Source organism: Sciurus carolinensis, chromosome 5 (assembly GCF_902686445.1).
Source record: "Sciurus carolinensis chromosome 5, mSciCar1.2, whole genome shotgun sequence".
NCBI classification, from domain to species: Eukaryota; Metazoa; Chordata; class Mammalia; order Rodentia; family Sciuridae; genus Sciurus; species Sciurus carolinensis.
The window spans coordinates 40,606,080-40,750,258 of NC_062217.1; the positions used below are offsets into that span (position 1 = coordinate 40,606,080).

General features: G+C 40.8%; 1 protein-coding gene, 1 non-coding gene and 1 pseudogene across 2 annotated transcripts; all 3 read right to left on the minus strand.

The window, feature by feature from the left end:
- Positions 1-48,331: 48,331 nt before the first annotated feature.
- LOC124985556 (cytoskeleton-associated protein 2-like) lies at positions 48,332-96,158 on the minus strand. The gene is given in 4 exon segments (XM_047554292.1): positions 48,332-48,580; positions 48,582-48,755; positions 48,757-50,265; positions 95,991-96,158. Coding segments are annotated over 4 exon segments (2,100 nt in total).
- LOC124986029 (small nucleolar RNA SNORA31) lies at positions 60,911-61,025 on the minus strand. Its single transcript, XR_007108939.1, has one exon. It is a non-coding gene; the product is annotated as a small nucleolar RNA SNORA31 (small nucleolar RNA).
- A 15,623-nt stretch (positions 96,159-111,781) lies between the features above and the next one.
- LOC124985557 (voltage-dependent anion-selective channel protein 2-like) lies at positions 111,782-112,423 on the minus strand (annotated as a pseudogene).
- Between the last annotated feature and the right edge of the window lie 31,756 nt (positions 112,424-144,179).

The window sequence follows — 144,179 nt, forward strand, 5'->3', positions numbered from 1 at the left end:
TCCTTAGCAAAGCACCTCTGTGCATGATTTCTGCCTAGAACTTGAATTTTGGGGAAAGTGACTAAAAGATTAAAAACCACTGAAGTGATTCATCTCAGCAGCCACTTGGTTCATTTTTGAAGTTTCTGAGTCTGGTTTCCAACTTTCCTTTTGGTTCTTACACTATTCTCCACCCTCCTGCTTAAGTTAAAAATGTGTCAGTTTTGTTGCTTGAAACCAAAGAACCCTGACCCATCAACTACTAGTTAAATGTCGGCAGCCATGGGGGTTAAATAACATAGGAGATGTAAGATATTTGATATGTGGATGGTGCAGTGATTTTCCCCCTCTCAAAATTGATTTCATATTTTGACAACCTGCATCTCTGAGATTTTAGTTAGAATAAAATTGCATGAGGTTATTAATGTTTAGTCTTACAAATAAATTGTACTCCTACTTTTGATGAAAAGCTTAATCCATCCTCTGTAAATCCTGGCTGGGCCTGAGAGTTAAATTGACATGAGGCAGATTAACAGGAGAAAAGTAAACAAAGTCTATTTGGTACAAGTTTTACACAGCACAGGAGCCCTTATAAGGAAATGAAGATCCAGGGAAGCAATTTGAATCCGTTACTTATATTCTTGACTGGATAAAGGACAGTAAATTGTGAAGAAGCAACTTCATCACGTGGGGAGTCCTAAAAGATACGAGCTCTTTTAACAAGGTCTGCCCAGAATTAATTTAGTCTTGACTTCTCGTCCTAAGGATAAAGATGTTGCTTTTCCTTCTAGTATAGGGAAGGTGTCTTTCATGTGGGAGTTTCATCTCCTGCTTTTATGAAATAGAAGAGGGGTTAGAATATCTTCTCATACCTCTTGTTCGTCAAGTTGGCATTGCTGTAACCAAAGTATCTGACAAGAAGAACTTACAGGAGGGAAAACTTATTTTGACTCCCAGTTTCAGAGATTTAGCCCACGGCGGGCTGGTTCTGTTACCCTGGGCCCAAGGTGAGGCAGAGAACATCATGGTGGCAGAGGAAAGCAGCGCAGGATACAGCAGCCAGGCAGTAGAGAGAGACAAAGTGGAAGGGACCACAGGGAAGATGAGCCCCTTCAGGATATGTCCCCAGTGACTGACCTCTTCCACCACAGCCCTCCTGCCCAGTTACGCCACTTAGTCCATTCAATCAATCATTTTACCTTTGAACATTCCTACATTAACATAGGAGCTTTGGGGGGACACCTCATATCCAAGCCATAACATACCTTCTGGTTTTTGAGCACCTTTAATTCTGAGTAGTCCACACATCAGAGCAGTTTGTGTTTAACGCATTCAATGCCAACTATGTATGAAGTAAAATTCCACAAAGGTTGCTCAAGACATGGTTCCCAGTCTCAGAAGGAAGTGAGCACTTCCCCGCAAATTTAGCATACTTCTTGTTTAGAATAAAATTTAAAAGACTGATCATGTAAGGCCTCTCAGTGTCTGATCCTGCCTTTTCTTTTTTTTCAATATTTTTTTAGTTACAGATGGACACAGTACTTTATTTATTTTTTATGTGGTGCTGAGAATTGAACCCAGTGCCTCATGCGTGTTAGGCAAGTACTCTCCCACGGAGCCACGACCCCAGCCCCTAATCCCACCTTTTCTTTCTGGCATTATTTCCCACTCCTTCCTGTCACATTCCCAGGGTCCTAACCCAGATGGAACCCACCTTGTCCTTCTGGCATTGGAGGTTATCTTCCCAGAACACTTCCGCTAGTGTCTGTGTCGGGACCTACACCCCAGTGTTCCTCTGTCCAAGTCCTACCTGCCTTGTGACCGACCTCCCCTGTCCCTGATGGGAAGGCTTCTGTGGTCTCAGGCAGCCCCTGTGCTTTCTCCCCTGCTCTTCCGCCCTTCCTGGCATGGTTACTTCCTGTTCACAGGGCGTCAGTGTAATGGGTTTTAGCACAAAATGACCCAACTGGGTGCCAACTTGATGGATCCCACAGCCTTTATTCAGCGATGAAATCACACATCTGATGCACCCACTTTTCTGGTGGAAAATGAGCCTCTGGCCAAAGTGGGAGTCTCTGCTACCCTGAGAGGTGACTTAATTATTGACAGAGTGTATCAGTTTGGGCACTCAGGAAACAGGTTTGTGGGAATTTGAGATTTGTTCTTACTGGGCAATATTTTTTTTTTTTTTTATATTTATTTATTTATTTTTTTTTACGTTTACATAGGGTAATGATGTTTATTATATTTTTCCCCTCCCCCCCACCCCTCCCACCCCTCCCACCCCTCCCACCCCTCCCACACCTCTTTTCCCTCTACACAGTCCTTCTTTCCTTCATTCTTACTGCTCTCCTTAGCCTAACTCTAAACCTAACCCTAAACCTAATGCTAGCCCGTCCCACCCCCCATTATATGTCCTCATCCACTTATCAGCGAGATCATTCGTCCTTTAGTTTTTTGAGATTGGCTTATCTCACTTAGCATGATATTCTCCAATTTCGACCATTTGCCTACAAATGCCATAATTTTATCATTCTTCATTGCGGAGTAATATTCCATTGTATAAATATGCCACAGTTTCTTTATCCATTCATCAACCGAAGGACATCTAGGTTGGTTCCACAATCTGGCTATGGTGAATTGAGCAGCAATGAACATTGATGTGGCTGTATCTCTGTAGTATGCTGCTTTTAAGTCCTTTGGGTATAGGCCAAGGAGTGGGATAGCTGGGTCAAATGGTGTTTCCATTCCAAGCTTTCTGAGGAATCTCCACACTGCTTTCCAGAGTGGTTGCACTAATTTGCAACCCCACCAGCAATGTATGAGTGTTCCTTTTTCACCACATCCTCGCCAACACCTATTGTTGCTTGTATTCTTGATAATCACCATTCTAATTGGGGTGAGATGAAATCTTAGGGTAGTTTTGATTTGCATTTCCCTTATTACTAGGGATGTTGAACATTTTTTCATATATCTGGTGATTACTTGTACATCTTCTTCTGTGAAGTGTCTGTTCATTTCCTTAGCCCATTTGTTGATTGGATTATTTGTATTCTTCGTGTAGAGTTTTTTGAGTTCTTTATAGATTCTGGAAATTAGCGCTCTATCTGAGGTATGGTTGGCAAAGATATTCTCCCACTCTGTAGGCTCTCTCTTCACATTTCTGATAGTTTCCTTTGCTGACAGAAAGCGTTTTAGTTTGAATCTATCCCAGTTGTTTATTCTTGCTTTTATTTCTTGTGCTATGGGAGTCCTGTTAAGGAAATCTGATCCTGAGCCAACAAGTTGAAGATTTGGACCTTTTTCTTCTATAAGATGCAGGGTCTCTGGTCTGATTCCGAGGTCCTTGATCCATTTTGAGTTGAGTTTTGTGTAGGGTGAGAGATAGGGGTTTAGTTTCATTCTATTGCATATAGTTTTCCAGTTTTCCCAGCACCATTTGTTGAAGAGGCTATCTTTTCTCCATTGCATATTGTTGGAACCTTTGTCTAGTATGAGAAAATTGTATTTATTTGGGTTTGTGTTCATGTCCTCTATTCTGTACCATTGATCTACCTGTCTATTTTGGTACCAATACCATGCCGTTTTTGTTACTATTGCTTTGTAGTAGAGTTGAAGATCTGGTATTGCAATACCCCCTGCTTCACTCTTGCTACTGAGGATTGCTTTAGCTATTCTAGGTTTTTTATTCTTCCAGATGAATTTCATAATTGCTTGCTCTATTTCTGCGAGGTACATCATTGGGATTTTAATTGGAATTGCATTGAATCTGTATAGAACTTTAGGTAGTATAGCCATTTTGACGATATTAATTCTGCCTATCCAGGAACATGGGAGATCTTTCCATCTTCTAAGGTTTTCTTTAATTTCTTTCTTTAGTGTTCTGTAGTTCTCATTGTAGAGGTCTTTCACCTCTTTTGTGAGATTGATTCCCAAGTATTTTATTTTCTTCGATGCTATTGTGAATGGGGTAGTTTTCCTAATTTCTCTTTCTGAAGATTCATCACTTATGTATAAAAATGCATTGGATTTATGAGCATTGATCTTGTAACCTGCTACTTTACTGAATTCACTTATGAGTTCTAAAAGTTTTCTGGTGGAATTTCCAGGTTCCTCTAAATATATAATCATGTCATCAGCGAACAGGGATAGTTTGAGTTCTTCTTTTCCTATTCGTATCCCTTTAATTTCTTTGGTTTGTCTGATTGCTCTGGCTAGAGTCTCAAGGACGATGTTGAATAGAAGCGGTGAAAGAGGGCATCCCTGCCTTGTTCCAGTTTTTAGGGGGAACGCTTTCAGTTTTTCACCATTTAGAATGATATTAGCCATGGGCTTAGCGTAGATGGCCTTTATAATGTTTAGGAATGTTCCCATTACCCCAATTTTTTCTAGTGTTTTGAGCATGAAGGGATGCTGTATTTTATCAAATGCTTTTTCTGCATCTATTGAAATAATCATGTGATTCTTAACTTTAAGTCTGTTGATATGGTGAATGACATTTATTGATTTCCGAATGTTGAACCAACCTTGCATCCCTGGGATAAAACCCACTTGATCGTGGTGCACTATCTTTTTAATATATATTTGTATGCGATTTGCTAAAATTTTGTTGAGAATTTTTGCATCGATGTTCATTAAGGATATTGGTCTGAAATTTTCTTTCCTTGATGTGTCTCTGTCTGGTTTAGGTATCAGGGTGATATTGGCTTCATAGAACGAGTTTGGTAGGGTTCCCTCCTCTTCTATTTCATGGAATAGTTTGAGGAGTATTGGAATGAGCTCTTCTTTAAAGGTTTTGTAGAACTCGGCTGAGAACCCATCTGGTCCTGGACTTTTCTTTGTTGGTAGGCTTTTGATGACCTCTTCTATTTCATTGCTTGAAATTGGTTTATTTAAGTTGTGTATGTCCTCCTCGTTCAGTTTAGGTAGTTCATATGTCTCTAGAAATTTGTTGATGTCTTCAAGGTTTTCTGTTTTGTTGGAGTATAGATTTTCGAAATAGCTTCTAATTATGTTTTGTATTTCACTCGTGTCTGTTGTGTGTTTCCTTGTTCATTCCGAATTTTAGTAATTTGAGTTTTCTCCCTCTTTCTCTTTGTTAGTGTGGCTAAGGGTTTATCAATTTTATTTATTTTTTCAAAGAACCAACTATTTATTTTATTAATTTTTCCGATTGTTTCTTTTGTTTCGATTTCGTTGATTTCGGCTCTGATTTTAACTATTTCCTGTCTTCTACTACTTTTGGTATTGGTCTGCTCTTCTTTTTCTAGTGCTTTGAGCTGTAGTGTTAAGTCGTTTATTTGTTGATTTCTACTTCTTTTTTTGAATGCACCCCATGAAATAAATCTTCCTCTAAGTACTGCTTTCATAGTGTCCCAGAGATTTTGATATGATGTGTCTTTGTTCTCGTTTACTTCTAAGAATTTTTTATTTCCCTCCTGATGTCTTCTGTTATCCATTCATCATATAATAGTGTATTATTTAGTCTCCAGGTATTGGAGAAGTTTCTGTTTTTTATTCTGTCATTTATTTCTAATTTCAATCCATTATGATCTGATAGAGTACAAGGTAGTATCTCTATCTTCTTGTATTTGCTAACAGTAGCTTTGTGGAATAAAATATGGTCTATTTTAGAGAAGGATCCATGTGCTGCTGAGAAGAAAGTGTATTCGTTCTTTGTTGGATGGTATATTCTATATATGTCCGTTAAGTCTAAATTGCTGATTGTGTTGTTGAGATCTATAGTTTCTTTATTCAATTTTTGTTTGGACGATCTATCCAGTGGTGAGAGAGGTGTGTTAAAATCGCCTAGTATTATTGTGTTGTGGTCTATTTGGTTTCTGGAATTGAGAAGGATTTGTTTGACGTACGTGGATGAGCCAATGTTCGGGACATAGATATTTATGATTGTTATGTCTTGCTGATTTATGCTTCCCTTAAGCAGCATGTAATGTCCTTCTTTATCCCTTCTGACTAGTTTTGGTTTGAAGTCCACATTATCTGAGATGAGGATGGATACTCCAGCTTTTTTGCTGTGTCCGTGTGCATGGTATGTTTTTCCCCATCCTTTCACCTTTAGTCTATGGGTGTCTCTTTCTATGAGATGAGTCTCTTGCAGGCAGCATATTGTTGGATTTTTCTTTTTAATCCAATCTGCCAGTCTGTGTCTTTTGATTGATGAATTCAGGCCATTAACATTCAGGGTTATTATTGTGATATGATTTGTATTCCCAGTCAATTGACTCATATTTGTTTTTGACATGATTTGGTTTCTCCTTTATTTGGCTATTCCTTTAGGCTAGCGCCTCCTGTTGCTGATTTGCATCGTTGTTTTTCATCTCTTCCTCATGGAATATTTTGCTGAGAATGTTCTGTAATGCTGGCTTTCTTTTTGTAAATTCCTTTAGCTTTTGTTTATCATGGAAGGATCTTATTTCATCGTCAAATTTGAAGGTAAGTTTTGCTGGGTATAAGATTCTTGGTTGGCATCCATTTTCTTTCAGGGCTTGGTATATGTTGTTCCAGGCCCTTCTAGCTTTTAGGGTCTGGATTGAAAAATCTGCTGATATTCTTATTGGTTTCCCTCTGAATGTAATTTGATTCTTTTCTCTCGCGGCCTTTAAAATTCTGTCTTTATTTTGTATGTTAGGTATTTTCATAATAATGTGCCTTGGTGTGGGTCTGTTGTAATTTTGTATGTTTGGAGTTCTATAAGCCTCTTGTACTTGGTTTCCATTTCGTTCTTCAGATTTGGGAAATTTTCTGTTATTATTTCATTGAATAGATTGTTCATTCCTTTGGTTTGTTTCTCTAAGCCTTCCTCAATCCCAATAATTCTCAAATTTGGCCTTTTCATGATATCCCATAGTTCTTGGAGATTCTGTTCATGATTTCTTACCATCTTCTCTGTTTGTTCAACTTTGTTTTCAAGGTTAAATATTTTGTCTTCAATGTCTGAGGTTCTGTCTTCCAGGTGTTCTATCCTATTGGTTATGCTTTCTATGGAGTTTTTAACTTGGTTTATTGTTTCCTTCATTTCAAGGATTTCAGTTTGGTTTTTTTTCAGTATCTCTAACTCTTTATTGAAATGATCTCTTGCTTCCCGTATTTGGTCTTTTAACTGTTGATTGGTGCGATCATTTAATGCCTGTATTTGCTCTTTCATCTCCTCCTTCAATGCCTGCATTTGCTCTTTCATCTCCTCATTAGCTTCCCTGATCGTTTTAATTACGTACATTCTGAACTCCCTTTCTGACATTTCTTCTGCTCTGCTGTCATTGGGTTTTATTGATGTAGTATCTAGGTTTGTTTGGGACATTTTCTTCCCTTGTTTTCTCATAATGGTCAGTTGTCAGTGGGACCCTGAGATATTGCAGTTTTCCACTATTGGTTTATAGTGTCCCAGTAGATTTCCAGTGTATCACCTCCCAGCCTTCAGTAGCCTGATGTCTTGGAGGAATCTGATAAAGCAGCTCATTCGAAGAATACTGCCCCTAGCCCCCTACTGGTTCCACGTTTTGGAACTGGCTCTGTGCGGAAATGCTCTCACTGTGGGCCTGCACCGTGCAGCTGGCCGTGTGGGAAGAGCCCACTACCGGAGTGTGGAAGACTACCTTGGGAAGACTCAAGCTGCCCTGCCCGGCTCTGCTAAGCCACCTCTATCTGGGCCTGCCACCAGGGCTGAGCTTTACCCAGTGGGCAGACTCACCCGTGGCTCCACTTCAGTCCGAGTCTCTCAATGCCTCCCCTTCTTAACTCCTGGGTTGTGGAGTGACCGGGGGTGCAGTCTCCCTCTAGGCTGCCATCTTGGATCGCCCCGTGAAGAGAGCCCGCAGCCGGAGTGGGCAGAGCCGCCTGAAGAGGTCTCTGGCTGCCCTGCCCTTATCCCTGAGGCTGATTGCAGATCGAGGCTCTCCGCTGGTTCTTTGCAGGAGTACACTGCACTGCAGCGGCTCCGGGACTCGGAGCCTGCTCTGTTCAGACAGGCTCTCACTAGCGGGCCAGTTCCGTTCCGAGAACCTGGAGAAGCTGGCTGTGTGGGCGGGGCCCACCGCCGGAGTGCGCAGGACTGCCTGTGGATGACTCTAGCTGCCCTGCCCGGCTCCGATAAGCCACCTCTATCTGGGCCTGCCACCCGGGCCGAGCTTTACCCAGTGGGCAGACTCACCCATGGCTCCACTTCAGTCCGAGTCTCTCAATGCCTCCCCTTCTTAACTCCTGGGTTCTGGAGCGACTGGGGGTGCAGTCTCCCTCTAGGCCGCCATCTTGAATCGCCCCGTGAAGAGAGCCCGCAGCCGGAGTGGGCAGAGCCGCCTGAAGAGGTCTCCGGCTGCCCTGCCCTTATCCCTGAGGCTGATTGCAGATCGAGGCTCTCCGCTGATTCTTTGCAGGAGTACACTGCACTGCAGGGGCTCCGGGACTCAGAGCCTGCTCTGTTCAGACAGGCTCTCACTAGCGGGCCAGTTCCGTTCGGAGAACCTGGAGAAGCTGGCTGTGTGGGCGGGGCCCACCGCCGGAGTGCGCAGGACTGCCTGTGGATGACTCTAGCTGCCCTGCCCGGCTCCGATAAGCCACCTCTATCTGGGCCTGCCACCCGGGCCGAGCTTTACCCAGTGGGCAGACTCACCCGTGGCTCCACTTCAGTCCGAGTCTCTCAATGCCTCCCCTTCTTAACTCCTGGATTGTGGAGCGACCGGAGGTGCAGTCTCCCTCTAGGCCGCCATCTTGGATCGCCCCCCAATATTTTTACTTGGAGAAGAATGGAGGGTTTGGGATCAGCATTCAGTATCTCTCTCTTTCCCTCCAGGGTCCCCTTGCACTGTCACTGGGGAAGGCTTTATTTTGGGAAGGATCGATGCTTTGGTTTCCTTGCGGAGACTGCCGTTCTTGGCTTGATGGATATCTCCTTCCCTAGGATTGTTGTGCCACTGGTTGATGTTCGCTTCCTTTCTAGGGATTGTCTTGTCACTGGGAAAAAATGAATGTATTGGGAGAGGATCAATGTCATCAATGCGTTGCCTTCTTCCTCACTCCCTCCTCCCAGGCTATGCTATTTTGGGATTTGTCATTTGCCATCTCTTACAAGGGGGCCCCTTTGAAGTTAAAAGCCCCAAATTGGTTCTTTCCTTTTTCATTTCCTAGTAACCTGCATTTTCTTCATTCCAGCTTCCTCGTCCTCATGCTGAGGATGGAAACTGAGAATCTGCCTCTCTGGCCCCGGGAAGGGCCAAGGAAAGCACCGTCCTAACATATCTCTGACCAGTGCGGCCCGGTGGAATCTATGAATGTAGATTTCCTGGCTTTTGTTCCTATAACTTGTAACCTTTTTTTGTGAAAAAAGGGGAAGGCAGATTAGCTGCCAAACTAATTGGCCAAACTGCAATTCATTTCATTTTCCCTTGTTTCCTCTCATTTCTGATGTGAGTGGGTGACTGAATCCCCTTAGTCAGGAACCCTCTGGGCTGGGCCCTAAAACATGAGTCCAAACTTGAACTCCCCCACTGGACTGAGGATGGGGTTTTTGGTACTAATCTTTATTGTTCCCAGAGTCCCAGCACGGGTCTGATATAAATGCTCTCTGAGAGAGAACTGCAGTTAGCTGGAAGTTGGGCGGGTGAAAGGAATGCAGCGTGATGCTAGGAGGCAGGACATCGGTTGCTCAATGCTCTTGATAACAGATAACATCTCTTTTAAAATGTCGCCGTGGAATACCAGCTTAGAGAAATGCTATAACTACCGGGAGGACCCCTGCTCACCTTTCACCCAGATTGTCAGTTGCTAATATTTTGCCCCATTCATTTTTCATTTTCTCATCTTCGTATATTTTCCCAAACTATTTGGGAATAAATTACAAAAATCATGCCACTTGATCCTAAATTCTTCAGCATTTATTTACTAAGAATAAGGATGTTCTCTTATACAGCCATGGTGAAGCTACCAAAATCAGGACATTTAACATTAATACAGGTTTAATTTACAACTTAGGTACATTTCTCCAATTGGCCCAATAAGTTATTTCATCAGTTTTTTTCCCTCTCTGGTTCTGGATCCTGTCTAGGATCATATTTCAAATTTTATTAACATGACCAAGTTTTAAGGACAAAAATTGTATTGATTTTTGGGTTCAGATTCTACTCAAATTCAAGATGTGTGTGTAAGCTCCAGGACATGGTTAGCGGCCAAATAAAATCGGACAGAAAGCGGCAAGCTTTATTGGAATTTGGCTCTGGGAGAAACTCCCAGCCGACCCTCACACACCCTACAGGTGAGGTGGGGAGCCGGAGAAAATCGCACGTGGCCCGGCTGCCCAGGGTTTTTATAGGACCTTATGGGAGGGGGTCCTGCTGAGTGACAGGTGGATGTTAAGGGTCAGTGGAGTTTTGATTGGTCACCGTTTGGCACGCTGCCCTTTGTGTCGGTTGCTCCCCTCTCCCTCCTACAGCCACCCCAAATCCGACCTAACGGTGTGCTTTTGTTCACATGAGCAAAATATGATAGCAAAGAAGAGAGGCTCGTGATGCTGCGCAGGATGCCCTGCTTCCTGGTGCTTTTTACTTGCTGACCAGACGGAAGTTCTGCTGCCCCCCACTGGCGGTAGGAAGGGCTTCTGTGGGATACTATGGCTCTGTTAGCTTAGGCGTATGTTTATTCATATTTCCCAGGATTGGCAAGGAGGTAGACTCCTCCAAGAGCTAGCAGGACCGGAGACATTCACTCCAAAGTGGTTTCTCTGCTGCGAGATTGCCTATATTAACCATATTTACTTTAACAGTCTAAATTCACACAATCCAACTATCCACCTCTTATGAATTACAGAAAAGCCAAATATTAGCCTTTCACTTACATAAATATAAATACTAATTTTAGATCTTCATGAGTACAAAGGCAAATTACCAGAGATGTTAAAGGAGAAGGGAAGCTGTCACTTTGGCCCCTTGAGAGTGCTTTTGAAACTTAATATTTGAGAGACCAGGGGTTTGCTCTAATTTTAAATCTGATCGCTTTCAGGAAAGCAGCTGATCTTGCTAGGCTGCCACCTCCCAACCCTTGGCAGGGAGACTGAAATTCCTTGTGAAGGACTTTTTACCCTGAAAGACTTCTCACCTGTCAACCCTTCTTCCTGGATTGTCCATTTAGCTTGTTGGAATTTCCATTCCGTTGTTGAAAGCTGTGCCAGTGGCCACTTCTATGAAGCCTGTTCAACTGTTATTTGTCCTCTTCTCCATGTATCACCAGCATTTTCTCTGTGTTATGGTAGGCAGTCCTTCATTACTCTGATGAAATACCTGAGGCGGGATAACTTTACAAAGAAGGGAGGTTTACTTTGGCTCATGATTCTGGAGGTTCAAAGTGTGAGCACAAAAATGACCAAGACGGGTGCAGACCTCACAGGTTCAGTCAAACCTTTATTCAGCAGCGGGGTCGGGAGTCAGATGGCACCCATTACAGGGGAGGTATGGGTTTATGTAGGTTACATTCGGGGGTGTCTCAGTCCCTGAAGACTTTAACAGTATGTGAATAAAAGGTTGCAAATTGTGGAACTTGTTCCTTCTGGGCACAGTTTTTATTATGCAGTGTTTTTATTACAGGACAGAGATGGAGGTTTCAGAGTCCAGTGCTCATCTGACCTCCAGGGGTCATTTATTGCCATGGGGACAAGATTAATGAGTAGTTTCATTGTCATGTCACTGAGAAATGATTTCTTGGAAGGATCAAAGCTTTGGCTTCTCTCCCCGCCTCTTCCCAGGTCACACACTGTCTTGGGGGTTTATAAATTCCATATCCTTCACAAAGTCCAAAATTGAGCAGGCACCATTGGCTTGGTCTCTGGTGAGGGTCTTTTGCTGGCAGAGTCCTGACATGGTAGGATGGAGAATATGTGTCTGGGTGCATCTCTATCAGTGTGTGTTTCCTCTCCTTGTAAACCCACCAGGATTCAGTCATAGGGATTCTGCCACAATAACCTAATCACTTCCCAAAGGCTCCACCTCTAAACACCCTAGTTGGATTAAATCTCTACTTTAATACAATTAACTTGTAACTTTGGGGTTTGAACGCCTGCATGGATCCAGGGACACAAGTCATTTTTCAGCCATAGCAGTAACACACAGTGTGTAATGATGTGATTGATGGTCCTTGAGATCATAAGTGAATTTCATTCTCATCTTCTGGTACCCAGGGGTTCCTGGCCCATGGCCAGTGACCGCAGGATGAATGAATTCCGGACACAGTCTCACACTGATCATCTAAGAATCTCTGAATCTTCATCACTTAATTTTGGAGTTGCTAGTTCTAATTCTTCATGTTGTTCTTTTCTGCTGTGCCCTTTGGTTGCTTTACTTTTTACTTGGGTGAAATCGATACTGCAGTTTAATTGAAGCCAGGAAGGCAGGCTTTGGATTACAAAGCAGATGTGCCAGTTTGGTGGGTGGATGGGGGGTGGTAATTCCATTTGAAGGCTATTGGAAAGCAGAAACCTGGAGGGCTCTGGGAATTCATCTTGTCACTTCTACTTCTCTTTGACTGATGAGTATTTTTCTCATTCTTAAAGACCTCTGGGGATGGCAATTTTGTGCAGCCCCAAATAGAAATCTTCACAGTGGCAGTATGACGAAGCACATGTACGAAGTTAGAAATATAAAGATGGATGTTCTCAGAGGCCCCAGCCCTGAGTACCGCTTCTCCAAGGTTGTCAAGACTGTGACTGAAAAGAGGTCTAGCTGGTGTTTCCTAGTCCCTTGGTCCTTTCCACCTTGTCCATTTAATGTCTAGCCCCGTGCAGATCACGGGGCCAGTCTCATTCTTGGGAACTTCTGTTAAGCCAGTATGTCATCAGATGCCAACTTTTGTTCACTCTTGCTCTGTACCACAGGCCTTGGGATCTGTCTGCATCCATTTCAGCTGGTGGGCATGAGCAATGAGTATGGTTCAGGTATAAAGGATGGTTGAAAAGAGCCAGGGTTACCCATTTGTTGGTACAGCAAAGTTTTAGCATATTATATAATGGTGCATCTTATATTCTGGAAGTAAGTACAGTGATGGGTCACATACTCATTTTAAATGCTAATAAAAAAAACATGAGCAGCTCTGTAGCTGCTGCAGTAGTGTGAGCTGTGCAGGGAAAGGGCAGACTTATTTTGCTTTCTCTTGGTTACCACTAACATCTTTGCTCTGTATTTGTGTCTCAGTGATGTCCCTTTCTTGCTGCTAGGCCTGGTCTATTGTTAGCACATGTGGGCCACACTGGTAATTTGTGTCTTAAGAGGTTTCAGTTTACAAAAATAGGCAAAACTTGACTTTTCAGTCACTTCCTCTGTAATTAAAATGGTATTTCTTAAGTTAGGAAAGGATGAGTTTGTGGTAGGGGGAAAGAGAGTCTTTTCAGAAAGGCTGAATTTAAAACAAATAAAGGCTGAATTATATCCCTGAACCATTGCCATATATAATAAAAGACTTACTATTATTTGAGAGTCACTTTGAACACAGGGTGTAACTAGATGGTTCAAATTGAATAAATTATGCTTTAGGTTTTTTTCTTTTTGAGAACATATTGACTTATTAAAATAGAAAAATTTTTTTTGGTTGATCCTGGGGAGGTGGAATGAACGTAAGCCTCTTGACATGAGGTTTTTTTTTTTTTTTTTTTTTTTTTTTTGTACTGAGGAGTGAATCCAGGGGTGCTTAACCAGCCCTTTTTATATTTTATTTAGAGACAGAGTCTTGCTGAGTTGCTAAGTTCCTCTCTAAGTTGCTGAGGCTGGCTTTGAACTCACAATCCTCCTTCCTTAGCCTCCGGAGCCACTGGGATTATAGGCATGGGCCACTGCACCCAGCTTTTTAAAAAAATGTATTTAGGAATATGCTCATCCTCCTCTGGAAGAGTGAGAGAAATCTTGTTTTGGTCTCAGGTTCTATAGATTTAGAGCCTATAGATTGGGCTGCTTCTTTTTGATGCACACTTCACTGTGGATTCTAAGTGGGTTGCTGACTTTTTGGTTGAGACAGTGCAGTTCTCACCCCATGAACATTACCAAGGAATTTTCCTGTATGAAGCTAATGAAGGTAATCCTTCTTGTTAAGTCACTGCTCATCTGGGACTAGTTAATACTGGAGCAATGCCTTACACTTTCAACAGGTATGGTGACCAATGGCTTCTACTGGTGGCTCAGAGCCATCTGGGAGAAACTTGAAGTTGACTGAGGTTAAAAAAATCTTTAGGAGGAAACCCGCTACTTTTGGTGAGGGGAAAAAAAAATCTCACTATAGGCAAATATTCCTGCATCATTTTTGCAAGTAATTGAACTGAAATTACTTCAGCTTCAATTACTCAGCTCACAGCTTCAGTTTACCACATTAGGTCAGTTGAGACCTTTTATGTGTGCATACCTGGTTCTAGTGATGATTGAAATAACTGAAGCACAGGGTACCAGAGAGCAACATCCTTTTCTCTTAGTTTATCTAGCAAATATTTGGAGTCTACTGCATTACAGCTTTGCACAAGGATGTGATGGTCACAATTCTATTCTTAAGAAGTAGCAGTTTAGGGCTTCTGCTATGTGACTATTCTTGAGTCTTTCTGGGGTAAAGCCAGGGGGTGATTTTCTGTTCTTTGCGCTTCCTCCAGGCAGAAGGTGAAGTCTCATTTGCTGCATGTGAATGCGAGCATGAGCTATACTTGGAGATTCACTTCTAACTAATAGGATGTGGTGGGAGTAGTGGCCCCGTCTAGGCCATGCAAAGGATACAGCTGAGAAACAGAACTAAGCTTTGTTGGGATAATAACCCAAATCACATTCCAGCTGAACAGGGAAATCTTTTAATCAGTTTGGTTTGAACTTGTGGGGCCATGCTGGTCTATCAGCTTGATCAGTCCAGATGTGGGATCAGCGAGAACATCAGCTTAGAGTTGGCTAAGATGCTTCAGCTGACAAGCAGTGGGAAGGATACACAGGAGAGAACAAGGCTACTGGCAGGTGTGGGTAGATGTGGCTGCTTGGGACCGCCTTTAGGGCAGAGGTGTCAGTCATGTGCAATGAGGGAGGAATGTGTCAAATCTGAGAACTCATGGTTTCATACTTTGCTGCACTACAGTAAAATAATTAGGCACTATATCTCAGTCCCAAGTTCCCCAGAAAGCAGAGCCTGCCTGGGTCAAGGCTGCATCCTCTTATGTTATCAAGGAGTGCAGTACCCTGGTGAACACATGAGGGAAAAGGGGAGTGAGAAAGAGAACCAGAGAGAGCCTTTTGAGGCATCAAGTGGACTCATCACTTGGTCTCAGTAGAACCATCTTCCAAGAGGCCCCATGAGTGCTTCTTGGGATTGACCGTTGGGAGACGATGGTGAAGAGTTTATCTTCTGTCTCCATTTCCGTCCATTCAAATTTTGCTGCATGGGACGTTAATTCCTACAGTACTTCTGGATGCCAGTGGGCCCCCTTGATGTCTCATGCCCCTCTGTCAATAGCAAAACCATGGGATAGGAGGTGAGGAGGGAGGCACAGGCAGGAGATGAAATCCTGGTAGATTATGACCCTGTTGAGCTGGTCATAGTTCATGGAACGTGGGACCCTGGTTTCTAAGTCAAAGGTACTGGTGATAGATAAAGCCTGGAAAGATCACAAGGGTATCTCAAGAGATGTCTTAAACACAATGTTCACAAAGTACCAGCTTCGCTGGTGGGGTTTCACAATAGCAGGTCAAACCATAGATTCCCACTCTGGGTAGTTTAAAAGAGTGCTTTTTGCCAAGTGTGATGGTGCGCGCCTGCTATCCCAGTGGCTCAGGAGGCCGAGGCAGGAGGATCACAGGTTCAAAGCCAGGCTCAGTAACTTGGTGTTGCCCTAAGCAACTTAGCAGGATGGTGTCTCTAAGTTAAAAAAAAAAAAGGGGGGTGGTGGGGCTGGGGAAGGGGTTCAGTGGTTAAGCCCCTCTGGTTCAATCCCTAGTATCCCCCCCACCAAAGTGCTTTGTGAACTACCTGCCTCAGATTCACCAGAAGAGGGGAAGTGCCAGTTAAAAATATAGATTTATGGGTTCTACCTTAGACCTACCTACTGGTTAAAAATCTCTGGAGTGGGAACCAGGATGGGTCTATGTAACAAGAAGTCAGGTTATTTTAAAGCATACTAAACCTTATGAACCACTAAGAAAACATAAAACCCTATTGACTTCATTGAATCTTTTGCAACATGTTCAAAAATAGTAAATTTCTAAATAAAGTAATTTATCCACCAGATCCTATTTATTGCAACAATGGTGAAGGATTCTTTTTTAAATTCTGTGTTTATTTTTATTTAAAATTGAAAAAAAATTTTAGACTGCATTTTGATTCATTGTACACAAATGGGGCACATCATTTCATTTCTGTGGTTGTGCACGATGTAGATTCATACCATTCATGTAATCATACGTGCACATAGGGTAATAACTGACAGTACTTTGTTTAAAATGCCAAGTACCAATGTCACTTGGGAAACTTGAGTGCATTTTGTTTGATAACTGTGTGTGTGTATGTGCATACAGGTGTCAGACTCAGAGTCTCCCTCCTGCTAGGCAAGTGCTCTACCAGTGAGCTTCATATACTCCCAGCCCACTTGAGTAAACCATAGCTGTTATAAAGGGACCATTTTTTTATCATCAAGTTCCCCAGAGCCATGAAATTAATCTCACAGGACCAATTCTCTGCTCTCATTTCCATTACTTGGGCATGACCCAGAAATCTGAGGAAGAGCTATTCATAAAGAAAACTACCATTGTGTAGCTTTATAGGTTTATTCTTGGAGCACAAAGAGGCCTTAAGTCTCCAGAATATGAAATTTGTAAGGACATAGTGTCAGCTAATCCATGTGTGTGTTTTAACTTGGAAATCTCACAGTTCACATGCTTCCCTATAAAGCTGGCAGTCTGTTTCTTTAAGCAGTTTGGGTATTTATAAGAAGGATGATTATCACTGTCCTCCGCAGCCTGTGCCAGTGTTTATATGCCTCAGAATCAGTAGGTGATTCTTTTGATATACCCTGAATTTCTTTTTTTGAAATTCAAACCCGGGGGGTGGGGGGAACACCCTAGGGTGGTGTATTATGAACTTAATTATAACTAACTTTGATTTTTATAGTTATAACTACTAGGTTAATTGTAATAACACTTTGTGATGTGAAAATAGTTAGAAGTCATGCATGTAGAAATCATGGAAAAGCAATGCTCATGTTTGTGGAAGAACATTACTTCACAGAGGAAGCGACCCTGGACTGGGCCTCAGGTGGTGGCCCAGTTGGCTTCTAAGACACCCTGGAATTGAGGTCCCAGGGGGTGGCAGGTACAGCCCTTCTAATGAGACCCAGACAAGATCATCTGGTCTTGCCTGATATTCACATTGCCCAACAAAAGAAGTGCTAATCTAGCACAGAAATATGAGATTCAGAAAAGTGAAACTTTCCCCAGATGGTGCAAAGAATCGACTGGGCTTGGTTGGTCAACCCTAAGGTTTGTTTATCAACATAAAATGATTTCAAAATCAGGTGCTTGTGTGTGTGTGTGTTTAAATAATGATGAAAAATTGCCATTATAAAACTTTTAAAAGTATAAATTTTGCTTCTGTTACCTGTTAGTCTAGGTTCGCATTTTCAGAGGCCTCACATTAGGAAAAGTTCTATGTTATGCCAGGCCCAGCTGATGGACCTTCCTGGATTCGCATTGCTCCCCTCCCATGACCCAGGTCCTTAGCTGCCTGCTCAGTGAAGAGGCCCTCATCTGCCTCCATTGTGATGAAACTGGACCTGGTTGTGAAATAAAATTATAAAAACGTTAAGGTAGGAGACCAATGCCCGGGGAAGGGATCAGTTCCACTCCCCTCTCTCAGCCTTTCTCCAGGAAGCCTAATTAATCATGGGTCCCTACTTTTGGATCGTAAATAACTGCCCTAGAAGTCTGACTACTCCCTCTTGAAATGTAACAGATGCCTGTGAAAAGGGCCATTTCTTCTTATCTGTTCTGTGAGCACGCTTTATGTTAGACCCTGCACAAGGCCTTCAGCGCCTTAGATTAGGAATTTTTTTTTTTTAAAGAGGGAAAAGTACCAATGATAGGATGGGTCTAAGATGACATCAAATAACCTGTAAATATTGTGAGAAACTCTGGCTCGGGGCTCAGAATTTGATATTTTTGTTTTCCTTTGGGCCTGCTGGTGCGAAATAAAGTTTGGAGTTCTCTCTGCTGCTTGCTGCTTCTGGACCAGTGTTTCCCACAACACCACCTCTGGTTGCCTCATCCTTCCCTACCACCTTGGTGGGGGTTGGACTCTGCCCTGGTCTCCATTGTGGTAGTCCTCTCTGCCACATCCTGCGGGGAGGAGGAGAGGGTTAACTGCCAGAGGATGATGTTGGCGGTTTTTCTATCTACTACTCAAAAAAACTTATGTACTCAATAAACACACAAGAGCCAATACTCCTTTTAAATGAGAGTGGGCGTGATAGGTCTGGCCATACGAGCTCTGGCCTCTTAAAACAACATGGAGTCGCCCAACTCTCCTTTATTCATAAAATACAGGTAAAGAGGGCAAGGACCAGGAGGAGCTTCTTCTGTGATGGACAGGATAGGGTGAAGTTAGGGAAGCCATTCTCTTAGGAGGAAAATTCCAGAAGGAGACAGGGAACCACTCCCACGCAGTGCCACATACTCTCTGGCAGTTCCTAGAAGCCAGGTCTCTGCATCCCTTGGCTCAACCTGGTCTGATTTTGCTAACTAAGGACGGTTTCCCACACTCCATTGTGGTTTTCTTGGTGGGAGGTGCATCGATCCAGCATTCAGCCATGACCTGACTAGATGAAGGAAGTCTCTGCCCTTCTCACCACTTCTGGCTCCTATGAAACCCTGCACTGTAGGGTGTGGCATCTGGGTTCCCTGGTGGCTACTCAGGTGGTGAACACCTTGGAAGTGTGGAGAGGACATTCTAACCATTGAAGACAGGACAAGGGCTCCCTGGAATGTACTCCCCTCCCTTTCTTCCCCTGATGGGCTCTTCTGAGGCAAAGTGGTTTCACATGGTCTGTCTGGCAGACGTGCCCCAGGGCCAAGCAACTGGCTGCGTTTTCTTGTCAAATTGTGGATAGATAAGTGACATGCTGCCTTGTATTTGCTGACTCTATCTCCTCTCCCCCTCTCTCTTGCTGTCTTAGGATTGCAGATTCCCACAAAGCTTTACCTATATACATAGGTTTTGCCAGAGGATTCGTTTTATAGGGAAACCAGAATAAAATAATTGGTAGGAGAAGTGGACCTAGAAAGCAGAACCTGGGGATTGATCGCATCGAGATGCATTGCCTGTCTGTGGGAAAGCAGAATGAGCTCCGCTGTTGGTGGGAGGTGGAATGTTAATGGCCCTGGCATGCAACAACATCCTGAGTTAGTTTTTTATTACTGTTGTAAAAATGACCATAATCTTAGTGGCTTAAAACAACACATATAGGGCTGGGGTCGCAGCTTGTTGACAGACCACTTGCCTAGCACATGTGAGGTACTGGGTTCGATCCTCAGCTCACTTATAAATAAATAAAGGTATTGTGTCCATCTACAACTAATTTTTTTTTTAAAACACATATATTAATATCTTAATGTTCATAAGTTAGAATCTGTTGGAGGTCTCACTGGGTTAAAAGCAAGGTGTTAGACGGGCTGTGTTCCTTCCTGGAAGCTTCAGGAATATCGGTTTCCTTGCTTTTTCCAGCTGCCAACATTCCTAGGCTGGTGGCCCCTCCCTCTTTCTTCAAAGGCCAGCCATATGGTCACACCTCTCCTTTTTTCACTGTTACCCTCTCTCTTGTGCTGAGTTAGGAAAGCTCCTGCTCCTCATTGCATCGGGTCAATAATCAGGGCCAGTTCTTATTTCCCCCTGAGTGGGCAAGTAGAGCCCTGTGGTAGGATGAAATAGTCCCCATGGAAAAAATGGCAGAATCTTGCTAAGTGACTAGAGGAATAGGGGGACACAGGTAGGGCAGATCTTGAGAATGTTAGTCCTGGGATGGAAGGAATATAGGCTGGATAGAGAAGTCATTGGCAGAGGGACACCCATATCTCAGGATTCAGTGCTCTAATGAGCACAGAATGCTTGTTTGAAAGCCTGCAGTGTGAATCGGGCAAGAGCTAGTGTAAATAAGGTAGAGCAGTCATATTTCCATGACCTGGAAAGTAAAGCCTCCGGGAGACTCTGAAGTTAGGAGAGTGGATGGATTATGTGTGTCCTGAGAAGCTACTATGTGAATATGTCCTTCACCCACTTCTACATCTCTGCTTAATTCAATTTAAAGTTGTGTCTGGGGTAGTGAATTAGAAACATCAGGCAAGGCAAACCTTCCTTCAATTCTCCATCATGTATTTAATAAATATTCACTAAAACATATTATATGTCCATTAGTATGCAAAGGTGCCAATGACACCAAGCCCCTTGCCTCAGGGAGCTTTTCACCCATAAGAGAAGACAGATCCTGTGGAGAAAAATCATCTTCCACTCTACATATGCTTGGTAGGGACTTCAAATGTAGGTGCTGTGGTACAAGAACTCCATGGTAGGAGTCCTAGAATACTGCTTTTCCAACGCAACAAGACAGTAGGCTCTTAGGCTAGGTACAAAAATAAGTGCACACACTTGAATAGACATATAAAACATTTCATCTGAAGCCTTCAATATAAAAATCAAGAAGAAGAAAATATATAGCTGGGCACAGTGGCCCACACCTGTAATCCCAGTGGCTTGGGAGGCTGAGGCATGAGGATTGAGAGTTCAAAGCCAGCCTCAGCAAAAGCGAGGTGCTAAGCAACTCAGTGGGACCCTGTGTCTAAATAAAATACAAAATAGGACTGGGGATGTGGCTCAGTGTTTAAGTGTCCCTGAGTTTATTCCGCTCCCCCCCCCCAAATATACAGATGATACATATAGTATTTCTTAGATATAGTTTATCATTTCTTTACTTTTTGAAATTTTTGTTTGGTGGCTATACAATTATTTTGCAAGAATGATTGAAAATATACACACCACTTTGGTGAATTTCTCATTTAAATAGATTTGGGTTTAGAGGGCTATGCTTCAGGGGAAAATCTCATTAATTCTTCACACTTTGCATTTTGAAATTAACAGAAAGGTTTATGAATGAGGGGCAGATGAAGAAAGATGAATTTCTGTCTTATTTCATTTCCTCTGCCATTCATATATTATAAATTGTTTTTAAAGCAAGGAGAACTACTTAGTTTTTGATAATTTAAGTTCTTCACATAATTAATAGCTAGTTTTTCTGGTCTGCCAACTTTATCATTTTTTCCCATTTTTTAAATGACTTGCAGTGTTAAGTAAGCACCACAGTAATAGTTAATAAAATGGTTAATCTGTAAAAGGTGCTCATTTTGATGCTTTATTCTAATTAAAATTACAGAATATTATTAAAAAGATGAATGTCAACAAAACTGTTTTGGAACACTTAATAAAAACTCTTATAAAGGTAGGTGGAGGGTGATCAATAAATATTTGAGTGACTATTCCAAAAGGAGCAAGCTTATAATGTGGAAAGCAGCCATTTCCTTTACTAAATAGTTTCATTCTATTCCTTTGCTCGAGAGGAGTGCTTGTTGATTGATTTTACAAAATTAAATAGCAATTAAATAGAACTCTGTAATAGGAGCACTGAATGCTGATATGTGTTGTTGATGTGTTTTGGCTTTGTTTTGGTAAATAGTATTATGAAAATATCATTCCCTATTTAAGTGTAATGTGTTTATTCACATATGTGTCTATTTAAAAATGCAAAGGTTACTCATAATTCTACCACAGAAATGACAACTGTATATGCATTGGTATCTATCACCCCAGCCTTTAGGTATGCAGCCATTTTGTTAAGTAGACTTAAATCAGGAAAAGGCATTAGTTTTTATTCAGTGCCTTAAAAACGTGTTCTGTTACTTCTTCCTTCCCTGTCTCTCGATGATGTCTCTGGCGCTCTTCATGGTTTTTCCACTTCCCCCCTCTGTCACACACTTTATAGGTTATCAAGGACATATTTACACCATGACAATTGGCAAAGGTTAGAAATTCAGGTCTTGCCTGCTTCATTTGCCCTCACAGTGATTGCTTCAGGACCCAGTTCCAAGCCATTGAGTGCATGACTTTCCCATAGGGATTGATTTAGAGGTTGTCTAATCAAAGTAATGCATGGAAAAATTGCAGGGAATTCTGGGACACAGGAAATCTTTCTTTTTGGACAAGGAAGCATGTGGATATAAAGCCTGAACTTGTTACCACTGTGTCCCATTGGGCAGCCATCCTAAAAGGACTTCCACAGAGGTGAGTCAGGAGAAGTACAGAGATATTGAGCTGAAGTCTTGCCCAAGCCATCCTAAGATCTGTGCTAGTGAACTCTGAAGCACTAAGTTCTATGCAGTGTTTGAGATAGTTGGAATGGGGTTTTCTGTTCCTGCCTACTTACAACATCCTCTCTGGTTCACACGTGCTTTAAGCAGATGGTAATTGGAGACTCTTCTCTTTTCCTCTTGCTGAACTATTCTGAACTCAGTAGAATCACAAGTTTTGTGGAATTCCAGAGCTATTTTATGGAAATGAAGACAAGATTTCAAAAGAAATTCACAGACCCTTAAGTAAGAATTATGCATTGCTTTCCCAACTACTTTTCCAGTGCAAACCTCAGGGTGTTATGGATTCTTAAGGATATGTCCTAATAGTTTGGCTTGGTTTTGAAGGGACTTGATTGAACTGAAAGATAATTTAGCCTTCCATGGTAATAGGGAATCTCTGTAATGTTAAAATTCAGTATATTTCCAAAACCATTGTGGAATTCATATGGCTAGAATTTGGGCAAACTTTACTTCTACCTAATTTTATGAAAATATTTTCTTTTTCAAAAAAGTGGTGAAGTTCAAGTTAAATGCAAGTTGAGATGCAAATTAAGAGTTATCTATGGGACAAATCTGGACTCAAAATCTGGACCTATGCTTATTCAACAGATTCTCATTTTTTCTTGATCAGTTTATTTCTTTTAGCGCTACTAGCTTCATCGACCTGATCAGTGTTACATACTTTGAATAAGGTTGAAAAACTGTGTTGCTTTTTTGTTCATACTTAAATCTATCCATCATCAATGTTATCATTATAAAATTCATGGAGCTGCAGATATTTGGTTTTCTGATAAGGTGGTCTGCTATGAACTGAATGATTTTTGTCTTCCCCAGATTCTCATGTTGAAGCCCTAGTCCCCATTGTGATGGTATTTGGAGGTGGGGGGCTTATGGGAGTTCTTTAGCTTATGATGGTGGAGCCCTTCAAGAATGGGATTAGTGTCCTCATAAGAGAAGACACGGGGAGAGAACAGCTATCTATGCATGTGAAGATACTGTGAGAATTCAGTCGTCTGCAGCCCGGATGAGAACTCTTGTCAGCCACTGGATCCATAGGCACCTTCATCTTGGACTTCCCAGACTCCAGAGCTGAGAAAAATAAATGTTTGTTGTTTAAGTTTGTTGTTGGTTGACTGGGGTTAGTCTATGGCATATTTGTTATAGCAACATGGTTTAAGACCATGTCTGTTACTAAAACATCTAGATTGTTAAAATATTTGTGAGCGCATGTGTGTGGCTTATCTATGTTCACTTGTTCATTATATTTATTGGTCTAGTTTCTCTCTGGATACGTCTAATCCAGAAAGTATTGTTATTATCTCTCCACCTTTGGAAGTTCCCCTGCCCCAAACAATCCCAGCTTTTGTCTGTTACTATCCTCATCACATACCTCTGGGCTCCCTCCAGTTTGGCTAAGTCCTTCTTAAAAAGAATTTCTCAGTTGCAAGAGAAAACTAAAGAGAGTATAATACAACCAGCACTTTCATTTACTAGGTAGAGCCCATGAGAACTCTTGACTGTATGGGTGTTTTCCTAGTAATTTGTATGGATGGTTTCAAGTAATTCAAAATGCTACGTGGAAAGTTGTCCTCACCAAGATTGTAGTTCACAGAATGATTTTTAAGAACTATTTCTTAGAAAAAACTGAGTTTTTCAAATGTTGCCTCTTATCACATTTTATTTAAAAAGATAGCTCATTGTTTAAATTATTTAGACAGTTTTTGTGTTAGAATTCCTAAATATTGCTACTTTTTATCTACAAACACCTGAGTTACAAAAGACTTCCTCAAATAGGGTTAAGTCATTCATTGAGTTAGAATATTTCTCTAAGACAATTGCATTAAACAGTAAGTGCTTGTCATTTGAATACTTACCTGTTTTTTGGGGGGAAGGCACTTGGGTCACACGTAAGGAGATCAGCTTCTGGCCAAAGTGCAGGGAAAAAGCATATTTTTTCAGGCTGACATTAGGCAATTCCAAAGGTTTAACCTGGAGGGTCTCAGAGGGGAAGGCCGCTCTCTCACAACTGACCTGAAGGGAGGCGAAGTCAAGTCCTCAGGCCCCCCTGGCCCTGATGTGCTCATGCTGAGCTCCTTCCTTGTCCACTTGCCTCTCTTTGGAGGTTGTCACATGGGAAGCCTCGAAGGTATCTTCCCCACCCTCAGTACTGTTCCTCCCCTCTCCCCTGGCCCCAATGCCCAAAAAATGGCAGACGCCTTTGTTCTGGGCTCCCTAGGTGGTGAGACCCTCCTTCTTCCCCAGGCCTGTGTAGATCCCCCTGACCCTCAACCGTGGCATTATGTCCTTGGGGAAATGAAACCAGGGCAAGTCAGCTACCTTCTCTGGTTTTAACCTTTTGCTTTTATTTTCACAAGTGACTAAAGCCTTTACTCTTAATTTCCTTTTGGCTCATTGTTTTAAATTTGGAACTCACAGCTCAGTTCTCCAGCTCAGCCAAGATGGGTCCTGACAACAGATTCCCATCAATAAAAGTTTTTATTATAAAATGGACACACATTAAGCAAGAATAATTATAAAAGCCAACATTTATTGAGCTCTTACTGTATGCCAGATGCAATATTAAGCCCTTTGCAGACGTGATTTCAGGGCTCTCCAAGTGGTCCATAGACAAGGTCTGACTGATCACAATTTGTTAGCAAGTTAAGTACAGAAATTAAGAGTACTTTTTCAGACTTGTCACTGTTGTATAATTGGTCATTGTATTTTTAAGAGTATCAGTCTACAACAGTGTGAGCATTGTAGGAATGTATTCTTTCACCATGGATAGAGAATCATTATGCGATCTCATTTAACTTATAGTGATCATTTGAAATGGATTCCACGATTACCCTTCATTTACTGATGAGTAATCCAAGGCACAGAAAGGTTCAATAACTTGCTCAGGAACACACAGTGAAAGGCGCCAGAGCTCAGATGTGCAACAAGTTTACTCCACAGCTGCTAGACTTAACTCTTACTCTAGGGCTAGGTTTGTAGTTCTTTTCATCAGCAAATGTCTTATGCTATCATATATGTGGATTAATAAGGGTCCTAAGGAGCCACGTGGTTAGAATATCTGGAATTTTGTTCCAGTGAATGCATTACATCCATTATTCAATTAAATGATACCCTCTGGGCTGCCCTAGTAAAGAGAAATTCTGAGTATTCACAGGGAGTCCGCCATGTTTCAAGCTATTACCTTGTGTTGAATGTAGTGTTTTCAGAAATCCAATTCTTGTTTGAATCTGTTTACCCAAAGCAATTTGTCCTGTTCATAGTACTACTGTCCAGATTTATAGTTTTGCATATTTCCTGCTTTTAAGATTGTCTTTGGAGCATCTTAGCTGTCTCTGTTTCCTGAAGTCATTGTAGGCAGGGCAATAAAAATCTCACGTGGCTCCAAGCATCTGCCATAGATGGAGGTCTTGATTGCTGATACCAAAGAACCTGCTACTAAGAGTGGCCCTGATGGGACATTGTGCATGCTCAGAGCTCATATATTCTCTGGGTCATGTCCCTCTCACATTTTCTTATTTGAGATTTCCTTGGGTGGAAGGCAGGTCAGGATCAAATAGCAGAGCCTCATGAGAAACTTTGGGTATGGAGTGAATGAATGAGTTCACTGCATATCTCTTTTGAGAAAAAGTAAACAATGGAAGTAGTTGGAAGTAACTATCAGAAACCTAGTTACATGTGGTTGGCTTTGGTGTGTAAGACTAGCTGTGAGGAGGGGTGGAGTAGATCGTTGCTTTTTGCTTTATATTCTTTACTAAATTAAAACAAACATCTGCACATACTATTTTGAGCAATGAAAAGCATATCCTAAGTAGAGTTTTGTGTCACGTCCCTCAGTCCACAGCTGAATTTGAGTGTGAAGTGGTGGACAGCTCCTGATAAACTCTGATTTCCCTCTTGCAGACAGCATCTTGCTCCAAGCTTGCCCGCCACCCCCGACACCTGCTGTCCCACATCATAGACCTTCTTCAAAACTGTGGGTGCTCTTACCTCTTGCACAGGACCAGGTAGGAAGTGGAGATGCCTGTAGAAACCTGGGGCAACCTTTAAACAAAAGGGGACTGGAGTCTGTGGATACTTCCAACTGGTAATTCTGGGAGGAATCTGAACATGTCCCAGAGGTCTCCAGCACAGTGAAGTCATTTTCTGCAGAGGTAATCTCCATAACTTACCCATACATTGAATTTTTCTTGTTTTCTGTTATACTCTCTTTCCGGCTTCCACCTCCCAAGGAAGCTACCCACACTGAATCCTCTTCTCAGGCTCTGCTTTCAGCAGAAACCAAACTCAGGCAGGACCTCATTTAAAGCTAGGAAGCTTGTATTGAGATTTGTAGCCTAAGATTTCTGGACCCTGCTCTCTGCAGCATAGTTCAGCAGCTGCTGCAGCGTGTGTAGTCATGCTTAAAAGCAGACGACAAAATGATTCCATTCTGAGCAATCAATTAACAATTACAGAAATGTACCACCACAGGGGAGGATCGTGGCTGGAGGAAGGGGCAACAAGTACCATAAGAGAGACTGTCAGTGATTTTCTGGTCAGCCAAAGAAATGTCATAGGAGAAAAAAGAAGTAAGATAGAAATGAGAAAAGAAGTTGGCATCACACAGAGAAAAGGAAATGCTAACTCTCTTTTCCTCCTGTCAAGAAGGCTAAGAGGTGTGAGCAGCAGATTGCAAAATAATCCAGGGAGCCAAGGACACCGCTGACTTGCTGTAGATGTTGGAACTGTCTCTTGATTTTTAGAAGTCAATGATAAAAGCTTGGAGAAGATGACCAAATAGAGGTACTGCTTCCTTCTGTGGTGTAGGTGGGTGAAGAATATGCACTGACTGGAATTTTGGCAGGTCTGAGAATTCTGCTCCCAGGGTGCCTGCTGGATTTCCAGTTTCCAGTTCTGCTCTTGTCTGGCTGTGAACAGTCACTGGCTTCCATGAGACACCCATCTGTCTTGGCAATGCAGCACTCACTAAATCTACCTTGGGTGGATTCTTGTTATTTGCATCCAAAGTTCCTGACTGTTAAAGGCACTGTCCCCATCAGAAAGTGCTTGGGATTCCCTACCCGACTCTTGCCCTCTTGTTTGGCTCTATACATGTGGTTTGGGGTTGCACTTTCCTTCTTCAATCAGATCCAGAATGTGCCTTTCTTGCTATTTTAAAGATAGATTTTCTTCTTTGCTCTCCACATCCTCTTACCCAGCTCTTAGTACTTCTAATGAAGTGACATCACTAGATAAGTGGATAAGAACAATTTTAGGAGGAAAAGTTTATTTGGAGCTCATGACTTCAGAGGTCCATAGATAGCCACCTCCATTCCTCAGGGCTCAAGGTAAGGCAGAACATTATGGCAGAAGAGTGTGGTGGAGGCAAGTGGCTCAGGTCATGGCACCAGGAAGCAGAGAGACTCCAGTCATCAGATACAAAATATATACCCCAAAGTCATGACCTGCCTCCTCCGGCCACACCCTACCAGCCTACAGTTTCCACTCAGCTAAACCCCAGCAGGATATTAATTCACCGATTGGGTTAAGGCTCTCATAACCCTATCATTTGATCTGTGCATTTGCATTGTGTCACACATGAGCTTTTGAAGGACACCTAATATCCAGACTATACCAATGACTCTACAGCTTGTCAATGCAAAAGGCATCAGTAGGAGGTAAATTTTCATCTCCAACAGTTTAAGTGTCAATTTAGGGAAGGTACCGTACCTGCTGCAAGATTCCTAAGCTCCCTGTGACTCCTGGGTATCTGCAGCCAGCATGGCTTCCTATTTCTCCCAGTCCACTTCCTGAACTTCTCAGCTGAATTCCTGGCCCCCTAATGGAAGGGAAGTCTAGCTGGAGGGTGTTCTTGCTTTGCACCTGCTCCTTTCTAAGGATCTCAGAGCAGCATGTCTAAAAACCAAATCTCTAAAAACAGCCTATCCTCCCGAGCTAGATATCCAAAAACATCAAATTGCAACAAATTCTGCTTTCTCTATACCTCAAAGGCAAGCAACCTGCTCACATTTCTGAATTCTGTCCTCAAATCTGAACCCTAAAGCAACAACATGTTTTTATATCTTAGGACAGCAACTGGTATGCCTCAAAGGGGATTAGAATCTAGTTTCTAAAAATTTTGAATAAAAGCAATAGCTGGGGCTGGGGATGTGGCTCAGTGATTGAGTGCCTATGAGTTCAATCCCTGACACACACACACACACACACACACACACACACACACACACACACAAAGCAATAGCTGTTTGTCTTTAAAAATTCAGTGGTACTGGAAACAAGGGGTATGTGGCTCTGGTTAAGGGGATCCTGGGTCAGAATCTCAGCTGTAACCATAGTGGGCTCTCAGCGTGTCACCTCAGGCTCTCTGCAACTTCGTTCTTTATCTGCAACATGAGGACAGTTATAGTACCTGCCTCAGAGGTTGTCATGAGGATTGAATGAGTCAACAAAGAGCTTTCAAGAGTGCCTGAAACATCACAAGCCTTATAATATAAAAATTTGCTATGCAAGCATGTAAACAAATTATTTTTCTGTTTCTACGGATAAGTTTCTCATACATGTAAAGGACTTGTTTTTCTCCCTTTAACAATGTGTCTTGGACATCTTCTTTGTTTAGAGATAGCTCCTTTTTTTTAATGACTTCGTATGTTCCATTGTATGGATATATAATGATTTATTTATCCAGCCCTCTAATGATAGATTTATGTGGGCTGTGGTTGTAGCCTAGTGGTAGGCACTGGATTCGATCCTCAGCACCACATAAAATAAAAAGAAAAAAAATAAAGGTCTATAAAAAAAGATTTATGTTGTTTCCACTGATTTTTGTTACAAAGAAGGCTATGATACATAGGTGCATGTATATATTTCTACATACTTAGGAAGCAAAATCATGGAAGTAGAATACATTTTAGTAGGTGTTGCCAAATTACCCTCCAAAAAGTTTCCATTTCTCATTGTTTGGATTCTTTTATTAAAATGCGACAAAGCTTAAGCATTTAGTTGGGAATAAATTTGGAAAATAGAGAAATGTGTGTGTGTGGCAATGTTTGGCAGGAAGTCTGACAACATATGGATTAGGGTAAACTGAGACCTTATGCTTTGTATAGGAGCTTACCTTACATCTGAACTTAAGAATACACAGAACACTGTTTTGGAGGCAGTCCTTGTGCCTCAGCAGTGGGGTCCCCAAATCCATCAGTGTGCTCATACTGATGACAGAGAACCCTGCTTTAGTTCACATACATGTGTCTAACATCCAGAATTAATAGGTAAGCCCCTACATCAACTATGGAGAAAGTAAATCTCTTTCTAATAATATCCTAACTACAAAAGAAGACAGTAAATCAGCTCAAAGAATGGATGCAGGTGGTTGGTGTTAGAGAAGGAAGGTAGGGGGCTTGCAGGCCAAGGAACTCACTGGCTTCCTGCCTCTGACTGGGGTTCACTTTTCTTCATCTGAGGATCACAGTTTCCTCTCCCTTCAGACTTCTCTCTTCTTTTCCCGAGGATGGCAGACAATTTCCTGCACCATCTTGCAAGATTTAAAGATGGAGGCTGGGTTATTTTTTTTTTAATTTTTTTTTTGCGGTACTGGGGAATTGAACTCAGGGCCTTGTGCTTGCGAGGCAAGCACTCTATGAGCTGAGCCATTTCCCCAGCCCTGGTTATTTGTTATATAGAACTCAAACAAAGCAAGCATAGCAGCTTAGAATTACTGATTCAGAGAAAAATTAATTTAATTAGAATGAGATGTTTATTATTCATTTGACAGGTCTTCAAGGGCATGAATTAGGGTGAAATATTTGAATGCCAAAAAAAAAAAAATACAAAAAAGAAGGCAAGTACCCATAATCTCAATACTTAAAAATTATATAAAATAAAAAATGAAAAAATCTACTCCCAAGTGCCTCCTTCTCTTCTCCTCCCCACTCCAACTGCTGTTACTAGCTTAGAGGGCATCTTGGAATTTTCAATTTTTAAAATAGTTTATATCAAAGAGGGGGAAAAAATGAGCTCTGTTGCTTTGTACTGAGCAGCCAGCAGTTCATTTAATGTTACAGCAGCATCTTCGGGCAACAAAGGAAAGGAGAGAAGGGGGCAGTGGAAAGGGAAAGGGCATGGGCAGGGCCCTCCAAGCCAGGGGCAGGAGCTCTGCTTCTCCTTGCCAATGACTGTAGGGGCAGAGTATGTCGATGCTCACGGAGTTCTACCTCCATGTTTATTCATGCATTTTCTATCCCTGGGCTCTTGATGCTTCCTGAAGAACAGAATTATCACTAATAAAGATTATAAGAACCACAGCAATGATTTCTTTAGCATTTACTCTATGCTGTGTCTTTTAGTTGCATTATTTCCTTCAATTTCACAACAATCCTATTGTTCCCATTTTACAGATGGGGAAACTGGTCAGAAATTTGAAGCAAGCCCAAGGTTACACAGCCAATTAACTTGATAAAATTCAGAATTCTGACACACACAGTTGGAGCCCAGGACACACCTTTTCTCCTGCTGTGTAATAATCCTGCTGACACAGTTGGGCTCCCTTTGACGGTTCTGCAGACAAGGATTTCTTGAAGCTGACCTGGAAACCATGGGGGAAACAGTATCCTATGTCTCAGAAACCCACTCAGCCTAAATGAGGCAGGTTTCCTACATGCACTTTCCTCCTGACAGGAAAATTCTAGAAGGTGGGGATAGTTCTTACCTCTACTTAGGCTTATTGGCTTTGTAGACTCTGTGGCTTCAAAATAAGGGGCCAGGAAAATATCAAAAATAATGCTGAGGAATGCATGAGACCCAGAATTCAATCCCCAGCACGGGTGAAATAAAAAAGGTAGTACCAGTGTTTTTGTCAGCTTTGTGTTGCTGTGACCAAAAGACCCAACAAGTAAATCTTACAGGAGGAAAAGCTTATTTTGGCTCATGGTTTCAGGGGTTCAGTTCATGACTGGCCAACTCCATAGCTCTGGGTCCAAGATGAAACACAAGGGATGTGTCATAGGGAAGCAACTCAGGACATGACAACCAGAAAGCAGACCTCTGCTCACCAGGGACAATATGTACCCCAAAGTCAAAATCCCTGGGACCTACCTCCTCCAGTCACACCCTGTCTGCCTAGAATTATGGCCCAGTTAATCCATCAGTGGGTTAATCCACTGATGAAACTACATCTCTTATAATTTAATCATTTCACCTCTGAAAATTCTTGCAATATCTCCTACATACGCTTTGGGAGACACCTCATATTTAAACCATAACAAGCAGACATCAGAGGCATTAATAAGTGATGTTAATGGATAATTCAGGAGCAACAATATTACTGAAGAGTGCCGTAAAAGTAGACCTCTAAAAAGCTAAAGAAAAGACTTGGGCAATCAGAAAGCAGAAAAGTGCAGACATTCCTTCTAGGTCTTGGCAACGCTGAACAGCAGAGCCTGGGTGACTTCGGAAAAATGCTTAAATTGAACCAAGAAGGCTAAATGGGAGACCCAGGAAGGTTGGGGGAAGGGTCTGGAATGTGTGGCTCTGTTGGGTAACGTTGCTGTCTCCAGACCGGGATAGATGGTGTGCCGACTTCATTCTCCTGACACTTGCTGCCACTTATCAGCACTGGGTCTGCAGCTCCACAGGGAAATTTGTGGGGCCCAAATGAAAAGTACAACTAATGGAATTGCAGTGATATTGCTCAGAAGGAAATAATCCTTGAAGGGCTAGGAAAGTCAAACTCATTAAGAATGATAGGGAAATAGTATTGGTGGAAAAATCTTATGTTCTGGGCACTGTTCCTAGGCCTTTGCATAAGTTATTTTGTTGAAGCCTTTCAACAAATGGAAGATATAGGTAAAATTGCTTAAGCAGATGTTAACCTGCAAAGAGGCAGTCAGTCAGATGCACATGAGAAGACCCCATGAGCTCTCCCTGGCTCTTGGCTCTTGGGAGAGGGGTTGAATGCAGGATGATCCACAAGCCCAGTCTGTTTGAAGTCTTGATTGCTGAGTTAGAGTTCAGGGTTGTAGGTCAGAGCTTAGAAATGTGAACACGTAGAGGTGACATGAGAGTCAGTCCTGTGAGTGGTTGGGAACAGGGGCTCTGCAGCTCATGTGGCTCATTCACTCACTGTGGGGCTTTGGACAAGTTTCTTAGCCCCTCTGGCCCTCCGTTTGTTCATCTGTAACATGAGGCACATCATTGGATTCCTTTGGAAGATGGTTATGAGAGTTATATCAGTTACCATCTGTAAAGCATTAGAACAATGCCTGGAAAGTAATAAGCTATTTAAGTGTTAATGATCATTATTAATTATCATTATTATTAATGTGACTTAAAAAGGTCACTGGTAATTAAAATAGTATTTTTGAGTGCTTCCTCCGTGTGGACCCTCTGCTAACCTCTGTGTCTCTGTCTTCTCATTGAAAGTTCTTACTAACACTCCACAGGTGGCATCTTCTCTCCCCATTTTACAGAGCAGGAGACTGAGACTTAGGAGGTTAAGTATGTTACCTGAGTCCAAGTGGCAGAGCCAGGACTCTAGTCCAGGGTTCTTTGTTTCAGGTCCAGGCTTTTGTAAGTTAAGCAGGAAACCTGGGAGGGAAGAGAAAGGAGGCAGCCCGAGGCTGTGTGAGGAGCAGACTTTACCATTGCTCAGCCTTATATTTGGAGGGGAACAGACCAGGTAGAACTGCTAGGTTCCAGCTTTGTAGAGGAGGCCCGTAGTGTTGCTTCTTACCTTTTTGGCTCTTTAATTTGCCATCTGTTTCTGTTGAATGATGACTTCCTATGTGCAATTAGTGGTTCTCAAACTCAACTGCACGTGAGAGTCACCTGGGGAGCTGTTCCCAGACGAACCCACACCAATAGCATGGATATCTCTGGAGATGGGATCCAGGCATCAACTCTGCAGTCTCCCCAGGTGGTACCAATGTGCTGCCAAGTTTGAGTTCACTTCCCTAGAGCTTCTCAGTCTTAAAAGCCCATTTGAATTATCTAGGGATTCTTAAAAAACACCCAGGTTCCATTCTCCCTGAAACTCAATCACTGGTTCTGGGCTGTGGCTTAGGCACTGTTTTCACTAGCTTTTGCATTGCTGTGGCCAAAATATTTGCCAAGAACAACTTATAGGAGGAAAAATTAATCTGGGGGCTCATGGTTTCAGAGGTCTCAGTCCATAGATAGCTGACTCCATTGCTCTAGGCCCAAGGTGAGGCAGCACGTCATGGGGGAAGGGCCAAGTGGAGGAAAGCTGCTTGGCTCATAGCAGCTGGAAAGAGACGGGCAGGGAGAGGGGAAAGGGCCACAGGGAAGATGCACACTTCCAGGTTACACCCCAAGTGACCCACCTCCTCTAGTCACAACCCAGTTGCCTGTAGTTATCACCCAGTCCATTCAGATTAGGATGGACTGATGAGGTTACAGCTCTCACAATTCAGTCATTTTCACCTTTGAATATTCCTGCATTCACAGAAGATTTGGGAGGAAACTTCAAATTCAAACCACAACAGGTGCCATGCTATGGTTTGAATCTTAAATGTTCCCCAAAGGCCCATATCTTAATGAGCTCAGTTCCTTACCCCTTGTGATATTGGAAAGTGGTGGAAACTTTAAGAGGTGGGACCCAGTGGGAGGGATTAAGGCATTGAGGGCATGCCCTTGAAGAGGATATTGGGCCCCCAGCCCCTTCCTCTTCCTTTGTCTGCTTCCTGGTTGCCATGAGGTGAGCAGCTTGTTCTACCGCATGCTCCTCACCATGATGAGCTGCCTTACCACAGGCCCAAAAGCCAACAGAGACAATGATGATGGACTGACTCCTACAACACTGTGAGCCAAAGTAAGCCTTTTCTTATTTCAAATTGATTATCTCAGGTATTTGTTACAGTAATGAAAAGGAGACTAACACATGTTGTATTGTGTAAAAGATTCCCAAATGATTTGTATGTGCAGCCAGAGTTGAGGACCATTGTCTTAAATGACACCTTGGGTAGAAACATGTGAGAAGATATCTGTTATTTTTTAAAAAGGGTTATAAGTATAAAGTTGAGACTATTTATACATGTCAACAATTTACATGTTTATGACCCTCATTTTGGCTTCACATTCTCCACTGTTCTTGTGATAAAGCTCACTCAATCAAGAATGCCACACATCTCTAGGATATATAAAGAACTCAAAAAACTTAACACCCAAAAAGAAACAAAAAACAAAAAAAAATAAATAATGGTATAATCATTATGGAAAGCAGTATGGAGGTTCCTCAGAAAACTTGGAATGGAAACACCATTTGACCCAGCTATCCCATTCTTGGTTTATACCCAAAGGACTTAAAATCAGCATACTACAGTGACACAGCCACATCGATGTTTATTGCAGCTCAATTCACAATAGCTAAACTATGGAACCAACCTAGGTGTCCTTTGACAGATGAATGGATAAAAAAATGTGATATGTATATATGATGGAATATTCCTCAGTTTTAAAGAAGAATGAAATTATGGTATTTGCCACAATATGGATGGAATTAGAGAGAATCATGCTAAGTGAAATAAGCCAAACCCAAAAAACCAAAGGCTGAATGTTTTCTCTGATATGCAGATGCTAATTCACAATAAGGTGGAGGGGCGCTAGGGAAGAATAGAGTTACTTTAGATAAGGTAGAGATGAGTAAAGGGAGGGGAGGGGGTCTGGGGGCAGGAAGGATAATAGAGTGAAACACATTATAACCTCATGTACATATATGTCTGCATGACCAATGTGATCCTAGAGTATGTATAATCACAAAAATGAAAGGTTACACTCCATTTATGTATGTTATCAAAATGCATAAATGCACTCTGCTGTCAGGTATAACTAATTAGAAAAAATAAAAAATTTGTGATTTATTACAATGAAAAGGACAATGGAATAAATAGCATGTAAATGTTCATAAGAAACTAATCAAGGAGATATTTTGGGAAATCATGACAGCTATTGGGGCATTCGCAAAATAACAAATGACGCTGTCCAGCGGAGTCAATTTGGCGCAGGAGACAAACGAATAGCAAGGCTCTTGAATTCGGAATGGTTTATTGTAGATTTAGGAAACACGGGAACTGGAACCTCAAACCTGGAACTCCAGCGCTGGAGGAGAGCCGGCTTATATCCCCTCCAGGAAGTGAAGGGTAAGGGCTGACGCCAATTATGCGAAGATCAGGTGAGGAGCCAGCTGCCCAATCATGGTAAAGGTCAAAACGAGCAGGCATGATCAGCAGCACTCGGGAACACCTGTGCACGCGTTGTGTGCATGGACTTAACTGAATACGGCCAATGACAAATCACCTGAGTGTGCTTATGTCAATTAACCTTCTCACTGCCGATGTGACCAAAACAACTTCTGGCTGGCTGCCAGGTGCCATCCTGGTGTAGTCCGCATGGTACAGCCCCCAACAACAAAGAGACCAGAAAGCTGTGAAAATGAAAGTCCCTTCTCTTGCCTTCTTTGCTTGTGGATGCACGCTACTTAACTTCCACAGTGCTAATAAAAGCTGCTGGTCCTGTGGGTTCTGCCATCTCTTATCTAGCCCCTTACTGCCTGCTACACTCATGAAAAGATGGGTGATCTTGGGTGGAGATCAGTGACAGATTGCAGGGTGGGCAGTAAGGGAGGCAGAGCCCACGCTGTGCAGGTAATATACAGGCGGGGGTCTGGGCTGGAGGACATCTTTGTTGGTGAAGTTGGTGGCTGGTACCTAGTCAGACTCTGAGATAACTTATAAAGCAGGGAGCAACCATTCAGTATTGTTTCCATTTCCACATTCCCTCAACACCCTCTGCCCCTGTGCCTGTTGCCCCAGGTGGCACGATAGTCAGGGGAGAGCTTATGCAGGGAAACATGACCTTGCTTCACCAAACCTCAGTTTCCTCATCTGTAAAAGGGGGTGGTTAGCATGGATTTCAAAGAAAAAATGCATTTAAAGTGGTTTATAGATGCTTTGTACTTTCAGGGACTGAAGGTTGGTCTGGGGAGAAAGCGTTTTTGTGGGTCACACAGGCCTGTGTTTGGTGATTGTGGAAAACTGAGTCAGCAGAGAGAGAAGTGTTGGGCTGGAAGTGGGCCCCACCAGTGACTCACATATCCTTCTATCAGGAGGTCAGGTCATCCTGCTGGTTTCCATGGAAATACAGAAATTCATCTGTCTTTTGTTTCACATAAAGATGAATTAGGAACTTAAGGTTTCTGGAAGAAAAGTGACCATTACATTCTAAGTTAAAATAGCTAATCATTCACATTGTCAAAATTCATGACAAATGCTAAAGTTGTTGTTTTGTTAGTTTTACTCACTGAATATATCTAAGCGTGTTAGTCAGCTTTGCATCACTGTGACAAAATACCTGAGAAATTAAACTTATGTGGGGGAAAGATTCATTTTGGTGCAGTTTGAGGTTTCAGCCCATGGTGGCTTGACCCCATTCCTGTGGACCTGTGGTGAGACAGAACAACATGGCGGGAAGATGGAGCAAAGCTGTTGGCCTCATGGCAGCTGAAAAGCAATGAGAGAGAGGGAGAGAGGCTAGAGTCCCAATATACCCTTCAAGGGCATGGCCTCTATCACTTACTGCCCTCCATATAGGGCCCACCTCCTAAAGTTTCCATCATCTCCCATCCAAGCCTCAGCACATGAGATTTGGGGAACATTTACAGTCCAAACCATAACACTGAGGAAAGCAATAATGCATGTGTAAACAACTTATTCGAGGGAATGTACTTCTTGGTATTTGCTTTGCTTATATTTCAGGAAAATAGGATTCAGAATATATGGATGGCCTGAAAATTACTTTGTAAATCAGCAGCTTGTATTTTAAGGGCATATTCCCTTAGAACACCTGCTATCTATGCACAGTGCTAGGCTTGTTTGTAAATGTCATTGAAATATAATGTAGCTACCTTAATGATGTTAACTGATTCTGTATTTCGTTGTGGTTTGATGCAATGAAGAAAAAAGGGACTTAAATTTTCTTGGATGCCCACAGGTCCCAAGTAAACTTCTGAAAGAGGCAAAATCCATCATCAACACACCCCGCCTCCTTTTCTGCATGCCTGCTCAGCTTCTGGGACCCTTCTCCTCATTCCCCAACCTCCATGGCCCAGAGGCTGCCACTGTGGCATCTCTCATGGGGACCTGTACTCCAAGCCACCTGTCCCACTTTCTTCTGCCCACACACTGAAAACATGGCAGCTGATCTCGGTCAGGTGTCAGAGGGAAGTGGGAGATAAATAATTTTACACCTGTCGGATGACGACTATACTGGTGTGTTTATGGTGCAATTTCTTAGAAAACAGAATTTTTCTCCACTCTCTTTACATTTGTTACCATTTTTCCCCAATAAAAAAAGCATTTCAGGCTATTTAACAAAGCAAAGTGAAAAATTCAGACAGTCAGGAAGGAAATTTTACGGGCAGACAGCCACAGGAGAGGTAATAAATCCCACCTGGGAGTTTCCCTGACTTCAGTTCTCAGTCAGTCCTTCCCCAAGTGTGTCCTCAAGTGTGGTTGCTTAGCAGTGTTGCCAGCAGAACCCTGTGCTAGGAAGGGCTACAGACTTGATGGACCCTCTTGTTAAAAATTTACACAATTGATCAACAAACATATGAAAAAATGTCCATCATCTCCAACAACTACAGAAATGCAAATCAAAACTAAGATGTCAGATGGCAATTATGTCATTCCAGTCAGAATGGCAATCATCAAGTATACAAGCAATAATAAGTGTTGGTGCAGATGTGGGGGGAAAGGTATACTCATACAGAGCTGGTGGGAATGCAAATTGGTGCAACCATTATGGAAAGCAGCATGGAGATTCCTCAGAAAACGTGGAAAGGAACCACCATTTGACCCAGTTATCCCACTCCTCAGTCTATATCCAAAGGACTTAAAATCAGCATACCACAGTGATGCAGCCACATCAATGTTTATAGCAGCTCAATTCACCATAACTAAACTGTGGAACCAACCTAGATGCCCTTCAATAGATGAATGGATAAAGAAAATGTGGTATATATACACAATGGGCTGTTATTCAGCCTTAAAGAAGAATGAAATGGTGGAGTTTGCAGATAAATGGATGGAGAATACCATGCTGAGTGAAATAAGTCAACCCTCCCCCCCCTGAAATGAAAGGCTAAATGTTTTCTCTGATATGTGGATGTTGATCCATAATGGGGGGTGGGCAAAGGAAGAATAGAGGAACTTTAGAATGGGCAGAGGGGAGGGAGTATGAGGGTGGGAAAGATGGTGGAATGAGAAGGACATTTTACCCTATATACATGTGTGATTGCAGGATGGTTGACTCTATATCATGTATAACCAGAGAAATGAAAAGTTGTGCTCCATTTGTGTACAATGAATTGAAATGCATTCTTCTGTCATGTATAACCAATTAGAACAAAAAAAATATTTATGAAGAATTTCAGGACTGTGACCACAAAGCATTAACTCAAGTGTGGGCTCTTCTAAGCATGGGGCCCCTTCCCAATTTACTTTCCTGTCTAGAGGACTCCTTAAAGGGCCATAATGACCTGGATGAACATGCAGTCACATGCTCATGAAGGTGGCTCTTCTGGTGTTGGGGAATGTGGAGTGCATCTTTACTTCAAGTAGACTCAGCCTTGACTGGGCGAATTACAAATCTCCAAGAATACAGTGAGTAAATTTCCTTAGTTTTTGGTCAGTGGGAGTTCATTCTGGATACTTACTGTTGTTCTGCAGAGATTATTTGGGCTGTTCAAAACCGCTCTTTCTTGTCATAAGGCTTCACTTTAAAGCTCCCATTTCTCATGTCTTACAAACCTCCATGTTAATACAAAGCCCAGAAGTTCATTGGAGGAGGGAGAAGGCAGAAGGGATTTCTCTGGGGTGGGCTGCAGGACAGGATCTGAGCTGAGGGCTGAGCTCCTTCCCAGCTCCTTGCTCACAGTGCCCTTTCAAGGACGGGGCGGAGCTGGTGCAGTCTACTTGCCATTGCTCCGAGCTGAACAGAGGCTTTTGCTGATGGGGGCACAGGTGCGTTTCAGACATGCTCTGTTCTCTGCAAGTCACTTGGAGCCTCTTCAAGAGTCCTCTAGACAGGAAGGTCAAATGAGCTGAGCATCTGTCTCCCTGCTGCCATGGCAGCCAGTTGCAAAGGAGGGATCTGATTAAAAGAGAGAGGTAAGAGGTTCTAGTGTCTTCATAGGAGCACACGCAGGTGTCCTTCATGTATATGCAAACCGAGATGATGCCCAAAGGGAACTGTGGAAGTAGGAAGGACTACTTTTATTCCTACTCCTTCTGTCAAAATTAGCAGACCGTTTCCACAGAGATGCTGATCCTATTAACAATCCTGCACCTTTATGTTCAGTTTTAAATTAGGGATACTTCTAATCTAGTAATAGTTTTCATTTTCTGAGACTACCATACTTAACCAACAAAGAAAGAAACAGAGCCCTAATCTCAGCATCTTGTTCTTAGGTTTTCTCAGGAGTCTGTTGAAAAGAGATAAATATATAATAGAGCCTGTAATGTTTTCCCAATCGTCATTCCCAGGGAGACCTACTTTGCCTCAACATTCAGGTGTATTTTCTTTGTAGGTAAGACACTGTCTTCATCACAAAAATTAAAAAGAAATAACCGCTTAAGCATAATCTGGGGGGAAAACTCAAAACCAAATATATCCTAGAGTCTGCATATTTAAAAATTTTGAATTTTGTACATTTTTACAATTGGCAATTGAGATTTAAATTGCGGGAAGTCACGTGCATTGGTGTAGCTGTGACTTCGATGGTGATTAGTGGCTCAAGGCTGGAGACACTGCCCAACTTCTGTGAAACTAAACCTGGCAGCAAATGAGGAAACTACGTTTCTTAACTGTCCTCCGCATCCATCACCACTCAGGTGCACATTTGAGCAGGGGAGAGGCTGCATCCTAGGTATGGGACAAGCAAGTAATATATTGTGACCTCTGGAAGGTGAATGTTTCAAGCCACGGGATAAATCTCAAAGCTGACTCCTTGGATGCCAGGCACCAGTCACACCACAAACTCCATCAGTCCCTCCCTGTATAGGATTCCAGGAAGTAAGTCCTCGAAGGGGACAAAGTGGGGTGGTGGGCAATTTCTGGACTCGGTCCCAGGTCTGCCTCTTGGCAGAGCTGCGTGTGTGTGGCTCATCTACGTGGCTCATCTGTGTTTCATTTCACTGATGGTGCGGGCCTGTCTTGTTTCTTCTGTGGACCTGGATTAGGCTGGATAACTATGCACAGCAGGCAGGGTTTTGTCTAGGACTGCTTGTGTGAGGCCTGGACATCAAAATTATAGCCGAACTAGTTATGAGGGGCCCCCTCATCCCTGTATCTGTGTCGATCTGTTCCTGAAGGGGTTCTGCCCTTTGGCAAATCATGAAGTCAACAAAACAAAGCATCTGTGCTCACACCGTGGAAAGAGAATGCACCTGACATGTATAGAAATAAGTGTGGTGGACCATTTCATCAGAGGTGAAAGCAGGTATTTTGGCTCTTCCCATCTCAGTGCCTTGGAGAACGAGTTATCTCTGGGGCTCTGAAGGACAGGAACGGCTGCCACCCCAACAGAGGTGAATTAGTTGAAACTTGTGCTCATCTTTTTCATTTTCAAAGGTCTAAGGACAGAGGCTGCAGGAGCTGGTGTGGGTAAAGCAGCAGGAAAGACAAGGTTGTCATGAGTACCCGAGCTGTCCCCAGGCCTGCGTCGTCACTGGTTCTCCAGCCCAAGAGCATTCAGGCTGAGGGCGGCATCTGCCCTTCCCAGAGAGAGGACCCAGTCCCACCCCTCAGATCTGGAAGGCACTGGACCTGGAGGGAGCTCATGATGCTCCTAAGAGAGACCTTTCCTGGGTTTGGATTCTCTGATGCCTCTGGTTAAGTGAGTTGAGGGTTGGACTTGAATTTCCTACTCTGGGAATCACTCTGAGCTGTGGTGGACTGAGAAAAGTGTGAGTGGATGTAGATATAAATGTCCATTTTTTTTCTAAGGAACCAGTGAAAGATTTCACCTGAGTGGTCCAAAGATGATCCTATCTTGTCTGGATTCCTCCTGGGATGTCTGAGTTCTCAGATTCTCTCACGTCTCCTCCTCCTTTCCCTATACCACTCTAGGCAGGGTGTGATTTGCCAGAGTCAGGAACACAAATCGTCTGCCTCTGCAGTGGTGCTTGCCTTGGCTTGATCATGTGCAGGGCTATGGAGGCTGCTTGCTCTGCTCATTGTCCGTGTCCCTGGCGTAGTTTCTCATTTGCTTTATATCGCAGCTTTGCTCTCCAAACCTGACTGTGCTCCACTCTGATGCTGTGTTTAACCAGAACAGAGCTGCGGTCATCCTGTGGCAGGAAGGGTCACTTCTGATTGGTGTTGCAGCTTAATGGTGGAAGCCACACTTTATGTCATCCCATTAAACAGCTATGCGTGCTTTAAGGCAAATGAGGAACCCTTTCACCAAAGCAGTTATGAGTAGGAGACAATATCCTTGCATTCATCTCTGTCAGGTTAATGACTTCAAATGCGGATCTGACTGAACCAGGTAGTGGCCCAGAAAAATATTTTTTATGTATTTTCCTAATAAGTTAAAAGGCCTGAGACACATGCCCACATTTCCAGTTTTGCCCCTTATGCCATTTCGCACACCCAGACCCCTATTCTAGCCACTCTGAACCCACTTCCTCCGGCTCCCTGTCTTGTTCCTTGGATCACAAGTTCCCTTTGCTTGGAACTCCTACCCCACCCTGTCTGGTGAAACCCTGTTCACCTGGCAAGACCTGCTCCAGGCCTCCCTCTCCTGTGATAGCATGAACTACTTCTACTACTCAATACCATGCATTTAATTGTATGGGCTGTTTCTATAGATTAGATAGTTCAGCTTATACCACGCAGGGGGCTGCCTAGTTTAAAATCCTGGCTCTGTCTTTACTCTGTATGTAGCCTTGGGCAAGGTACTTGTTTTAGTCAGTTTTTCCGCTGCTGTGACTCAAAGGGCCCAACCAGGACAATTGTAGAGGAGGAAAAGTTTATTTGAGGGCTCACAGCTTCAGAGGTCTTAGTCCATAGAAGGTTTATTACTTGGGGTAGAACATCATGGAGGAAGAGTGTGGCAGAGGGAAGCAGCTCGTGTTGATCAGGAAGCAGAGAAAAAGGTCTTTACTCACCAGGTACAAATATATACCTCAAAGCCATGTCCCCAGTGCCCACCTCCTCCAGCCTCACCCTACCACTTCAGTTACCACTCAGTCAATCCCTATCAGGGGATTAATTCACTGATTGGGTTAAGACTCTCACAACCCAATTGATTCTCCTCTGCACCTTCTTGTATTGTCTCACACGTGAGCTTTTGGGGGCCACCTCATGTCCAAACCATAACAGTACTTAACTTCTAGTGCCTCCATTTCCTCATCTTAAGAAGGGGATGATAACAATGAAGAACAAAGCACTTACCTCCATGGGTTCTTGTGAGGATTAAATGGGTCAATACATGTAAGGCTCTGACAAAGGGTCACATACATGAGACGGTGCTTGGCAAGTACTGTATAAGTCATTCACAGTTCTGATAACCAGCCTGAAAGTCCTTTGTGGGCCATGCTAGCCTCTTGGTTTGGATCTACACTGGATGGCCCTTGGTGAGAGTTGAAAACATTGGTAGAATAAACGAATGGGCCAGAATGCCTGCCTTCCGCGTCTTTCAACAGCACACATAATCCTCAGCCTGAAAACGGGGACTGGGATGGTTCTGGGAGACGGCAAGCATGATGAGACAGACAGCCGAGGTGAGGAACAGGGATGTCCACTGCCTGAGAGCTGCGCTGACATCACTAACTCAGCTACTGTCTCTGGAGGCGATTCCTGTGTTGGCCTCTGGTTGAAGGTTTCCCGTCTTTCTACCAAGCGGGGCTGCTTCACGTCTACCGAGCACTGCGCCCGGTGAGCTTGGCTGCTCTCCTTATTTCATTTACTCTTCCGACGTGTGCTGCCCATTGGATTGGCCAAGCGCCTGCACAGCTCCGGTCTGGCTCCGGAGGCCTTGTCTTCATCACAGTGCCGGCCTCTGGCGAGCTCAGAGCCTCTTCCCGGCCAGTAGGTTGTTTATATCCTCGTCTAGCAGAGGGAGGGCAGGAGCATAGGTGATCTGTTCCTGATTATCCTGTGCAGTTTATTATTCTCGTGGTTATTTTTTGGCCTCCTTTCCCTGTGAGCTAGACAGAGGTCACTAGTTTCTGAAGCGAAAAGAACCCGGGACTGCAAAGGCCCATTAATCATCCCTCCCATCTGCTCTCTCTCCTTCAGTGTTTCCAATTTTATCCCACACTATCATTTCCCCAGGTGCCCAAGCTGGAAATATTTGTATCTTTTTTTTTTTTTTCCCTTAAATCTCACCTTCATCCTCTTGGTCTTTTAAGTTCAAACTTTTAAGAAAATCTGACACCTACCCTATCTTTAATGTCATTATCTTCAGGCTTTTATTATTTCTTTACTAGACTTCTACTGTAGGTCCCTAACCAGCCCTCAGTCCACCTACACCGTGGACAGAACAATACTGGCCAGGTGCTAAGCAACTTAGTGAGACCCTGTCTCTAAATACATGCAAAGTAGGGCTGGGGAGGTGGTTCAGTGGTTGACTGTCCTGAGTTCAATCCCCGGTTCGTCCTCCCACCTCCCGCCTCCCCCAAAATCTTGGAGTATACTACTCACATGGAGGGTTTTTAAAAAATGTGTGCTTTCTTGTTAACTACTCCAACTTGATCATTACACACTATCTACCTGTACTAAATTATCACACTTATCTCATAAGTTTGTACAATTAAAATAATTTTAAAGTATGTATTTTCTGAACTATGTCTATTCTTTCAAAATTGTGACTTCGCATTATTATTTTTTAAAGTATTTTTTAGTTGTGTGTGGACACAATATCTTTATTTAATATTATGTCATGCTGAGGATCGAAACCAGTACCTACCACTAAGCCCCAGCCCCAGCCCCGCATTATTTTTTAATATTGTGTTCTATTATATGAAGATGTTTAATTGTCCTTCATAAAACTGTGTAGTAGGCATGTAGGTGAACTGTTGATGAACCATGGTATAGATGAAGATCCTGAACTGGGGCAGCTTAAGAAATGCCCAGGGGTTTGTGGCAAGTAAAAGTGGAATGGACCATGGGATTGGTTAGACAAACGTGGAGACAATAAAAGACCTTTTAGAAGTAACAGATCAGCTTACAAATGGATCTATGTGGAACTGTTGTCAATGTCCACACTTGAACCAAAGGAGGAACTGACCCACTGGAAGAATTTTGTCTCTGATTAAAGGAAGCAGCACCTAGACAGGAAAAGAAAGAGATTTTGGTGATTTTCAGGAGTGTCCTCACTGGAGAATCAACTTGGATACTTGACAGCTTATAGATAGTATAGAAAGTCATGGTTGAGGTCAGCTTGAGAGGGGGACAGGTATGGAAGAGGAGAAGCCCCAAAGGAACCCTGAGCTGGGGGCAGCTGGGACTGAGGAGGGGTTGATGAGGGAGGAGCAGAGAGTACCCTGTCCTGAGTGAGGTGAGCAGGCATTGCAAAGAGAGGAGGACCCTCTGCCAAACATTGTGGTAGGTCAAGCAGGGCATGGGAACTGAGATGTGAATGTGGGATTTGACAGCCACTGGAGGCAGGGATCTTGAGAGAAAATGGGAGAATTAGAGACAGCGTGGATTATTCTTGTAAAGAATATTGTTTAAAAGAGAGTGGAGAAATTGGGAGACAGCTAGAAGAAGAAGTGTGAGGTCAAGAGTTTTAGGGGAAAAGTGGTGGAGTTGCTCAGGAATGTTCCTGTAGACTGGGAGACAGGCGTTGGTTTAATTTCTAGGGATCTAGAGATATTTCTGGGTACTAATAAAAGATTAAAACCACTTATGATCCAAGAAAAGCAGTAGTGAACTGGTCTCCTCCAGTAGGTTTTCTCTGGGAGCTGCAGGGAACGGGTGGGCTTTGGTGTGTTCCAGGTGCCTACAGACCCACCCCTCATCCATCCACCCCTGGCTCCTGCCCTTAACAGTGATATCCAGATGAGGAGTTTAGTTGTTTTTCGGCAATTGGTCACAACATATTATGGGAATAATATAACCAAGACATACTAGATGGTTTAGTGACTTCTTATGGACACTCTCTTATTGAGGTGTTTTTCTGGGCCTTTCAAATGCTTTAGTTTTCTTTCTTGTCACAACCCTTCAAGTACATACTTTTACCTTCATTTATATTCAAGGAAGCTGAAGTGTAGAGGAGTGCTGTCCCAGGTCACTCAGCAAGAATGCCATTCGGGTGTGTCCGACTCCAGGGCTTGCACTATGTGACTTTGCTTCTGTATTGATTCTGGCTACTACAAGTTTACGTGACCTTTTGTTGGACTCTATTTTATATTCATCTTTTAATTCTTGTGGTAGAAACTGAAAGATGATTCCATAATAACTGTTGTACAATTGCTCTTTGTATATAGTAGCAATTGTTTTATTTTATCTTTGGCTTATTTCTTTCCTGCATTAAGAGCTGTCCTTTAAGCCTAAATTCTGAAATATGAAGAATAGACGTTTATTCAATTTTTGCTATTGTTTAGATATTTTCTAGCTTGTTACTGTTTTGACTGTTTGCCCAATACTACAAGTCCTAACCTTGAATCTCTCTGCAGGAGCCTGGCCTCCTGTGCCCTTAATCCTTGTGTCTTTCTTGGACTCCCAGTACTATATACTTTGGATGTGAGGTGTTCCCCAAAAGCTCATGTGTGAGACAGTGCAAGTATGTTCAGAGGAGAAGTGATTGGGTTATGAGAGTCTTAACCCAATTACTGCATTAATCCCCCATGGGATTAATTGAATGGTAGTTGAAGGCAGGTAGGGTGGGTGGAGGAGGTGGGTCATTGGGAGAATGGTTTTGGGGTTATATTTGTATATGATAAGTGGAGACTTTCTCTGCTTCTTCCTGATCATTATGTGAGCTGCTTCCCTCCACCACCCTCTTGTGCCATGAAGTTCTGTCTCACCTCGAGCCTGGAGAAATGGAATCCATTGTCCATGGACTGAGACCTCTGAAACCATGAGCCCCCAAACAAAATTTTCCTCCTCTAAAATTGTTCTTGTCAGATCTTTTGGACACAGCAGAAAAAAAGATGATTAAAACAAGTAATATGATGTCCTAAAGCAGAATTTTCTACAGAGTTCCTATTGGGAATGCATTATGACTTTGAACGAGGCAAGGGAAAGAATTCTATGTCCATTCTGATTTCAGAGAACTTCTCATCTTTTAAGGCCAAAGGACTCAGCAACCCCTTGGATTTGGTGTCTTTAAGCTGAGGTTCAAAGATGCTCATTCCTCTCAAGGGTTTTGAGCTTGGAGCCCATTTTTGTTTATAATTCAAACCAGCATTTCCTGAGCTGGGTTTCATGGAAAACTGTTCTGGTTTCTGAGACAGGAGTGTCAAAAAGTGGTGCATTATCTGTCAAATAATTGGGAACTGCTGCATGGACACCTCCTCTCTAAAAACCGATAATGCTCAGAAGTGTGTTATAAAGCTAAGGAGTCATGAAGAATGTTTCATCTTGGGTTTTTCTAGTAGCAGATTGTGAAATAAGGACTCAAGGGAAAGTAGTTTATTTGGGAGACATAGAAAAAATCAGAAGATATGTGGGAAATTATAGGCGTAATAGATTGAATCCCAAATTTAAAATGCTATACAATAATAGAACAACAGAGTTGACCATTTCAGAATGCCCAGGTCCTCTCATCTGAGCACTTAGGCCAGTCTGGATTCCTGCGTGTGTCGCAGGATTTTGATAATCCAGCAACACTGCCTCTGGGTCAGACAAGGCCATCATTACACTCTTGCTCCCAGGTCAGTGGGTAGAGTCACAGGCAGGGCAGCTCCAGGAACTGGGCTGTCTGACATGGTAGCCACTAGTCTCATGTGGTAACTGAGTACTTGGAATGTGGCTAGTACAACTGAGGAACTGATTTTTAAATTTTATTTTAATTATTCAGCATTTACATGGAAGTGCCGAAATGTTCCTAGTGGCTACCTTACTGGATGACATGGTCTTAGAGGCATGCCACTTCCCCAGGATGCACATGGGAGGTGTGCCCCACCCCATGCTGAAGTGCTCAGCCCCTTCTTACATTTAAGGATGAGTCACCACTTTTCTGTGTCCCTCAAGGCATTCTTACCCTTCTCACTTCTGTTGTTCTCTCAGCAGGTGCCTACAGCCTATGACTTCTCCAGTATCCTGCAGTGAATGTATTCTTCTGCATACTCAGCCAGCAGCTTCCCCAGAAGCTTCTAGATGGCTTCCCTTAAGCACTTTCCCATGCTTGGCTTTTCCACACCCCTCATGAGCTTTTTTTTTAATTATTATTATTATTATTTTTTATTATACAGATATTTTTATTGTATACATGTTAGGTACACAGTTTAAAAAGAATGAAAATTCCTCTCTCTAGAACCTGAGAAGACAATAAATAAAACAAAGATATTATGCAAATAGCATGAACATTAGACCAAGTGTGTGATCTTCACATTCATATTACACATGTAGTTTAACTGTTCTTTAATAGTTCACTTATTTGAAACTGTCGAATGATATTAGATATATGCCACTTAAGTATTAGTTCAGGGCCTTAGAAAACAAGTTTATTGGTGGTGTTCATGTATGGGGAGAAGAAAACTGTTCACTACATGTAACTGTCATGTTTCAGGGGACATGATTCAAGAGAAGAAAGCAAGTATAAGTATTATTTCAGAAACGCAATCTGTATTGGAATGACACTTCTTAAATATACTTTCCTTCCTGAACTCCATTCTAATATAATTTATAAACTCTCAAATGAAGCTATGGAAGTTAAAATTCTTACATAATCCAGCTATAAAGGGAACTCAGACTAAACTTTAATTCTTTTGTGTATCAGTCTCGGAGTACATAGGGCACAGTGCTGCATTAGGGCGGCATACGAAAGCATAGGTTTTACCTCCCAGCTCTGATAACTGTTCCAGTGAAGACACACAAGGATAATGGTCTTTTAACATATCTGGTAATTTAGAAGTCTTCTCTTGAAGATGTCGAGAACGTCTCACTGGTGTTAGAAACTTCAGCTCCTTAAATGCAGAATTTGATTCATCAAGTTGCATCTTCTTTTTTTATACTTTGCAAGTATGGTGTAGTAGATACATTATATTTAATTAAGGAACTTGCTCTAGTTTCTGTATCAGGAGTTTTAACATCATTGGTTGGATCTTCCATTTTGTCATCTTGCTCTTTTTCACAATCTTTAAATACCACATTCCTATGATGTTTATTCTCAATTTCTGTTTTTTTCTGGCTCTAGATTAACACCTATGTCTTCAGTGTTGACTTCTTGAACTTGTTCTTTGGATGCATAAGTCTCAATATTTTCTCCCAAATTAACATTTTCTTGACTCTTCATTGTTAGAATATCCACAATGACATGTCACATCTCTTCAATAGGCTGAGCCCCTGCCAGAATGGCCTTCTCATAGATTGAGATGATATTTTCAATAGGACTTGTGATTGGTTCAATACGTACAAGACATATCCAATATTTAACAAGTTTTTTGGCATCTGGAATATTTTTAATTAGGTCATTCAGTGTAACCAATATTTCTTTTGGACATCCTTTATTAATCAGGTTCAGGCATTCAGAAATTGTCTTGTTTACTTTTTCAGTAAATAATCTTTGTTCATCTTCTTCTGCCATGGTAGTCCAAAAAGATCCAATTGATTTTTCATTTTGTCCTTCAGACGTGGACTGGGTAACTACTGAGTTAGGGGGCCTTTTCAGTACTTTTCCTTTGCTAGTTTTCCACTCACTCAGACAAACTTTTCTCTCTTCTGCAGTTTCTTTGGGCTGAGCTGATCTATCAATAGTTGATTTTGCTATAGTATGTCTTCGTTGGTCAATGGTTTTTGATTTTTGTATCAGTTTGGTATTAGAAGATGAAGCAGGTCTGGATACAATTTCAGGTGCTATGCTTCTTGATAGCACCCTGTTTCTTTTTACGGGCTGAGAACCGGTTTTGACACTAGATAAAACCATTTTGGGTTGCAAAAATTCTTTTCCTTGAGGCCCTTTTCGGATTTTAACACTGACAGGGGTTTGGCTGATGCCTTGTTTCATGGTGTCCCAAGTATTGTTGTAGTGATTTCTAGCAGGAGGTCGCACAAGTTGTGGGTTCCGAGATTTAGTGTTCACAAATTTAGTGCTTTCAAATTTAGTAGTAGCAGTTATATTTGAAGCTGTATTACTTCTCACTGTTACATTGATGGTGTTTATAGGTTCAGGCTTTGTAGCTTTGGAGACAGTAGTTGGAAGTTGATTTGTTGTTGCAGAACTCTCATTTTTGACTTGCAGAGGCTTTCTAAATGAATTAACCTTAGACTGAAAAATTTGGCCACAATAAGCTCCAAGCACAGGTTTCTTGGGCATGTTAGCAGTTTGGTTTGGTTTTTCTGCAGGCATTGGCTTCTTTTTAGTATTGTTCTTATTGTTTTTAAGGTGAAATGCCTGACTTAGTGTTATATTTTGATTTGGGGGATCATCTTTAATTGATAACTGCAGAGTCTGAGTGCCATCCTGAAAATCATGGGTTTCAATTTCCGTAGTTGTATTGGTTAATTCATTAGAAGATTTTAAAGGAATATAATTTTTTCCCACCGGTGTATTATTTTTGCTCCCTATAAGTATTTTGATATTTTCTTTATCAGCCATTTTAGTTTTCAGTTTCAGAATTTTTGTCTCTTCTTGGACTTGGTCCTCAGATGTCATCACTCTTTGGGCTCTACTAGGTACGCAGACTGGGCCTTCCTTTTTTTTTTTTTTTTTTAGGCGGTGCTGGGGATCGAACCCAGGGCTTTGTGCTTGCAAGGCAAGTACTCTACCAACTGAGCTATCTCCCCAGCCCCAGACTGGGCCTTCTGACTTGGGGGCAGCTGCAAGATTCTGGCCTCATGAGCTTTTGAAATGAGGTCCCATGAAGTACTTTTTGAGGACAACTTTTTCCCAGCATCCCAGTGGGGACATTTCTAGTAAGTTCCTTTCCTGTGGTCCCTCGGCAATCTCTTTGTCGACCTATGAGACCTCTTGCACAAGGTCTGGATCTTAGACCTAGGAAAGGAGAACTTCTTCCTTGGGTCCTCTGTGTCAGCCCCACAGTAGGGGCTCTTCCTCCTGTCAGTGATGCTAAATTTTTTTAGAATTTCTTTACATCTTATGTTATTGCCCATTATGCCAGTCTTTTACTATGATTATTAATTCTTTATATTCAACTTTCTTGACCAAGTTACTAGGCAGTTATTGGTTGGACCCTGACTGATCCACTGTTACAATCTGACCTTCATATGGGAAGGAAAAACATTAATAAACTGTTACTTAGAGAACATGGGAGGCAAGACCACTTACACAAATTATATGCTTAGATGAAAACACAAACTATACTTCAAAATCTCTGTATCTGAGCATAACTTGTGACTAGAATCTTTGCTTACTTGCAACTTTCTAATATTAGAAAATAGAACGGAGTAAGCCCATTGCTCATTGCTCCAATTGAGAAATGAAAAACTCTAATTGGATGATTCCACTGTCAATTATTTAGGCAGGAAAGAGGGAGGTTGCCTCACCCAGATGGAAAGTGAATAGGGATGATCCAAGAAGGCTGACAGTAGAAGAGACTCTTTTTGCTTAACTCACCAAAGACAAGTGTCCTTGCTAAAAGAATTTTTGAAAACTTTTAAGAATGGAAATTCAACAGCCAAGGGTTGAGTTGAAAATGAAGGCTTAGTGCAATTTTTTTTTCTGGTTGATATCTACTTCTTGGTGTTGTGGATTTTTCCCCTCAGAATCTTATAAAACTTTTTGTTCTTTGAACTAGGACTTGGCCAGGAGAAGAGAACACTCATTCTTGTCTGAGAATTCCCCTAAAATAGAATATTCTTTATCTATTTCCTTCTGTCACAATTTAACTAAATCACAATTTAGAGCTGTCATTTGTTAGGCCAGGTTCTCAGCTCACCACCTTCCATTTATGTCATATTTAACCTTTAAAAAAAAACTCTACCAGACAGATGGATAAATTGAGGTTAAGAGAGGTTAGGTAACTTCCTCAAGGCCACACAGCTAGGGCAGAGCTGGGTTGAATCTAGGTATGACTGACTCCTCAAATTCCAAATGCCATCCATCCTGTCTTTAATGTTGCTGTACACTGAAAAAAAAATTTTTTTTTAAATTTTGCTGTTTCTTTTGAAAACTCCCAAGACTGACTGCAGTAAAAGATTAGAGAGGGCTCTCAGGAACTAATGCTAAAGATAGATGGGGAGTTGGGGTAGAGGAAGTATGGTTAAAAAAAGGACTTTGGAGAATTGAAAGGGTGAGGAGGACTGAGGAATTGCTGTAGATTAGATAATTGTCACCTCAAAGCCCATGTGTGAAAGATTTGGTCCCCAGCCCATGGACTATTGGGAGGTACCACCACCTTTAAATGGAAGAACTGAGTAGAAGGTCTTCTGGTCACTGTGTGGCTCTCGTGAAAGGCATATTAGCACCCCAGCCTCTCTTCTTTCTCTTTCTTTTATTTCCTGGCCATGAGGTAAGTGATTTTTCTCTACCATCTCTCTCCACCATGATGTGCTGCCTAACCACAGGCCCAAAAGCAATGGGGCAAATGAACCATGAACTGAAACCTCTGAGAGGGTGAGCCAAAATAAACCTTTTCTCCTTATAAGTTGATCATTTCAGGAATTTTGCTACAATAACAGAAAGTTGACTGACATAGGAATAAAGATAAACACAGCAGATCCTTCCCAGGCCTGAAGATCTACACAAGCTAACAAGACCAGTAGAATCTCCTGGAGGAAGGTGCTGACCCAGAAGGGCATTTTCTGGGATGCAGGGAGGTATGGTGCAAGGGAGCTAGGAGGGGAAGAAATTCAGCTGGTCTCTGTGTGGGGTGAGGATGACTCATGGATCTGAGAAGGGACACTGTTCTCAAATCTATAACCAGGGTGTGACCTATCTGTACTAAACCAGGACTGTATACTGAGGATGCAAGATGGTTTAGTTTCAAAGTAGAGTGAAAAAGTAAATATCCTCAGGACTCACTGGCTCTTGTTTTCCATGTGTGAGCAAGAGTATGGGAAAAAGCAAAGGGGAGAAGAAACCTCCCCAATTAACAGGTGGTACTGCCCAGGAACCTCTATGCTACTGGATACCAGGAAAAGGGGAAGAGAAATCTGGTCTTGGATAATTCTCAGAACCAGGACTGCAGCTTTCCAAAGGAATGGATGTTCTTGGTCTGCAGGGATCTTTCACGTTTTTTTTTTTGGGGGGTGGGGTTACTGGGGATCAGGACCAGGGCCTTGTGCTTGCAAGGCAAGCACTCTCCCAACTGAGCTACCTCTCCAGCCCTCTCTTTCACGATTCTGAGCGGAGTCATCCAGAGACTTCTTAGAAAGCTGGAAGGACTACTGAGATCTGTGCCCTGGTTTCCTCAGCAGCCCTTCATCTGCTTATGGAGGTCCTCTCGTGCTGGAGCGGGGAGTACCTCTGCAGTTTATAAAGCTTGGTTCCTTAATTTCCCAGAAAGCACCACTCATCATACCAAATCTATGCATTAGGCCAAGAATTACAGTGTGATTCTTAGGCTAGAGGACTGTAATAATGAAAAATGGTGGCAGTGATAAACAACGTCACCGATTCTGTCAATACTCGTGGTTTTGTGAACATGCAACACAACCTTCTTTTCTTGAGTGCTCACTACTTCCCATTCATCCTGCCAAGTTTTTTATATGCGATCTCACTTAAGCCTCAGAAAAATCAGGTGAGGTATTTTACAGATGCAGAACTGAGGTACAGAGAGGGTAAATAAGTAAGGTTAAGTTTGGAAGCTAGCATTCCATGCTGACCTGTTGGACCCCAGAACCAATGCTTATAATCACGATGCTATCGCAATGGGTGCTATTGATTAACTTTCCTCTCCTTCCATGTATCCTACCAGGTCTCCGATTTGCATCAGAGATTAGCAACCTCCCACCAGTTAGTCCTGAGATTCAGTGAAATCAACTCCATCGCTAGCTCCTGGGTAGATCCTAACTCATGTAAGTCTGTAAGCATGTGGCTTACAAATTCTCTGGATGACACTGCAGTCACTGTTATTGACCTAGATGGAGGCCTGAGATCCAACAGGGGCCAAGCATGGCCTATCTTCCATGATTGGGAGAGAGATTGTCTCTCCTGCCACAAGTAAGATAGTAAATACTTCCATTGGTGGGGAGTCATCTTGTTGTCGAGGACAGGTGACCTGGGGACAAAATGTACACACAGGAGAATTGAGAGCAGAATGAAGTATAGGCCAACAGAACTAGAACCCTGATCATTTTGTGCCTGCAGTGCTATTGACTATTGAACTTTTCACAGGTCATCTAATAAACTTCCTTGCTTATTCAAGAAAGTTGAAGTAGGGCTACTCTTACTCGAAGTTCAACATGGGCACACCTATGTTCTCCCTCAGTTACTTACAAAATAAGTGTCCAGTGTATTTAAGAGGCATTATCATCTCAATTATACAAAAGCCTTTCTGCTTTTCTTTACCCTTTCAAAATTTCATAGCATCTTAAAAAGCCTTCAACATAAACCCAGATCCTCGAATGGTTCTTAGAGCTATGTTTTATTTTTCTCTTTTCACAAATATTCAATCACATCTCTCACACCAACTAAGTATGATGCTAATGGTGTTTTTTACCCTGTTTTTTTCTTCCTCCCATTTGATTGATATTCTAGCATGAAAGATCACAAAAAGTCATCTTTTTCAAAGGACATAATGACAGGAATTACAGGGAGCAAAACACCCAGGGAAAGCCCGTTTCCTGCAGCAGATGGTGACATGTTTCTAGGTCTGTGAATAGGAAAGTGTAGGGAGGTCAGTGGACACGGGCGGCGATCAAAAAGGGGACCCCCAGTGAGGTTGAGGTAGTGGGAAGGTAGGTGGACCCAGAAAGCTAGGCTCCCAGGCTACCTATTCCATTGCTCTTAGGAGCAGAAGGTCGAGTAGAGACTGTAACACCCTACACTTAGGTTACGAAGCCCTGGCAAGACGGTGAGCCTGAACCACTGAGAAGAGCAAGTTAGAACCAACTGCAATTGTGTGTATGCCACAAAGAACTGCGGTGTTCTGGGAAAACCTGAGGAGTGGGGACAGTGTCCTGGGAAGGTAGCTCACTGGCTTTGAGGGAAGATGTAGCCTAAGAAATGAGGTTGGTATGAGTTATGAGGGACCATCAGTTGTCATCAGATTTTATATGGCCTATTCAGTCAGAGCAAAGTACCAGTGGAGACCAAATGATTCTACGTGGTGTCACAGAGCAGAGGGAATGACAATATTAGAGATGCCTAGTGATGTTCAGATCTTGGACTTGAATGTTTTTCAATGCTGTCAGCTTTAGACTTGGTCAAATCACCATGACTTGGGATTTTAATTCCAGAGCATCTAATTTCTTATCACTGTAAGAAGGGGAGGCTTCCTGAGCATGACTGTGCTAACGATATTTTCACCAGAGTACAGGCAACATCATCAGCTGTCTTCTTTTATCTCTGCATTAGCCTCTTGAAATTCTCCTTCCTAGAAATCCACAACCTCGCATTCCCTTGTTTATTTTGTGAGAGAGGACAGTGAAGCCTGGCCAAATAATTACAGCAGCTCTTGTTTTCAGAAGGGAAGTTGCTATCTGCAGTAACTGTGCAGCAAGGGGTTTTTATTATTTTTACCTAAAGACATCTTTTTTGGTAATGACAAATGTGTTTTTTTTTTTTTTAAGTCTGATTTTTCTTAATACAACTTTAAAGGTTTTTAAATTGTTTCATATCTAGTCGAGATATTGAAAATCTCGAGTTGAGATTTTTAAGTACTTCATTTTTAACTTGTAATAAAAGTTTACAACTTGATTTTTTTCAAAAAAGTCAACAAAATGCAAGTACCTGTTAATAAAGTTCTTAAATAATTTAAAAATAAAGGAAGGGAAGTTGCTTGAAACACAATAGGAAGGAAAAGATAGAAATAGGAGAAGGGAACTGGGTTTTGTGCCTCTGTCTTGTTACTTAATTCCTTCCTGTAAGATAATGAAATCAAATCCCTATCTTCTCTAAAGGTAATATTATAAATTAGGACTCTATTCCTTGAAACCCAGTTAATAATTAAAAATCTTCATTAATGATCGCCAAAAGAAAGATGTACAATGGGGAAAATGCTTTGCAAATAATAACTAGATATATTTGAAAAAAAAATTTAAACAAAATTCCCCCTGCAGGAGGGGTGGGGGGAGAGAGGAGAGGAGGCTTACCTGATAGGACAGGGTGGAATTGGGTGAAGGGGCAGGATGGGAATGGGAAAGACAGGAGAATGAAGGGACATAACTTTCCTACGTTCTTGTACGAATACACGACCAGAGTAACATCATGTACAAAATGGGAAGATATACTCCATGTATTTATGATATGTCGAAATACATTCAAATGTCATGTATAACTAAAAAGAACAAATAAAAAATATTCCCACTATGGCCTTCCATTTCCAAAGTATGACCAAGAGGTTTTGAAAATAGGCCTGGGTAAGAGAGAGAGAATTACCTAGATTCATTTTGTCAATCAAGAATGAAATTTGGAGGTTGCTGATTAGCAGGTTCAGGGTCCCTGCTCCATTGAGAAGCTGAGTCCTGCTTCCTAATAGTGAAGGAAGGATATGAGAAAATACAAAAGGCAAATCGCACCCTTGTTGACCGCAGAAAGCAAAGAGGCAGACATGTGGAAGTACCAGGTACCCTCCTGTGTGATCCATGTGAACAGGAACAGACATAGGACATTTTTTTTTTAATCAAATGTTATTGCAAATGCCTTTTAATAAGCACTGAGTACAAGTTATGCAATCAGAATGTCTCAAGAGGAGAAAAGTTAGTGAGTGCTATAGTGTGTGAAAATTATCATGGAAAGAGGTAGAATTATTATTTCTGCATTCAATTTTAATATTTTTTTATTATGAGAACATATTGTAAAAAGGAAGACCTCTAATCTCACCTGAAGCAATCACTGTGCTATAGTGCATTTCCTCTTGCTAATTCTTTAACAGAAATCCCAAGGAGTCTCTGTAGTTTCTAGAAAATATGGATCTGATTTTTGAAAGAAAAATTTAAGAAAAAAAAGAAAAGGAGATAAGAGAGTAACTAATGCATGTAATAGAACAGAATCACAAAATTTTAGAAACAGTGGATAGAGTTTATCGTTTAAATTGTTAAATAACATTCATCATATGGATACGCCACATTTTATTTATCATTTCATCATAGGAGTGGTTTGGTATTTTCTGTCATTTTAATATTATAATGAGGAACGAAGGGCACATACCTTCAGAGTCTTCAGTGTCTCCTGCTGCTTTAAGAGGGCTATCAGAATGATGCATTCCAGATAGATTTAATGAATGCGAACTAATGCGCTAGTACCAGTAACAAGTAAATAGGATTATAAACATATGAACACCTTTTGGACGTGACTGTATTATGAATCATATTAAGGAAGCACTCAGGAAATTACTTTTTACTTAAGGGTCTAATGGTCCTTGTCTGCAATGCATTCAATTGTTACTGTCTTATTACATTTTTTCCCCCATGTCTTGGTGACCTCCAAATTCCTTAGAGAGTCGCAGTTTGGAGAAATTAATCTGCAGCTTAACACATGTCGGCTTTAGAAAGCTGTTGAGTTTCATTTGGCATGAAATTGTTCACAGCAGAATGAGGAAATATGGACCAGACCTGTGGTTTCCAACCTTTTATGAGAAAAGGACCTCTTTAGAATGTTATAGATTCCTCAGATAATAATGTTTTTATTTGCTTAGTTGACGGTAAATATGCACATGGGTTTGTGGATTCTTTGTGATAATTGCTCCATCCCAGCAATTATCTCCTTTTTAGGAGATAAGAGTAAACAGCTTGTGAAGAGAGACTCTTCCTGTGGAATCCAGGGGTTCTCTTCCTCTTTCTCTAAGTCTCACATCTGGCTATTTTGGTATTACCTTCAGTCCTCTTGTTTCATGAATCTATCTTTCTTAGGATGCTAAATGTCAGACCCAAACAGGAAAACATATTTCTGCAGTGTGGCTCTGGGCCTCCTTCCTTTGCTCTGTAGCAAACACCTACCTTTTCCCAACAGGATGAAGCCAAGTGAATATTATGGAAAAGAGCGTAATGGCTGTCTCTCTTTAGCTTCTGCTTTTACTGTGACACATAGGCCACATGTCTCAGAAGTTTCCTCATAATCTAGTCAGAGACTCACCTGCATTGGCCTTTGAGAGTAATAATTCAACTTCAATGGGATCCGCGGATATTCCTCCGAAGTGAGGGAAGAAATGGAATCGCGTTTTGAGAGGATATTACTTTGTTGACACTTCTTTTGATTTCTTTCAGGGCCCGTATCCTGCAGCTTTCTGCTCCGTTTTATCTTTGAATATTACTGTTCCTGGTTATTGCTAGTTCAGAAAAGAGGAGATGTTTTGTCAATTCAGTTCATTTGGTGATGGCTGTGGAACATTCATGACACAGTTGGAAATAAAGTCTGTTGCTTTTATTGAAAGGATGATCTTTCCTTTGGCAGGAACAAAACCTGCATTCTATATAGCAGAGATGTACTTACAGAGTCAGAAAGACAGTCACTTTTAGCTTTTAAAAAATATAGCAACTGAGATCTGGTTTTGTGATGCAAATTGGGTGCCTGGTACTCAGCTGCTTTGAAGGGCAGCAATGGAAGAGTTACTTTGGCAGAGGAGGCCTGGAGCCCTCCAGGATATTCTGAGCAGACGCTGAAGTTCTTAATTTTCTGGGTTTTGAAGATTGCTTCTTTCACAGAAAGTGTCTTTGTTCAGAAAGTTTTGCAATAGTATACTTTAAAATTGAACTCTGTCAGTGCGTTACCAGGAGAGAGGTCAGTGTAGTGTCTAGGCCTGAAGCTGTTTCTACCACTTATTAGCTCTGTGAACTTGAACAAGTTACTTTATTAAGCTTCAGTTTTCCCATGTGTAAATTGGGGGAAGATAATAGAAGCAGCCTCATAATGTTGTTATGAAGTTCAGTGAGATAGGGCACCGTCCCTGCATGATGTAGTAGCTCAAACGATGCTCACTATTATTATTACTTTTATCCATAAAATAATAAATATTACTAGAGAAAACAGTAGCTGATATTTTATAACCATTCTAATTTTTTAAATGTATTTTTTTAAATTTATTTTTATTTATTTATTTTAAATTTATTTTTACAGACTGCATTTTGATTCACTGTACACAAATGGGGTACAACTTTCCCTTTCTATGGTTGTGCACGGTGTAGATTCATACCATTCATGTAATCATACCTGTACCTAGGGTAATGACGCCTGTCTGCCATTCTAATTTTTAACATCTCAGTTTTGTCTCATGCTTTTCTTGTATGACCCTTGGAAACACCCCTATGGTCGAACAAGTTTGGTTTGCCTTTGCTTCTCATGGTGAGGAGAGCACACATCATAGGAATCATGGGAAATAACCTTTACAGGGTGTCAGTTCTGGTGGGGCAGTTTGAGGGAGGGTCTAAGGAAGCAGGAATTCACTCCAGCTTGGACGCTGATGGAAAGTAGGGCCAGCAGATTTGGTATCTCAATGACTCTTACCATAGTAAGGGGAGGCTAGATTGGGGATGCAACTTTATCCTCATTTGGGACAAGAGATGGAGTATTTGGTATTTTGTGGGTGGCAGAGTGACCTTGTTTTCATCTGTGTTTAGACAAATTATGAAGAGGACTTGCTTGGTCCTATTTTATCCTGGCCTCAGAGCAGCCTTGTCAGGGATGAGTATTCGGAGATGGTCTGTGTCTAATGGGAGAATCACAGGGTCTGTGATGAGCCAGGCCAGCTTCTGATGTCAGGGGCTATTCCTTTCTCAGTTGCTACAATTAGCATTCTGATGAATTATTCCAGTGATTTAAAAAACAATACTTCTTCTACCCTGAAGAGTTAAATGGAATCCTATCCATGTTTTCAGGAAAAAGTTACACCACACACACACACACACATATTTGCAATTTATTATATACACACACACACATATTTGCAATTTATTACTGGCATTGTTCTATTGTTGGGGCTCTGACAATGAACAAGAATGAATGTGTGTTTGCCTGCTATAGTTTGGATCTAGAATATTCCTAAAGGCCTATGTGTTAACAGCTTGGTTCTTGGCCTAGTGCTATTGGGAGGTGGTGGAACCCTTGAGAGGTGTGGCCTAGCAGGATGCTGTAGGAGATTGGGAGCATGTTCTGGAAGGGAGTTGTGAACATGGCCTCCCTTGCTTCTAGCTTTGAGGTGAGCAGCTTGCTCCCCGTGCTCCCTGACCTGCTCTTCTGCTTGGCCACAGGCCCCGAAGCAACAGGACCTACTGACTGTGGACTAAAGCCTCTGAAACCATGAACCAAAATGATCCTTTCCTTTTTAAAGTTGATTTATCTCAGTTATTTGTCAAAATAATGCTAACATGACACTAGAGGATCTTACGATCTGATCATGGAAGATAGACCAAGGAAGAAAATTTAAGAAACAATATTTTCTGGCTAAATGCTTTGAAGAAAATAAACAGTGTTATGGTAAAGCATATTGAAGGACGGGGCTGGGGTTGTGGCTCAGTGGTAGAGCACTTGCCTAGCATGTTTGAGGCACTGGGATCAATCCTCAGCACCACATAAAAATAAATAAATAAAATAAAGGGATTGTGTTTACCTGCAACTTAAAAAAAAAAAAGGAATAATGAAGGAAGGGCTGCTAGTAAGAATGAGAACAAATATTACAGAAGGACTTTTCTGGACTGACTGAGCTGGAATTCAGATTTGCTGCACCGTAGCCTGTGTTTAATTTTCTTTACTCTTGATTTACATGGGCTGGGTTCCTTCTGGCATACGCACACTTTTTTACAGGGGATGTTAGGCTACTGACAGATGCAAAATAGAATTTTTTTTGTCATTTAAGAATAGTTGAACTAATTAATGATTCTCAAATATAGAGTGGGAAAGAATAGGATGAGCCATTTGAAAATTCACAGTTGTAGATTGTGCAGTTTGCCATATGCCTATTTATCTCAGAATGGTGACCTGAGAAATAAGTCAAACCTGGAAGATAGTTTGAAGAGGAAAATACTTTTGAAGTTGCTGTACTTATTTGCATTGCAGTACATGAGCAAATCTATTGTTTTCCCTGCCTTCTTGCAAATTAAATAAGTTGAACAAAACTTTCCCATTTCTGCTTATTTTTCTTTGAGTATCAATTCACATGAAATAGAATTTCTTTTTTCTCCCCCAGAAAGCTATAACTCATTATTTAGAATCTGTTTAGCTTTCTTTTGATTTCCTTTGGTCTTACTTTATATCAAATGGTTCTCTCTCTTTTTTAACCTATAGATATATTCCGTTATTCAATCTGTGCCACCACAAAGACAGAGTATTTTCTTTTGTGTTCTAGTGCAAACCAAAAGAATAACAGCAAACTGTTCAAGTTCCATCAATGGAGGCAATTAAATGGTTCTTAAACCCAGCGTTGAGCACCAATGAGCTATTTCTTAAATTTCTTAAATTGTCCATATTTCGTATGGACAAAAATTGATATTTATATCACTTAAAACAATTGTTACACAGGTTTGTAAAGAAGATTTATATTGCACAAACCATATTTTCTGTGGATAATCAATAGCAAATCTGAGATCCATTCTATTAAAAGAATTAGATTCTGATTATGGTAACAACAAGAGAACACAAATAGAGCTCCTTTGTAAAACTGTATTAATACTATAGATTTATTTAAAATTACAGATTGGGGCGATCCAAGATGGCAGCCTAGAGGGAGACTGCACCCCCAGTCGCTCCAGAACCCAGGAGGTAAGAAGGGGAGGCATTGAGAGACTCGGTCTGAAATAGAGCCACGGGTGAGTCTGCCCACTGGGTAAAGCTCGGCCCGGGTGGCAGGCCCAGATAGAGGTGGCTTATTGGAGCCAGGCAGGGCAGCTAGAGTCTTCCCCAGGTAGCCTTCCACACTCCGGCAGTGGGCTCCTCCCACACGGCCAGCTGCACGGTGCAGGCCCACAGTGAGAGCATTTCTGCACAGAGCCAGTTCCAAACCGTGGAACCAGTAGGGGGCTAGGGGCAGTTTTCTTTGGATGAGCTGCTTTATCAGATTCCTCCAAGACATCAGGCTACTGAAGGCTGGGAGGTGATACACTGGAAATCTACTGGGACACTATAAGCCAATAGCGGAAAACTGCAATATCTCAGGGTCCCACTGACAACTGACCAATATGAGAAAACAAGGGAAGAAAATGTCCCAAACAAACCTAGATACTACATCAATAAAACCCAATGACAGCACAGCAGAAGAAATGTCAGAGAGGGAGTTCAGAATGTACGTAATTAAAACGATCAGGGAAGCTAATGAGGAGATGAAAGAGCAAATGCAGGCATTGAAGGAGGAGATGAAAGAGCAAATGCAGGCATTAAATGATCGCACCAATCAACAGTTAAAAGACCAAATATGGGAAGCAAGAGATCATTTCAATAAAGAGTTAGAGATACTGAAAAAAAAAACAAACTGAAATACTTGAAATGAAGGAAACAATAAACCAAGTTAAAAACTCCATAGAAAGCATAACCAATAGGATAGAACACCTGGAAGACAGAACCTCAGACATTGAAGACAAAATATTTAGTCTTGAAAGCAAAGTTGGCCAAACAGAAAAGATGGTAAGAAATCATGAACAGAATCTACAAGAATTATGGGATATCATGAAAAGGCCAAATTTAAGAATTATTGGGATTGAGGAAGGCTTAGAGAAACAAACCAAAGGAATGAACAATCTATTCAATGAAATAATAACAGAAAATTTCCCAAATCTGAAGAATGAAATGGAAAACCAAGTACAAGAGGCTTATAGAACTCCAAACATACAAAATTACAACAGACCCACACCAAGGCACATTATTATGAAAATACCTAACATACAAAATAAAGACAGAATTTTAAAGGCCGCGAGAGAAAAGAATCAAATTACATTCAGAGGGAAACCAATAAGAATATCAGCAGATTTTTCAATCCAGACCCTAAAAGCTAGAAGGGCCTGGAACAACATATACCAAGCCCTGAAAGAAAATGGATGCCAACCAAGAATCTTATACCCAGCAAAACTTACCTTCAAATTTGACGATGAAATAAGATCCTTCCATGATAAACAAAAGCTAAAGGAATTTACAAAAAGAAAGCCAGCATTACAGAACATTCTCAGCAAAATATTCCATGAGGAAGAGATGAAAAACAACGATGCAAATCAGCAACAGGAGGCGCTAGCCTAAAGGAATAGCCAAATAAAGGAGAAACCAAATCATGTCAAAAACAAATATGAGTCAATTGACTGGGAATACAAATCATATCACAATAATAACCCTGAATGTTAATGGCCTGAATTCATCAATCAAAAGACATAGACTGGCAGATTGGATTAAAAAGAAAAATCCAACAATATGCTGCCTGCAAGAGACTCACCTCATAGAAAGAGACACCCATAGACTAAAGGTGAAAGGATGGGGAAAAACATACCATGCACACGGACACAGCAAAAAAGCTGGAGTATCCATCCTCATCTCAGATAATGTGGACTTCAAACCAAAACTAATCAGAAGGGATAAAGAAGGACATTACATGCTGCTTAAGGGAAGCATAAATCAGCAAGACATAACAATCATAAATATCTATGTCCCGAACATTGGCTCATCCACGTACGTCAAACAAATCCTTCTCAATTCCAGAATTCAAATAGACCACAACACAATAATACTAGGCGATTTTAACACACCTCTCTCACCACTGGATAGATGTCCAAACAAAAATTGAATAAAGAAACTATAGATCTCAACAACACAATCAGCAATTTAGACTTAACGGACATATATAGAATATACCATCCAACAAAGAACGAATACACTTTCTTCTCAGCAGCACATGGATCCTTCTCTAAAATAGACCATATTTTATGCCACAAAGCTACTGTTAGCAAATACAAGAAGATAGAGATACTACCTTGTACTCTATCAGATCATAATGGATTGAAATTAGAAATAAATGACAGAATAAAAAACAGAAACTTCTCCAATACCTGGAGACTAAATAATACACTATTATATGATGAATGGATAACAGAAGACATCAGGAGGGAAATAAAAAAATTCTTAGAAGTAAACGAGAACAAAGACACATCATATCAAAATCTCTGGGACACTATGAAAGCAGTACTTAGAGGAAGATTTATTTCATGGGGTGCATTCAAAAAAAGAAGTAGAAATCAACAAATAAACGAGTTAACACTACAGCTCAAAGCACTAGAAAAAGAAGAGCAGACCAATACCAAAAGTAGTAGAAGACAGGAAATAGTTAAAATCAGAGCCGAAATCAACGAAATCGAAACAAAAGAAACAAGTGGAAAAATTAACAAAATAAATAGTTTGTTCTTTGAAAAAATAAATAAAATTGATAAACCCTTAGCCACACTAACAAAGAGAAAGAGGGAGAAAACTCAAATTACTAAAATTCGGAACGAACAAGGAAACATCACAACAGACACGAGTGAAATACAAAACATAATTAGAAGCTATTTCGAAAATCTATACTCCAACAAAACAGAAAACCTCAAAGACATCAACAAATTTCTAGAGACATATGAACTACCTAAACTGAACGAGGAGGACATACACAACTTAAATAAACCAATTTCAAGCAATGAAATAGAAGAGGTCATCAAAAGCCTACCAACAAAGAAAAGTCCAGGACCAGATGGGTTCTCAGCCGAGTTCTACAAAACCTTTAAAGAAGAGCTCATTCCAATACTCCTCAAACTATTCCATGAAATAGAAGAGGAGGGAACCCTACCAAACTCGTTCTATGAAGCCAATATCACCCTGATACCTGAACCAGACAGAGACACATCGAGGAAAGAAAATTTCAGACCAATATCCTTAATGAATATTGATGCAAAAATTCTCAACAAAATTTTAGCAAATCGCATACAAATATATATTAAAAAGATAGTGCACCATGATCAAGTGGGTTTTATCCCAGGGATGCAAGGTTGGTTCAACATTCGGAAATCAATAAATGTCATTCACCATATCAACAGACTTAAAGTTAAGAATCACATGATTATTTCAATAGATGCAGAAAAAGCATTTGATAAAATATAGCATCCCTTCATGCTCAAAACACTAGAAAAAATTGGGGTAGTGGGAACATTCCTAAACATTATAAAGGCAATCTACGCTAAGCCCATGGCTAATATCATTCTAAATGGTGAAAAACTGAAAGCGTTCCCCCTAAAAACTGGAACAAGGCAGGGATGCCCTCTTTCACCGCTTCTATTCAACATCGTCCTTGAGACTCTAGCCAGAGCAATCAGACAAACCAAAGAAATTAAAGGGATACGAATAGGAAAAGAAGAACTCAAACTATCCCTGTTCGCTGATGACATGATTATATATTTAGAGGAACCTGGAAATTCCACCAGAAAACTTTTAGAACTCATAAGTGAATTCAGTAAAGTAGCAGGTTACAAGATCAATGCTCATAAATCCAATGCATTTTTATACATAAGTGATGAATCTTCAGAAAGAGAAATTAGGAAAACTACCCCATTCACAATAGCATCGAAAAAAATAAAATACTTGGGAATCGATCTCACAAAAGAGGTGAAAGACCTCTACAATGAGAACTACAGAACACTAAAGAAAGAAATTAAAGAAAACCTTAGAAGATGGAAAGATCTCCCATGTTCCTGGATAGGCAGAATTAATATCATCAAAATGGCTATACTACCTAAAGTGCTATACAGATTCAATGCAATTCCAATTAAAATCCCAATGATGTACCTTGCAGAAATAGAGCAAGCAATTATGAAATTCATCTGGAAGAATAAAAAACCTAGAATAGCTAAAGCAATCCTCAGTAGCAAGAGCGAAGCAGGGGGTATTGCAATACCAGATATTCAACTCTATTACAAAGCAATAGTAACAAAAACGGCATGGTATTGGTACCAAAATAGACAGGTAGATCAATGGTACAGAATAGAGGACATGGACACAAACCCAAATAAATACAATTTTCTCATACTAGACAAAGGTTCCAAAAATATGCAATGGAGAAAAGATAGCCTCTTCAACAAATGGTGCTGGGAAAACTGGAAAACCATATGCAATAGGAATGAAATTAAACCCCTATCTCTCACCCTACACAAAACTCAACTCAAAATGGATCAAGGACCTCGGAATCAGACCAGAGACCCTGCATCTTATAGAAGAAAAAGTAGGTCCAAATCTTCAACTTGTTGGCTCAGGATCAGACTTCCTTAACAGGACTCCCATAGCACAAGAAATAAAAGCAAGAATCAACAACTGGGATAGATTCAAACTTAAAAGTTTTCTCTCAGCAAAGGAAACTATCAGAAATGTGAAGAGAGAGCCTACAGAGTGGGAGAATATCTTTGCCAACCATACCTCAGATAGAGCGCTAATTTCCAGAATCTATAAAGAACTCAAAAAACTCTACACGAAGAATACAAATAATCCAATCAACAAATGGGCTAAGGAAATGAACAGACACTTCACAGAAGAAGATGTACAAGTAATCAACAGATATATGAAAAAATGTTCAACATCCCTAGTAATAAGGGAAATGCAAATCAAAACTACCCTAAGATTTCATCTCACCCTAATTAGAATGGCGATTATCAAGAATACAAGCAACAATAGGTGTTGGCGAGGATGTTGTGAAAAAGGAACATGACTCATACATTGCTGGTGGGGTTGCAAATTAGTGCAGCCACTCTGGAAAGCAGTGTGGAGATTCCTCAGAAAGCTTGGAATGGAAACACCATTTGACCCAGCTATCCCACTCCTTGGCCTATACCCAAAGGACTTAAAATCAGCATACTACAGAGATACAGCCACATCAATGTTCATTGCTGCTCAATTCACCATAGCCAGATTGTGGAACCAACCTAGATGCCCTTCAGTTGATGAATGGATAAAGAAACTGTGGCATATTTATACAATGGAATATTACTCCGCAATGAAGAATGATAAAATTATGGCATTTGTAGGCAAATGGTCGAAATTGGAGAATATCATGCTAAGTGAGATAAGCCAATCTGAAAAAACTAAAGGACGAATGATCTCACTGATAAGCGGATGAGGACATATAATGGGGGGTGGGAGGGGCTAGCATTAGGTTTAGGGTTAGGTTTAGAGTTAGGCTAAGGAGAGCGGTAAGAATGAAGGAAAGAAGGACTGTGTAGAGGGAAAAGAGGGGTGGGAGGGGTGGGGGGGAGGGGAAAAATAAAATAAACATCATTACCCTATGTAAATGTAAAAAAATAAAAAAAAATTTTTTTCACTAAAAAAAAAAAACAAACAAAAAAAAAAAAAAAAAAAAGGAATGCTTCCTGAAAGAAGTGACTTGAGACCTAAGTGTAGAAAAATTAACAGAATGTGAACAGAATGACGAAACAGGGAAGGGCTACTTAGCTTCATAAAGAACTGTGCAATGGGAAATGAATTGGAAATAAGAGTACCATGGTGTGGTTTTTCTTAAACCATGAGCCAAAATAAAATCTCTTCCTTGTGTTGCTTATATTAGGTACATAGGTGATAAAGACAAAAAGCAGATTAACACAACATCTTTCCATATGCCTCTTGGACATTCATTATCTTCTTTAGAGAAATATCTATTCAAATCCTTCACTCATTTTTTGGGGGGAAGGTACTGGGTATTGAACTCTGGGGCCCTCAACCACTGAACCACATCCCCAGCCCTATTTTGTATTTTATTTAGACTCAGGGTCTCACTGAGTTGCTTAGGGCCTCCTTTTTGCTGAGGCTGGCTTTGAACATAATCCTCCTGCCTCAGCTTCCTGAGCCGCTGGGTTTACAGGCATGTGTCACCATGCCCAGCTTCTTCACTCATTTTTTAATTAGATTTTGTTGTAGTAGTTATGGAGTCGAAGGAGTTCTTTAAATAGTGTGTGTGGGGATATCCTGTCAGATAAATGGTTTGCAGATATTTTCCTCCATTCTGTAAGTTGTTTTCACTTTGTTGATTGTTTTACTTGTTTCTTCAGAAATTAAAAAGTTTGATGTAAAAAAAAAAAATAAAATTACAGATTTATGGTGACTCATGCCTATAATCCCAACAACTCAGGAGGCTGAGGCAGGAGGATTCCAAGTTCTTGGCCAGCCTCAGCCACTTAGCAAGACTTTCAGCAATTCAGTAAGACCCTGTCTCTAAATAAAATATAAAAAGGAGTGGGAATGTGGCTCAGTGGTGGAGCAGCTGGATTCAATCCCTGGAACAGATGGAAGAGAAATGGAGTATTAGAGGAAAGCACCTTCTGCAGCTCCTCAGCATCAGGCTCACAAAATGAGAAGACTGCTTCTCAGCGAGGTGAGTAACTGAGAGAACTCACTGGAACTTAACACTGAACTGTTAAAAAAAAAAAATTGAAATTATAGAGATGCACAAAGTCAGAAACTTGCATGTTAGAAATGAAAAGTTAGAGAAGCACCAGGTTGGGCACCAGGGAAGGAGAGGGCATAGCCTGCGGATAAAGGAAAAAAAAAAAAAAAAAAAAAAAAAAAAAAGGCTTGGGGAAACCTGTGTGTTAGAGAAGAAGGCCGATTTTAATGGACATAGAGTTGGTAGGGGAAGGGGCTTAGCGTAAGCAAATCCAAAATTAGTTCCCAGGATCAGGAAACTCTCCAGGCATGGAAGACCTGCATAGGCAGCGAAAGAGGACCCAGCGATCCGTGGGTGCTTGGTGCAAAAGGCCGCTGTGGCAGTAGCGGGTCTTCAGGGGCACAACTGGCCAGGAAACCACCCGCCACCGTAACCACGCTCCACAAGCGCCCCCATGGGGAAAACGGCGGGTGTCACCGCCGCCTTGGCCCACGCACACACCCACAGGGAAAAGCCGCCACTGCCTCTGCTCCTACCAGGGTCCCTGAGAATACCAGATGGGTTCAACTGCCTCTGGCAGCCTTGGTCGCCTAGAGGAGAGGGCTGCTCACTGGCGGCAGTTGTGTACTGCCCAGTGCAGCTGCTAACAGTGACAGGAAATTGGGAACTCCTACAGTTGATTTTAAAAAAGTTGTTATGCTGCACATGCCTGTAATCCCAGCAGCTGGGGAGGCTGAGGCAGGAGGATGGTGAGTTCAAAACCAGCCTCAGCAAAAGTGAGGTGCTAGGCAACTCAGTGAGACTCTGTCTCTAAATAACATACAAAATAGGACTGGGGTTGGATGTGGTTCAGTGGTCAAGTGCCCCTGAATTCAATCCCGGGTATAAACCAAAAAAACAAAATTGTCATAAGACACCTGAACCAGAGAGCCCAAAATGGGCACAACGAAAATTATACCTGGAACATTCAGGCTCTTAATCCCAAGGGAGAAAGCAACCTGCTGTAGCTGTAGCCCACACACAGGAGCATCTGTACTCCAGGACAGAAACCCAGTATTTTGTATCCGTGGTGGTGAAGCTGAAACCTGAGGGGTTTTTATCCCAATGCCATACAAGTGGACTTTACCAGAGATCCTAGAAATCCTGCAGAGTAAGTAGTAGGGGGTGTGGACCACTTCTCAAACTCCCACCCACAGGTTCCCAAGTTCAGTTGCAACCAAATCTTGATTATTGGAATCTCCAATTTAGAACAGCACACCACCCCCATCATAGAAAGACACGATTTTTCAGCATCCAAACTCTGATACCCCACCGCATATAGGGACACTGGAAGGTGAGATCTGTTACAACCAACTCTGCCTCCTGACCACAAATACAAAGATTGAATTCCATCCCTGCCAACAGTTTTGACCACCTTAGCAAAAATAATTTCCTTATTTCTCAGCAATATTTTTTCTTTTTAATTTTTAGAATTTTTCTTTTATCCCTAACTTCTATTTTTCTTTTATCCATACTGTTTTTTTATTCTTTAAAAAAATTGTCTATTTAAAACAATTTTAACAAATGTCATTTCTTTATATTGCTATTTTCTCTTATACTTGATTTTGTGTACCTGTGGGGGGTATGTGTGTGGGTGTGGGTGTACTCATTGCATGGATAAGTTCGAAAAAAATATGTATATGTATATTCTTCTAATTTTACCTTCACATTGATTGTTTCCTTCTGCATTTGTCTATTATTTAGGTTTGATTTGTCTTAGGTGAGGTTCAAGTGTACATGGGTTTACTCTTACAGTTGCTTGTTTGCTCATACCTTGTTTCTGGACTCTTTTATCGCCCCTTCTTTGCTCTCTTTCCTTTCTAACAACCAGATTTTCCTATTCCCACTTCTTCTCTTTCTATATTATTTTCAGTTAATCTTTTATTCCTTGTTTACAGCTGACATCTGCTGTCCATCTCTTGCCTCTCCTCTGATCACATTTAAAAAATATTTCAAACTTTCTCCCACCTTCCCACCGTATTCTCTCTTTATATAATCCCTCTGAAAAGCAGAATTATATGGTTTATGCCATTCATACCCCATTCATGTTAAGGTGATTACTAATACAGTAGATGAGATAGCAGACACTTGATGTTGAATGACAGATCTAGTTCACATTTTTGCATTGCCCGCACTGATGTTAATTGCTGACCCTGCCATTACTATATAGGTGACAATTAATGTTACAGACATCAAAGTAGACACCAGACATTCATCTTCATACACTAATTAATGACATTAGTGCTATTCCTAGTTCTTCCTCCCTCTAAGAGGAGCTGGAAAGTGACTGGCACACTTCAAGATTACAGAACAGAGATCTGGCCACTGAGAAATTCTTACAATCTCATTCCACACAAGATCTAACGTCATCTGAACCTAAACATAACTTCAACTTATAAAAATTGGGGAGTTAAAATCCCCCCAAAAAATCAGGGTCCAAGGAGGAACAATAAGAAGGGAACTTCAGGTCCCCTGATCCCCTTGATGTCTACTTGTGTATCAAAAATAGGGAAATCCTAGAAATTAAGAAAAAAGCAAACTACACATGTAAGGACATACATGTAAAAGAGGAAGGATAATCCACCTCAATTGATGTGAGTCCAGGACTTCAGAAGACATGAGGAAAAAGAAAATCTCCCCCCAAACTCACAACCCCCCAACAAAGGACCCCATAGATAAGGGAGTGGATAAAACCCCAGGGAAATATTATAAAAAAACTGATGATTAAAATGTTAAGTGAGTTAAAAGAAGATCTAAGGAATGAATTAAGAGAGCAAATTCAGGAGATGAAAGACTATTTCAATAAGGAAAAAGAAATATTGAAAAGAAAACAACCAGAACTCCTGGAAGTGAAAGACACAATAAATTAAATTACAAATTAACTTGAAAGCATCATTAATAGATTAGACTACATAGAAAATAGAACTTCAGCCTTTGAAGACAGTACATCAGGCCTTAAAGACAGGATATGTGAATTTGAGTACATGTAATACAATAAAGGAAAAAAAAATAGAACATGATCAAAATATACAGGAAATCTGGGACAACATCGAGAGACCAAACTTGAGAATCATTGGGATAGAAGAGAACCTAGAGATCTAAGCTAAGGGCACTAAGAACATTTTCAATGAGTAGTCTCAGAAAACTTTACCCATATCAGAAAGGAGATAGACATTCATATATGGGATGCATACAGGACCCCAAATAGATCTGATCAGGAGAGAAGTTTTCCAAGACACATCATAGTCAAAGTTCCTGACATAGAAAACAAGAAAAGAATATTGAAAGCTGCAGGAGAGAACCAGCAGGTCACGTTTAGAGACAATAAGGCTCATTCTGACTTCTCAACACAGATACTAAAATCAAGGAGGGCCTGGAGTGAGATTTTGCCAGCTGTCAAAGAAAACACTTGGCCACCAGGAATACTATACCCCCAAAAAACTCTCTTTCATATTTGATGGGGGAAATAAAAACTTTCCATGACAGAGATAAAGTGATAAATAAAAGAATACATGACAACCAAGCCAGTATTATAAAGAATCCTCAAAGATAAAATGCACACAGAGAAACCCAAAGAACAAACACTCAAACTCCCAAATAAATGCAGCTCAATAGAAGACTAATCAACTAAATGAGAATCAAGACAGAATTAAATTAACAAAAATCAAAATGGCAGCATACCACAGACACATATCCATAATAACACTGAATAGAAATGGTCTCAACTCCACAATTAAGAGACATAGACTAGCAAAATGAATCAAAAAACAAGATCCAACTATATGCTGTTTGCAAGAGACTCATCTCATAGGGAAAGACGTAGGCTGAAGGTAAAAGGATGGAAAAAATATTCTATGTGAATGGAGTCTGAAGACCAGCTGGAGTAGCTATCCTCGTGTCTGACAAAGCTGATTTCAAGCAAAAATTAATTGGAAGAGAAAATTGCATCCTGGTAAAGGGAACAATCTAAGAAGAAGATATAATGATAGTCAACATATATGCCCTAAATATCCCAGTTACTTAAAAAAAGTACTCCTTGACTGATGGAGTGGCCAGCACCCTGACAGTGCAGGTTCTTGCTCAGGAGGTGTAAGCCACCTGAGAAAATGAAAAATCTGAAGTAATCAGTAAAAGATTAAAGACAAAGCCAAATAATGGATTTAAAAAGTGGAGCACCTGTGGGTCTTCCAGTCCTGATAGGAACTGGAATTGAATAACTGAAAAAGGCCCTGATTCTTTATTTAAGGGGGAGTCCATCAAAGCAGGGATAAGGTTTCAGTGGGAGGAGTTTTGTTTCTGTGCTTGTTTCCTGGTGTGGCAGGGGTCTTGCAGTAAACAGGTTGATTCATGTTTGGCAAGCTACATGCATCTTGGGTGTCGGGGTACCCGGGACCCCTAGCCCCAGGCTAAGCAGGATGGCAGCTGGCAGTTTGCCGGCGTACGGTCCATGGCACATACTGATGACGCGGTAAGCAGGAGTCGTGCTGACGCCATATGAGGAAGTACTTAACTGTTGGCTCCTGTTGCTCGTGTGCAGCACATGATCTGCTCGTGCCCCATACACTTACACATTAGGATCATGCATGTAGCTCGTGCCTTGTCTGTATAGCTTTCTGATTGGCTGCCTTACTATATATATTCTTTGTGTGCTCCCCTGAGCGGGAACAAGAGAACAATAAAGAATCTTGGAAAGCTCCATGTTGTCGGGGAGTTCTTTCCTGCGGGCAGGGGAATCCCTGATAAGTGGCGCCGAAACCTGGGACACAGATAAGGGTGAGTGACGTGGGAGGCAGCCTCAAAGTTCGCGGTACGCAACTATTTGGACTAGCGAAAGGCAGTCCGGAGACAGAGCTAAGCGAAACGCGGCTCGGAGTGGACTAAGCGGAAAGCGGTCCACCTTAAAAGTATTAAAGTAAAAGTGGCACTCGAAAGGGGGCAAATTAATCATGGGTTCTGAGGTGTCTAGAGTTCGCATGGAAGGACTATTAAAGGCTTTATTAAAGGCTAATGGAGCACTTTTAAAGGTTTCCTCAACTAGGAAGTTTTTAAAAACTGTAGAAGACAAAGCCCCTTGGTTTTTAGATGAGGGATTGTTGGATCAAGAGAAACTATCACAAGAGACAGAAAAAGGCCCCCCTCCTGATCCCTTCCACGCAGCTCCATGGCCACCTAGGGAGGGAACACCCGTGCCCTTGAAGCAGTCCTCCCCCTAGGCAGAGAGCTCAGCAGCTCCATTCCTCAAAAGTAGTAAGAAATAATGTTTTGTGATTTTCTGCATTCAAACCTAACCTGATTTCTCAACCAGGAAGAAAAAGGGTTAAAAAGTCCTGGGTGATCCTCCCTCCCCCCTGCCTGGCCTTGCTGAAGCCTGCATTGGAATGTAAACTGCAGCGGTCTCAGTGGGAAAGGGGGGTAACCTGAAGATAAGAAGAAAAAAAAAAAAGTGTCCGTTTTAAACTTCTGGGTTGCTACACAGAACTAACTCATTTTCTAGGATTCTTCGTTTGTTTTGTTTTTCTTTAATGCTGTATTTTTGAGCTCATAATTTTGATCCTGCATACCTAGGTTAATGATTTTTTTTTCTTTTTGATCAGTTCTATTTTTTATTCAACTAGAGTTTTTGAACACCTGTTACATTGCAATGGAGATTCACCTATAAAGTTACAAGGCCTTTGATTTTGTGTTATGTGTATGTTGTGCTGTCTAATGTCATGTTTTGTCTGTATCAAAACTGAGCGCTCCTAAAATTAAAATTTAAAAATGGATCCAAATACTTTTATTCATGTGATTTAAAAAGGTTCAATTTAAATTGAGTAAACTAATAAAAGTGAAATGTCTTTAAAAATAACTTGCAAGTCTCTAGGTGGTCAAACTAAGGGAATGTTGATGTTAAACAATGTCTAATATCAATCGTTTCTAGGACTTTTCTTCAACAGGAAAGAGACAGCAAATACTGTTCAGGACACTTGTCTAATATCTTGACTAAAAACAAGGTTACTAAGAGTTATGTCTTAACAAGTACAATTCTATATACAAAGGGTTCTAAAGGTTTCAACTGTGTTTCAGTTAGAGTACTATAAACAACAAAGTATTTTATCTTGTTAAAATGGTGTAATTTATCTAAATTCAGAAATTTCATAAGAGTTGTTTCAGAATGTGAACAAAAGGGGGTCAACACATAAAAAAGAAAAAAATAAAAGGTTCTAAAAATACAACTATATTTAGTGAAGAAGAAAATCTTTCTGGATAAGAAAGTGTTATATAATGAAATACATGAGGGTCTAAGTAAGTGCTAAAAAAGTCTGTGTGTAAGTGAAGGGCAAGTTTCAACAAGTCTGTGTGTAACTAAGCTGGTTGTATGTATGTAAAACAGCTAAAGCTATTTAAGGTTTTTCCTAAGGTGAAATACTAATGTTCTGATATAAGCCAAAGTTTAATCTATATGGTAAAATGACATGGTAAAATAACAAGGATTTCTTAGAAACACTAATTTACTCTTAACTTTGTGTCTATTAAGTTTTATTCTTTAAAACAATTAGTCTTAAAAATTGGGGTTTATACAATTATGGTTAAACAACTGTTAAGAGTATTGTACTATGTTACAGAGTCTAAATTTTTCTTTAAAAACTAAATTTGGTAAGATTAAAGTGTCAAGGTAATTGTGAAATGGTCACTCCTTGTATATTAAATGTATTCATATTTTCCAAGTATACAAGTTTTAAAGCAGGGTATTTATCAAGCTGCTATTCTCCAAACTTCTCTCTCAATGTTGGAATGCTTCTAGGTTCTCACGGGCAGTCTTAATGCGTATTCCTACCTTCCTACCAGTCCCAGTCTCTGTTACAGATACAGAACTACCAGTGCTATTATCAAGAAACAAAAGAGATTTTGGCATCACAACAGCTGTGATCACTGCCATTGCAGCCTCTGCAGCAGCAGCCACAACCGCAGCAGCCGCGTTGACAACTACAATACAGACAACAACTACAGTTAATCATTTGGCAGAAAACACTGCCACTGCCTTACAGACTCAAGAGACCTTAAACCAACATTTAAGAAAAGGCATCCTTCTAGTAAATCAAAGAGTGGACTTATTACAAGAACAAGTGGACTTGTTACAAGAACTTATGGGTCTGGGATGTGTTCTTTCTTTAAGAGCAGTTTGTGTTGCCCCTATCACTTTTTATAATGATAACCATGCAGCTATGTTGTCTAGAAATCTTTCTCACTATCTTACTTGTACTTGGTCATATGTGTTTGACAATTTAACCTCTCAACTAAGAGCTGAAATTATGAGAGTCAATACCACCAGGGTAAATGTGGCACCTGTATCTGAAATGGTCAAATGGTTCTCTACTGCTCTAGGTTTTGTAAAACAATGGGCAGGCCTTGGCTCCCTAGGACTAATAATTTAGGTGTTTTATATCTCATTCGCTTAATTTATCAATTACGAGCCACCCAACAGAGAGATCGAATCATCCTTCAACAAGTCATGACAGCCTTAGAGGCCGGCAGTTCCCCTCAAGTATGGCTGAGTATGCTGGACCGGTAGTCAAAGATGGGTAATGTAGGAGGTGGCCGTATACCAACCTAAGACAGAAGCTGTAGCATGATCTGCAGACTTTGATGATGGGTAAGGGTATTGGCCGACCCCTCAACCTAAGACAGGCACGGTCCCAAGCCACTTATAAAAATAATAAAAAAGGGGGAGCTGTCGGGGTACCCGGGACCCCTAGCCCCAGGCTAAGCAGGATGGCAGCTGGCAGTTTGCCGGCGTACGGTCCATGGCACATACTGATGACGCGGTAAGCAGGAGTTGCGCTGACGCCATATGAGGAAGTACTTAACTGTTGGCTCCTGTTGCTCGTGTGCAGCACGTGAGCTGCTCGTGCCCCATACACTTACACATTAGGATCATGCATGTAGCTCGTGCCTTGTCTGTATAGCTTTCTGATTGGCTGCCTTACTATATATATTCTTTGTGTGCTCCCCTGAGCGGGAACAAGAGAACAATAAAGAATCTTGGAAAGCTCCATGTTGTCGGGGAGTTCTTTCCTGCGGGCAGGGGAATCCCCGATATTGGGGAGGCTGTGCTTAAAACTTGAGCGGTGAGCAGGTCAGGGTGCCAGCATAAAGTGGGTGGTCTCCCACCAGGGGATTTCTGCCAGGGAGTCCCCATGACAGCAACTTCCCTGCCTATTGCTCCAACATCGCTCAATTCACACACATGGTTCATAGATGGCTCTCAGCGTTTGACATTAAATCCCATCTAAATTTCAATACAATAATACTGGGTGATTTCAACACACCCGTATTATCAATAGATACATCACAAGATACAATTGATAAAGATAGATTCAACCTAAATAACAATATAAATCAAACAAACCTAAGACATATCTATAGAATATTTCACTCCAAACAACTGAATTTACCTTCTCAGCAGCTCATGGAAATTTTCCAAAATAGACCATATTCTAGGTTACAATATAAGTCTTAGCAAATACAAAAAGATCAATATAATTCAATGTATTCTATCAGACCATGACGGAACAAAACTAAAAATCAGGAGAAAGAAAAATAGAAGCCACATAAACACATGGAGATTAAACAATACTCTTTTAAATGACAAATGGATCAAGGAAGAAATGAGACCAAATCAAAAAATTCTCAGAAACAAAAGAAAACGAAGATTCACATATCAAAATCTTTGGGACAGTATGAAAGAAGTTCTAAGAGAATTCATTGCATTGAGTACCTACATTAAATAAAATAAATACCAAATAAATAAACTTATGCTCTGCCTCAAAGTCTTAGAGAAAGAAGAACAAAATAACTCCAAAGTCAGTAGAAGACAAGAAATAATAAGGGCCCACAGTAATGACATTTAGTATAAAAAATAATACACAAGATCAATACAACAAAGAGTTGGTTCTTAGAAAAGATGGATAATCCCTTAGCCAAAATAAGCAAAAGAAAGAGAAGACCCAAATTATCAAGATTGGAGCTGAAAAATGAGATATTACCACAGATACTTCTGATATCCAGAGTATCATTAGAAACTATTTGAAAATTTATATGCTAATAAATTACAAAATCTAGAAGACATTGAGAGAGTTCTAGACATATATTTTGTGTCCAAACGGAGCCCAGAGAATTTAGAAAACCTAAACAGACCAATATAAAGTAAAGAGATTGAAGCAGCTATTAAAAGCCTACCAAAAAAGGAAAGCCTAGGACCAGATGGATTCTCAGCAGAGTTCTACCAGACCTTTAATGAAGAAGTAAACCCAGTCTTTCTCAAATTATTCCATGAAAGTTGAAAGGATAGGAACACTTCCAAACACATTCTATGAAACCAGGATAACCCTGATACCAAAACCAATGACTCATCTAGAAAAGAAAACTACAGAGCAATATTCATGATGAACATAAATGCAGAATCCTTAATAAAATATTAGCAAATCACATTCAAAAACATACTAAAAAGATGATACACAATGATCAAGTGGCTTCATCCTAGGGATGCAAAACTGGCTCAACATACACAAATCCATAAATGTAATTCACCACTTAAATAGAATTAAGAACAGGAGTCATGATCATCTCAATAGATGCAGAAAAGGCCTTTTATGAAATCTAACACCCGCTCATGTTAAAAACGCTGGAGAAGCTAGGAATCAAAGGAACTTCTCTTGGCATTATAAAGGCTATATATGACAAACACAGTACCAACATCATACTGAGTGGAGAAAAAGCTTTTCTTATAAAATCAGAAACAAGACAATGATGTCTCATCACTTTTATTCAATATAATTCTCGAAACTCTAGCCAGGACAATCAGGCAAGAGGAGGAAGTTAAAGGATACAAATAGGAAAAGAAGTCAAATGATCACTGTTTGCTGATGGCATGATTCTATGTCTAGGAGACCCAAAAAATTTCACCAGAAGACATCTAGAGCTGATAAAAGAAGATGGTGGGGGAGGGGATTGGATATCATAAATACATAGGGAAGATCAGTGGAGTTGAAGGAGAACAGGAGTGAGGGAAGAAGGAATGGAAAGGGAAAGAAAAATGGAATGAATTTAACAAAATCATGTTATATTCATATATAAAGGTACCAAAGGGAATTTCACCTTTACATTTATGTAGAAGAAAGGAAGTTTAGTAGAGTAGAGGAAGAAGAATCAGGGGATGGAGGAGGGGAGGAAAAGGGGCTAGGAATGGGGTTTGGAATCAAATTCCTTGCATGTATAATTTCATCAAAAGGAACCCAAATACTATGTGTAAATACAATGCTTTAATGAAAAAAAAAAACTAGCAAAGAAATTTAAATATTTAAATAAAAATGAATACTTTTTCAACTTTTAGTTACATTAATTTTGTATTCTGCTGAAACTTTAAAATAGATTTGTCAGTTAAAATTAATATAATTTTAAAAATTCAGTAATAAGATCATTGGCTTCACATTTGCCCTTAGAATGTCAAATTTTAATCCTTTTAGAAATTCTTCTTATTTTACCACACTTGTTTAATTATTTAAATTTACTTTCTAAGTTTCCTGTTATTGATCACTTGCTGGCCTTTCTGATAATTTTAGCTGGTAACACTCAAAAGGTTGGTACAGTACTTTCAGGCAGGAAGAAGGGCAACACAGAGACAAAGATTTAAAAATTCCTTCCTTTCTTGTCAATGAAAGTTTGCTCTGAAAGCTGCTGGGATATGCAGTTATTCCTCTGAGAATGAATGTTTCATTAGCATATAAAGTGGTTGATTTTTATCCTTCTGCCTCTAACTTTAAGTGAAGACAACTTTTATACCTTTGTAAGAAAGTGGAAGGACATTAGAATGGTATTTATTAAGCAAAATGCTCAAGACTTGTAATAGCCACTTAACTAATTGAGCATTTGAATTGTGACTAATCCTGAAGGGATAGTCAGGCCTCAGTAGTCAGTAAAGACAGGAACAAGATGGCACCGTGGAAGCATCAAATTTGCAAGTTGAAAGAATATTGCATTTGAAATTTAATTAACATGTTCCTCTTGGCTAGAAGTCTAAGAAAAAAATGTCTGCATTTTTTTGGTATCTCTTTCTCTTGAATACAGTAGTATATTTTTGGTTCATGAATATAAACTTAGTTTCTCTTTGGTTACTTCTATACCTAGTATTGAATTAATCTTTTTATATATACATATAATTTGTGTGTTTTTTCTCTCCAAAGATGTTATCTGAGAAATCCAGGGGCAAGTACATTGCACTACCAATCACAGAGTTATTCTTTCACATTACCAACATTTATAGTGAAATGACAAGACAATCAACTTATTTAGAGGAGGGACCATAGCATTTTCTGACTCCTTCACAATTGATAGCTCTAAAATGACTGTATGGAAGGCACTCTCTACTGTAGATCCTTATTCCAAGAGATGGCTCTTTTATTCCTGTACTTGATGTCCTTTAATGGAAAGCTGCAAAGTTATGAGACATGAACGCTCATACCATGTAAAGGGTATATATTTTTTCCTGGTGTTCTTGGACATGAAGATGAAGTAAGAATGGTTGAGAGAGGTGAGGATAGGGGATGGAAAAGATGCCAAGACTAAAACATAGATATGAGTGAAATATGAAGCTTTTTCATTTTGATATATTTGTGGGAAAAAAAATCAGTAACTGTGTTCCCAGATTCCTGTGCTAGTGTAATGGGTAGGCTGCTTTTGGAGTATTTAGAAATATCAGATTTTATTCTATGGTTTTGTTATCCATGCCAAGTGGTGCACTATGACTGAGTTTCTTTGCTCAAGATTCTGTTGTCCTTCCATGTCATCTTCGCCCTTCCCATGTTGGTGGGCAAGCTCTGTGCTAAGCCTGTACCAGGTGCTTGGTGTGTGTCTCTGGGCTGGTTTTTGGGTTCTCCACATTCTGTAACCGACTGTGCTCTCAGCCACTGGCTTCAGAACCACCTTCTCTGCGATTGTCCTGGGGTCACCTGGATGTAGACCCGCCACTCCTTTTCCTCTTGTAGAGACTCTACTTACTCAGAGATCTGGTAGACTAAGGGAATTTCAGTGAGAATTTTTCAGTGCGCACAGAGAAGAGATTTTGTCACATCAGATGGCTGTGACGTTTTCACTGGTTCTATTTCATCTTCAGCTGCATGGCATCCAAGACGCTCTGCCTCCTTCCTCTCCAGGGAGGCTCTTCTCTCCATTTCCTGGACTTTCTTGGAAGACTTCAAAACTTTTACCTCTTTATTCAGTAGAGCAAATAAAGTTACCATTACCAGGAATTCTTTTACCAGCTGTGATGGTTAATTTTTTGGGTGTCAACTGGGCTAACAGACTCTCAGAGAGGTGGTTAAAGATCACTTCTGGTGTGTCTGTGGGGGGTTCTGGAAGAGATTAGTATTTGAACCACTAGACTGAGTAATGAAGCTTGACCTCACCAATTATTTTTGGTGGATGGGCATTATCCAATCAGTTGGAACCTTGAAAAGAACAAAAAAGTGAACCTGAATAAAATGAAATACTGGAGGAAAGGGAAATTTGCTTCATTTCTGAGCTGGGATGTTCATCTTTTCCTGTATCCCTTGGATGTTGAGGTTCCATGTTCTCGGGTCTTCAAATTTGGACTGAGTTATACCACCAGTTTTCCTGGTTCTCCAGCTTGTATACAGCATGTCATGGGACGTTTTTTGTCTCTGTAATCTCATGAGCCAATTCTCATAATAAATCTGTATTATTATTACACCCCATTGGTTCTGTTTCTCTGAGGACACTACCACACCAGTTATCACCAAGATAGTAACTATCAGCTTCATTCTAAAGCCACTTCCCTGACAGATTGTATCCTTTGCTCCAGCTGTCTACTTCCCTTATTTGAGAGTAAATAAGGGAAGGAAAGGAAGAAGTATATGACTTATGTTTCCACAAATGATTGCCACAGTTCTCGGACATCAGAACATTTTAGTGCATTCTAAATATTGATTTTAGAAAGGGAAGCAAAAAAAAGAAAGAACAAATTTCATCTTATTTTTTGGATTCAGATTTTCTCTCTTACTGAATCTTTAGGCTTATATAATTTGTTGGCTACCTTTGCCATTTATAGAACTTGTTAATACACTACCTTTTAAATTATTCTTTGGTGAATCTAGGAATTATAAGGAATTCTGGTATTTACTGTCCCTAAACTTTCTTGGATATTTATTTTGACTTCTTTGAGTAGAATTATAAACTTATTTACATTTTGTCATTTCATGACTTGGCTATCTTTGAGGACAAAATGTTTCCTTGATGAATGCAAATTTTGAAGTAAGTGGTAAGTGCTTGTGTTGAAGGTTTGCTCTTCAGAATGGACGTCTGTTTAGAAAAAACTGTATCAAAACTTTTAAGAGAAACAACTTGGGTCCTACTCTTCTTCCCATGGGCCATTATTCTTATTTTAACTTCTAATAGTTTTGAATGTCTTTGTAAGTAATCTGTGAATGTAGTGGTAGGTCTCGCTTTATACATTAATTTTTGTCTGAAATGATTTATAAAAGATGACTTTTGCCCTCACACATCCATTTGCCCTTTCCAACAGCATTTGGAAATTTACCTTCCAGAGACTCGACTAGCAAGATGTGAGAGGTGATGGTAACTACTCTTCCGCATAACTTGGTATTTTTCACATTTAAGGGAAAAAACACCCAACCCCTGGGGTAATATTCAGTGCTTTGTATAATTACAGAACAAATACCTCTTAAATTTCCTGAATTCCAATTCTGGTCCTTTCCTTCTGGTTCTGGCCAACCTCCTTCTGGGTTCTCCTTGTTCTCACTGACTGCCCCTGGTCCTGTGGTGAGAGGGAGGACCACTGTAAGAATTATATTGCTCACCTTCATCTCATGCCTGTTTTGTGGAAGTATTGCATGGGGTGATTTATGTACGTTTTCTCTAGTTCTCACAACAATCATAAAGGTTAAGCGTGAACTTCCCTCATTGTAGAAGAGGAACAGGTTCAAGAGGAGGCCCAGTTAGTCAGCTAACAAGAAGCAAAACAGGTTTTCAAACGTGTTCTTCCGGGGGCAAAGCTCTACATGTGCCATGTCATTTCTCTGCCCTTTTCCAGGATGATGATGCATCTCTGCCTGATGCTGGCTTATCCTCCACCTCATGGTCACCTCATGTTTGCTGCCAGATTAGAGTCCCAGTGCCAGATCTGAGCTGGCTTCATTTGTTGGACATTTTAGGACATTTGACTGAGCTCCTGGCCAGCCCTTGGCACTGGGCCCATTGTGCAGACCCTGTCCAGTTCCACTGTGCAGCCCCAGCTTGCTGGGCCCTGAGTTTCTCTTCCATTCCAGCATGCCTTCCCCTTGAGTTCACTTCCTTAGCAAAGAGCTCAGAGCTGAGCCATCCTGATAGCTGACTTTTGGAAAGGAGCTGAATGAAATATTTGAAAACCAAAGAACATAATCCTAATTTCTTATCCACTTGAGATAATAAAGAATTTTAAAAACACTGAAGGACAATAAAAGAAAAAAAACCAAAACCAAACCAAAACAAAACAAAACAAAAAAACAAAAGTGAAAAACACAACTCAGGTCAGTGTTGCTTCATTTGCTTTGTGTGAAATTGCTCAGTTGCTCTTCTTTTTTTGTCCTGGACCGTTTGGAATTGGTCCATGTATCCTGGAAATTGGGTTCTCTGCTCAAATTTGAGAGAGAGAGGTGTGGAATGAGAGAGCATTGGTAAAAGTTGGAGAACACAGGGGCAGTGGCTGCTACTTTTGCTATGCCAGCTGCTGCAGCTGCAGGGTTATTCTGAATTACCTGATCACTTACAGCATCATCGGAACTTGGTGAACAGAACCTGCCACCACTCCCAGTAGTCTTCGTAGTTTGCTCTGGGTGCTGACCCCATCTGCATCTCATAAATGGAAGAAGGGACTCAGAGCTCAAGTAAACTGACCATGTGGGAAGACTGATCCTCAGTTACTTATAAAGAACTCTTCTCCCTTCTCAGTGTAAGAAGATGTGAGCCTTTTAAATCCTCGCCCCATCAATGTTTCTTAAAAGAAATCATCTCCCTGGATTGGAATTGAATTCCTTGCAATGACTAATATCCACCCTCAGTAGCTCCAGCAACAGATGCCAACATGACAAATGAGAGCCAGCAAAATGCTAATCACACATGAGCCTGAGGCACAAAACACAGAACCAGAACCTCCATGGGCCAATCCAGCTAGCGTGGCAGAGAGGACCCTGCTGAATTCAGGGGAAACCTTTCTAAGTGGGAGCAACTTCCAGGCCTGCCACATAACTCCTTATAAGACAAGAAAAATAAAAATATTTATTTTGCAGTGCTGTTCTGGTATCAAGTGGGAGTCATGAATATTAAAACACTTCATAAAATGCATTCTGTGAATGTTGGTATTGTTATTATAATTATTACCTTATTAAAAAGAGGGAACAATTTTATTTGAAAGGGGATAGCTCTAAAAAGTGAGGAAGGGAACTCTCACCTTATGATCTTAAGAAGCTAAAAATGAGTGATTCTGGATTAGAGCAGAGGATTCAAGGTATTAAATAGACTGAAAACTCAAACGCTTGGGAATTTCACCCTTCACCTTGAAAGGGGACACTTGAAAAGGAACATTTCCGATCTCAGTTCATTTAGGATCAATAAAACTTTATTGAAATCCCTGTTCCAAGGGCTGTACTAGATACTGGGTTTCTGAGATACAGGATTCATGATTCCTGTGCTTTAGAAACTGATAGGCTAAGGGAAAAACCCACATAGACTATTTTGATATATTTTGGTCATATTAGAGAAGAAGTTATTCATGGTGAGCAACAGCAGTATCTGTAGCTCCAAATTCAATAAGATTTAATAATCCTTGTCTTTCTTTTTGTAGAACTGGGGATTGAACCCAGGGGAGTTTTACCACTGATCTAATCCCATCCCATCTTTTTATTTTTTATTTTGAGACAGAGTCTTGCTAAGTTGCCCAGGCAGTCCTCAAACTTATGATCCTCCTGCCTTAACCTCCTAAGTAGCTGGGATTACAGGTGCACCACTGGGTCTGGCTAAAATCTTTATCCTGTAGGAATGCTCTGCTGATTTTCAGTCTTTTTTTTTTTTTTTATTAGAGGCATGTATTTTATTTAGTATATACACATACACAAACATACACAGTTTCCACAACTAATAAACTCTTAAACTGTAGCTGGCTTTACATGAACAAGATTACTATTGAGACTTCTTTATATCTCCTGATTGCAAACCTCTCTCAGAATTATAAATCTTTCCAAACCTTTTATTGTACAAGTCAAAATGAAAAGTTTCAAAGAAGAAAAGGTAATTTTAATCTGAGTCACATTTTGCCACAAGAAATGAAATTAAGAAAACTTAGCATTATATGGCATAAAATGTTTGGTGTATACATTCTAGTGTCATATTTTCCCATTCAGTTTTTTTTCATGTTAAAGTCTATTAAAGTGATGTCCTGGGACCAATTTGAGGCCCCCTTACTTCAGAACACTATGATTTTTATTCGTGCCTGGTTTTATGATAGTTGGGCAAACACGGGAGCGAACCAAGAAAACTCCCAAGATCCAATACAAAAACAATAGCAAAAACATGAAAACCAATCACCTGTATGTGAGATTCAGTCTTGACACCACTGACTGCCACAGGACCAACCAGATGCCTCTACCAGTACTTGCCAGATGATCAGTTTTCCCACAGCGTCCTCCCGGTGCTGCTTCATTCCCTCTCCAAACCTTGTATCCATGTGTCTGACCGGCAGCGCTGACCTCACGTTCTTACAGAGGGGCTGGAAAAGCATTTTCTCTTGTGACTGCATTGCTCCCAGGTGGTTTTCAAGAGGTGTACCATTCCAATCAAGGTCTCTGTTTTTCCTAGAAATTCTGAAAGCTAACATACATTCTTTGTAAGTTTCTAGTTCAATTGGGGAAATACCAGGTAGCACGATTGTTGGATTATATGTGAAGGGTATGTTTATTTTGTAAGGGACTACCAACTTCCTTCCAAAGTGGCTGTGCCAGTTTTCATTGCCACCAGCAGTGAATGATATGATGATATGTTTCACACGTCTTTGCCAATTTTGGTGTTGTCAGTGGTTTGTTCTTGCTATTCTAATGGGTGTGCAGTGGTGCAGTGGTTTTTGCTCTTTAAACCAACTAAAGTACTGTTTGTAACTACCCATACTGACTGTTGTGACCTCGAATGAAGAGTCGTGATGGGCTCTTTGAATGGAGCTCTATACACATTTGTATTCATGTGTGCATGTGTTTGCTGTAGGCATTATTTCTTAGTAGACTTCATGTTCTAGAGAGATTTCGGGTTCACAGCAAATTGGAAGGTATGGAGAGTTCCCATAAATCCTCATCCCCCCCACGTGCAGTCTCCCTGCTACAAACATCCTTCTCCAGATTGGTAGGTTTGTTAATATCGGTAATCTACAATGACATGCCATTATCACCCAAACTCCATAGTTTACATTGGGATTTACCTTTGGTGTTGTATATTGCATGGGTTTTGACAAATGTACATTGATACGTCTCCATTATTATGGTATACGGAGTAGTTTCCAATGGAGATCATGGAATCATCCATAGTCCCCTATTGCTCCCTCCCTCTTCCCCTACCCCTGGCAATCACAGATCATTTGACTGTGTCCATTTTTTCCCCTTTTCTGGAATATCATGTAGTTGAAATCATAAAATATCTAAACTTTTCAGATTGGCTTCTTTCACTTACTAGTATGTGTTTAAATTTTCTTCTTGTCTTCTTATGGATTGGTAGCTCATTTCTTCTTAGTGCTGAATAGTATTTCGTTGTATGGGTGTATCGGAGTTTATTGATACATTCATCTTCTGAAGGACATCTAATTTGGGGCCATTATGAAGAAAGCTTCTATAAACAGGAGTGTACAGATTTTTGTGAAGACTCAAGTTTCCAGTTTTCTTGGGTAAATACTGAGGAGCATGATTGTTGAATTATATGGTCAGAGTATGTTATTTTGTAAGAAACTGCCAACTTTCTTCCAAAGTGGCTGTACCAGTTTTCATTTCCACCAGCAATGAATGAGTTCTTTTGTTTCACGCATTTTTACCCAATATGGTGTCATTGGTGGTTTTTTTTTTTTTAACTATTCTAATAGTAGTGGTATCTCACTGTTTTCTTTGCACTTCCCTAACAACATATCACGTTGAGCATCTCCTCACATGCTTATTTGCCCAAAACCATTTATTTTTAAAAAAATCATGAATTTGCTATTCCACTTTGACTTTTCTTTGTGTTTTGTTATGCTGGAAGTCTAAAAGAAATTAGAAATGGCTCTGGGCTCTCTTGAACTCTGAGAGACTCTGCTGTTAGTTCACAAAAGAAGGAAAAAGCAGAAGAAATAAGAAACGATTGTCACAAAGTCAGATATACAGAGAATAGTAAAGTGAGAGAGTAATACTGCTGAAAATGAAATTTTAGATAATAGAAAATGTTATTTTTCCTTTCTTGAGATTATTCACTACTGGTTGAAGAGGGAACCAGTGTCTCCTGAATGTATTTTCCTCTGCCTTTTCATGGGAAGAGAAGAAGCTGTGTAATAGGTTTTTGTGTGTCAGGCCTCAGGGATTTTGAAGTGGGCCATCATCCTCAGGGTATAGGAAATGCTTTTGCCTACCCTCATCCTGAGCTATTCTGCAGCAGGGAGTCTGCAAAACCTCTTGGCCTGTTAGCAGATTTTGCTAATACTCTTTTTTTTTGTGTGTGAATAATGAGCATCTACCCATCATAGAGATTATTATTTATAGATGTCTGATTGTTGTTCAGACAAAATGTGATGATATTGTGAAGGGACTTTGAAAATAAAAATGTTTTACAAATAACGTTTGCTGGACTGATTTTCCACTGTGGCTTCTCATTAATTCATATTCATCTAATGTGTGGGACCTCTAGGGTACAATGTTCATCTAAGTTTAATGGAAAGATTTATTTTGTTTTCCAAAGTAATCGAGTGTATAAACACCTTACCACTTCCTTTTGTAGTAAAATGTAGCTTCTGGCTACACAAGAACATTCTTAACAAGGAAGAAGTGAAAGTGTCATTTAATTACAGTTTACCACCTTCTTCAAGAGCTTTTCAGTTAGTAATATCTTCTGGAGGAATTTTCTTTCAGATTAAAGATTGTTCTCCATATTCATCTCTAAATCCTGAAGTTGGTTTACTTTCGAAAAATGTATTTCTATTTTCATAAGAGAGAAAACAATAACAAATATTTTTATTATCTTCAAAAGCCTCCAGATGCTATCTTAAAATCTTTTGTTGTCTACATATTATGTTTTTTTGGACAGAAGTTTTGTTCTCTGTAATTTCCTTTGAGTAGGTCTGAAGAATGATTATATTTTAGAATAAAATGCCTTAGAAAGTGACTAGAATAGAAATGCTGTGTTATGCTTTTTTTTATTAAACATTTATTATGGCTGTTATTTGTGAGAGGAGACAATAGTTATGATGCTGTTTTTAATGAGTCATTAAAGTTCAGCAATTGATAACTTTTCAAGATTATGTGAAGAAGTGTTTAGGCCAAACTGTGTTGTGCAAAGGCATTAATTCTCCCAAAGTTTAACACTAACCAGACTTCTGATTAATGTTTAGAGGAGTCAATGAATGTTGACATTGGCCAGTTGGGTAATGCCACAACAGTTCACAACTATAGTTTCAACAACTTTTGGAATTGTCATTCATTATTAGTGGAATGTTACCAATATCTCTAGATTTCCTACTTTGGAACAATATTGTGCCTTCAGTATATGTGTTTGTAGCTCCAGGGAGACACTTTTCCATCTTGGAGTGAGAATTTTAAGTGGGTGGTTGCCTAACATGGTGACTAATTCTGAGGGTTTTAGGAAACTCATCTTCATTTCAGTGGGAGGCTTCAGGAAGTGGTACTGAGGAAATCAAGTTGAACACCTTGAAGAGACTTTTAAAAAAAGATTCAGTTTTTATGGATCTTAAAAACTTTAATACCTTAATTACCACATTAAGATTTTTAATACTTCAGTTGTACAATAGTCACTTGAACATTCAGTGATAGGAAGAATCATTCAATGGGTTGTGTCGCTAGTTAAAAAAAAAAATAACTGGGAGAGGAAATTGGAGGTAGATAGGGAATTTACGTGGCTCAGTTCTAGGCAGCTGAATGCTATGGAAAATAGAAGAGACTAGAAGAATAAATTAATTGGGAAAATGTATGCAATGTCCAACCAACATTAAATAGAGTTAGCAAGCCAATGGAACATTGGTGCATGTTAAAGTGAAGTACTTTTAAGAATGTGTGAACTTTGACAGGTGTAGAACTGAGCTCGACATCTCTGTCTCCCCCATCCTCCAACCATCTTCTCTGCTTGATTTTCCTTTTTTCTGTTAGTGCTTTCCATTTTCCCAGGTATCTAAACTGGAGACTGAGGAGTCATCTGTGATTCCTTCTTTGTTTACCTCACATTTAGCAAAGGTCTTAATCATTGTTACCTTCCGAATATGTCCTTTCTTTAATGGCTTCATGAAATTACAAATGTTCCTGAGTTCTCTCTTCCCCCTCCTCTAACTCCTTTAGAGAACATTTTCCTAGCTTTCAGAACTTGCCCCAAATATTCTGTGAAGATTGACTCCAGTTCCTAACTGTTCCAGGAAAATAGTGGTTTTCAGCTTTGGCTGCACTCTGGAATCAGCTGAGTGATTTAAAAAAAATTAATCTTCTCCCAGATATTCTGACTTAACTGGATCAGGGTGCAGCTTATGGTAGGAGTTCTAGAAACTCTCCAGGTGATTCTAAGGTGGATTCAAAGTTGGCAAACATGCCAGGAAGAAAGCTCTTCCTTGTTTTGCCTCCTTTACTGTATTTTAACAATTGTCCTGAAGCCTCATAAACATGCGTGCCACTGGGGTAGTGATGGACAGATTCTAAAGAAATCCCTTACAACCTAAGCTTTTGGTGTTTATATCCTTGTAGAAGCCTTTCTCTTAGCAGGGATGGGAAATGTGTTATTTTTAATCAAAAGAATATGGCAAAAGTGACGAGATGGCATTAGATGATCACATCAGGATATACAACGTTCCTTCTAGCCATCTTGCTCTTTTCCCCTGCTGACCTTGAGGAAGCAATTGTGAGAGGGCATATGGAGAGAGCCCGTGGCAAGGAACTATGTGTGGCCTTCGGGGTCAGAGAGCAGCAGTGTTTAAAAGCTGAGCAGAGTGGGCTGGGGTTGTGGCTTGGTGGTAGAGCACTTGCCTAACATGCGTGAGGCCCTGGATTCGATTCTCAGCACCACATCAAAATAAAATAAAGGTATTGTGTCCACCTACACCTGAAACAAAATATTAAAAAAAAAAAAAAAAAAGCTGAGCAGTGTGCCCCCTACAAATACCATGAATTCTGCTTCCAGCCTCAGTGAGCTCAGAAGCAGATTTGTTACCAGTCACACCGCCAGAGGAGAACTGAGCCCTGGTTGACACCTTGGGAGCAGACTTGCAGAGGAACCCGCTAAGCTATGCCTAGACTCCTAACCTAAAGATATAGTGAGATAGTAAACATGTGTTTTTCTAAGCTGCCAAGCTTATGATAATTTGTTATGAACATTGTAACTGATATAGGGCCCTCTTACCTTTTTTCTTTATAACCTACCTTACTTAAGGCCTCATTTAGAGGTGAAAAGACAGACTACTCCACTGGTGAAACACGTGCATGTGTCTGAAATGGCCCAGTAGCAGTCATCCTCAAATCCAGTAAGCTTAAGCCTCCCGAAGCTCGTGTGAGTGGGACGTGCTGACGCTGGGACAAAGGCCAGGGACTTGGTGTTTTGGGGGAAATTCTGATCTTACTGGCGATGCTTAGAGGTAACTTTATGTGGAAAGAAGCAGCGAGGTGCGCCATCAGAGAAGTGGTTCTGAGGACTAAAGAGCGGTTACTGCAACCACGGGGCTAACCTGCTTAGTGAACCCAGTTCTGGTGAAGAGTCACCACTCATCTTTGTTCTAATATGAAATCTTCCCACTGAGGGCTGAAAGCTGAGGGCCAGGAAGTAGTGTTGCTGGGCCTCTTTTTAGGCTTTCTCCTTTGGATGCACCAATTGGAACAGGTTCTAGGTCCTTCTTGTTCCTAACCAGCAAGGATGCCTTTCAAAGCAGAGCTTCCTGTTGCCAGCTCTATTCAGGCAGAGATTTGATGGCCAAGTCAAGAGGGAAGTGGAGGGGAGTCTACGCCAGACAAGAGATTGGATAATATGATTTTAAAGGACTTTTAAAGCTCTAAAATATTTGATTATAGGACCTGTACTACTTCTAAGATAATTTGTTAAGGAAATTAGCATCTAGGTCAATCAGATGGCCATTAACACTGGTCATCTCAGTTCTAAATATCCTCTCTGTTCTCCCTTCCCAATAACAACTGTAACTTGGCTGGATACTTTAGACGTTTTAAATCTATTGCCTATTTGAATTCTTTTAATTACTATTTTAGATTACCTTTAATGAATCATATTAAAAATGGGATATTGTTTGAACTTCAAGAAAATATATTTCTGGTAATTTACATTTGATTTAATATGAGTCAACTTGTACATTAACATTTGATTTACTATGTTTTATAGTAAACTTTCTAGTAATTATCCCAACCTGAATTGGGCATTTAAATAGATCCATTTTCTTTTTGAAGCACAGTAAAGAAAAAAATCATTTTCAACAGGGTTTGTTTCATCACATTAGAGATGATGAACATATTTAGAATAGTTATTGAAGAGTAATGGAGTGTTTTTCTTACCATTTCTTGAAATTAGTGATCTTTTAATACTATTGAATCATGAATTGCTTGTTGGCTACTGAGTGGACTTTTTCCCTCACATCACTGACACCGAATGCTACTTGTTTTGTTTTGTTTTTCCATTTGACACCAAATACGTGGTCTTTTTCCATACCACTTCTCTAACTTTGTGACCTCAGCTGGGTTTCAACAATTCAATTCAGTTCTGACACCAACTATCTGGAGTCAAGGTGAGATCCTACCAGTTTAAAGGCTCAGTTACAGGACTCCCCACACTTCAGATGCCAGTGAAAAATCTCAGGTCAACTGTATGTCTGACTGGCAGACTTTAATTAGGGGTTCCTGCACTCTCTGTTTTGATAACTTGCTAAAATGTCTCTAAGATCTCAAAAGTACTTTATTGAAGTCTAATGATTTATTATAAAAGAGACACATGAACAGCCAAATGAAGAGTACCCAGGGCAAGGTCTGGAAGGGTCCCAAGCATAGGAGCTTTTGCCCCTCTTAACTTGGGATATATAACTTTGTAGTACCCCAATGTGCTCATCAACCTAGAGACTCTCTGAACCCCATTGTTTAGGGGTTTTAGTGGAGGTATCATTGCATAGGCCTGATTGGTTAGACCATTGGTCATCGGTGAGTAACTCGATCTCTTGCTTCCTCTTCTTTTCTTGGAGGTTGTGCATCTGGGGAAGTGAGAGGGGTTAAAAGTTTCAAACTTCTAATCAAGGCTTAGACTTCCCAGACCAGCCCCAATCATGAAGCTACGTAAGGGCCCAGCTCACCAAGAGTCACCTCATTAGAATAAAAGGTGCTCCTGTCACCTTTATCATTCTAGATATTCCAAAGCTTTTGGGAGTTATGTGCAAAAACCAAACATCATTCTATGCTACCACCAATATAAACTGTGGGTCCGCACTGGATTAAGAGAAATATAAAGCACAGATTCAGAATTCAGGAGAGGAGAAAGGACCTACACATGATGGGAAAATCAAGGGGACATCTGTCCAGAGTACAAATGAAAAGTTCAAGGGGGGTAAGAAATTAAAAAATTATTTCTTTATTCTTTTAAAATATACATGAGAGTAGAGTGTATTTGGATGTATGATACATACATGGAGTGTGACTTATTCTAATTAGCATCCCATTATTGTGGTTGTCCATGATGTGGAGTTCCATTGGTGGTGTATTCATATATGAACATAGGAGAGTTATGTCTGATTTGTTCTACTGTCTCTCTTATTCCCCTCCCCACCCCTTCCCTTTATACCCCTTTGTCTAACCCAATGAACTTCTATTTTTCCCTCCCCCCTCTTATTGTGTGTTAGTGTCTGCATATCAGAGAGAACATTTGGCCTTTGGTTTTTGGGGATTGGCTTATTTCGCTTAGCATGATAGTCTCCAGTTCCATCCATTTACTGGTAAATGCCATCATTTCATTCTTCTTTAAGGTTGAGTAATATTCCATTGTGTATATATATATATATATATACAAGGAGGTAAGAAATTTAAGCAGGTTTGAGGTGTAAAGGAACATTCTGGAGTAAGAACCACTTCAACCTGGCCTATAAGGTTGTAGGAAGTGGATGGGAAAAGGAGAGGGAAGTAGTGTGGTACCTTGGGGGGAAAAACATGAGGGAAGAAGAAAAGCTCATAGCATTTGTGTTAGTTTCCAAGGGCTGCTGTAACAAAGTGCCACAAACTAGGTCACTTAAAACCAATAAAATGTATTCTCTCATAGGGAGGCTAGAAGTCCAAAATCAAAGTGTTCGCAGAACCGTGCTCTCTCTGTGAGCTCTAGGGAAGACTTGTTCCATCCTTTTCTACTAACAACTCCTGTTTCTGGCAGTCCCCAGGATTGTGGGCTTGTGGACTCGTCACTTTGACCTCTGGCTCTGTGGTCATGTAGCGCTCTCCGTGACTCTGTACATTGTCTTCCCTCTGTGCATGAACGTCCCTGTGTCTTTCCTCCTCATAAGAACAATAGCCATCTCACTCTACTCCAGCCCGACTGCATCCTTTCTTACATCTTGGTTACATCCACAAAGATCTTATTTCCAAATAAGGGGTCACAGTTCTAGTTTCTGGGGGTTAGGACTTTATCTTTTTGGTAGGCATGAGTCACCCCCAGTAACAGGCATGGAGGTTCGTTAGGAGACATCAGAACAGCCCGAGCACCGGTGTGGGCCCTGCACAGTTCTGAATTCATGTGGTCCTTGCAGAGGAGGGTGACATCCTCAGAGCAGAGAGATTAATCTGCTGGTGGTCAGCTAGGAAAACTGGAAGGACAGATGATTTCAGGAGGGAGGCCCGATAATTAGAGTTGGAAGGGAACTGAGAGATAGGTGGCTGGAGCTCATCTGGTGGATGAAGAACTGGTCAGGAGATGGTGAGTGACAATGGTTTGAGGGTGGATGATGGACCCTGGGTTGCTGGGTCTGGCCTCGCCTGGTTCCTGCCTCCACAGCTCTCCTATCAGTTCGCCAGAAGCCCCTCCACAGACCCTGCCAGCACACTCAGCCATCAGGACTGATTTTAGGAGATCTGGATACACAAGGGTGGCACCCAGCATCAACTCACCTTCTAACTCCCCATCGCAGCCTCGGCTTTGTTTGGCCTCCCCTGGGGACTTGCTCTGGTTCCCAAGTTCATGTCCTCAAGACTGGACCTCTGACTTTTTCAGGCACATTCCAGAACCTGGCCTGACTCCTGGGCCACACAACTGCTGAAAGACTGCTGTAGTGACAGCTCTCTGCCAACGCACCTGGATTGCCAGGAAGCTTCCTCCCCTCGCCTGGAACCATGGCATGTCGCATGTCACTCTGTTATCCAGACATGACTGTCCACTACCTTTTGTCTTTTGGGGTACTTTTTCTGAACCCTTTGTGGAACTTCTCGCACCTTTCTTTCCCTGTCGCCTGACCTGTTATAGAAGGGGATCATATTCTGGATGACAGCTCTTTCCAGTTTTCCCTCCTACCACCAGTTAACCAGCATGGGACTAACTATCCAGAAGAGACTAGAAAAGCCTGGAGTCCTGACTGTGGGGTCAGGAGAGTAGTTCCTAATTCATAACCTTAATGTAGTTGGAGGAAGGAGGCAAACTGGGTAGCCACATGCATGTTATGAAAGACTTTGAATTGGAAGAGTGATAGCCCTTAATATATAGAGAGAATATTTCTGGAAAAATTGAAAATTTGTTCTCGGTAGCTGCCTCTGAAAAGAGGAACTGCTGGGGGCTTTTGAGATGGGAGTGAGAGGCCAAGACGTAACTTCCCCTATAGAACTGATTCAGTTACTTTGATTTTTCAATTCTGTACATGTGTTATCTATACAAGAAATAAAGTAAAATCAAAAAATATACTTGAGGCATTGTACTAAGTAAAGCAAATTTGAGTTGACTTTTTGAAATTTGCAATATTGTCAGAGAGTAAATTTACCTGTTGTCTAGATTTAAGTTTCTCTATATTAGATTTTCATGCTTAGGTAACTCCTGTGCCTCAAAGGACCTCATTGATAACAAGCAGAAACACCCAGGTGGCCTGTGTGTTCGAATGGTGACGTTCTGTTTGTGGCTGCCTTCTCTGGTGTCCTTGTTGCTCTGAATATTTAACATTAAACCCGTGTTTTTCTCCTTGCCTGTGAGTTTAAGGTTAAACTCTGACGCTCATGGAGTAAAAGATAAGACTAATTACACTGCCTGTACTCCTGAGAAAGGATGACCTTGTCCCACATGCTAAAGGACATCCGACCTAGAGAACAACTCCACACATCTATTTCTAGGCAGAACAGTGGTGACAGTGATGGGCATGGAGACAGAGGGGGAGGGTCTACCACAAAGACTTCTTTGGCTGTTGTGGGTGGGAAAGAGGCTGCTTGCTTGGGGCTCCTGCATGGAAGCCCAGTGCATCATGGGAATGTGCCCAAACTGTGATTCCTATCATGCCTTAGGTATTAACTTTGTCTCAAGCCCAGTACACTTAGAAACAGGAACTGGTAATTATGGGGACTGGTTTTCCTGGATGGAATGTTCCTTGTCATTTGTCAACCTTTGTTCAGGGCTTTCCAGAACATTGCTACCAAGTCCCTAAAGATAAGATTTCAAAATCTAATTCTTGGTCTTCATAAACTTCAGAAAGCTTAAACGATGGGAGTGCCTGGAATCCGGAAAGAATGAGTTAAAATTAGGCATAAAATGTACTTTGCTTTTAAGTACTTCAGCTCAGAGAGACTCAGGGTACACTGCAGCTGAGTGCCCCTCTCCTTGCATGAAGGTCCAGAGCCTTGGGGCAGTGCCACTAGCAAATGGAAGAGAGGCTCAGAGCTTGGGAATTCATCAACTGAACTCAGCATGCCTACTGAGCACCAGTCACAAGCTGGACACTGGGGAAGAAAAATAAAGCCTGGGTCTTTCTCCACTGGGAAATAGACACGTTAAAAAAGTACAGGCCCTCGTTCTTTTAGTCACATGTCTGAAATCCAAAATCCGCATCACGTGGAATTATTTTTTCCATAACTCATCTGGCAGTAGAGCTTAAACTGATGTGAATATGAATGTGTATTTATCTCACTTTATCTATCTCACTTCCTGTGATGCTCCATATATTTTACATAGGGAAGATTAATGGGGTGTTGCCCCAGATCCCACTGGGGATGTCATATAATGTTGGTTTTGCATCAATTTCTTTTATAAAGTCTCCCAAATTCAGGACTCTACATCATAACTGGTGCCAAGGGGTTGGGTTTAAGGTTTTTGGATCTTGAGTTTGTTCAAATCTCTGTTTCTTGGAAGACCCTCCTTTGAGGGCACCTGATACCTTCCAGGCCTAGGACTCAGGCTCCATTGCCTCCGTCCAGCACAAAGAACTTCAGTAAGTCAGCCTCAGTCGGCTTCCCCTAGAGCTGGACCTTCTTCATTTCCAGTTAGGATTCTAAAACTTCCTTAGATTCTTTGAAAACATTTCTTTCTTCACTGGCAGTATGACTTTTCCAAGGGCTTGTTCCCTTTTCCTAGTAGAGAGATGAATCCCTCCCCAAAGGTGTTATTTAATCCTTGTTTCCTTCAGATCTCTAATTAGTCCGTGTCCTCCATTAGCTGCAGGGGACTCCATTGGAAATATTATTAGGTATGGCGGCACGTGCGAGTCTGCCTTCAGCGTGGGCAGGTTCTCATCTTCACACAGAATAGCCCCTGCCCTCTTCCTGTGGATATTTTCCAGGGCGTTCATTCCCCTTGCTTGCTCCTTCCCATCTCCTCCCTGGGGAATAACATGGCTTGTTTGCAGTTCTGCCTTCACAGGCACCATGTTCTCTTTCTTTGGAATTGTAAAGAGCAAACTCACATGGGAAAAATCCATGGGTAGACCATTCTCTCATGTGAGTGGGACGGGATGACTCAGAATGACCATCAGTGATGTGAACTTTCAAGAGGCTGAAACTGGTGTGTGTGTGGGAAAGGGGAGGGGGGAGAGGTCATCTTTACTGCCTTTGTGGTATTTGAGATGCAGATCATTCACTGTAGAGGGTGGGGCTTCTTTTAGAGTTTGAGGAAATTTTTAAAATTTGAAGTTCCAGGTATTTCTTGTTGAGGGGGACATTTTCATGGCTCAGAGGAGAACCCAGGATCTACAGTGGACTCCCCTAACAGGAATCAAAGAAAAGAGCAGGGAGGTTTTAGATTTCTTAAAACAACAACAACAAAACATCCAGTGAAGAAAAGCCAGGATTAAATGTACCAAATAAATTTGCAATATTTTATGTCCGTTTCCCACAACAGTGGTTAGGATAAAAGCTGGTGAAAAGAATATACAAAGCTAGTGTGAGTATTTTTAGGGATAGCAAGTGTGCTTGTCAGCTTTCTGTTACTGTGACACATACCTGAGATAAACAGCTTAAAAGGAGAAAAGGTTTATTTCTGCCTTTGGTTTCAGAGGTTTCAGTCTGTAGTCCCTTGGCTCTGTTGCTTTGAGCCTGTGGTGGCACAGTGCATCATTGTGGGAAGGCAAGGCAGAGGAGTCCTGTTTACCTCATGGCAGCCAAAAGGCAAAGAGAGAGAGCAGGGACTGGCCCTACCAAGGACATACCCCAGTGACCAGGATTCCTTCCACTAGACCCCAGCTCCTAAAGGTTCCATTACCTCCCAACAGCACCATGAACTTGGAACCAAGCCTGCAACATATCGGCCTTTGGAGGATATTCAGGACCCAAACTTTAACAGAAAGTGAAACTTTTATTATCTGGAATCTTCCCATCTCTTCCACGTAACATTTTTACCCACATCATGTACGACCACAAGAGTGGGAACCTAAATAGAAAAATTTTACTTTATGTATGTATATTCTGCTGTCATATAACTATAAATAAAAAATAGGGCTGGGGCTGTATCTCTGTGGTAGAGCGCTTGCTTGCCTAGCATGTGTGAAGCACTGGGTTTGATCCTCAGTACCACATAAAAATAAATAAAATAAAGGTCCATCGACAACTAAAAAAAAAATTTAAAAATATTAAAAAAATTTTTACCCCCAAACACAATTCTTCATAGAAAATTAGGAAAATAATGCTTAGTCATAGAAGAAAAAAAATATCCTCTGATATCATGACTCATAGAGATGACCACTTTATTTTCTTTCATTTTGGCATATATTTTACTGATCTTTTTCTATGCTTATTTTTAAAGTGTCTTGGCATTTAGAGGCTTAATTATTACTTCTTTTCTCTTTCCTTCCCAAACTCATTCAGAACAGAGCCTCTCTCTGAACAGTGGGCTCTGTTCTGAGCTCATCCTAAGAAATGTTTTTAGGCCAAGTAATTTCAATGGTGCAGAAAAAAGAATCCCCAATAATTTTACTTTGCTGCAGTGATCACTTGCTAGAAATAGCAAGGAGAGCCCTGGGTACGTGCATATAATGGGGACTCTTCCTGGGAAGTGGTGGCCAGGGCAAGGAAGGTACTGGATGCAGAGGGAACTGGGCTCCCTCCTCAAAGACCCTCAGAGTGGGGCACTGCTCACACTTGCCAAGGAAGGACACTGGGGGGCTGCACCTGTCCACTGAGCACCCCCAGCGGAGGCAGAAACCATGTATTGTCTACTTCAGAGTGCAGTCAAATGTGGCCTGCATGTTGTAAGAGTGTGGGTGCCTCGGTTTTGCAGTCTTAGAGGGGAGCTAATTAAAGATGTTAAGTGACTGAGAAGTATTGGATCTTCCTAGCACTTGAGCCAAGAGTGGAAGCAGCTCTCACTTAGAAGTAAAATGCTGTAATAAGTTCCTGCTAAGACTCTCCAACTTTTCTCTTAGGAAAATCACTGCTTAGGTACACTTGCCTATAGGGAGTTATAAAGAGACAGTTCTGCAGTGGTTGTGAGTCCCCTTCTTTACCATTTATTTGGCATCTCAGATAACCAGCAAGTGAGTACATGGAGATGAAAAGGGTGATGTGTCTTTTTCTACTGTCTCTGCAGAGGGTGTGAAGGGAAGAGCTGGTGTGAGGGCGTCTGAGAAACTCTCAGGGGAAAAGGAAATGCTAACTCGATGGAAAGACGTAGCCAGTTTTTATGTTACAGGTTCTTCCTCATGCAATATTCACAGAGGGCGTGTTGGATAGATATGTGTATTGTCATGTGTTAGATGTATGTTATGTCATAGAATGACATATTGTTGTACTATAAATTTTCTCCCTAATTTTATGAATTATGATTGGCATATATAATTTATATAAACTATATGTAAATTATAAATGAATGTATAAAATATGAAATATTTATAAACATAAAACTGTACAAATTGTTATATGAAAAATACAAATAGATTTATTTGTGTATATATATCTTTTCTCCATAATTTTATTTTCTGTGTGCATGCACACATATATACACACACTCACAAATTAAAAACGGTTTCCTTTACCCATCTAGACATCTATTCAGCTTGAAGTCTTTGGAAATTGTGCCCTGAAGATCAGGAGGGGATCTAATTTGCACACGGTTATAGAATCAGTCCGAGCAATTCTTTGAATGTGCTTACAGTTTGGCCTGAATTTTCCCTTCCAATTACCAGTAGGTGTTTCCTAAGGAAGAAATGCTTCCACCTGACAACTTTCCTTGCACAGATTTGAGTCACGTTGCATTAGCTGAAATTGCCCAGGTGAGTTAAATAATGTGTTGTCACTGAGCAGAATGTTCGGTTCCATTGGGTTTGGAGATTGTCCAGATGCTTATCAAGAGCGTGAGGATGTTTCTACCTCATTAGAAGAATGAGAAAGAAGTCACCTCAGAGTCTCATCTTACAAGATGAATCTCTCAACTGAAGATTCTTTTTTAATTTTTTGAGACAATAGACAAAAGCTAAAGTTTTAAGGACTTCTTAGAATTGAAATTTTTTTAGCTTTCCCCAACAAGGAGCCTGCAATGATAAATAAATCATTTGTTCATCTAAAAAGGGTAGTATTTAATTCTGTATGGAAGCATCCTCTGGCAGTTCATTTGTGCTTGGTGTTCTCTCAGGATTTCTGTAGATTCTGAGCATAGGCTTGTGTTTATGAAAGTTTACAAAATACAGCCAAGGGCTGAACAATTAAGATTTTAATTTTATCCAGCTTGATTGTGCTGGATTGTGTTCACTTAAAATTTGAAAAAAAAAAATACCTGTACTGAGGGAAAAAATGTCACTAACTTTTCCTTGTTTCTCAGGCATCTTTGGCATGTATCAAAATACTCATGTCACAGAATGACTTATTTTATTGTTACATTGTAATTTTTTCCCATAGTTTTATTGATGATGGTTTTGGTACAGAAGCTATTCAGTATTTCTGATAAGCTGCTTACAGTACATACCAATATTTAGTGTCTTTTTGATCTTAATACAATATCACTCTGACCATCCCTTAAATTTTAAAAAGTCTACTGAGACAAAATTGTGCAGTGCAATGGTTTTTAGCATATTTTCAGTTGTGCAATCATTGCTATATGTACTTGGGAAACTTCTGCATCATTCATTGTAATCATCAGCAGTCACTCCTTATTTCCCTCCAATCCTGGCCCCAAGCCCTAGGCATCCCCAGATGTACTTTCTACGTATTTGCTTGTACTGATCATTCCATGTGAATGGACTCACAGCATATGGTTATTGTGACCGACTGACTTCATTTATCATGATGGTTTTCAAGGTGCAGCCATGTTAGTATGTGCCAATGATTCATTTCTTTCTAATGTTGAATAATCCATTTGATGCACACGTCACATTCTGTGGATCTGTTTATCAGTCCTTGGATATTTTATTTTTCTCTAGCTTTATTAAGTTATAATTAACAATTGTATATACTTATGATGTACAACATGATGTTTTGATACGTGTATGCACTGTGAAATGATCAAATCAATCTAATTTACACACCCATTCTGAACATGCTTATTTTCTGGTGGTAAGAAGAGTTAAGATTTATTCTAGCAGTTTTCAAGTATGCAATACATTATTTTTAACCATAGTCACCATGCTATACACAGATCTTTGGAACTTATTCAGCACATCTAAATGAAATTTGGACCCCTTGATAAACATGTTCCCATTCCTCCTCACCCCTGGTAACCATGGTTCTATGCTGCTTCTATGATTTTAACTTTCTTTTTTGATTCCATTTGTAAGTGAGGTCATCTGGTATTTGTCTTTTGTTCCTGACCTATTTCACCTAGTATAATGTCCTCTGGGTTCCTCCATGTTGTTATAAATGATAAGATTTCCTTTTTATTTTTTAAAGACTGAATAATATTTTGTAGTGTGTGTATGTATATGTATATATGTATATGTCTGTATATAAGTATGTGTGTATACACACATCCCACACACACACCCCCACATATATTTTCTTTATTTCTTTATCCATTACTCCACTTAGATTGATTTCATATCTTGGCTGTTGTGAATAGTGATACAGTGAACATGCATGAATATGTGGCTGTTTGACATACTGTTAACTTCTCCTCTGATAGAGTATACACAGACATGGGATTACTGGATCATATGGAGATACTATTTTTAGTTTCTTGAGGACCTTCCAAACTTTTTTGCAGAGTGCCTGTACTAATGTGCATTACCACCAACAGCATGTAAGTGTTGACTTTTCTCCACGTGCCCTCACACACTTACCTTTTGTCTTTTTAATAAAAGTCAGTCTAACATGTGAAGTGATAGTTCATTGTGGCTTTATTTGCATTTTTTTTAAGAAAACAATATATTGTCCAGAGCAATTAAAAATCATCAAGCATGTATTTTTCCACATAATTATTGTTTATCAATATCAAATAAAATTTTCAGTTTGCTATTCCATTCTTGAAAAACTCTTCATTTTTTCCTTCCACAATGTTGTATGCCACACCTTTGAGGAAAAGATGTATTTTTGAATACCACAGCAAAAGGACTGGAGTGTTCACTGATTATGGTACCTTGTTACATGTCAAATGTGATCCTAGTTTTCTTCAGTCATCTTCTACGACAAGCTTTTGGAAAGCATTTGTTCCAATAACCTCCATACATCTTCAAAACCCACTGGATGTTGCACCTCAAAGAACCCGGCAATGGGCCTGCCAGCTCTTCTGCCACCCGGTCGCCATTGCGAAACACCTTCCATTCTCGGCGGCACAGAAAAAAAGCTGCATTTTCCTTTGGAGAGTGGTATTGAGAATTTTTTTCAGATACCTCTTGGCCATTTATGTGTCTTCTTCTGAGAAACGTCTGTTTGGTCCTTTGTACATTTTCAAACTGGGTTGTTTTCTGAGTTCTTTGGAGTTCCTTATTTAGTTTGGATATTACTGTCTTATCAGGTGTGTGGTTTGCCGGTGTTTTCTCCCATTCTGTAAGTTGCTCTTCACTCTGTTTCCTTTGTTGTGTGGAAGCTTTGTAGTCTGATGTAATCTCCCTTGTCTACATTGGCTTTTGTTGCCTGTTTTTGGAATCATATCCAAAGAATCATTGTCCTGACCAACGTCGTAGAGTTTCCCCCTTTTGTTCTCTTCTAGCAGTGTCAGAGTTTCATGTCTTAAGTTTAAGTATTTAATCCATTTTGAGTTGATTTTTATACTTAGTGCGAGGTGAGGGTCTGTCTTTGTTCTTACGCAGGTGGGCATTCAGTTTTCTGACACCCTTTGTTGAAGACACTGCCTTTTCTCCCTTGTGTCTTCTTGGGTCCCCTGTTGACCAATAGACCATATACTTGTGACTTTATTTTGGGGCCCTGTACTATGTTACTGGATTCTGTTTTGGTTTTTGAACTAGTTCCACACTGTTCTGATTCCTGTAGCCTTCTAGGGTGTTTCAAAATAAGGTGGTATAACACTTATACCAGCTTGGTTCCATTTGCTCAAGATTGCTTGCCTATTCAGGGTCTTTCATTGTTCCATGCAAATTTGAGGATTATTTTCCTTATTTCTGTGAAAAATGATAGAAATTGCGTTGAATCTGAAGATCACTATAGGTAGAATGGGTATTTTAACAATATGAATTCTTCCAGTCCATGAAAACAGAATATCCTTCCATTTATTTATATCTTCTTCAATTTCTTTTATCAGTGTTTTATAGTTTTCAGTAAAAAGATCCTTCATCTATCTCATGGTTAAATTCATTCCTATTTTTTCAGTGCTATTGTAAAGGAGGTTTTTTCCCTTGATTCATTTATTTTTGGATAGTTTGTTAGTATGTAGAAACATTACTCATTTTAGTATGCTCATTTTTTCTTATCCTGTGATTTTACTAAATTCATTTTTTAAGTTCTAACAGGTTGTATGTGTGTGGTCTTTAGGGTTTTCTGTATAAGTCACATCACCTGTAAATAAAGACAATTTTACTTCTTCTCTGAATTGAATACCATGTATTTGTTTATTCATGCATAAGTAACTTCTTTGCATAAGACTTCTAGCAGTGTTAGTACTATGTTAAATAGGCAAGGGTAGGTTTCCTCATCTTGTTCTTTAAGTTGTTAGATATCTGACTTGTTTTCACTCTTTGCCTGTTGCGATTAAAGCAGACATGAGCATTCAATTACAGCTTTTCAATGGGGAGATGCGTTTTCATTTCTCTTGTGTGTAGACCTAGGAGTGGAATATTTGGTCATATGGCAACTTTGTGTTTAATGGTTTGAGGAAATGCCATATTGCTTTCCAAAGCTACTTGTGCCATTTCACAGTCTCACCAACAGTGCATCAGAGTTGCAGTTTCTTCACATGCCCGTGACACTCATTATTATCTTTGATTATATTCTTCCAAGTGGATGTGAAATGGTATCTCATTGTGGTTTTGAATTGCATTTCCTTGATGCTTAATGATGCTGAGCAATTTCTAATGTGTTCTATTGAACATTTTTATGCTTCTTTGGAAAACTGTGTATTTAGATCACTTGTAGAATTATTAATTAGGCTATTTGTCTTTTAAATATTTAGTTGCAAGAGTTTTTATGTATATTCTGGATTCAAGTCTATTATTAGATATATGATTTGCAAATTTAGTCTCCTGTTCTGTGAGTTGTATTTCCACTTTTGTGATCATGTCCTTTGGAACACAAAAGATTTTAATTAAGCCTGTTTTTCTTTTGTTGCTTTTGCTTCTGGTATTTTAGGCTATACATTACCATAGAGATCATGCTGTGGTAGAATCATATTAATAAAAAGACTTCTTGGTTGTTTAATAATTAATTCCCATTTTGTGTGGGATTCAAAATAAATTTAACTTTAGCTCTAACTTTTAAGCAGAAATCTGGTGCAGATTCTGCTTGTTTTCAGAAACCCTCTGTCCTCTTTCTGCACCTGCCCTTCTGTGGTCTCAGGTGCCCCTATAATAAAAAGAGTGGGAAGCCTTTCGACTCTCTGCCCAGGGTCTTATCCTCTGGGCAGGGAGGCCCCCACGTACAGGCAGAAGTGCCGGGGAGTCACTGTCCTAGGAAAGCTGAGTCCAGTGGGGACTGGGAGCCTCTGGATAGTTCTTCAACCTCTTCCCTTAGACAAAAATAATCCTGGAGGTGAATTGTTCCTTATGTATTCATCTCGTTACTCTTTTGCTCCCTTATTTCTGTGCCTGGGAGAGCCTTTTGACTATAGTACCTGCTCTCTGTTCCTGCATCAGGCAAGGACACAGAGTGGCTCTCCTTTGGAATGTCTGTGTGGATGGGTTCTTGGAACTTCCCCACATTTCAAGCCCACAAAGGAGAGACCCGCGAGACGGCTGCCAGTGAGAAATTAGGCGGCTTATCCTTGGTGGTGGGCGCAGGATGCTGGGCCCGCTGCTGACCGGAGGCCGAGCGGGAGAGGGGAAGGGAAGCGCCTGATGAATGGCTGAGTCGTGGTGACCCCAGACGTTTGCTTTGAATTTGTGGCGGTGGGTCCATGGGGGTGACCCCCAGTTGGGTGTCACGCGGTGTTTCTTGGCCTGAACTTGGGATGGCAGGTTCCACAAGGGGGAAATAAGGAAAATCCCTCCCACAGCCGCACCTACAGCGCAGCCGCCTGGGGCGCCCGGCTCGCTCTCCTGAAGTTGAGGCCCTGGCTACGAGGACCTTCGTCACCACTTGTATTTCTGCAGCATGTGGATTTGGGATTTGGACCTTGGTAGAGTTTCCTCATGGCAGAAATGAATAAAGTGCCTCATTTAGCTTTCTTCCCCTTTTCCTTGTTTAAATATTTTAAAACACCCTTCCTTCCTTCCTTCCTTCCTTCCTTCCTTCCTTCCTTCCTTCCTTCCTTCCTTCCTTCCTTCCTTCCTCCCTCCCTCCCTCCCTCCCTCCCTCCCTCCCTTCCTTTCCCTGCCTTTTTGAGAACTTGAATCTTCACTGGGACATCTGATCTGGAGCTGGTGATGTTGGTGAAGCTCTGAGGCACCTGTGTGGTCCCACAGCTCTGCCCAAATTCCCTAACTGTAGCGCCTTGGACTTTGCCAGCAATGGTGCTGAGCGCTACCCAGAGTCCCGCCTAGGTCCCGGGTCGGTCGTAGCCCAGTCCCTGGTAGGGAATCCCCCTGAACTAAAGGGAACCTTCTTGCCCACGCTTGTGTCCCACCCTGGGGACAGCCTGCATTCCATTCCTGGTCAGGAGGGGCAGCTGAGGGGGAGGTGGACAGAGGGCGGTCACTTTTGGTTTATGTGGAACAGTTTCATCTCAGCTTCAAAGAACCTCCTGAGGATTTGTCTGTGTCAGTTGAAGCAAATATATTGCTTAAATTCTACACCTTCTTTTTTTGTTGTTAAGAATATGTTTTATGTTAAAATTTTCCTCAAAACTAGCTTGGAAAACATAACAATTAAATTCCAAATGTTCCTATTTCAAATGCTTTTTCTCCAGTCTTTTTCCTCCACCAAAACTAACTTGAAAACATGACATTCATTATGGTATGTTTAAATTCCATGTTTATGTTGGAAATACTGTTTTATTACCAGATTTTTTTAAATTTAAGAGTTGCTTGAAAATTTTATTTTATTTCTATCTCAGTAGATAGTATCTGCACTTTTCTGTTCAGAATTTCTTTTATTAGATTTTCCCCTGAAAGTTAGTTTTGAAACAAGGTTTTTCATAACAACAGGTGTAAATCCCCTACCTTTTGGTAGAATTTGAATGAAAATAATTTTCACAAGCTGGACTTGAGGGGAAAAAATCTAGTACAAAAGAACCTTTTCAACAGAAAAAGCTTTTAATTTAAGAATGTTATGATGATAAATGTATTTCCCAGACAGCCAGAATCCATCCTTTCTTCCCAGGATTGAGAGATAGATGACTTTTCTTCCTGATGCACGTTTTTGATAATGATTTACAGATAGATTTTTATATTTAGAATAAGTTCAGTTGGGCATGTTTTGTGTGTGTTGATGTCTAACATTACCAGGACATTATACTGCCTAAGGCTCATCTGTACTTTGGTGAAATTCTTAAGTCTGATTGTCATCCCCAGTCTTGATGTGTCCTTCTGGCATCCTCAAAAATGTCCTCTGCTCTCCACAGATGATCAGGTGATGTCATCCTTTGACTGAAATTCTTCATAGGCTCCATCATCAAAAAAGTGTGTTTTAAGCTATGTTCTGTGGGGTTCTTGGGTTCTGTTGAGGAACCTATGAGTTCTGGGGTGATTAAATGGGGAGTCTGAGTCAGAGGGGGTGCCAGGTCCCCAATTTGCCCATTAGACAGAACAGCTGGTGGTTTCTGGTCTACATGGTTCCAGAGTTTCCTGTATATTTTCTTTAAAAATAAGAAATCCAGGGATTTTTTTTGGAAAGCTCTTCTGTATGTGATATTAGGCAGAATTTTTTTTCTAGTTTGAATCAAGAGGCCAATATTAGCCATGACCCTTTCTTTTTCAAAACAACAACAGGTCAAGAAGGACTCTCCCATGCCAGATTAGAAGGAAGTTCAGCATTTTCTTTTTAGGCTGCCCTGGTATTTCATGAGCTCTGGGAGCTTACATTTATGAGTTGAGGTTAGCCAGAGAACAGATGGGTCATAGGTTGTCATTACTTCTTACAGCCACATGGTGTCGCTGTGGACAACTGGTCATTTTGATAGCTGCTGCCAGTGGCTTGTGTTTCAGGCCTGTGCAGACCACTGAGAATCTTTGAAAGACAGTTTGCAGTGGTGGGCAGTCCTCTGCGTTTGGCTCAGGTTTAGTTAGCGATGTTCCACACCCAAGTTCCCATGGACACAGCTCTTGATACGCAGTTCTTTCTGGGACGTATAAAGTCTCATATCATTGGAGGCAGAAAAACCATTTGACAAAATTCATTGTCTCTTTCATTAATAAGAACACTCAACAAATAGAAGAAAGGTAACCTCACCACTATCGAGGACATTTAGGTAAGGCCCACAGACATCGTACGCAACGATGAAAAATTGAAACACTTTCCTCTACCTAAGATCCAGAACGAGACAAGGATACCCACCCTCGCCACTTGTATTCTATGTAGTATTGGAAGCCCTTTCCAGGGTAACTGGGCAAGAGAAGGAAAGAAAAGGTCAACAGACAGGAAAGGAAGAAGAGAAATTACCACCATTTGCTGAGAGCATGATGTTTTATACATAAAAACCCTACCACCAAAAAACTGTTAGAACCAGCAAATACAGCAAAGTTGTAGTATGCAAAATTACCCACAGAAGTTAGTCGCATTCTTTTTTTTTTTTAAGATAAGGTCTCTCTATGTTGTCTAGGCTTACCTTGAACTTGTGATTCTCTCGCCTTAGCCTCCCAAGTGACTGGGATTATAGGTACATAGCACTGCTCCTGGTATTAGTCAGTAGCTTTTCTATACACCATAATGAATATTCTGAAAAACAATCATGAGAAAAATCTAATTAACAGCAGTGACAAAAATAAATATACTTAGGAATAAGTTTAAGCAAGAAGGTGAAAAATCTGAACACCTGAAAAACATAAAATATTAATGAAAAAGGTTGAAGAAAACACAAATAAACAAAAAGACATTCAGTGTTCATGGATTGGAAAAATTAATATTGTCAAGTTGATCATATTATTCAAATAGAAATACAATCTTCATTAAAGAAAAAACCAATCCTAAACTTTATATAGAGCCACAGAAACCTCTGAATAGCCAAGGCAGTCATGAGCAAAACGAACAAAGCTTGAGGTTGCACAGTATTTAATTTCAAAGAGTAGTGATTGAAACTGTATGATTCTGGCATAGAATGGACTCATTAACTGACAGAACAGAATAGAGAGCCCAGAGATGAGTCCATGAATGTATAGTTAATTGATTTTCAACAAAGACCCAAATATAAACATTGGTACTATGACCATCTCTTTAACAAAGTGTATTTAAAAAAAAAACAAAACAATATCCCATGCAGAGGAATACAACTGGACTGTTACCTCATTCCAAATACAAAACCCAATGCTAAATGGATCAAATACTTAAGACCTGAAACATCGATTCTGCTAGAAAAGAACACAGGGGAAAGGTCCCGAGTTGGTCTGGACAATGACTTTTTGGACATGACCCCAGGGCCACAGGCAACAAAAGCAAAGGTAGACACATGGGATGGTATCACAATAAAAGGCTTCTGCACAGCAGAGGAAGCTGTCAACGCAGTCAGGAGACACCTGAAGAGCAGGAGAAAATACCTGTGAACCATACACCTGGTAAGGTGCTAATATCTGAAATATATAAGGAACTCAAACAGTGCTCTAGAAAGAAAATTCAATCAGAAACGGGCAAAGGACTCAAACAGACTTTTCTCAAAAGAAGACATACAAGTGGCAACAGGTATATGAAAAATGCCCAACGTCCCTAATTAGGGAAATGCAAATGAAGTGATGATGAGGTATTGCCTCACGTCTGTCAGGCTATCCAGGAGGGAAAAGATACCAAGTTTTGGCAAGAATGTGGAGAAAAGGGAACCTTGTTCATGGTTGGTGAGAAAGTAAGTTATTGTAGCCATTATAGAAAATAGTATGGAGTGTCCTCAAAAAAGCCAAAGTACAACTTGCATATGATATAGGAGCCCCATTCTTGGGTGTTTACCCAAAAGATGTGAAATCAGTTATTGTAGAGTTATCTGGCCAGGCGATGGGGGGCGCTTGCCTGTAATCCCAGCGACTCGGGAGGCTGAGGCAGGAGGATCTCAAGTTCAAAGTCAGCCTCAGCAAGTCAGTGAGACCCTGTCTCTCATAAAATATAAAAAAGGACTGGGATGTGGCTCAGTGGTTAAATGCCTGCACCCTTGTCTTTATTGCAGACCTATTTATAGTAGTTTTGTTACGGAGCTAACCTAAGTGTCCATCAACAGATGACTGGATAAAGAAAACGTGGTATATATATACTACAGAATATTATTATTCAGCCCTAAATAAATTTTGTCATTTACTTCAACGTGAATGCAATTGGAGAACATTGTGCTGAGTGGAATAAGACAGGCACAGGAAGATGCTGCATGTTCTCACATGTAGAATCTAAAACCACTGAACTCAAAGATGCAGAGAATAAAATGTTTTCACAGAGGCTGGAGGGTGGGAGGAAGGAGAAGATGATGCAGAAGGTATAAAGTCTCAAGTAGACAAGAGGAATAAGTTTTTTTTTTTCTTTGAGACATATTCCATAGTGTGGTAAATATAGTAGATATTATATTGTACATTTCAAAATTGCTAAGAGATAATTTTGAATGTTCTCAGTACAAAAAAAGTAAGTACTTGAGATGAAGGGTATGTTGATTAGTTTGATTTAATTCTATATTATATTCATAAATGATAAATTCACATTTTACTCCATAAATATATACAAGTATAACTTGTCAATTTATAATTAAAGAATTTTAAAATGTAGGTTTATTTTGTTGGAGACCATATAAATGGCTTTCTGATTTTTTTCTTGGGCATTGCTTAGGAACAAATAGGAAGGGGTGATGGCAAGGACAGAGCAGAGCTATGACCTGGGAGGTGGGGGTGTGCAGACTAATTTCACTATAGGGGACACTTTGCTTGGTCAGCGCTGTGAGCTAGTCCACACCTGGGGTGGTAGAGCAGGTGCCCTCGAGCCTTCGTGCTCCCTTGCAGACGCGCATCTGGGTTTTATCATCTTCCTCCTTTTCTCTGGGTTACCACAGGGTGATTAAGTCACATCCTCAGCTACATCCTCAGCTCTTTTTATCTATTATTTCCAGACAGGGTCTCACCAGGTTGCCCAGGCTGCCTCAAACTTGCAGTGCTTCTGCCCCTTCCTCCCAGCTCCCTGGGATCACAGGTGTGTGCCGTGCATCCGGCTGAAATACGGTTTTTGTAAAGCAAAGGGGCTCAACAGCTCATTTGACCCAAACCGCAGAGCTTTGGGAAAACTTCAGTCATTCTTTAATTACAGAAGCACAGTGTTATGGCTTTTCACTGAGTTGTAAGAATTTGCATGGGGGGGGGGGACTTATTTAAATTGCAGATTCTTGCTTAATTTTATGCAAACTATCTCAAAATTTCTGAGGGTGGAATCCATAAAATACATGCTTTAAACTAATTTCCCTGGTGATTCTTCTAAGGCGCACTAAATAATGAGTGCTCGAGGGGGTGATCTTTAAATTTTATACACACACACACACACACACACACACACAGAGTTTTTGTACTGAGACTAAATGGAGGGCTGCTCTACCTCTGAGCTACATTCCCGGATTTTTATTTTGAGGCAGGGTCTTGCTAAGTTGCTGAGGCTGACCTTGAACTTGCGATTCTCTCCTGCCTCATCCTCCCAAGTTGCTGGGAGTGATACAGGCATGTGTCACTGTGCCCAGCTTAAATTTTACATTCTAAACACAAAGAAAATACGCTTTGTTGTTGTTATATCCATAACTTTAAAGTTACTTTTGGTTTAAATACTATGAGAAGCAGATTCTAAGGTGGCTGCCAATGACCCATGGTCTGGTAACACTCCCTTGTCAGTGAGCAGACCTGTAACCTCTGTTCAACAGACCATGGCAAAGATGATGGACAATCACTCCCTGGATCATGTTACATTATAGCAAAGATAAAGATGTTTTACAGTTATACGTGAGTCCCCTCATTAGTTGACTTTAGGTTAACCAAATGGGAGGGGACTTTGGTGGGTCTGACCTAATCAGTTGAAGCCTTTAGAAGCAGGTTTAGTGATCAGAGAGAAAATAAATAGCAGTGACATCTCCTGTTGACCTTAAAGAACCAAACTGCCAAGGTGTGGAGAAGGCCACATGGCAGGGAGCGGCGGGCAGCTTTTAGGAGGGGGGGCCTCAGACCTGCAGTCGTGAAGCTTGAACTCTGTCAGTGACCCATGAACTTGGGGGAGGAGCCCGAGGCTCGGGGAGATTCAGGCTTGCATCCGGAGCACAGCGTCTGGCCTGGGGCTCTGTGTCCTGACCCTGGGAAACTGCCAGGTAATAAAGGGGTATTGATTTATGCTGCTGTTTGTTATGCAGTAATAGCAAATGAATTCCAATAGTAGAGAGTAAGTGATCTTATTTTTCAAGCATTATAAATTGGGTACAGTATGCCCGGTTGATTTGAAAACTGCAGCGACAGTCTTCAACTCAGGGTCCAGGTCCCTGCTGGGGAACAGCCTTTCCAAGAGCATGGATGCAGAAAGTTTTAAGAATATTCATTTCATATACTCAGCATCCATAATATTTTTTCCCATCATTTACTGGCTGGGGAGGAGTCTGCCATTCAGGAAGCCACGTGTGTCCTTCTTGCCTTCGTTTCCCATCTGCCTGTCAATCCACATCTCACCCTCTTTTCTGATACCCAAAGGACATACTTTCACACATCTGAAATCTTACTGCTGTGCATTGTTAAAGTGTAAAAGTCTCTGATCAATGAAGAAGACTGATATCGATAATGTTTCTACTTATGAAACTCCCATGTTCCTGCTATAGGGCTTGTGCCTTTCTCTGTCTTTTTTTATATGTATACTTGTTTTATTCATAATTTGTAATGTTCTGGGATACCAAAATTAATTCTAATAATGGTTGTATTTAACAAAAAAACTTCTCCCTTATCTTAAAACATCCACTTATCCATCTTATTCAATGGCAATATTCAATGTTACAGGGAACATAAAACAAACACGCACACAATCACATAGTTTCATAAAGATCTATTTCATTATTGGTGGGTAGCACATTTAACAGTTAAATACATTTAAATAATGTGTAGGTGACTGCATCACTGCAGCATGGTAACTAGACAACGAATTCAACTAAACCTGCTAACAAGTAACTGTCTAAATATTTAAAATATAGTTCTGAATATTTAAAATATAGCTCTTCTCCAGATCATCCTTGTTTTGATCACCTTCTTGAGGGAAGAAGGCCTGCTGGTCACAGTGGAAATATATTAAGGCCAAATCTTCTGATCCCCATCCCCAGAGGTTTCATTCAGCTGGATTAAGCCTCCAATTCCAGGGCAAGATCAAGTCTGTGCCTCCAGCATTATGCTCTTCCCGTCTACCAGGCTGACAGTGTAAGCTTCACACCAGGCCTGAGAGTCTGAGTGTAGCCCGCTCCAAATAATTGGAGTTGCTGGCCTTTGCAGAAATGGAAGCAGTGGGATCCAACTGCTATTTAGCTGCAACGCCAAAACGAGTGCTGTCGGTACCTGATGTCCAAGCAAGGTTCACTGAAGTGCCAAGATCTTCACATACTTTCTGGTAAATGGATCCTCCAAATTCTGTCCCATCATTGACAATGGTGTGTAGCTGAAAGTCCCCAGTCCTGTAGCCCAGTGCAAAGTTATTCCTTGTCAGCTTTGATCGGCACTGTCAAGGTCACCTGGTTCCCAGCAAGCCAGCCTCACAACCAAAGCCAGCGGAACCGTGGATGGCAGGTCCAGCAAAGTCAGAGTCAGCAACGCAATCACCGTGTATGCACTCCCTCTGAAAGAGGACTTGATTGTGCCACTTTTCTTTCCTATGTTTGGTGGGAAGGTAGTATCAAATGTCAGCTTCAAACCTTAACGAATCTGGTCTTCAATTGCCATTTCTGTCCCCACAGTGTGATCAGTGTTCCATTTTTCTGTGAAAGTCAGCCATACTCACTCCATTTATATTTGGTCTCCAAGGTCAGGGTTTCTCTTTTACAAATTTCCATGGTGTGAAAGGTATGGCAGTGGACACAAGTTATTTCAGCCTTTGCGGGCAATGCCGTGAACTCAAGTTTATTGTGATGTGGGGGCAGGAGCCATGAAGATTTTCTCACACCCCCCACTTGTCATCTGTGAAGGTAGCGCTTCCTGGGCTGCACCTGAGAGGAAAGCACAGAGAATATTCTCCATGCTCTCTGCCCTCCAGAGTCCAGTCACCGCAGAGCCTTCCTGGGATGTGCCTGGGCTCAGAGGGAGCAGAGAGACAGCAGTGGAGTGTGGGCTCCGGATGGTCACCTGGGCCACATCAAGGGAAGTGAAGCCTTATTTTGTGCAGTTAGCAAGCTCGTGAAAAATGTCTGCTCCAGAACTTTGTGTCTGTGTTGCGATTCAGAAGTGAGGTGCTCATCGTGCGGACGTGTGTCAACACTTCCATTTGAACTGAAAGATGAAGCCAGACCTTTTCTGATAGGAAGCGAATCTGATCTAGCTGACTGGTTTGGCAATGAGGACTGGCTTTGGCAATTAGGTTTCATGGGAAACCTCCATAAATTGAAGGAGCTAAAGGGCAGTAGGAAGTTTAGGTGGATATATTTAATGCTCGGATAAAAACGTTGCCTAAAATATCGCATTAGCGAAGGAGTGCTATAGTTAATAATATTTTGGTTTTCCAGTTCTTCCTATATTGGGCTACACAAGCTCCTTCCTTGTGGATGAATAATAGCTATAATTAACCTATTGTTGACAAGCCTTAGTAAAGCCTTTAAAAATATACCTCTCAGAAACCAAGTGAAGGAAGGCAGTGATTGGAGAGTGAATAACTTTACAAATAGGCGGTTTCCAATTCTTTGTTTTTGACAAAGTTAAAGGAGAATCTAATTGGGTTAGTTAAAAAAATGTTCAAATAATTTTTTTTAAATTCTGTCTTTATTTTGTATGTTAGGTATTTTCATAATAATGTGCCTTGGCGTGGGTCTGTTGTAATTTTGTATATTTGGAGTACTATAATTCTCTTGTACCTGGTTTTCCATTTCATTCCTCAGGTTTGGGAAATTTTCTGTGTATTATTTCATTGAATAGACTGTTCATTCCTTTGGTTTTTTCTCTAAGCCTTCCTCAATCCCAATAATTCTTAAATTTGGCCTTTTCATGATATCCCATAATTCTTGTAGATTCTGTTCATGATTTCTTACCATCTTCTCTGTTTGGTCAATTTTGTTTTCAAGATTAAATATTTTGTCTTCAATATCTGAGGTTCTGTCTTCCAGGTGTTTTATCCTATTGCTTATGCTTTCTATGGAGTTTTTAACTTGGTTTATTGTTTCCTTCATTTCAAGGATTTCTGTTTTTTTTTTTTTTCAGTATCTATAACTCTTTATTGAAATGATCTCTTGCTTCCCGTATTTGGTCTTTTAACTGTTGATTGGTGCGATCATTTAATGCCTGTATTTGCTCTTTCATCTCATCCTTCAATGCCTGCATTTGCTCTTTCATCTCATTGTTTGCTTCCCTGATTGTTTTAATTATGTACATTCTGAACTCCCTTTCTGACATTTCTTCTGCTGTGCTGTCATTGGGTTTTATTGATATAGTATCTAGGTTTGTTTGGGACATTTTCTTCCCTTGTTTTCTCATATTGGTCAGATATCAGTGGGACTCTGAGATATTACAGATTTCCTCTTTGGCTTATAGTGTCCCTGTAGATTTCCAGTATATCACCTCCCAGCCTTCAGTAGCCTGAAGTCTTGGAGGAACTTGATAATGCAGTGCTTCTGAAGAAAGCTGCCCCTAGCCAGCTACTGGGTCCAGGGCTGGGGGCTGGTTCTGCGTGGAAATCCTCTCACTGGGCGGGCCTGTTCCGAGAAACTGGCTGTGGACAGGGCCTGCCGCCACCGGAGGGAACCGGGCTGCTAGGGGAAAGCCTCTCGCTGTCCTGCTTTGGTCCCAGAAGCCGCCTGTGGGCCGGGGCCCGCCGCTGGGTTCAGGGCTTGGGGTTGGCTCTGTGCGGAAAAGATCTCACTCTCAAATACTTTTTGATGATAGATTACAATATTATTTTGACCCTTTAACTCAGAAGCAAAAATTTCCCCCTTTCTGATTTACTCACACATGTGGAAAGAATTTTTTTATTTCTTATGTCTGTAGAAAACAAGTTGATTCAATTCTGAACCTCTTTCTGACAGTACATAACATTCATTCAATTATATAAACTAATTGAAAAAGGCCCATTCATAAAATTTCCCTTAACCTTTTACTTTTTTATATTTGATAATCACTTATCAAAATTATATTTTTATTCCATGTTTTTTGACTCTTTGCTACTAATAGTTGTAATGATAATTCAATACAGAAGAAAAACTTCCCTTTTCAGGGCCTTATGATCAAAGGAAACTTAAAAGTTAAAGTAAAAACTACAGTTAATTATATGTATTTTTTTTTCCTGAAAAGCATGAAAGGATGACTAATAAGACTGGGATTCAACTTCGTGGGCAAACTGAAATGGAAATATAAGTTTAAGGGCAAGAGGGAGTGTGTGGTTTGGATATGAGGTGTCTCCTGAAAGTTCCTTTGTTAATGCAGCGAAGTGCGGAGGTGAAATGGTCGGACTGTGAGAGCAGTGGCCTAAGCAGTAGGTGAACCCATTCGGTGGCTTAATAACTCTAATGGACTCACTGGGTGGTAACAGTGGCAGGTGGGGTGTGGCTGGGGGAAGTTAGGTCGCTGAGGTCCTGTCTTTGGAGTCTATGTTTTATTCCTGGCTCCTTGAGTTCTCTCCCTTCTGCCAGGCTGCCATGACCTGAGGAACTTTCCTCAGCCATAAGGCCCTTTGCCATGAGGTTCTGCCTCTCCCTGGGCTCAAAGCAATGCAATCTGCCAATCATGGACCTGACTTTCTGAAACCTTGAGCCCAAAATAAACTTTTCCTTCTCTAAATAGTTCTCGTCAGGTATTTTGATCACAGCAACATAAAGCTGATGAACAGAGGGAATCATGAATTTTCCAACTATCAAAGAAAATCCTTGTGTGTAGTTTTAAAATATATTATGATGTTTTGTCCAATTATGTAATTTGAAAGAGTGATGGAACAGATTTATTCAATGAGTCAATTTTTACAATATGTGGCACATGACAACTTTTGAACATTTTTAGGCATAAGATGGAAAATTTTATCTGTGGACTTGAACAATTTTAGAGGAGATCATAGTTTTTAAAAGTTATTTTAGGAGACACATACACAGTTAAAAAGCTTAAAGGCTTAAAGGTTGTTTCAGTCAACTACAGGCCAATGAGTGCTGGGTAAAAATGTGCTGAATCTCAGTGGCTTAGAACAGTGGAAGTTGTTTCTTGCTCAGGTCACCTGTGCACCTGTTCCACGGGTCTCCAGGAGATTGACAAAGGGCTGCGCTCACCAGAAGGTGACTTTACTCTTGGCCGAGGGAGAAAAGAGACATGCTGCAATGGTCACATGTGGCGACTTTCAAAGCTTAAACTTGGAAATGGAATCATCACGAATCTATCATATTTTATGAATCCAAACAAGCCACATGACCAGGCCTGACATGAATGGGTCAGGAAGCAAAGTCATCTTACTGAAAAGATCAGCAAATACTTGGGGACAAAAATGAAATTGACCACATTAATTTACAGAATTACAGATATTTATTTATAACAGGGCAAAATGTGAAAGTCCTCAGTGGAAAAGGCATTGGACAAAAGAGAAAAATAAAGATGGGCTTCATGAAACTAGAGAAGCCAGTTTTGGATGCTCTGAAGAAAATAGGGCCTTTGCTTATTTGGATCAACCAACTTTATGGTTTTTTTATATGATGATTTCAGCTGAAGTAATTTAAATGACTTCATGGAATGGAGCTTTTAGGTTGCTGACACATATGCAAATGAGCAAATTCTTTATCAAACGCTTGTGAAATTTGGTGTTTGAACTGGCATATTTGTTTTAGTTTTATCTTTCTAATAAGGACAACTTCATCATTTGCCATTTGTGAAAGGATTTGTTCATCTATTTGGAAACAGCATGTTAAAAGATCTTTAGGGGAAATGATGAAACGACAAATCCTGTTTTAAAATCTTAAAACATTTCCAGTGTAAGAAACTTCACAGAAACCTCCTGGAACTCTGAATGAGAACTTCAAAGATCACTGAGTCCCCTGTTTCAGTGCCAGCCTGAAACATAAATGCTTCCCATATTCAAAGCTGTTCTGTCACTTGATATATTTGAATGTGGAATCTCATCTCCTACAACTGCATTGGGAGTTGGTGCCACATGAAAATTTCATTCGAAGTTCCCAGAAGTATTATGTATTTAACATATTTAAACATTTTTTCCCTTTAATTTCAATCTGAAATAGTAGAAAGATTGGTAGATTATGGTTTAAAGAAAGCTTACAGAAAAAACATGATCATGAATCATTATCTCTCTATTCTTTACTTTCAATAAATCTAATTCGTAACCACTATAACAATGTTCTGCATTACATATTGAGCAGAAATAACCTTTTCCCTTTGTAATACTACATGCAAAATGTTTAGCATTGTGCCAGGTGTACAGAAAGCACTCAGTAAATAAGACAGTGACAGTAATGTGAAGGTGTGGGGAAGAACAGTTTTCCAGCCGAGAGTCAGAGGCAAAGCCTAAACCCCCACCTTTGAAAAAATATTTTTACAAAGGAAGTTGGAATATCTTCATTTTTAAAAAAACATTAACAGATAAAGTTGTATATATTTATCCTGTACATTATGCTATTTTTATATACACAAATACATTGTACAATGGCTAAATCAAGCTAATTAATATCTGCATTACCTTCCATAGTTATTGTTTTGTGATTAGAACACTTAAGATCTGCTCTCTTAGCATCCTTTGAGAATGTAATTTATTAATTATTAATTATAGTCATCACATTGTACCATAAATCTCAGTTAAACCTTATTTGTAAAAGTTAAATTTAAAATATAAATAACATATAAATAATGCACAGGAGAGTTGATTTAGTGAGTCCAATCAGAAAGGAGCAGTGAACAGCAGGATTCTGAGGATCAGCAGATTTTGTGATTCTTTTCTAAAGATCTGCCAGAACTTTTTTTTTTTGGTGACCTGGGTGTAATTTCAATAATTTATACTTAAACTTGGAAAGTTTACACATGGAACTAGAATCGGAAACATTTTAACTTTATTTTTAATTTATAGTAATAGTCAAATAATTGTACCTATGAACCGTCTTTTAAAATTCTCCCTTTGAACTTTAGAGAAATGCAGTGATTATTTCAAAAATTATAATGAAAAATGTGGTAGATTATAGCAAAAAGTGGTAGAAGTGAATCAAGAAGCCAGGTCTGACTACCTATATGACTTGCTTTTTCTTTCTTTCTTTTTTTTTTTAAACTAAACTATGATGTTGTGTTAATGAAAGGTGATCAAATTCCCACTTTATAAAAGATTGTCCCCATATTTAAGATATTTTCTATGTTTCAGTCAGCTTTGATGTCACCAAAAGACCTGACAAGATAAACACAGAGGAGGAAAAGTTTAATTTGGTTCATGGTTTTAGAGTTTTATTGTGCAGTCAACGGATTTCATAGCTCTGGACCAGAGGTGATGCGGAACATCATGGTGGAAGGATGTGGCTGAGGGAAACAGCTGAGGAAATCCTACCAAGATGGGGAGGGAGGGAAGGAAGCAGGGAGAGAAAGGAAGTGCTCTCTAATCACCAGGGACAGAATATAAACCAAAGGTACGCCCTCAGAGACCCACCTTCTCCAGCCACACCCTACCTGCCTACAGTTACCACTCCTTAATGCATATCACTGGATTAATCCACTTTTTGGGGATACCTCGTATCTAAACCATAGCACTATGAAAACGCATTCTCTCCCGAGGCATTCCTAGAAGAGCTTTGGAGATGGCTAATTGTATTGTTTCACCCATTGATAAGTACAATTGAATCCTATGTTACTTTTCATTTAAGGAAACCCCTCCAGAATTTAAACTATTCTTGTTTTTAGGATTAGTAGATTGAAGACAAGACTCTCTAATAGTGTTCTGAAAATAAATTGGACCCTTTTCCTTTTTTCTCAAAAGTGATCAATCTAGTCAATACAAGATTAATTCTTTCCTGAAACTTAGCTTGAATGCAAAGTGAGTTGGTATGTGTCTGCCTTAAAATGCTGACACAGCACCATTAAAAGGGAATGGTATAAATTTTAAAAGTTGAGAGAATAACCCAATTTCTTTTGAAATCTTTTTGACAACTATCATCAACATTTTCCCAGTTTATACTGACTATTGAGCTGTCTTCCAGTGTACCCAGTGGGGAGAAGTGGGAAGAAACCATGTTTAATTAGATGGCAGCTGCGCGGCCCCAGCCCTTTTCATTAAATCAGTGAAGAATAAGTCAAAATGATTTGGTGTCTTTCAGGCAAAACACCTCCTGGGTTAACTCAATTTCTCACTTTTAAAATCGGTAGCTTTCTTGTTGTATGGGTCCAGGATTAACTGAGCCCAAAACACGAACATTTTCCTGCAAACTACAGGAAACATCGATGACATCTGACAAAGCAGCTCTCTCAGAGTCACCTTGGGAGCACCTGAACATTATGGCAAAAACAAAATTAGCTTTGGGTCCTCTAGGCTCTGCTGGCTACGCCTTCCAGGTACCAGCACATCTGGAATGGAAACACCTGTTCACTGTTGCATTACCACAGGGCTCACGGTGCTGTAATCCAGCCAGGGGTTAATTACAGGTTGATCATCACTTTCCCCAGAATCTGAAATACAAAATCCTCCCAAACCCAAAACTCTTTGAGTGCCAATATAATGCCACAAGTGAAAAGTTCCACATCTGACCTCGTGTGATGGGTCACTGGCCAAACAGGTACTTTAAAAATATTGTATAAAATTATCCTCAGGCTATATGTATGAGGTACATATAAAACACAAATGAATTTCTGTGCAGACTTTGGTCTCATCCCCTAGATATCTCACAATGTGTATGCAAATATTATAAAATATGAAAACCTCTGAAATCTGAAACACTTCTGGCCTTGAGTGTTTTGGATAAGGGATACTCAACTGGTAATAACTGTTGGCTGGCACCTTCTAAGAGATATTTGAATTCTAATTAAGAATTGGATGGAACAGAATATCTAATGATTATATTTCAAGTAGATGGTGGGTGAAAGTTTGAATGGTTAGGAAATTCTCAAATATTATTGCATTAGGGTTCTCTAGTGGAACAGAATCAACAGGAAGTATTGATAAAGGGGATTTATTAGATTGGCTTACGTGACCAGAAGCTGGATAGTCCACAGTGGCCGTGTGCAGTTGGAGAGCTAGAAGAACCAGTAGCTTTGCAGTCCAAGAGGCAGAAGCCCCAGAACAAGAGGGATCAACAGTGCTACCCTAGTTTGAGACCAACGCTTCTGGAAAGTACCTGGGAGAATCACTGGCAGCGTTTACTTTGGAAGAGTGAAGAGGCAAGAGTCTGATGTCCTCAGATGAATGAAGCAGCAATCAAGAACCTGTTTAAGAAGAGTGGAGCTTACCTCTGCATCTGCTTCCTTGTTCTTCCAACTTGTATGCCATCCAAGCCACCATGCTATTGGGCAGTGCTGCCCATGCTTAGGGAGGGTCTCCACTTCAGTTTACTGTCCCATATTCCAGTCCTTCCTAGTCACACCCTCATGGGCACACCCAGAGCCTCTTAATCATTGGCATCTCTTAATCCAATCAAGTTGGCAATTCACATTAACCATCACACTTACCCTCTAGATAGGAGTCCACCTGTGCTCTTATGGAGGCTGACCCATGCAGTGAGCACCATGGACACAAAATCAGAGCCAAGTTCCAACCCTGAGGATCCGAGTCTAACTCTTCATCTACACTGCTGTTTTGATTCCTTTGGGTGCAATGAAGAGAAAGTTTGAGAATACAAATGAGGAGCTTGGAAACAAAGGAACAAAGGCAAACAACCACAAATATTGAGCACCATTGTGTGTCAGTGTGCCTGACACAGGTACCTAGGGGGCAGAACAGAGTGTCCTTGACCTCATGGCACTTGATAGAATAGTGGTGGGGCCATCGAGAAACCAAGTGTGTGTATACATGTGTATTATATATCTGAATATATAATACGAATTATAATAAATATTGTGAATGAGAAGAAAAGTATGCTAAGGGAGGCACAGAGGAAGCTTTCCAATTTTGTTTCCTAGGGGTGGGTTAGCTCAGTGGTTAAGTTCACAGACTCTGGGGCCAGAGTGCCTGGATTCAAATCCCAGCATGCCATTTGTTAGTTGTGTGATCTTAGCCACATTGCTTACACTTTCTGTGACTCCCTTTCTTCATCTGTAAAATAGAGAAAATAATAAGTACTTTATAGAGTCGTTGTGAGGATTAGGTAAATTAAAATACGCAAGATGATTCGAACAGAGCTGAGAACAGAGTAAACCTTTAACTAGTGGTACCTGGGGGTCAGGGACAGTTTTGTTGAGGAAATGAAGGTGGAGGATGATTAGGAGGAAGCCCCATGAAGAGGGTAGGGGTTGGGCTCCAGGCTGAGGGAAGCTCCTGAGGTGGCAAGGAGCTCTGGACACATGAGCAACAGAGAAGAGGCCCATCTTGGGAGTGCCAGGCCTGGAAGCCTGAGACGGGCCTCCACCGTGGGAGGGGCATGCTATGTGGAGACTGGAAGAGCGTTTTAAGGATTTGGGACTTTGCTCTAACGTGCAATGGGAAGCCAGACGTGTTTTAAACTGGAAATTGCCACGATCTGTGCTTTAAAAAGAAAGAGCACTCTGGCTACCTGGTGGAGACTGAATGGGAGAGCAGGGTGGGAAAACCACTCAGGGTTGTCATGTTAGGGTTCTCCAGAGAACAGGATGTGCATGTGTGTGTGTGTGTGTGTGTGTGTGTGTGTGCATTTAGAGAGGGAGAGGGAGAGAGCATGCTCACATGTTAGAGACTGATTGATTAAGTTTAAGGAATTGGTCACATCACATGATCGTGGGCCTGAGAAGTCTGAAATCTGTAGGGCTGGTCATCAGGCTGGGAACTTCGGCAAGAGGTGATGGTGCAATCTTGAGTCTGCAGAAGTCTGGAAGCAGAATTCCTTCCTCTCTGGGAGACCTGGGTCTTTTCTCTACGAGCCTTTGAATAATTGAACTAGGCCCGCCACATTATGGAGGGTGATCTGCTTTACTCACTATCTGCTGATTTAATGTTAATCCCACCTCAGAAACCATCTTTGCAGCAACATCCAGGCTGGTGTTGACCTGACAGTTTGACACCACAGCCTGGCCAGGTTACACCTAGAGGGCCTTCCCAGGGGGTCCAGGAGGAAGATGACGGTGAATGAGGTGAAGATGGGGGATCCAGAAAGTGGCTGCACTTGAGAAAAGAGTGAGCGGAACTGGAGTTGACTGACCGTGGGTGAACGTGGACAGGGAAGTGACGCAGGGGCAAGAACATCCGTTGATGTCTGGGGTAAGCAAAGGGCAGCCCTGTCTCCTCCAACTAATCACATGCAGCGGGTGGGAGAGAGGGATGGAGGGGAGTGGAGAGAGGGAGTGAAGAAGGAAGAGGCAGCAGGAGCCCATGGACGCCTGAGGATGTCCTTCTGGCGCAGAGCTCTGCTGGGGTGGGGAGGGAGCTCAGTGCGTGGCGCCAGCGTTGACAAGCGTGTACCTCAGCGGGTGCTGCCACGCACGCCAGCAGGGTGCACGGCACGACCCAGCAGTGACCCTGAGCAACAGCGTCCTCGCTCCTGCTAAACACAGCCCAGTGGAGGTCAGGACTCTTGGGAAGAACTGGCTCATGCTGCTGTGAACCAAAGCAAGAATACATAGAGAGAAGCCTTCCGTCCAGCAAGCTTGGGGACACTGACTCCAGAAGGAAGCGGTCTTTCTTAGCTGGGTCGAGAGAAGCCGCGGGACCTGGGCTGAAGAGTGCTCATTCCGTTTGACAACGTGGCACCTCCAGAAACCTAAGAAGAGCAGTCCTGCTGTGGTTCTACTTGGCAGATGAATGAACTGAGGTCAGAAGGAAGGTTAAACTAATTCCCCTGCAAGTTGACGCTCCGTTTATGAGCCACCAATGACCCTGATGTTAATTTCTGCACGTGTTTCCTGCCTTGAGAAGGTGCGCAGGTAGCCGCTGCCGCCTCTTCTGTGACACTTCATCCCCTGTCTGTTGTGGGTGGTGGAGAGCTGGTGCTCTGACCCCGGAGTGTGGCGCACATAAAGAACCAGGCCTTCTGAGGACATCATGAGTCTCTAATATTTAACGATCTGTTATGAAACTGGAAGTTTTCATGGTCGTAAATTATCAGTGTCTAGCACCAAGTCTTTAAAATCCTTCTTGGTTTGGAGACCCAGCCAATTAAATTCAATTTATTGAAACAGATTTTATACTTAGTCTTGTAGCAAAATTTCACCCCGAACTAAGAACAACCACTTAACCATATTGAAGAGCTAATTTAGTTTCAGCCCAGCAATTTTGAAGTAAGCCTTTATATAATAAAATTTAAATTATAGCAGTTCTTCTCTTGAAGTTACTGTGTATACATTTATAACTTTATAATACATGCTATTATGGTTGATTTAATAATCTGTTTCTTTTTTTCCCAATTCACATCAAACTTCTGTTTATTTGACTTCTGGACTCGTATCATGACTCTGTGCTCATGTTTCATGGCCTTTCTTTTATATTCTGGGGGCAAAGGGACTGCCTCGTTTTGGCTAATTTGTAGCTGTGGTAATCGTGTCTTTTTAACTCCCACGAATGTAGTTAAAGAATGTACATGAAATCATAGTCACATCTGAGGAACAAAAGGAAAGTGAACCCTCCCTGCTTCCTCCATGGGACTGACAGATGGACATGGCCTGCTTAGACAGACCCGCCCTCATGAGGTAGCCAGTCAGAGAGAGAAACAGACAGCTCTTCATTAGCGTTTGCTGTCCTTGGAATCTGGAATCTGGAATGTGTCCCCAAGGCTCAAGTGGTGAAGGCTGGGTCCCGGCTCACAGCACTTTTGGAAGGTGGTGAAAACTTTAAGGGGAGGGGAGCAAGGAGAGGTTTTAGTTCACCAGGGGAGTGCCCTAAAGGGGACTGTGGGACCATGGTCTCTTCCTCTTTCTCTCTCACTCCCCTGCCATGAGTGAATGTTTTGCTCTGCTGCTTGTTTCTGTTATGGTGCGCTGCCTCATCACAGGCCCCAAAGTACCATGGACTGAAACCTCCCAAACTATGAGCCAAAATAAACCTTTACTTTTTATAAGTTTATGAGCTCAGGTGTTTTGTTATGGTAACGGAAAACTGATTAACACAATATTTCTATAGAAATCACGATCAGATGGTCTGATTCATCTTTAATCTTAAAACTAGTCACTTTTATACGTTACCTTCTACACCTTACCTTTGTGTGCTTTTTTTTCTTCTCAGAGTGGCATTAAAAAAAAAAAAAAAGGGCTGGGGAGATAGCTCAATTGGTAAAGTGCTTGCCTTACAAGCACAAGTCCCTGGGTTTGATCTCCAGTACCACAAACAAAACAAAACAAAACAAAACAAAACATAAAAAACAAAAAACCCCAAGACAAACAAATAAAAAGCAACAACAAAAATTCAGTTAACAGGTTCTTTCTAACCCAAACCTTTGAACTTATTTTCTCTTTATACCTGACAGTTTGGGATAGCCTTGTCTTAGTTTGAGGAAAATCCTTTCCATTATATGAGGATGAAGTTAACACTTCTTCCACATGTAGAAATTTGACACGGGATTGCGTTTTATCTGTCACACTTGGGGTAGCTGAGCACAAAGGCTTCACTTTTGATTGCAGGATAGAAGGTTCCTGATTTTTGTGTTCTGGAGGAGCCCCAGCAGAGTTTTTGCCTGGCACGAAGGGTTGGGCACCAGACTAGCTGTTCCATTACCCTCCTGCACCCTCTTCATAAGTAGGACCTTCTTTCCCATTAGCCCATTGTGTTAACCAGCTTTCTGTTGCTGAGACCAAAATGCCTGAACAGAACAATTTTTAGGAGGAAAAGTTTGGGATCACGTTTGGGGCGTTGAGCCCCTGGTTGGCTGACTCCACTGCTGTTGGCCCTGAGGTGAGGCAGCACATCATGGCAGGTGTGGCAGAGGAAGGTTCCTCAGGTCACGACAGGCAGGAAGAGGACGGAGAGCACGAGGAGCCAGGGATAAACCATAAACCCTAAGGTCGTGCCCCCAGCGACCTACTTCCTCCTGTCACACCCCACCTGCCTGTAGTTACTGCTAAGTAGTCTATTCAGATTAATTCTTCAAATGGATTAATCCACCAGTTAGATTACAGCTCTCTTAACCTAAGCTTTCACTTCTCAACATTCCTGCTTTGCCAACACATGAGAGTTTAAGGGCCATTAAAGATCCAACCCCTAACAGGCTTTCTGGAGGTGCTCAGGGTTTCCCTATGCATCTGATTTGATCCTTGAAGACTCATATCCTTATCAGTGATAGATTTATCTATCCACATTTAAAACATTGGAATTATGATGTTATGACTGATGCATTTGCTATATGGCTTCTGTGAACCAAGCACCAGTGAGGGCGTTATTATATTCCCATGTAACTCTACCAATCTCCATGTTCCAAGAAACACCCCCCATTATTTGTTTCTCCTTGTTCTTTTGGGCAGTTTCATGAGTGCAGCAATCAGGGTGCAGTCAGGAGACAGAAACCACACACTTGTTATATTTCAACAGAGAGAATTTAATGTAAAGAATGGTTAAGTAAGCAAAGCAAAGGCAAAAGGAGCTCTCATGGAGGTAGCAACTGCGGGAAGCAGCTATCACTGTGGAACTGCAGAGCAAAGAGAAGGGGTCGGATTACTAAAACTTAGAAACATGGAAGAGACATTTCATGGAGCTGAAACCTCAAATTCTGAGAAGAAGCCACCACACAGCTAGTACTGGAGTCCCTGGGCTTAGAGGAGTTGTCCTGATGTCTAAGGCAGGGACCCTGGCAGCCAGGTGCCTCTGAGGGGGTGTGATGGTACTGGCAGGGAAAACTGGGTGCTCTGTTCTTTCTGGCCTGGCTCCCCGGTTGGTTCCCTGTTGATAGAACCTAATAAGGAAGAGCTGGCCATGGAGAAGGCGCTGCAGAATCTCAGCCTAACCCGCACAGGGCAGAGTACGGAGGGTGGGTTTGGAGCTGGGAGGTGAGAGGCTGATTCCTGGCATGGTGAGTTATCTTTGCACAAATGCTTACATCTGTTAAGGGCTTTGATTCACGTTCTGCAGTTTCGAAGCAATAAGCATGCCGCCCATGAAAAATGAGTGTGACCAAGGTACTTTGTCACTCTCAAGGCAGGCTGGCACCCTGCTCAACAAGTGTGTGCACGTGTTTAAAGCGAGAATATTTTACTGAACACAACAGTTCTGATTGGTGGCTATTTATGTCGGATCTTACGTGGTGGTTTTAAGACACATCAAGGGTTCTCCATCATTCCTCCTTCAAAAGGTGGTGCCTTATTCCCTCCCCTGTCACTTCCCTTGCCTTGCCTGCGGGTGGACTTAGTTATTTGCTTTAACATATGAGGTGTAGCAGACGTGGTGGGGTGACTTCTGGGGCTGGGTCACAACAGGAGCTGCCTCTTCTGCCCTGCTCTCTTGGACTGCTATCTTTAGGGGTTGGCTCGTCACCATGGTGGGGGCCATCAAGCTGTCTGAGGAAAGGTCTTGAGGGGAGAACTGAGACTTGGGGTTCACCCGCAGCACTCACTTGTCATTGTGTGTGAGTGCGCCAGACAGAAGCAGAGCTCCAGCCCCAGGTGAGCCTTTTGCTGGAGTCAGCCAGCCCAGCCGTCATCGTCACTGTGGCTCGAGAGACCCTGAGCCACAGCCACCAGGCTAAGCTGCTTTCAGTTCCTGAAGTGGGAGCAATACGTGGAAGTTTTGAGGTGATTTGTCACGCAGCTCTGAATGACTCGTACGCCTTGACTTTTGGAACCACGGGGAGTGATCAATGTCTTGAAAGGATTTACTTTCCTCATTGGGGTAGTTGCTATCCTTTCTGAAGGGAGTCTGCTTCCCAGGACCTTAGCTTTTCCAGGGCCATGCCTGTAGATACAGCACTGTGGTGGGATTTAAAAGCAAGTGTGTGGATTCTACATCTTCCAGTAGACTGTCTGACACCTAGCAGTGAGCATAAGACAAAAAGTAGCATTTCTCAAACAAAGTTATTATGTTGTTGCTATAATTACCACCATTACCACCACTGAACATCCGGCTGCAAATAATACCATGATAATAAATATCCCTGGGAAGTGGAGAAATCGACCAAAGGCCACAAAAGGCAATTGCATGGAGATTTATTTTTCCTAGTAAATATTGGAAAGGTTTCTTTATTTTAAATGTAGATAATATAATTCATCAGAATAATTTATAATCATTAATTGCCTGTGAAATATTATCTTATAAATGATACCTTCTGAACTTAAAATAGGTGGATGCAATCAGTTTTTAAAAATTCTATTTAGAACATATTAAACAAATGAATAGAGGTAAAAAAAATCTCTGATGGAGTCTTCTAAGAAAATTTTGACAAGTTCTTTATCAGATTAAAAAAAAGACTATTCTATTATTAAAGGGGGTTAAAAAGAAGCATAAATGAATTTGAATAGAAATGTTTATTTTCTGGGTTTTGTCCTTCTCTACAAACTTGACTCTTTGGAGTTAAAATTATATTCTGGTTTCCTCTCTCTAAGCTAGAAATTCCTAACAGCAGCTGAGAGGTGACCCTAATGTCTTGGTGAAACACACTTGTTCACCTATGGGTGATCACTTGGTGTTCCCATCTCTATGAGATCTGCAGCGTCATCTCTGCTGACCATCCCAGGCATCTCTGGCTACAGGAGGTGAGGGAGATACCCTTCCTAAGATGGCTCTACCTACTGGGGAATCATATCAGGGCTTTCTTCTTAAAGCACCAAACTTTACAGAGGAGGCAAAGAGTGATGAATAACCCTTCAGCCACCAAGTCCTCCTTACCTTCCAAAGGCCATGGTTGTGAGGAGGGACTGTCACAGATTGCCATAGCAACAGATCCTTTCTGACCTAGTGCAGCCCCCACTTTAAGGCAGTGCCAAATGGACACCTTGTAGAGCAGATTATCCTCTCTCTAATCCATCATTTCCCTCTTATCTTAAAATCCCTAATATTTATAGCTAGATGTTGCTTGTATTTGTATGATAGGGCCCGCATTCCACGTGGACAGACCTCTTGAATCAAGGCAATGGCACCTTCTACGTCAGCATTCCGCTGCAAAGACGCCCGTCAACTCAGCCATTAGCTTCATTTTCCAAATTGATTCTTTTTATTGTTCCCCACATCTGAAGACAGAAGAAAGGGAAGAAACAGAAGGAAGAAGTACGCCTGCTGAGATAATCGCACCTTCCCTCTCTGCAGGAAATAACACATCTCCTTTATCTTTCATTCCTCCAAGTACGCCATTCCCTGGTGCAGCTCAGCCAGAACTCAAATGTGGAAAACCCAGGTGGTGTTTCTGGAGCAATACATCATCTGACTTTTGAGCTAGGGACAGACAAGGTGACTAGTGGCTAGTGAACTGGTCATATGGCCCAGAGAAGGGTAGTAGTCACCGTCCCAGTGACTCCTCTTGAGGAGCCAGCAGCAGGGCGTGGAAGTCTGATCTGTTTGCTACAAAATAAGCCGACGGTGGTGGCTTCGTGCCTCACTTGCATTTGGGCAGCTGGCGGTGAAGCAGGATGTGTGTTCTTCTTTCCATCCTCCAGTGTGTAAGGGAAGCTTGATTTGCTGCTTAAACTGGGAATATGTGGCTCTCAGGAGATAATTTATACTTTCCCCAATTCTGTTACAAAGGACACCTGACGCTGTGTGATTTCGCTCCTCCTTTTGATTACAGGGCTTTTGGAGGAAGGTCGCATGGATAGTTATTTTCAGTTTAATACAATGCAGAGGGAGGAGAGTGATCATTGGAGAGGAAAAGGAGACAAGGAGCAAAGGCAGAGTGAGAGATTCGGCATGCAAATCTAAGGTTAAAGGGACAGCTTTGGAGGAACCAATTTCTGTGTAATTGTTTTCAAGGGCCAAGCAGTGAGCAGGGTCCTGCAGGACCTTGTCCACTAATCTATAAACCAATGTTCTAGAACCTTCTCCCGAGGGCACCCCTGCACCCCCATTCTACCACCCAGTCATCCTCCTTGTCCTCCATGTTGGGAAAACCAGAGAGAAAGAATCTGATTATATGTGCAAACTAAAGTGAAAACAGGGCATGTTCTCCTTAACAAAATTTAAAAATAAAAAAAATAAATTACAGAAACCATCCTTGATTATTGGTCAGGAATTCCCCCTCAAGATAAAGCCAGAGTCACTCTGTTTCAGTGGTATCTCAGTAGCTTCTCATCCAAAAGTCCTCACAAACTTGAACTCATGGTAGGAGGTTGGGGACTCATGGTGGTTAGAAAAATGGGAAGTGCCAAATAGTTTAAATCTCGATTGTAACACATAAAGTAGATGAATGTTGAGCTTAACAATGCTTTGCTCCAAGAGACATTGAAGATTGAAAGTGAAATTTCTATGAGTTTGCAGTAAGTCAGGAAAGATGTCAGAGACAGGTTGCTGGGAGCTGCTAGGGAAGGACTTTAACTTGGATTACAATAGCAGTAATACAAGCTTCGATTTCAAAAGGTTGGAGGCTAAATTAGAAGGAAGAGGACTTGTCATTCCTGATTATCATGAGGTATAAGGAAGTGAGCGTTTCATATGCTTGGATGCATTTGTTTAGTTAACAATTTAAAAACATTCACTTAGGAAATGAAGGGTTTGTATTTCAAAGCGTTTTGTCTTATATCCAAGACAATAAGATTTAGTCTTTAATGATGGCTCTTATATAAGTCCTAGGAATATTTTTGAAGTATGGGCTTGTGCTAATCTGTAAGGTATTTCTTGGCCATTGTTCTAAGTGGCATCTTGCGTCCCTGACGCATTTCAGCTGTAAGGTCAGGTCGCTCCTTCTCCTTTTCACCACTCAGGTGTGTTTGGTGCAGAGCTATCACTTTGCCAAGGTTCTTTCTATCTAGTCAGGTGGCTCATAACCTGTGGAAGTCTTTATATCTATTCTAATGTTATTAGGGTTAAGACGTTATAATGAATTCTAGAATTTCCTCACAGGTACTAGAGTTAATCATTTCAGAAATGTTTTCATCATTTCTTATTAAAGCAGAACACATGTTATCATAGCCATTGAAGAACTTAGAATAAGCTTTGGTTAACAAATGCATATGTCCTTGAATTTATTATCTTGGGCTTTCAGTATCTTGTGGAAAACAATTTCTGGCAGGCACTTCTAATTTCTCCCATATTCATTCAGTTCTCTTTCCAGGCACATAGGAGGATCATGCTTTCCTGCTGCCTGCAGTTAGGCAATCAGTTGTTGCCAGTGGGTTGTGAGCAGAAGAGCTGAGCTACTCTTGGGCTGGAGCATAACGAACAAGGGTTTCAATTTCTACATGCTTATTATTTTCTATATTTAAAAAATAATAGCCATCCTAATGGGTGTGAAGTGGTATCACATGGTGGTTTTGGTTTGTGCTGATTTAATGATTGGTGATGTTGAACATCTTTTCATGTATTTACTTGGCATTTTACATCTTCTTTGGAGAAGTACTTGTTCGAGTCCTTTTTTATGTTTTGTTAGTGCGTTATAACTATACGTTCATTTTGATGCAATCACACATGCACGGAATATAATTTGTTCCATCAGTTCCCAGGACATCGCTCTCTTTCCTTTCTCCCCCCACCCCGTCCTCAACTCCATTGGCCTTCTCCCCATCTATTTATTGTTGTTTTTAGCTGGGTGCTTTATAGGTATACATAAGGATGGAATTCACCACGGTACAGGCGCAGCACAATGGTCCACCTCATTCCGTCTTCCTCCCCTTTCCTGTTCCACCCCCTCCCATTACCCTCCTCCTCCATTCCACTCATCTCCCTTAGGTTTTCCTGGTCTTATTTCCTGCTCTTATTTTGTTCCAGTTTCTGTACACAAGAGAAAATATTCAAACCTTGACTTTCTGAGGCTGGCTTACTTCACTTAGCATGATGTTCTCTGGTTCCATGCATTGGCTGGCAAATGCCATGATTTCATTCTTTTTAAATGCCCAGTGAAATTCCACTGTGTGTACATACCACATTTTCTTTATCCACTTATCCCTTGAGAGGCATTTGGGATGATTCTATCACTTGGCTATTGTGAATTGTGCTGCGATAAACATGGGTGTGCCTGTGTCACTATAGTAAGCCAGTAGTAGTCCTTTTGGATAAATACCAAGGAGTGGGATAGCTGGGTCATGTGGTGGTTCCACTCCTAGTCTTTTGAGGAATCTCCACACTGTTATCTAAAATGGTTGTGCTAATTTGCAGTCCCAGTAACAATGTTTGAGTATCCCTTTTACACCATAGCCTTGCCAGATTTTACTATTATTTGTATTCTTTTTTTTTGACTCAGTCTAAATTTTTATTTGTGTGTGTAGTAGCATATCACGTGTACATCTATTTATTGATGCATATATATTCTGTATAAAATTTATATATAAATTTATATATATATATATATATTCAAAATAAAATCACTTATATTTCCCCACTAGACCAAAATAGTTTTTTAAAATTTCGGTTAATATTTTTTCAATTTTGGAATATATACAGGTAGATGGAAAAGTTTATAACATCGGAATGCTCCAAAATATATTCATTGGGATTGTCTAATTTTGAACCACAATTAAACCTTATGCTTTAAAATATTTTTCAAAAAACATTTTAGTAACTGAATTTTATGTTGTAATAGATATATCATAGCTTATTCTTTTCTACATTTTTGGACATTTAAATTGATTTCAATAATTGGTACTTCAAATAATTATTTTTTTAATTTAATTTTTAAAATTTGTTTTAATTAGTAAAATGCACTTTGATACATCATATATAATGGAGTGTAATTTCTCATTTTTCTGATTGTACATGATGTAGAATCCCACCTATGGTATAGTTATATAGGAACATAGGGTAATAATGTCTGATTCATTCTACTATCCTTCCTATTCCCATACCCCCTCCCTTCCCTTCAATCTCCTCTACTTAATATAAAGTAACTCTATTCTTCCCTATCTCTCCCCCTCATTGTGAATTAGTATCCACATATCAGAGAAAAGATTAGGCTTTTGGTTTTTTGGGATTGGCTTATTTCATTTAGCATAATATTCTTCAACTCCATCCATTTACATGCAAATGCCATAATATCATTCTTCTTAAAGGCTGAGTAATATTACATCATGTGTCTATAAATATATATATATATATATATATATATATATATATATATATATATATATATAGACACACACATACACATGATGTATCACATTTTTTTTAACCATTCATTTGTTGAATATCTAGGCTGGTTCCATAGTTTAGCTATAGTGAATTGAGCTGCTATAAACATTGATGTGACTGCATCACTCTAATATGCTGATTTTAAGTCCTTGGGTATAAACCGAGGAGTGGAATAGCTGGGTCAAATGGTGGTTCCATTCCAAGTTTTCTGAGGAATCTCCATACTGCTTTTCATAATTGTTGCACCAATTTGCAGTTCCACCAGCAATGTAAGAGTGTACCTTTTTCCCCACATCCTTGCCAACTTTTATTGTTGTTTGTATTCTTGATAATTGCCAGGCTGACTAGGGTGAGATGAACTTTTAGAGTAGTTTTCATTTGCATTTCTTTAATCGTTAGAGATGCTGAACATTTTTTCTTATATTTGTTGATCGATTGTATTTCTTCTGTGAAGTGTCTGTTCAGTTCCATAGCCCATTTATTGATTGGGTTATTTGTTTTTTTCGTGTTAAGTTTTTTGAGTTCTTTATATATCCTAGAGATTAATGCTGTATCTGAGGTGCATGTGGAAGATTTTTATCCCCTCTATATGTTCTCTCTTCACATTATTGATTATTTCCTTTGCTGAGAAAAAAACTTTTTAGTTTGAATCCATTCCATTTATTGATTCTTGCTTTGATTTCTTGTGCTTTGGGAGTTTTATTCAGGAAGTCAGATCCTCAACTGAAATGGTGAAGATTTGAGCCTGCTTTTTCTTCTATTTGGAGTAGGGTCTTTGTTCTAGTGCCTAAGTCTTTGATCCACTTTGAGTTGAGTTTCATGGAGGATGAGAGATAGGGGTTTAATTTCATTTTGTTACATATGAATTTCCAATTTTCACAGCACCACTTACTGAATAGGTTATCTTTTCTCCAGTGATTATTTTGGTGCCTTTGTCTAACATGAGATAACAATTTATTTGGGTTTGTCTCTGTATCTTCTATTTTGTACCATTGGTCTGTCAGCCTATTTTGGTGCCAATACTATGCCATTTTTGTTACTATGGCTCTGTAGTATAGTTAAGGTCTGGTAATGTGATGTCTCTTGCTTCACTTTTCTTGCTAAGTATTGCTTTGGCTATTCTGGATTTTTAATTATTCCAAATGTATTTCATGATTGCTTTTTCTAGTTCTATGAAGAATGTTGTAGGGATTTGAATTGGAATTGCATTAGATCTATATAATGCTTTTGGTAGTGTGGCCATTTTGACAAAATTAATTCTGCCTATCCAGGAGCATGGGTGTTCTTTCCATCTTCTAAGATCTTTTTCAATTTCTTTCCTTAGTGTTCTGTAGTTTTCATTGTAGAGGTCTTTCAGCTCTTTTGTTAGATTGAGTCTCAAGTATTTTATTTTTTTGAAGCTATTATGAATGGGGTAGTTTTCTTAATTTCTCTTTCAGTAGATCCGTCACTGATGTATAGGAACATGTTTGATTTATGAGTGTTGTTTTATAACCTGCAACTTTGTTGAATTCACTTATGAGATTTAGAGGTTTTCTGGTGGAATTTTTTGACTCTTCTAAATATAAAATCATGTCATCGGCAAATAGTGGTAGTTTGAGTTCTTCTTTTTCCTATAATTTCTTTCTCCTAATTGCTCTATTATTTGTATTCTTTTTTTAAATTTATTTTTATTTTTATTATAAACAAATGGGATACATGTTGTTTCTCTGTTTGTACATGGCGTAAAGGCATACCATTTGTGTAATCATAAATTTACATAGGGTAATGCTGTTTGATTCATTTTGATATTTTTTCCCTTCCCCCCACCCATCCCACCCCTCTTTTCCCTCTATACAGTACTTTCTTCCTCCATTCTTGCCCCCCTCCCTAACCCTAACTCTAACCCTAACACTAACCCCTCCCACCCCCCATTATGTGTCATCATCCATTTATCAGCGATATCATTCGTCCTTTGTTTTTTTGAGATTGGCTTATCTCACTTAGCATGATATTCTCTAATTTCATCCATTTGCCTGCAAATGCCATAATTTTATCATTCTTTATGGCTGAGTAATATTCCATTGTGTGTGTGTGTGTATATATATATATATATATATATATATATATATATATCACAGTTTCTTTATCCATTCATCAATTGAAGGACATCTAGGTTGGTTCCACAATCTGGCTATTGTGAACTGAGCAACTATGAACATTGATGTGGCTGTATCTCTGTAGTATGCTGATTTTAAGTTCTTTGGGTATAGGCCAAGGAGTGGGATAGCTGGGTCAAATGGTAGTTCCATTCCAAGCTTTCTGAGGAATCTCCACACTGCTTTCCAGAGTGGCTGCACTAATTTGCAACCCCACCAGCAATGTATGAGTGTTCCTTTTTCACCACATCCTTGGCAATACCTATTGTTGATTGTGTTCTTGATAATCGCCATTCTAATTGGGGTGAGATGAAATCTTAGGGTAGTTTTGATTTGCATTTCCCTTATTACTAGGGATGTTGAACATTTTTTCATATATCTGTTGATTGCTTGTACATCTTCTTCTGTGAAGTGTCTGTTCATTTCCTTAGCCCATTTGTTGATTGGATTATTCGTATTCTTCGTGTAGAGTTTTTTGAGTTCTTTATAGATTCTGGAAATTAGTGCTCTATCTGAAGTATGGTTGGCAAAGATATTCTCCCACTCTGTAGGCTCTCTCTTCACATTACTGATAGTTTCCTTTGTTGAGAGAAAGCTTTTTAGTTTGAATCTATCCCAGTTGTTGATTCTTGCTTTTATTTCTAGTGCTATGGGAGTCCTGTCAAGGAAGTCTGATCCTAAGCCAACAAGTTGAAGATTTGGACCTACTTTTTCTTCTATAAGATGCAGGGTCTCTGGTCTGATTTCCAGGTCCTTGACCCAATGTGAGTTGATTTTTGTGCAGGGTGAGAGATAGGGGTTTAATTTCATTCTATTGAATATGGTTTTCCAGTTTTCCCAGCACCATTTGTTGAAGAGGCTATCTTTTCTCCATTGCATATTTTTGGAACCTTTGTCTAGTATGAGAAAATTGTATTTATTTGGGTTTGTGTCCATGTCCTCTATTCTGTACCATTGATCTACCTGTCTATTTTGGTACCAATACCATGCCGTTTTGTTACTATTGCTTTGTAGTAGAGTTGAAGATCTGGTATTGCGATACCCCCTGCTTCGCTCTTGCTACTGAGGATTGCTTTAGCTATTCTAGGTTTTTTATTCTTCCAGATGAATTTCATAATTGCTTGCTCTATTTCTGCAAGGTACATCATTGGGATTTTAATTGGAATTGCATTGAATCTGTATAGCACTTTAGGTAGTATAGCCATTTTGACAATATTAATTCTGCCTATCCAGGAACATGGGAGATCTTTCCATCTTCTAAGGTTTTCTTTAATTTCTTTCTTTAGTGTTCTGTAGTTCTCATTGTAGAGGTCTTTCACCTCTTTTGTGAGATTGATTCCCAAGTACTTTATTTTTTTCGATGCTATTGTGAATGGGGTAGTTTTCCTAATTTCTCTTTCTGAAGATTCATCACTTATGTATAAAAATGCATTGGATTTATGAGCATTGATCTTATATCCCGCTACTTTACTGAATTCACTTATGAGTTCTAAAAGTTTTCTGGTGGAATTTCCAGGTTCCTATAAATATATAATCATGTCATCAGCGAACAGGGATAGTTTGAGTTCTTCTTTTCCTATTCGTATCCCTTTAATTTCTTTGGTTTGTCTAATTGCTCTGGTTAGAGTCTCAAGGACGGTGTTGAATAGAAGTGGTGAAAGAGGGTATCCCTGCCTTGTTCCAGTTTTTAGGGGGAAGGCTTTCAGTTTTTCACCATTTAGAATGATATTAGCCATGGGCTTAGCATAGATGGCCTTTACAATGTTAAGGAATGTTCCCACTACCCCAATTTTTTCTAGTGTTTTGAGCATGCTGTATTTTATCGAATGCTTTTTCTGCATCTATTGAAATAATCATGTGATTCTTAACTTTAAGTCTATTGATATGGTGAATGACATTTATTGATTTCCGAATGTTGAACCAACCTTGCATCCCTGGGATAAAACCCACTTGATCGTGGTGCACTATCTTTTTAATATGTTTTTGTATGTGATTTGCTAAAATTTTGTTTAGAATTTTTGCGTCGATGTTCATTAAGGATATTGGTCTGAAATTTTCTTTCCTCGATGTGTCTCTGTCTGGTTTAGGTATCAGGGTGATATTGGCTTCATAGAACGAGTTTGGGAGGGTTCCCTCCTCTTCTATTTTATGGAATACTTTGAGAAGTATTGGAATGAGCTCTTCTTTAAAGGTTTTGTAGAACTCGGCCGAGAAGCTATCTGGTCCTGGACTTTTCTTTGTTGGTAGGCTTTTGATGACTTCATCTATTTCATTACTTGAAATTGGTCTATTTAAATTGTGTATGTCCTCCTCGTTCAGTTTAGGCAATGCATATGTCTCTAGAAACCTGTTTTTGTCTTCGAAATTTTCTATTTTGTTGGAGTATAGATTTTCAAAATAACTTCTAATTATGATTTGTATTTCAGTCGTGTGTGTTGTGATATTTCCTTGTTTATTCCGAATTTTAGTAATTTGGGTTTTCTCTTGTCTTCTGTTTGTTAGTGTGGCTAAAGGTTTATCAATTTTTTTTATTTTTTCGAAGAACCAACTATTTATTTTGTCAATTTTTTCTATTGTTTCTTTCGTTTCAATTTCGTTGATTTCAGCTCTCAGTTTAACTATTTCCTGTCTTCTACTACTTTTGGTGTTGGTCTGTTCTTCTTTTTCTAGGGCTTTGAGCTGTAGTGTTAGGTCGTTTATTTTTTGAGTTTTACTTCTTTTATTAAATGCACTCCATGAAATAAATTTTCCTCTAAGTACTGCTTTCATAGTGTTCCAGAGATTTTGATATGACGTTTCTTTGTTCTCATTTACCTCTAAGAATTTTTTAATTTCCTTCCTAATATCTTCTGTTATCCATTCATCATATAATAGCATATTGTTTAATCTCCAGGTATTGGAGTAGTTTCTGTTTTTAACTCTTTCATTTATTTCTAACTTCAATCCATTATGATCTGATAGAATACAAGATAGTGTCTCTATCTTCTTGTATTTGCTAACATTATCATTGTGGCATAATATATGGTCTATTTTAGAGAAGGATCCATGTGCTGCTGAGAAGAAAGTATATTCGCTCTTGGTTGGATGGTATATTCTATAAATGTCTGTTAAGTCTAAATTATTGATTGTGTTATTGAGATCTATGGTTTCTTTGTTCAATTTTTGTTTGGAAGATCTGTCCAGTGGTGAGAGAGGTGTGTTAAAATCACCTAGTATTATTGTGTTATGGTCTATTTGGTTTCTAAAATTGAGAAGGATTTGTTTGACATACATGGATGAGCCACTGTTTGGGGCATAGATGTTTATGATTGTTATATCTTGCTGAGTTATGCTTCCCTTAAGCAGTATGAAATGTCCTTCTTTATCCCTTCTGACTAACTTTGGCTTGAGGTCAACATTATCTGATATGAGGATGGATACTCCAGCTTTTTTGCTGAGTCCATGTGCATGGTATGTTTTTCCCATCCTTTCACCTTTAGTCTATGGGTATCTCTTTCTATGAGATGAGTCTCTTGCAGGCAGCATATTGTTGGATCTTTGTTTTTAATCCAATCTTCCAGTCTATGTGTTTTGATTGATGAATTCAGGCCGTTAACATTAAGGGTTATTATTGAGATATGATTTGTATTCCCGGTCATTTGGTTCATTTTTAAAATTTTATTTATTTATTTATTTTTTTGACACAACTTGGTTCCTCTTTTATTTGACAGTTCCTTTAGGATAATTCCTCCCTTTGCTGATTTGCTTCTTTGTGTTTTATCTCTTCCTCATGGAATATTTTGCTGAGAATGTTCTGTAATGCTGGCTTTCTTTTTGTAAGTTCTTTTAGCTTTTGTTTATCATATAATAATTTTATTTCATCATCAAATTTGAAGGTAAGTTTTGCTGGATATAAGGTTCTTGGTTGGCATCCATTTTCTTTGAGAGCTTGAAAAATGTTGTTCCAGGCCCTTCTAGCTTTTAGGGTCTGGATTGAAAAATCTGCTGATATCCGTATTGTTTTCCCCCTGAATGTAATTTGGTTCTTTTCTCTCACAGTCTTTAAAATTAGTTCTTTATTTTGTATGTTAGTTATTTTCATTATAATGTGACTTGGTGTGGGTCTGTTGTATTTTTGTATATTTGGAGTCCTATAAGCCTCTTGAACTTGATTTTCCACTTCATTCTTCAGATTTGGGAAATTTTCTGATATTATTTCATTGAATAGATTGTTCATTCCTTTGGTTTGTTTCTCTAAGCCTTCCTCAATCCCAATAATTCTTAAATTTGGCCTTTTCATGATGTCCCATATTTCTTGGAGATTCTGTTCATGATTTCTTACCATCTTCTCTGTTTGTTCAACTTTGTTCAAGGTTAAATATTTTGTCTTCAATATCTGAGGTTTTGTCTTCCAGGTGTTCTGTCCTATTGGTTGTGCTTTCTATGGAGTTCTTAATTTGGTTTATTGTTTCCTTCATTTCAAGGATTTCTGTTTGGTTTTTTTTCAATATCTCTAACTCTTTATTGAAATGATCTTTTGCTTCCTGTATTTGCTCTTTTAACTGTCGATTGGTGCGATCATTCAATGCCTACATTTGCCCTTTCATCTCATCATTCAATGCCTGCATTTGCTCTTTCATCTCCTCATTTGCTTCCCTGATCATTTTAATTATGTACATTCTGAACTCCCTTTCTGTCATTTCTTCTGCCATGCTGTCGTTGGATTTTATTGATGTAACATCTAGATTTGTTTGGGGCATTTTCTTCCCTTGTTTTCTCATATTGTTCAGGAATCAGTGGGTCCTTAAGATATTGCAGATTTCCTCTATGGACTTATAATGTCCCTGAAGATTTCTAGTATATCCCCTCTTATCCTTCAGTAGCCTGAAGTCTTGGAGGAAGTTGATAATGCGGTGCTCCACAAGGAAGGTGTCTCTCTAGGGATGGTGACCCTCAGGTGGGGTATAATCCCTGCTAGTGGGCAGAGGTGCCTCCACTTGTTGACCAATGGTCATCCAAAGGGGAACTAGGCTGCAGGCTGAGGCGAGGCCTGTTTGTGCCTGTGTCTCTGGTTTTACCGTCCTTGTGGGAAAACCTCACCCGGCAGGGAAGACTCACCCAGTGGGGAGGTCTCACTGGTCAGTTCCCCTCCTAGAGGTTCCCCTCAATCTACAACTACCGCCTGGGCTGGGCTGTCTTCCTCTGCAATGTTCCCAGGATCCCAGACCTACCTCCTGGGCCTGGGAGCCTCACCCTTCACAGACGATTCTCCTTAGGTTGCCCCTCCTCAGAGAATCTGCCCGCAGTCTTAGAAACTTTCCTCCGCCCCTAGGCGTGTCTCTGTGCGGCTCTTCCAGCAAGAAGCCGGTCCTGGGACCCTGCTCTGCACCTAATTGCCTGGCTATGTGGCCCCTCCTCTGAGCCGCCACCTGGAGGCCCGTACAATAGCTCCGAGACCCAGAGACCCACCACACACCTCCTCCTCCGGACAGCCGCCCGGTTTCCGACGCAGTCACTAGGAGTTCAAGCAACTCACTTCACTTCTCTTCCTCCCACCAATGGCCCATAGCCCTAGGCAGTCACTCCGAGTCCAAGTGACCCACCCTGTTCCTCCTCCTCCTTGGGGTAGCCCCCCGGGTGTTCAGGAGTGGTCGCTTTGAGTCCAAACAACTCACCACTTGCCTCCTCTTCTGGCAACCGCCTGTAGCTCTGATGCAGTCACTCCTAGACCAAGGGACCCACCGTGCTTCTCCTCTTCCTCCGGGCAACCCCCCGGTGTTCAGAAGCGGTCGTTCTGAGTCCAAACAGCTCACCACGCAGCTCCTCCTCTGGCAACCGCCTGTAGCTCTGATGCAGTCACTGCTAGACCAAGTAACCTGCCACGTTCCTCCTCTTTCTCAGGGCAGCACCCCCGGTGTTCAGAAGCGGTCGTTCTGAGTCCAAACAGCTCGCCACGCAGCTCCTCCTCTGGCAACCACCTGTAGCTCTGATGCAGTCACTCCTAGACCAAGCGACCCGCTGTGCTTCTCCTCTTTCTCCGGGCAACCCCCCCCCCCCGGTGTTTAGAAGTGGTCGCTCTGAGTCTAAACAGCTCACCACGCAGCTCCTCCTCAGGCAGCCTCCTGAAGCCCCAGTGGTTGCTCCGAGTCCAAGCGCTGTGCTGAGCCGCCTCCTCTATGATAATCCCAGTTGTCCGTGTTTACCGCTCCAGCGGGGGGGGGGGGGGGGGAAGAGGCATCTTGCCGGGCAACTCTACCTCACCAAATTCCCTGCATTCCGGGGCTGCCGCCCCATCCGGGATGCCTCCCCAACAGGAGAGACTCACCCAGCGGCTTTGTGTTGGTTCCAAGTCTCTCACTATCTCCTCTTTTGAATCCTGTGTCCTGGAGTAACATGAAATGCAGCCGCCCTCTAGTTCGCCATCTTGAAACCCCCTATTATTTGTATTCTTGATGGTTGTCTTTCTAACTGGAGTGAGATGAAATCTCCATGTAGTTTTGATTTGCATTTCCATGATTGGTGTGGATATTGAACACTTTTTTCATGCATTTGTTGGATATTTGTATTTCTTCTTTTGAAAAGTGTCTATTTAGCTCAGAAAAAAGCAGGGGTCTCCATCCTCATATCCGATAAAGTAGACGTTAAACCGAAGTTAGTCAGAAGGGATAAAAAAGGACATTTCATACTGCTCCAGGGAACCATAAACCAGCAAGACATAATGATTTTAAATATTTATGCCCCTAACAATGGAGTATCTATATACATCAAACAAACCCTTCTCAGTTTTAAGAATTAAATAAACCAAAACACAATAATAGTGGGGGACTTTAACACACTGCTCTCACCACTAGATAGATCCTCCAAAGAAAAACTGAACAACGAAACTATAGAATTAATAATGCAATCAATGATATAGACTTAATGGCATATACAGAGTATTTCATCCATCATCGAGCCAACATACTTTCTTCTCAGCAGCTCATGGATCCTTCTCCAAAATAGACCATATGCTATGCCACAAAGAAACCATCAGTAAATACAAAAAATAGAGATGCTGCCTTGTATTGTATCAGACCATAATGGAATGTAATTAGAAATCAGTGATAAAATAAAAAACAATAACTACTCCTATAACTGGAGACTAAATAATATGCTATTGAATGATGCAATAACAGAAGACATCAGGGAGGAAATAAAAAAATTGTTAGAGGTAAACAAGAACAATGACACAACATATCAAAATCTCTGGGACACTCCGAAAGCAGTACTAGAGAGAAGTTCATTGCATTAAGTTTGTGTATTAAAAAAATAAAAAGTCAACAACTAAATGACCTAACATTACATCTCAAAGCCCTAGAAAAAGAACAGATCAACACCCAAAACAGTAGAAGACAGGAAATAATTAAGAGCTGAAATCAATGAAATTGAAATAAGAGAAACAATTCAAAAAATTGACAAAAGAAAAAGTTGGTTCTTTGAAAAAGTAAACAAAATTGATAAACCCTTAGCCACAGAGAAGGAGAAGAGAAGGAGAGAGAAAACTCAAATTATTAAAATTTGTAATGAAAAAGGAAAGATCAAAGCAGACACCATAGAAATACATAACATAATTAGAAGCTACTTTGAAAATCTATACTCCAACAAAATAGAAAAAATTGAAGACATTGGCAAATTTTTAGAAACTTTTGATCCTCCCAAACTGAATCAGGAAGACATACACAATTTAAACAGATCAATTTCAAGCACTGAAATAGAAGAAGACATCAAAACCCTACCAACCAAGAAAAGTCCGGGATGGATTTTAAGATGGATTTTCAGTCAAATTCAACAAGACCTTTAAAGGACTAATACCTTTTTTTTTCAAGATGGCGGACTAGAGGGTGGCTGCATTTCATGTTGCTCTAGGACTCAGGATTCAAGAAGAGGAGATACTGAGAGACGTGGGATCAATTCAAAGCCACCAGGTGAGTCTCTCCTGTTGGGGAGGTGTCCCAGATGGGGCAGTAGTCCCAGAACGCAGGGAACTTTGTGAAGTAGAGTTGCCCTACGAGACACCCCTCCCCCCGCTGGAGCACTGAACTGTCAACTGGGAGCATCATAGAGGAGGCCACTCAGCACGACGCTGGCAACCCATCGGGGCGCTGGGTGGTTGCCCAGAGGAGGAGGTGCACAGTGAGCTGTTTGGACTCAGAGCGACCACTCCTGAACACTAGGGGCCTTCCCGGAGGAGGAGGAGGAGGAGTGCGGTGGGTCGCTTGGACTCGGAGTGACTGCACCAGGGCTACGGGCGGCGGCCCAGAGGAGGAGGTGCGTGGTGAGTTGTTTGGACTCAGAGCGACCGCTCCTGAACACCGGGGGGCTGCCTGGAGGAGGAGGCATGCGGTGGGTCGCTTGGACTCAGAGTAACTGTACAGGACTCCAGGTGGCTGCTCAGAGGAGGGGCCGCATAGCCAGGTGATTAGGTGCAGAGCAGGGTCCCAGGACCTAGGCAGCTTCTAGGTGGAAGAGCTGCACGTAGACAAGCTGAGGGGCGGAGAGAAGGTTCCAGGACTGCAGGCAGATTCTCTGAGGAGAGGCAGCCTAAGGAGACTCGTCTGTGAAGGGTGAGGCTCCCAGGCCCAGGATGTAGGTCCGGGCCCCTGGGAACATTGCAGAGGAAGGTAGCCCAGCCCAGGTGGTAGTTGTGGATTGAGGGGAACCTCTAGGAGGGGAACTGACCAGTGAGACCTCCCCACTGGGTGAGTCTTCCCTGCCGGGTGAGGTTTTCCCACAAGGACGGTAAAACCAGAGACACAGGCACAAACAGGCCTTGCCTCAGCCCGCAGCCTAGTTCCCCTTTGGATGACCATTGGTCAACAAGTGGAGGCACCTCTGCCCACTAGCAGGGATTATACCCCACCTGAAGGCCACCACCCCTACAGAGGCACCTTCCTTGTGGAGCAACGCATTATCAACTTCCTCCAAGACTTCAGGCTACTGAAGGATAAGAGGGGATATACTAGAAATCTTCAGGGACATTATAAGTCAATAGAGGAAATCTGCAATATCTCAGTGGTCCACTGATACCTGAACAATATGAGAAAACAAGGGAAGAAAATGCCCCAAACAAATCTAGATGTTACATCAATAAAATCCAACGACAGCATGGCAGAAGAAATGACAGAAAGGGAGTTCAGAATGTACATAATTAAAATGATCAGGGAAGCAAATGATGAGATGAAAGGGCAAATGTAGGCATTGAATGATCGCACCAATCGACAGTTAAAAGAGCAAATACAGGAAGCAAAAGATCATTTCAATAAAGAGTTAGAGATATTGAAAAAAAACCAAACAGAAATCCTTGAAATGAAGGAAACAATAAACCAAATTAAGAACTCCATAGAAAGCATAACCAATAGGATAGAACATCTGGAAGACAAAACCTCAGACATTGAAGACAAAATATTTAACCTTGAAAACAAAGTTGGCCAAACAGAGAAGATGGTAAGAAATCATGAACAGAATCTCCAGGAACTATGGGATATCTTGAAAAGGCCAAATTTAAGAATTATTGAGATTGAGGAAGGCTTTGAGAAACAAACCAAAGGAATGAACAATCTATTCAATGAAATAATATCAGAAAATTTCCCAAATCTGAAGAATGAAATGAGAAAATCAAGTTCAAGAGGCTTATAGGACTGCAAATATACAAAATTACAACAGACCCACACCAAGGCACATTATTATGAAAATACCTAACATACAAAATAAAGACAGAATTTTAAAGGCCGCGAGAGAAAAGAACCAAATTACATTCAGGGGGAAACCAATAAGAATATCAGCAGATTAATAGAAACAAAAATGGCATGGTATTGGTACCAAAATAGACAGGTAGATCAATTGTACAGAATAGAGGACATGGACACAAACCCAAATAAATACAATTTTCTCATACTAGACAAAGGTGCCAAAAATATGCAATGGAGAAAAGATAGCCTCTTCAACAAATGGTACTGGGAAAATTGGAAATCCATATGCTACAGAATGAAACTAAACCCATATCTCTCACCGTGCACGAAACTAAACTCAAAATGGATTAAGGACCTCGGAATCAGACCAGAGACCTTGCATCTTATAGAAGAAAATGTAGGTCCAGAGCTTCAACATGTCAGCTTAGGACCAGACTTCCTCAACAGGACTCCCATAGCACAAGAAATAAAAGCAAGAATCAACAACTGGGATAGA